General features: G+C 35.2%; 2 protein-coding genes and 2 non-coding genes across 7 annotated transcripts in view; 1 reads left to right on the top strand and 3 right to left on the bottom strand.

Annotated features, from left to right (window-relative positions):
* Positions 1–32,657, bottom strand: part of LOC138702880 (uncharacterized) — an 81,852-nt gene extending 49,195 nt beyond the window's left edge. Inside the window, exons 1-2 of one of the 2 annotated variants that reach the window (XM_069830253.1) lie at positions 32,525–32,657; positions 1–39 (exon numbers count right to left, since the gene is read on the bottom strand). The exon at positions 1–39 is cut by the window's left edge and continues 28 nt beyond it. The gene's annotated coding sequence lies outside the window, so the exon portion shown is untranslated. The remainder of the gene's footprint in view (positions 40–32,524) is intronic. The other variant, XM_069830254.1, reaches the window with a different exon arrangement.
* Positions 32,658–62,051: 29,394 nt separating this feature from the next.
* Positions 62,052–119,990, bottom strand: LOC138702881 (popeye domain-containing protein 3-like). Of its 3 annotated transcripts, none has more exons than XM_069830255.1 (11): positions 119,855–119,990; positions 111,172–111,378; positions 107,798–109,518; positions 104,360–104,438; positions 95,639–95,776; positions 93,836–94,017; positions 92,612–92,743; positions 91,749–91,856; positions 88,852–89,004; positions 83,019–83,166; positions 62,052–66,316 (listed from the first exon to the last, which is right to left on the bottom strand). In XM_069830255.1, exons 4-11 carry the CDS (start codon positions 104,433–104,435, stop codon positions 66,132–66,134), a joined length of 1,122 nt encoding a protein of 373 aa, XP_069686356.1. In that variant the 5' UTR covers positions 104,436–104,438; positions 107,798–109,518; positions 111,172–111,378; positions 119,855–119,990; the 3' UTR covers positions 62,052–66,131. The 3 variants fall into 3 exon arrangements, with proteins under 3 accessions (XP_069686356.1, XP_069686358.1, XP_069686357.1); XM_069830256.1 differs by lacking the exon at positions 62,052–66,316 and adding an exon at positions 71,504–73,684; XM_069830257.1 differs by lacking the exons at positions 104,360–104,438; positions 107,798–109,518; positions 111,172–111,378; positions 119,855–119,990 and adding an exon at positions 96,662–96,761.
* Positions 70,328–70,403, bottom strand: TRNAC-GCA (transfer RNA cysteine (anticodon GCA)). Its single transcript has one exon. It is a non-coding gene; the product is annotated as a tRNA-Cys (tRNA).
* Positions 70,658–70,733, top strand: TRNAC-GCA (transfer RNA cysteine (anticodon GCA)). The gene has a single exon. It is a non-coding gene; the product is annotated as a tRNA-Cys (tRNA).
* Positions 119,991–121,896: the final 1,906 nt, after the last annotated feature.

Consider the following 121,896-nt stretch of genomic DNA (forward strand, 5'->3'; position numbering starts at 1 on the left):
AGTTACAGCGTCTGGAAGCGCCAGAGAATCCAACATCTCCTGCAAGAAAGAGAACACCTGATACCACGGCAATATTTTTTAGGGAAGATCTTATAAAGTATATTGCTTGGCGTATTTCACTCCCTCTATTTCTTCTGAATTAAACTATTTCCCATACCTTGAACTGAAGTAAACTTAACCATGATGGAAAAAAAAAAGATTTAAACCATATCGGATGCGTTGAACATATTTAAAAAATTCACTTTTTTTACGTTTCTCAATTATTTTTTCCTGTTTTATGGTGAAGTTTACCCCACTTAAAAATACGTTTCCATATTCCACACTATAAGAAATGAAGCTGTGCTAGAAAAAGTGGGTGAAGAAAGAATAATGCTGAAATTAATCAGGGGACTATTCCTCAAAGGTATTGTTTTGTACATTACAAATTCCTGGTGAAAAAAGTAAAACACTGTTTCGCCTTTTTCTATTCCACGAATGAATTAAACTTCTTGTACATTATCAATGGAACGCTACAAGTGGCTCTTTATCTTGTATTTAATTTGTCGTATTAGGTTATGTTTGTCTCTTTAATCGTAATGTCGTATTTTAAGGTAGATTATACGGCAAAGATTCTTAATACTGTAATATTTCTATGAATTCGTAATCCCGCAATGTTATTTATTTTATTTTATTTCTTTGATAATGATAAATTACCGTACTTGTTTATTATTATCATGATGGTCTTGTGCGATCCCCACATAATGCTTCGCGATAGTTTTCATATTAGCCAACAGATGGCACTAATCTTTACCCACCAAACTTAATTGTTACGAAATTGCGAACACTGTAAAATTATTGAAATGGTGTCAAAGAAGAAGAAATTGCTTCTTTTGAGGGAAATAGAAAAATAAAAAAATATTTTAAACCATATAATTACCAAAATATATCTTAATATTACGAAATAAATATATTTAAATCCATTAGTACATGTCAGTTATGTATTAGTTTCCTTTCATTGGTAGAGAATACTTGACAATAAATTATTCACTAGTAAGTTACAAATACTAGTACTTTTATGGAACATATCCCAAGGTAATTTGTAAGTATGGAGTAGTAAAGTGTAACTATAGAAAAGTCTTTTGTGGAACAGAAACTATAGCAATTCACCTTTATTTCCGCTTGTATTTGTTCATTACAACGTTATTGTTGCTCCTTCTCCATTGTTGGTAAACAAAACTTCACGAAACTTTGTGAATCCATTGTTATAACATGTATGTGTAATTTAACTGCAAGCATTTTATCCTCTATTAGAAGATATGAGCAGTAAAGCGTTTCAAACTTTAAAATTGTAATATCTCAGAATAATAAAAATGTGACATTCATCATTATTCCCCTCATGTCATTTTAAAATGAAACTAAAGTTACAAATTCACGTGTAACTTTTCACATTTTTTACTCTTTGTATATATCAGTTTATTTTAATTAGAAAACAAGTAAAGCAGCTAACGTAGAAGTTGAATACAAAAATACTCATATTATGTATCAGTCACACTGTAAATCCTAGCTCGTGTATTCAGGAACGCCTACTGTGACTGCAACCTGCGCAGTGAAGGAGCAGGAGAAGTTGCCGCCCTACCAAGGCGATCTTCGCCAAACGACTAAACGGCGTAACATTTTACAATAAAACTAAAAGAAAAAAATTCACTTGCAACATTTCAGATTATTTTACACTCTGTACATATATCAGCCAGTTATTTTAATTAGAAAACAAGTGAAGTAACTAATGTAATGGCTAAGTAGATAAATACTCATATTATAGATCAGTCATGCTTTATTGTTTCTGGCTCGTGTATTGAGGAACGCCTAGTGTGTCTGTAACCTGCACAGTGGAGACGCAGGAGAAGTTGCCGTTCCAATAAGGCAACCTGCCTCCTGCGATGAATTGGCTCGCGGAAGATACTTTATTTTTGGGAAAGAATCTCAAGAACCAAAAGATTTTGAACCGAGTTCTATATCCACTGCATGTTGGGATCCTTACAGATTAGAAAATATTAAGACACTGGAAAAGATTAAAAAACGGGCTCTCAAGTGTTGTCGTAATAATTCACCATTAAAATGGGACACACTCACGGACAGGAGAACGCGAATTCGATTATGCGCAATGTTCAAAACATACAGAGGTGAGCCTGCCTGGAGAGAAATAAAAAATAGGTTGCAGCCGCCAAATTACTCTTCAAGAAACGACCACTCATATAAATTGAGGGAAAGAAGGCAGAGGACGGACACTGGAAAGTTTTCTTTTCTCAATCGTACTATAAGGGACTGGAATGCTTTACCTGCAGACTTACTAAAGGCTTTACCAACAACCAAAAATGTATTAAAAAATAGGCTTGAGGACTTTACTAATAGACTGTAGTATATTATACATGCTATTTAAAGTTGTAATTGATATTTGTTATTGAAGTGTTGTATCAGTGAAGAAGTGTGTTGTGTCAGTGAAGTGTGTTGTGTAAGTGAAGTGTGTTTGTGTCAGTGAAGTTTTATAGTTTATAGTGGCAGTGCAAAGTATTTGAACAGTGAAATGTTTTTGAAGTGTTAGTGAAATCAGAGTAGTATCAGTGAAATGTGTCGTAGTTCCAGTGCAGTGAGTGAGTTGATAGTGAAATGAGTGTAGTGCTGAAATGTACTTGTGCAGGTATGAATATATCATACTCGTGGGTTTTAGTTCGAACTTAGTGTTAAGATATAAATTAGATTTACTTTAAATGTTATTTTAAGTGATCGGGTTTCTTTTCATTTAGGATGCTCCTTGTTGTTATTATTGTTATTGTTGTTGTTATTATTATTACCATTATTATTATTATTATTATTATTATTATTATTAATCATTATTAGTATTATTAATTTATTTTTTATTGTGTTTATTTTTTAATTCTTTTATTGTTTATTATTAATTGTCATTATTGAGTGTAATTAGTTACCACTGCCACGGGTATATACCCATTTGCCGTGTGAATAAATATGTACATACATATGCGGACTGTACACCTTAATCAAGGTAACAGGGCTGATGAATCGGTACTAAATTAAACAAAGGTAGCACAATAAGCCTAAGGCTGCGGTGCGTCCGGAGTAATGACAGACTTAATTGTGGAAAAAAGGCAACCTGCACCAAGCAGCTAAGAATAAAATGATATAACACAGGTGTTCTTTAGTCGACTGTCCAAAGAAACAAAAGGCTCGCCCAAAAGTGGGTCGCGCCTTCAGAAAGTTCGGATAGCACCGGTTTAATGAGATCACGAGAAAAAAAAAACGCCAATTACTCTCTAAAAGTATCATGTTCAAAAACACTTTGTAATTGCGAAGGAAATCGGTGTGTACGAAAAAAAGACTTCACGTCATACAGTTTTCTTCACTTACTCCTCAATTATCTACCGTTATCTATACTAATAATAAATCTGTAACCGAAATTTTTCTGGTAATTTTCGATTTTCCAAAAATAATTGGTCCTAACATATATAATTAACCACCCTGAAACCGAAAATCGCTTTTTTGAAATTTTTGTTTGTATGTCTGTCTGTATGTTTGTTACCTTTTCACGCGATAATGGCTGAACCGATTTCGATGAAAATTGGAATATAAATTAAGTTTGTTGTAACTTAGATTATAGGCTATATGGCATTCAAAATACATTATTTAAAAGGGGGGTTATAAGGGGGCCTGAATTAAACAAATCGAAATATCTCGCTTATTATTGATTTTTGTGAAATATGTTACATAACAAAAGTTTCTTTAAAAATGATTTTTGATAAGTTTTATTCGCTGACAAATTTTGATAGGACTGATATTTAATGAGATAAATGAGTTTTAAAATTAAAATAACTGCCATCTACGGCGGTGTATTGAAATAAAAAACAAATGACTTCGTCTATAAGGGGCCTTGGACACAACAATCGAAAGCTATGAAATATAGCTTACAGACAATGTTTCTGTGTTTGTATGAAGTAATATCGGAACCTAAATTAACCGATTTGTATAATTAATTATTATTTCATCATTGGAAAGTGTAGCTTCTCTGGATGGACATAATGCTATAATGTTATTACAGTAACTTCTGAGTGAATTGAGGACAGGTAAGATTAAAATAGCTTGTTATGCACAGAAAACTTGATAGGTTATTCTATATATTCATTTCCTGTATTTCTTATAATAATGTTTATGAACATATTCATTTTTATCTCAGAGAATTAACGAACAACGATAATGTATTGATTTAGTATGCAGTAATAGTACGTTAGCTTAGCAATCCATTATTTTATAATTCAAATTTTAACTATGCTCAATTGAATCGTGTTAAAATACATAAAATACATATGCAATAAATGCAATGCAAAAAAATTGGGTAATGAGCCAAGCAGATTATGTTGCGCTGTTGTAAAAGTTGTTCCTCCTGAAATTCAAGAGCTCCCACAACAAATTAAAAACTTTCTAATTCGAGTACATCCGTTATCAACACACTTTTTCATAATATAATATAACATAAACGTAAAAATAATAAATCTGTAGCCAAATTTTTCTGTTAATTTTCGCTTTTCCAAAAATAATTGGTAGTAACAATTAAGAAACATGTTAAAGGACTTGTCATTGCACCAAATGAGTGGTCTCTGGATCAAATTGATCGCATTTTAATATTTTAAATACAATTTAAATTAAGTAATATATTAAACGATTTATGCTTCTATCACACACGAATGTTCCCTGGATCAAATGTCCTATTTTAATTATGTAATTACTTTATATTTATTTCTAACGGGTGCAGCGGAGCGCACGGGTACGGCTAGTCCATAATAACCTGGTAACGAACAGCGACTGCTTGCTAGAAAACAAGGCAAGCAAGGGAACATCGTGTTAATTGATACCCCAGACGCCGTAATGCTCATATATCCAAATTGTCCAACTTATATACGCAGCACTCGCAGGGCTGCTTGTCTCTCGTTGTAGAATGTCTTCCTCGTGCACTGGAAGCCGCTGGAATGCTTCCTTCCTCCCGTCTGCGTTAAATTGAATGAGTAGCGCTAACTAACACGCAGATTCCCTCCACAGTTTTTCTTCTCTTTTCCTCTTTGTTTTCTACACCTTTTATATGTTTCTTACTTTCTTACATGCACCAGCATGGCTCAGTCGGCTGAGGCTCTTGCCTGTCGATCCGGAGTTGCGTTCGTGCGTGGGTTCGATTCCTGCTTAGACTGATTACCTGGTTGAGTTTTTTGCGAGGTTTTACCCAACTGTAAGGCCAATATCAGGTAATATATGTCGAATCCTCGTCCTCATCTCGGCTAATACCATCTCGCTATCACAAATCCCACCCACGCTGAGTAACCGAGTAGTCGATACAGCGCCGTTAAATAATCAACTGAAAAAATACGTTCTTACTGATCACTCTTTACCTCTGTCTTCTTCTTCCCTTATTCTTACTTTCTCCACCGCCATCCCTCACTACCCACTGACAACTCCCTATTTTTACTTATTATATTTTCTACCCAATTTACTTTCCGATTATTCTCCGTTTTCTTTTATTTCGCTATTTATTCTGCATTCTATTCCTCCTCACTTCATCTTCTGTCACCTGTAGGCTAATTGTTTTAATTCGTTTCTCTTTTCTTCTCTCTTTACGTTCAGTCGCTATGTTCTTCCTTCTTTCGCTTTTATCTTTATTATTCGCCTCTTCTCCGCATCCTTCATTTTCCTTCACAATTTTCTCCTCCTCTTCTCCTTATTCTCAGTATTACATTTTCTCAGCCGCCTTCATCTCTTCTTTTCTAATCTTCTCTTCTCAAACTTCTTAATCTTGTTTGTCTCATCCTCTCATTTTTCTGTCTTCTTTACTTCTTCCCAATCTTCACTGTTTCTTCGCTTATTTTCAATTTTCTCTGTCTTCTTCTGTTATCAATCTTCTCTATCACCTTTACTCCTTCTGATTTTTCTCTGTTCTCATTCCTTCTTCTCAGTTTTCTCTGTTTCCTTCCCAATCTTTCTTTCTCCTTCTGTTATCAATCTTCTCTATCACCTTTACTCCTTCTGAATTTTCTCTGTCCTCTTTCCTTCTTCTCAGTTTTCTCTGTTTCCTTCTCAATCTTTCTTTCTCCTTCTGTTATCAATCTTCTCTATCACCTTTACTCCTTCTGATTTTTCTCTGTCCTCTTTCCTTCTTCTCAGTTTTCTCTGTTTCCTTCTCAATCTTTCTTTCTCCTTCTGTTATCAATCTTCTCTATCACCTTTACTCCTTCTGATTTTTCTCTGTCCTCTTTCCTTCTTCTCAGTTTTCTCTGTTTCCTTCTCAATCCTTCTTTCTCCTTCTGTTATCAATCTTCTCTATCACCTTTACTCCTTCTGATTTTTCTCTGTCCTCTTTCCTTCTTCTCAGTTTTCTCTGTTTCCTTCTCAATCTTTCTTTCTCCTTCTGTTATCAATCTTCTCTATCACCTTTACTCCTTCTAAATTTTCTCCGTTCTCTTTCCTTTTTCTCAGTTTTCTCTGCTCCCTTCTCAATCTTCCCTTCTCCCTCTGTTAGCAATCTCCTCTGCCTTCCTTACTTCCTTGGAACGACAATGTACCACACATAGGCTACTCCAAATTGAAAAGTAATCATCAAGGTGATTCGTCGTACATGACCTTAGACTAAAATGTAGGTGACATAATTAGATTAGCCATAAATGTTTTATTGAACTCACTATTTCATGATTATATATTATATTCCTTGATAAATTAGATAATAATTGTAAATGTTTTATCAATAAAGTGGCAACTGCCTCATAAAGGCCACTTTGACGTGTTACCCACAATTAATTAGTCACACTGTGAGCTAATTGGTTTGTCGTCAGTACGAAAACACTTCCTGCCCTTGGATTTTCCCTTGGGTGCAAAGATAAAATGTAGGGATGAGACTTAAAAGAAATGGGCTACGAGCCTACTCCCTTTCTTCTAAATTTTCTTACATATTTCTCTTAGTTTATTTTTTTCAAATTACCTAAGTCTAAATTCTCCATTGGAATCTGCCTTTCTTCGGGAATTTCCTTCGCGATGGATCCTGAAGTTTGTCGAGCAACCTTCTCTCCAGGCTTGTACGTTTGAACATAGTGGAATATTAAATGTTTTGTAAATTGCATAAAACGCTATCATACATTTTAGCGCCACATGATCTGCCATGCTCAACATAACAATAACAATTATTTAAATAATTGTCTCTCTTTCAATTAAAGTAAATCTTTACTTAGTGTTGGCTTTCAAGGAACCCGGAGGTTCATTCCCGCCCTCACATTAGCCCGCCATTGGTCCCCATTCTGAGCAAGATTAATTCAGTCCCTAGCATCATACCCCATTTCCCTCAAATCTATTTTATATTATCCTCCCATCTATTTCTCAGCCTCTCCAAAGGTCTTTCCCTTTCAGATCTCCTAACTAAGACTCTAAATATACGCATTTTTTTATTCACCCATAAGTGCTACATGCACTGCCCATCTAAAAATTTCTGGATTTAATGTTTCTAATTATGTTACGTGAAGAATACAATGCCTGCAGTTCTGCGTTGTGTAACTTTCCCCTTTCTTTTGTAATTCCATCCCTCTTAGCATCAAATATTTTTCCAAGCATCCTTAATCTCTGTTCCTCTCTCAAAGTTAGAGTCCAAGTTTCACAACCATACAGAACAACCGGTAATTTATATATTTTTATAAATTTTAACTTTCAGTAAATCTGTAACAGGGGAAATAAATAAACTGCAAGTTCAGAGGGTTAAAGAATTCATCAGTTGGGTACTTTGTTCTATTAGGCACACAGATGAATAATTAACATGGAGGCATGAGATAATTAGTCTTCCTCTCATTATAAATCAATCTGGCTAAACCCATATCTGATTGACAGTTGAAGTTCCTGCTATGTTCGATCTTACACATTTTCGTGTCTTACAGTTCCTCTCGAATGAACCTTCGGTACAGACCTATATATGTCAAAATCTATGAATACCGTGAAGAAGGAGTGAACAAAGTTTCATAGAACAAACTAACCCTTCATTCCCAATCCACTAGAAAAGGCAAGAAAGAGATGGGAAAGTTTGAAGTTGGCATAGTCCTATGGTCTGAAATTCCGAGTAAGAATAAGAAAAATTAATTTATTGGATCATAGATGTGAACTTCTTGTAGTACTGAAACGGGGTTCAAATGTCTGTATCTTGTTTTCAGGTCAGAATTGCGGTGACAACAGGCAAGACATAGAGCTGGCAAGTCTACAACGCGTTTCCATAGCAACGTGGTGGTTCCCTGATCTTTTGTTGCTTCTGATGTGTTTATTGGCTTCCTAAATCACGGGTTTATGACGTCGGTAGCACCCCGCATTCTCCGCGGTTGAGAATTTCAGCCAATCACGGGGCAAAGACGTGTCAGGTTGTAAAACTGTTGATCGATGTGGTCATAAAATTCGCATACGTACACCTGGAAGGGGCGCAGCCCACTCGTAACAATTGGGTCAATACTAAAAATTAACCCCTAATGTATTTCGATGGTGTGACGTAGGGCGAATACACAGGGATGGGCAAACTTGTAGTCTTGTAAATGTGTCAACTTGATTGAATAGTATATTCATTCATTCATTCATTCATTCATTCATTCATTGACTCATAGTGTTCTGCATAAGGGTAGGTATTTCACTGCAAACTCAACATTCTCAAGTCTTTCCTATTTTCTGCCTTCCTCTTTGCGTTCTCATATGATTATATATGTATATAATATTATATATATATATATATCTATAGACGACATTAAGATATGTGGATCATATGCGGAGACTAAGAGGAAGGCAGAAAATAGGAAAGAAAGGAGAATGCTTGGTTTGCAGTGAAAGACCTGCCCATGGGCAGAACACTTATGTATGAGTGTAGCCTATATAAGTATGTATGTACGTATTTATTTCTTTATTTAGTAGGTTATATTACGACGCTTTATCAACATCTTAGGTTATTTAGCGTCTGAATGAGATGAAGGTGATAATGCCGGTGAAATGAGTCCGGGGTCCAACACCGAAAGTTACCCAGCATTTGCTCGTATTGGGTTGAGGGAAAACCCTGGAAAAACCTCAACCAGGTAACCTGTCCCGACCGGGATTCGAACCCGGGGCACCTGGTTTTGCAGCCTGACGCGCTGACAGTTACTCCACAGGTGTGTACTGTATGTATGTATGTATGTATGTATGTATGTATGTATGTATGTATGTATGTAGGCCTATGTATGCACGTATGTATGTATGTATGTATGTATGTATTTATTCTGTAGTCATCACATAGAAACTTATGTATGGAGAAAAATTCGTTCCGGCACTGGGAATCGAACCCAGGACCCTCAGCTTGGCGCGCCGAGTGCTCTTACCACCTGAGCTATTCCGTGAACCGATCCACTGTCCTTGTTAACAGTTCTGTAGAACTGTGGTTGAAATTACTATAAAGTCATTAAAATTTGCGCTCCTGCATATATGACGTAAGTCTAAAATGCAGGCAGTAGGTCACTGACGATAGAAAGGAGGAGAGGAGGAGTGGATCGAGTCTCGGCATAGTTCAGATGATAAGAGCACTCAGCGCGCCAAGCTGAGGGTCCCGGGTTCGTTTCTCGGTGCCGGAACAAATTTTTCTCCATTCAAAAGTTGAAAGAAGAGACCTATCAACTCGTAAACATACAATCGAGACTAAACCTAACCATTTCCTCCCAATAAAATAAACGTCACCGAAATTCCATTTAATTAGTCAGTAAAAATATTAATCTACTACACTGTATCCTAAAAGTCATGGTGGGGTTTCAGAGGATTATGTTTTTTGAATGAATAGAGGTAGAAATGTAGTATTGGTGCCAAATGAAAATAGAAATCTCAAAGTATTTCGCCTGTAATTTTAGGCAATTAAGGAACTGGAATATGGTAATAATCGAATAAATGCAACAATCTTCATTGTTACAATTAATTATACAAGATGAGATGTCCAAAAAAAAAAGTGAAATGTGTTTTGTGGCTGGTAAATTTGAATCTGTGACTCGTGTACGACGTGAATTTCGTCGCGTATTTAACGAAGAGCCACCACACGAGAATAACATTCGTCGTTGGGATAGACAGTTAAAAGAGACTGGAATCCTATCCGAGAAAAAGCGTACTGGTAGACCATCCATAAATGATGAAACTGTAGAAGCCATCCGAAGAGAATTTGTTCAGAGTCCAAAGAAATCAGTTCGTAAACAATGTGCCCGGCAGTTAGGATTTCCGAAAAGGAGAGTTGATAGAACTTTAAAGAAACGTCTTCATCTGACTTCAATTGCTACATGCACTTCATCTTGATGGTTATCACAAAAAGTATGAGTTTGATCTCAGTGGCTCTTTGATAAATATGCGACGAAATTCACACACTACACGAGTCACAGATTCAAATTTTTCCAGCCACAAAACACATTTAATTTTTCTTTCGAAACCCATCTTGTATAATTAATTGTAATAATGAAAATCATTGAAATTGTTCCATTTTTGCCGTCTTTTATTTCCTTCAGTACCTCAAACTTACAGATGAAAGGCTTTGAGAGTTTTATTTTCGTCTGGCACCAATATTACATTTCTACCTCTATTCATTAAAAAAATATAATCTTCTGAAACCCAACCATGATTTTGGCACACACTGTACATGTGGATAAAAGTTTAAATTGGAACATCCAGGCTGCAGAAACCTGCAAGAAAGTATTCTCATCAATCCACTCGTTTTGATAACCTGAAAAATATTTTAGTGCAAACACTCGTGATCTCAAACTTCGATTACTGCCACATTCTGTTTACTGACCTAAGCGTTACTTTGATACAGAGAATGCAATGTGTAAGAAGATGACATTGTGCGTCCGTTTCGTTTGCAATATTCTCCGGGCTGATCATGCAATCCCATCCCTCGTAATGTTATCCTGGATCCTGAACCGGGTGTCCATACTCGGTGCGGGGAAACATGTGCGTCAAAAGAATATTCTGTGTCGTGTGTGAACTGTTTATTTTCATACAAGAAATTTAATGGAGATTTCAAATACGAATATATGTAAAATTTATTCTGTGGTTGTTAAAGTGATTAAAACATAATATGTATCTTTGTTTTAGCAATAAATTATTATTTTTATTTTTATTTTATTAATGTTTTTGTCATATTAATTTGCATGACATTGTTAGATTTATTTCTAATTAATTTGCTATGTAAATATTTCACAGTAAAGCAATAGTTACATATTTATAGAAACAATCGATACTTTTCAAACCCCAGTTTATTTATTAGCAAAGAAGAATTTGTAGCTCAAGAAATAGTTGCACAGATAAATACAGTAAATACCTTTTCATATACTGTAGTGTTCAGACATGCTCTGTATAAACATTACTATTTCTGCATCGTGTATTTCGGAACGCCTTCTTTAGCTGTAACCTGCGCAATGGTAAAGCAGGAGAAGTTGCCGCCATACCAAGGCGACTGCGCCGAGCAAGAAAAACGTGCATTTTACAACAAAACTAAAAGTTAAAAATTTACGTGTAATATTCCACACTTTTTTTACACCCTGTAGGCTATATATTAACCAGTTTATTAAAATTAAAAGACAAATAAATTAGCTGACATAATGGTTGAATAGATAAATACTCATATTAAAGATAATTTATGCTGTATTATTTCTGGCCCGTGTATTCCGGAACGCCTGGTGTGGCTGTAACCTGCACAGTGAAGAAGCAGGAGAAGTTGCCGCCCAACCAAGGGAATCTGCACCAAACAGCTATGACTAAAGAAATATGTTATTGTTTAGTTATCCGAACACAGATTTGAACCTTGTGACACCAATAAGACTCCACTCATGAGACAACTAAGGGGTAGGATAGCTAATTTTTTTCTTTCTCCATTGCATACATCGCTGACTAGTAACGTATTTCACTATAATCAGACTTCAGATGTATACAAACAATTGTTCTTCCTTTTTTTTTTTTAGTAGGTTATTTTACGACGCTTTGTCAACATCTAAGATTATTTAGCGTCTGAATGAGATGAAGGTGATAATGCCGGTGAAACGAGTCCGGGGTTCAGCACCGAAAGTTACCCAGCATTTGCTCATATTGGGTTGAGGGAAAACCCCAGAAAAAACCTCAACCAGGTAACTTGCCCCGACCGGGAATCGAACCCGGGCCACCTGATTTCGCCGCTAGAAGTGCTAACCGTTACTCCACAGGTGTGGACAAATTGTTCTTCCTCTGACGTATATCGTCAAGTGAGATGCAACAGATATACATATCAGCCAGGACCTCAATCAGAGGTATAATACAGATGTAGTTTGTAAATAATCTACAAAACTAATTCGTGTACCTCTATTTTAATGTAAAACATAAGACAGCTTTCAACGCCTGAAACGTATTGAAATTCAGAGCAGTGAAAGTGAAATTGTGATGGATAGGTGTGGTGCTTAAAGAGTTTTACCTGTGCACTATGCATGACGAGTGTTACGTGCAGAAAGGAACCATTCAAAATGGTGTCAGTGCCCTTGACTAACATGGTTTCTACATCTGATCGTTCATATAGATGCCCACGCATAAGACTGTGCACATACGGAAAAAGTTGTTTTGCGTCATGTTGTATGTCTATGTGTAACCATTCCATCTAATAGATTTGGTCGCATTTTGCTTATACTTCATGTCTATAACTACTCAGTTTACTACTGATATACAGTAAAATATTAATGGGTATTTTAATTCTAAAATTAGGACCACACAATGGCAATCCGTTTAAAATAAGATTAGGCCTAAGATATTAAGATTTATAACTTACAATAGCATGAGTGAACAATAATACAATAATACAGTGAACATGTACGTGTATTTTTTGTGAAAGTCTAGAAAGCGAATTTTCGGAGTTCCACAATATTCTCCTCTCTATGCTGGTATATTGATGAAGTGTAATAGACAAACAGCACGTGCCACAAACAGCGTTCAGTTGGAGGTACGTGAGTTAGCGGACCTGCGCCCACGTGACGCCTCCATCGAGTTCGTATCTCGACAAGGGCTCAATTTCCATATACTACAGCTGAGACAAGAATTATCGACCGAGCGTGACAATTCAGACCCATTCCGTTGCTCTGGCTGTCCTGTATTTCGCACCGATATACGAATATCATGCTCAGAAGAGGAAATCATTATATGTTGTCAGCCTTATTAAGGGGGAAAGTATACCTTCCGCTAGCTATAATATTACTGGTATTTAAGCATTTTTTCCTCAGAATCTATATGTCCCTTGGAAATAAAAATTGACAGGCTTAAGCGGAAAGGATGGTCAAATTTCTAATATAATCTTTCTTATTTGTTTAATAATTTCAATTTTTAAGTATGTCACTGCCAAATTAACAGTGACCCAAATTTAAAAAAAAATTTCGCATAGGTTTTTACTGAAATTGATATAACTCAGTTTTCAATATATTCACATAATTCTTTCACCGTTTTACTCACAAAAACTAATGCACAAATTGTTCAGACAGACATAATACTCGTATTTCACCTTGGTACAATAATACAAGCTTATGAATATGATTAATCATTATTTTTCGGTCAATGATATGCATAGTGCAGTTTATTTTCACATATACTTACTTACAGGCTTCTAAGGAACCCGAAGGTTCATTGCTGCCCTCACATAAGCCCGCCATTGGTCCCTATCCTGAGCAAGATTAATCCAGTCTCTATCGTCATATCCCACATCCCTCAGATCCATTTTAATATTATCTGCCCATCTACGTCTCGGCCTCCCCAAAGGTCCTTTTCTCTCTGGCCTCCCAACTAACACTCTATATGCATTTCTGGATTCGCCCATACGTGCTACATGCCCTGCCCATCTCAAACTTCTGGGTTTAATGTTCCTAATTATGTCAGGTGAAGAATACAATGCGTGCAATTCTGTGTTGTGTAACTTTCTCCATTCTTCTGTAACTTCATTCATCTTAGCCCCAAATATTTTCCTAAGCACCTTATTCTCAAACACCCTTAACCTATGCTCCTCTCATATATGTATATAAAATATCAAAATTATAATCTATACAAAAGTTTACTTATAGTCTGTTAAAGATGTGTTTAAAATTCCAAATTTTAAAAATGTAGTATGAAATAAATATTATTTTTATAAAATAAAATATACATTTCATAGTAAAAAAATTTGAGAATGTTGTTCAAATAGGAGAACTTTACATGGATTCGAAGTTTCATTAAAATATCGCAAGTAGTGTAGATAGTATATATTAAGGATGTAAATTTTTATTTGCAGAGATACTATAAATTCTGAGAGAAAAATGTTGAAATATAGTAAAATCATTCTAGGGAAAAGTGTACCTCCTCCATATGAGAATAACAGGAGAGGACTGAGGAGTAAGAAACGAAAATTCTTAGGGTTGTGGTAGACCCATTCTGTCCTATTGCACGATTGCCATTTTCAGACGAAAGGCCCAGTCTTTGTTGTCAGAGGACGAAATAGTAAGAGAGAATAATATCTGATATACGTTCCTTCTTTTTACGACTTTAGTAGACCCATTCTGCGTTAAATAATAAATGTTTTTATTTTGTAAAAGAGTTATTAAATTAATTCATTCATTCACAATTTTCTGCCTAAGGGCAGGTCTTTCACTGCAAACCCAGCATTCTCCAATATTTAGTATTTTCTCCCTTCCTTTTTGTTTCCGCATATGATCCATAAATTATGGTATAATATAACTTGATATATCAATTTATAACGTACTTTTAATGACGCGTACATCCATGTATTTGGTAATAATACTAAAACTGACATAAGAAAATCGCTGTTAACTTCATTTTATGTGCATTATTAATAATTACAACTGAATATATATAAGAGTCAGTCTTATTATGTGGCGTTAATATGTTAACTACGAGTAACTATATGTGGTTGCTAGGATACGAAATCGTGTTAATAGTAAAACAGACGTAAGGAAACCGTTGTCAATTTCGTTTATATTCAATACTAAGTTGCAGTTGATCCTTAGCTTTAATATGTTAACTGGATTTGGTGGCATGCATTGACATTGTATTGGAGTTCGTAGGCGAGAGGTTAAGTAATTAATGGAGGTCATGTTTCGCTCCCACGCATTTGCTCGTCTGCTCAGAGTCCTGTGTTCATAAATCATAAGTAAACAGTTACATAATCGCTCTCACTGTTACACAAGTAACTCAACGGATTCCGCTACTCTATGACGGCTCGTTAGTAAGTGATGTCCTAGAAGTGATGAAGAATATAATATTATGACAATTCCTTTCAGTCAAGACAGCATTTTACAAAGTTGTCAGGCTGGTTTCGAATTATTACTGTTACGATCGCTCAGTTCTTGATTCTAGTAGGCTGGGAGGTTTGTATTCAATTTATGAGGCGAGAACGACCTCTAAGATGCAATGAATTGTCTCCCATGCCAAGCTCGGTACTGATGGCCGCTGCCACATGCTTTCCACAAGCTCTGGCCCAGGGCAGCTAGCACAGTGCTTTGGCAGGCAGAGATGTAAGAACTTCAAGTCCAAGGAATGGCTCCATCTAAATCCGTACACATGAATCCCCTATTCTGCATGGATTTTTTAATATAGAATGAGAGAATCAAATATAAATGATACTCGGGAGGAAATTAAACACAGAATAAATATGGGAAATGTCTGTTATTATTCAGTTGAGAAGATTTTATCATCCAGCCTGCTGTCAAAAAATCTGAAATTTAGAATTTGTAAAACAGTTATATTACCGGTTGTTCTTTATGGTTGTGAAACTTGGACTCTCACTTTGAGAGAGGAACTTAGGTTAAGGGTGTTTGAGAATAAGGTGCTTAGGAAAATATTTGGGGCTAAGAGGGATGAAGTTACAGAAGAATGGAGAAAGTTACACAACACAGAACTGCACGCCTTATATTCTTCACCTGACATAATTAGGAACATTAAATCCAGACGTTTGAGATGGGCAGGGCATGTAGCACGTATGGGCGAATCCAGAAATGCATATAGAGTGTTAGTTGGGAGGCCGGAGTGAAAAAGACCTTTAAGGAGGCCGAGACGTAGATGAGAAGATAATATTAAAATGGACTTGAGGGAGATGTGATATGATGATAGAGAATGGATTAATCTTGCTCAGGATAAGGACCAATGGCGGGCTTATGTGAGGGCGGAAATGAACCTCCGGGTTCCTTAAAAGCCAGTAAGTAAGTAAGAATGTGAGAATCTGTTCTCATGTAGGGTTGTAGCAAATCGTATACAGTGGTTAGTATGCAAACAGTATTCCTTTATAAAAAAGGACAATATAAAACGACATTACGAGCTGAAACATCAAGCAGATTAGGAAGGATTTGATGAGGAAGAACGAGTTGTTCTAGTAAAATTCCTAAAAGTAGATAAATGTGATGTAAGTAGTCCACTCACGCTATGAGATATTACAATTATTTGTTTAAAAAATTAAATGCTATTTACCGTAATTGCACAATTTTAAAGCTCATGGAATTTACTGATAGTAGGCCTATTTACTGTTGTACAGACCTAAGAGGAAACTAAAATTCTTTTTCGTACAATCTTAGTTAATATGTAAAATGTGTACCAGTAATAAAGGTAAAATTAATTCGGAAAACGTATTATTTGACTTTATTGTGTTAAATATTGAATTACCTTGTTACATGTTTCAGCCTGCTATTGGCCATCCTCATAACTGGTTGTTGTTGGTCTTGGCGCCTTTGTTTGTATGTCCTGTGGGGGTGTGTTTGTGTAGTGTAATGTGGAGTCAAAGAGTGTGTGTGTGTTCTGAAATTGAGTTGTGTGTTGAGAATTTCATTTGAATGTGTTTTTGTGTGTCTGTATGTTTCGTATTGTTCTAGTGTGTTAAGTTTCTGGCATTTTGGTTGGATGTGTAGAATTTCCATGTCTGTGTTGATGTCTCTGTAGGTGTGGTTAGCATTTGTGATGTGTTATGAATATGTGGAAGAGTTTTGTAATTTTGTTATGGCTGTGATGTGTTCTTTGTAACGTGTTTGAAATGATCTGCCTGTCTGTCCTATGTAGAAGTTTTTGCAGGTGTTGCATTTGAGTTTGTATACGCCTGTGTGGTTGTATTTGTTTGTTTGTGTGTTGATGTTTTTGTAGAGTGTTATTTGTTTTGTATGCGATGTTGTAATTTAATTTCTTGAATGAGGTTGCAATCTTGTGTGTGTTTTTGTTTTCGTATGTTAGTGTAATTTATTTTTTGTGTTCTTGTGTTTGTGTTGTATTCTTATGTTTTTTCCAAATGAAATTCTCAACATACAACTCAATTTCAGAACACACACACTCTTTGACTCCACATTACACTACACAAACACACTCTCACAGCACACACAAACAAAAGGGGCCAAGACCAGCAACAACCAGTGCAACATGTTAACAAGGTAACACAACATTTAACACAAGAAAGTCAAATAATGCATTTTTCGAAGTGATATAGTGTTAAAAGTAGTGTAATCAAGATGTATGTAGGGTAAGGTGGTACATTATGGATATAGGTACAATACGGATCACGCTAAGATTAGCGTAATTTTCTACAAGACTATTGTTGGTAGAACTGTTTTGAACAGTGCGTCAAGAAGGAGGATCCTTGTTGTGTTTATCGTGAGAGTTTCAGTACAGCTGTGCCTTTCGTTGAAGCTCTACAATTTATTTTGCATAGCAAGGTAAATACTTGCATATGGAAGATATTTAATTTATAAAACTGCCCAGTATTTAAGTTCCTGGTGTAGCTTCAAACATAGCAGAATCATTTTCCTTTTTATGCAGTCTTATATTGCCTTGAAATAGACGATTGTAGGTGCAAGTGCTGTCACCTATTGTTGCATTGTAACAATGAATGATCCTCATTCATTTAACATTACTAAAGTACAATATGGATCAGTAGTCTAGGTACAATATGGATCAGTAGTCTAGGTACAATATGGATATAGTCTAGTAGTACAAATGGGATCGGGAGAAGTTAGGCGATTATTTTTTGTTGTAATTATTTTGATATATAGTCCTACGCGTATATTATATATATTACAATTTTTTTTTCGTTTTGTTGTTGATTTTAATACTTTTTTCTTACATGTTCATGGGTAGATGTCAAGGGTAAAAACAGAACCTAAATGCAGACGAAAGTGGAAGCCATCGGTGATGAACACTGCAATTAAGAGCGTCAAGGAAGGGTATTTGTTTATCCGTGAGGCTTTCGAGTTACTTTTACTGCACTCCATAGAAAACTGAAGCTTGAAGAACGGAGACCTACTGGATGAAAGTTTCGTGTAGGAGACGCAATAGTCTTGGTTTAACACCTCTTCAGGTGAGGCAAGCCGCATTTAACTTTGCAGAGGGAAGTCAGGTGAAACACCCAAGGAATACGGAGAACAGAGTTGCAGGGATTGATTGGTTTCTCGCATTTCTAACGAGGCATTCAAATTCGAGTGTAAGGGAACGCGAATGTCTGTCACGTGCCAGAGCTCAAGGATTAAATACGCAATCAGTTGCGCATTTTTTCGGCAACTTGAAAGAAGTTACGGACCAATTTGAATTGTGTGACAAGCCTTATAATGTGTCCTTTATGGATGAGTGTGGTTTTCCACTTAATAACAGGCCTTCTAAGATAGAATATCAACAGGGGAAATGAAAAGTTGTTGCTATTACCAACGCAGAAAGAGAGGAAAATGTAACCATCGTTGCATGTTGTAACACATCCGGTGGATTCATCCCTCCAATGGTCATTTTTCAAAGAGTTAGGAAACACCCAGAATTTCAGGACAGCTTGCCTCCAGGCTCGATAGTGGTAATGAGCGAGTCAGGGTACATAAATGAAAATCTCTTCTTGGCATGGTTGAATCACTTCATTACATACAAAACCCCAGGCAGAGTCTTGATAGTTCTGGACAATCATTCAAGTCATGTGAGTTTGCAAGCCTTGGAATATTTTCAGATGAATGAGATGACTTTTTAGGGTTATCACCACATAACACTTATGTCTTACAACCCTTAGACAGAACATTGTTTAAGTCACTGAAGACCAAATACCATAAGAACGCAATTGAATGGATTCATCCAATGAAAATCTGTCGAAGAAAAGATTCTGTCCCATATTCAACAAGGCTTGGAACAGCACGGATTCCGTAGGTGCAACTGTTTTCAATGTACTGGGATATTCCCATTCAACGATGACATTTTTCCGGAGGAAAAATTTGAACGTGCAGTCACGTCTATATATAATCAAATAATGGTGCCGAAAATAATGCTGGTCATGCAACCGCTAGCACTAGTAGGCCCCAAACCTCTGGAGAGCTCTCAAGCAGACACACAAATGCGACCAAGCCTATAGTTTCAGAAACTGGATCACCCACCAAAACTAGCGGCAACTTCTCAAGTGACAACTCCTCAAGTCATAAAAGTTGTTTTTCGTCACCAGAGGATACCATAAAAAATTTGTTGTCTTCTCCACCTAGAAAGGAGTAGTGCCGAAAACGGAAACTGCAGACCTCTATCCACCTTCCTTCCCCACAAAACATTGACATCACTCGTATTAAGATATGTGGCAATGAAACCACAAATAAAACCAAAACCCAAGGCGAGAAGCGCAAGAGTGCTAAAAGGAAGTGTGTTGGTTTCATCAAGGAATCACCAAAAAGAAAAGTTGTATGTGGATTCTATTTTCTGAATTATTATAGTCCGGAATCCATAAGGAAAGGGGACTGGATTTGTTGTCAAAGGTGCCAAATGTGGTATCATGATATCTGTGTAGGTAGAAAAAGTAAAAAACATTTTATTTGTGGCAAATGCCAGTGACTCTATATGTACTATGTAGGGATCCGAATTGTACCTATTGAGGTACATTATGGATCATTTTTTGTTAAATGTAATTTATTTTTCAGTGCTTAACTTAAGTGAAGTAATTTTGTTTAAACACTTACATCATATCAGAAAATGTCCAAAGAACATATAAACATAAAATCATAATCCACAAACAAGCATGATGTTTGTGGCAATAAAATCTGTCTTTAGTGATCCATAATGTACCACCTTACCCTATGTAAAATTAATGACCGGAACCTTCATTTCGATGACCCAAAGAAATATAAGATCGATTGATTATTAAATTGATAAATGAAAATGTCAAAAAATGATGACTTACGCCTTAAAAAAAAAATCCAATTCACTTACTTACTTCTGGCTTTTAGAGAACTCGGCAGTTCATTGTCGCCCTCACATAAGCCCGCCATCCGTCCCTATCCTCAGCAGGATTAATCCAGTCCCTACCATCATATCCTACCTTCCTCAAATCCAGTTTAATATTATCCTCCCATCTACGTCTCGGCCAGCCACCGGCGTGGCTCAGTCGGTTAAGGCGCTTGCCTGCCGGTCTGAAGTTACGCTCGGGCGCTGTTCGATCCCCGCTTGGGCTGATTACCTGGTTGGTTTTTTTCAGAGGTTTTCCGCAACCGTAAGGTGAATGTCAGGTAATCTATGGCGAATCCTCGGCCTCATCTCGCCAAATACCATCTCGCTATCACCAATCTCATCGACGCTAAATAATCTCGTAGTTGATACAGCGTCGTTAAATAACCAACTAAAAAAACGTCTCGGCCTCCTAGCAGTTGATATAGCGTCGTTAAATAACCAAGTAAAAATCTATGTCTTGTGATAGGATGAAAATGGAGCAATGATGGAACGACATCTAAAGGACAAAGCGAAGTGAGCACGCCTCGCTCTTCAGCGGCGCTAATGGCGTTAACGCTGTGAAGGCCGCGAGCGGAAATGACGAGGTCGGTTTCCGGTCCGCGTAACAGAATTTCCCTCAGCCACTCTGAAGCAATTAGTGCTGTCGCTCCGCACAAAGCGCCGAGCATGCGCCGTCTGCCTAACCGCCTCATTCAATTTTCTGGCCGGCTAATGGACGTATTTGATGCTTTGAGGGAGGTGAAAACGTCATGTCACTTGGAAACCGTTTCCTGCCTTAGGGCTCTGCCCTTCGATTTCAACCCTTTACACAATTATGAAGGGAGACAAACACTGGAACTGGAAGCAGACAGGATGCAGATATGAAACAAGGGCGACGTGTTGATCGTTGTAAAGATTCCAGCAGATACAAAATTAAATACGTACAGAACGTTCAATCCAAAAGAGCATCCTACACAGAAATCTGCAGCGTGTGTTGGAAATTACGTCCCTTCGTTTCAATGCAGTTGTCCGCAATAATTGATTATTGTTCGGTTGTTAATAATGCCGTATACATATGATGTAGGAATATACCGGGTGTGTACATAGTTACGCCCGGTTTCTACTGACGCAACCTTTACCCGTGTACAAGTATTTTATTATTATTATTATTATTATTATTATTGTTATTATTACTATTATTATTATTAATATTAATATTATTGGTATTATTTTGTGAAGCTTTTCTTAAGAGAGAGTACAAATTAATGAGTCATGGTTATGGTTCGTTTTAGGGCACTTCCAAGAACGCTTCGACACCTTGGTAGGGCCGTTGGAATGGAGCCTGTGCTGCTAGGTCACCTTAGCGGTATGAACTTAAGACGAGGAGGGAGCAGGGGGGCCCCCATTGGGTGAGTGGGTGAGGGGTCACATGCGGCCGATGGGCTGGTACACCTCATCCTCATTAATCCCATAAATTCGGGGTGCACAATAGGCCTCAGTATGGCCGACGTGCAAAGGGCCGTCCCTAACTCGCCCCTAGCTTCCATTACCTAACCTAACCTAATTAAGAACATTAAATACAGACATTTGAGATGGGCAGTGCGTGTAGCAAGTATGGGCGAATCCAGAAATGCATATAGAGTGTTAGTTGGGAGACCAGAGGAAAAAAGACCATTGGGGAGGCCGAGATGTAGAGTGGAGGATAATATTAAAATTGATTTGAATCTTCGGGTTCTCTGAAAGCCATTTTAAGTAACTGTTTTTCCTTTGTATGATAATCAGGCAACGTGTGGTATTGTCAACTTACGAGACATATATACAGAAGAGTATGATTGTCTAGAATATTCTTTTTTGCATGAGCAGTAGATACGTATAAATCTGTACAAAGCATAAAATGAGCATTATAACTAATTAACACTGTCGACATTGTAAAGCTTTAATTAAGTACCCTACGGACGTACCAACCACCTGTCAAATGCTTCCTGCCTCTGACAGCAGGCAATACAATGTCAACAACACTCGTGCCGGGTTGGAATCTCGACCGTGTCCTGTTCTGTGCCTCCTCCCGGGATACAAATTGCAATTCTCTGAGAAGACCGGCTGCAGCATCACGTTAGAAATCCATGTGGCCATGAAATCAATATGTGTTGCCATGACAACGCTTTTGGGGATTACAGATACGTTGGCCCCCCTGCTCAGAGATGGAACAAGAGACGAACGAAGCGCGAGGGAGTCGACATTGTTGTTTGCGGCTGTTCCACGAACTGTTTGTGTGCTGCGATTTGTGATCGGATTTCTGTTGGCTCACCAAGCGTCCGCAATTCCGACCCTATTGAAAGGGGTAAGGGAACACGACGCACTCTGCGGGACCTTTTCAATCTTCTCCACAAGTTTCCACAAATTCACAGTAATAGCTTTAAGTGCACAGTATGGGTTAAACGTAAGCCTGCCCATGAAAATACAGGACACTTTTGCTATCGACGTTTTGATAAGGAAATTGAAGTTAGAAGTTACTGAAAAATGTATTAAGTAATTCTAAAACAAGGAAATTAACAAAAGAAATAACACTATAGCCTTTAAACAATGTTTATTCATGTCAATTTATTTACGTCATTTGATAGTACTTTGCACTTAATTTTTTTGTCTAACAGTGGCTTACTTTTCATACATAGTTCATACATGTTTTCTGATTTCAAAATCAAAGATTTGCAAACATTAAATACGGATAAAAAGCCAATACTAATTCGATGGTGTTTGGTTAAAAAGAGATAAGACCTAAAAATTCTTCAGTGTTACTATGATGTAAAGAAAGTTTAAAAAATGGCATACAAAGATTTTTGCTTGTTGAAGAACAAAATGGCAGACATATTCAACATTTAAAAGAGTTCAAAGGGAATTTCGACATGAGTATGGTGTGCGTAATGTACCTAAATAATGTTGTGGTATCGAACATTTGTAGAAACAGGTTCTGTGTTAAAAACATGCAGAAAGTCACAGGCGAAACCCAGTACGAGAAGCAGCTATCTCTTGCCTTGGTCCCCAAACTCCCCAGATCTAACCCTTTCTGACTTCTTCGTGTAGGGTTTTAGTTAAAGACATTGTCTATTCACAGAAACCAAGGAGCATTGATGATCTGAGAGTAAAAATCACTCAAGCTTTTCAACAAATCACCCCTCTTATGTTACAACGGACATGAACTGAATTGCATCACCGTTATGAGTTGTGCAGGATGCGCAATGGGGGTCATATTGAGCTCTGAGGAATCGCCCATCTTTCAATGTTGTATGCACGAAGTTTCAACAAATAAAGTTCAGTAGTAAATGTTTTACGGTGTTTTTATTTTATCCATACTCAAACAGATCACCCTGTATAATTTAGACTTTGTTATAGCAGTATTTTGTATCGTTAACTTTCATCCGAGGCCGAATTATCAAAATCAGTGACCGTCCTCTGGTCGTGAGCAGATTTACGTCATTGCTCCATTGCTCCATTACTCTCTTATCTTTTGTCACAGATCCCTCAGACGTTCATAATTTATAAGTTCATTAAATTAAGAACAGTCGCAAGGGCAAACAAACACTTTGTATTTTGCATGTCGTCATACAAGAAGCGGTGGCCCTTCAGGATCTCTTAATTTAAGTTGCTCGGCGCGGCGCGGCGCCGAGTGTACGTGGCTGATAAGCAGCGGAGGAAGACGAGATCCACGCGAGCAGATAACGGAAAGTGATGCACCAGGCCGCTATGAATAGAAGTGCGATTCGATATGATTTTAACGGCTCGTTAAGGACTTGAGTGCAGCAAGGGATTAACTTCATGGCGGAGTGGAAGAGTGATATACAGCAGTGTCTGAGTGCATGTGTGAGTGCGTGCGTGCGTGCGTGCGTCGAGTACCGTAATGAAAATCTTTACAGAGAAGCCAGAGATCAAGAGAACAAAATGTGACCTGGAAAATAAGTAAGCTATGAATAACAGAGTTAAGATTTGGGTAGAGGTTTGATATTTTGAAATACGCAATGACATTTAAGGAGACATAGGCTATATGATTTATAAAACTTCTACAATTTTCATCCAAAATTAGTGAAATTTAAACTACATAAACAGGCCTACAATACCATCATCTCCCATTGAAGCTAAGATTTTTTAAATTATCTATATATTTAATTTGAACTGTAGCGGAAAATCTTATGAAAACTATACATCCTGTGAGCTGTGATGTCTCAATCGGAAGCTAATAATATTAATATTGCGGGAAAATCTAAATGGTTTGTAGCGAAGTTCATAAAAAGCTTTAAATTAAAAAAATATATACGACCGTCGCAGTAAAGCAATACCGTAGAGCATCTTGCAGTTCGCTTCGTAGTGTTATGCAGAGGGCCGTGGTTCACGTAATGTACTTTATCTCCATTTGAGTTATTATTACAGCTTTCTGAGGTTTTTTTTGAAGGTCATGAATGGTGTCAGTAATGTGGGGCTTTGTGTATAGGAAAGGCTACGTTTCAAATAATGAAATTTCAAACAGCGTGTTTTCTTAAAACGTTCACAAATGTAGTTATCGAAGCCTTCTGTACATGCGACATGTTGACGTCACAATATCATGCTTTTCGAGACCTCGATACCGTAATAATGGTTTGTTCATCTTTCAACTGTCACCTATTTTATTCGTACTTCAATATAGTACCAGCGAATAGGGATTATAAAGAATGGATATTGAGCGAATTTTCCTGTGTTTTGTTTCTCTGTGCGCCAGCGTTTAGTTCCACTTTCAAGCGCTAGAGGTTAATGTAATCGAGCATACGCTAAGATAATAATTGAGTATAGAGTTGAGACAAAGGATCCAAACATCGCCTACCTTATTGCATAATCCAGTAACGCTTTGCTTCAAATAAATTCAAGTTAACAGCTTTTCCTTATTTCTCAGTGACAAACTAGTTGTAATAATAATTTTTTATATTTCAGATATAATAAATTATATTATAAAATAATATAATACATTATAAAATTATGTATCAAATTCGTTTAATATTTGTATACAATATAATATAATATAATATAATATAATATAATATAATATAATATAATATAATATAATATAATATAATATAATATAATATAGGTATATGGTTTTACTTCTCATAAGAGTTTTGTTTTTCCATTTTCACTGCTATCAAATCATTACATATTTTAATTGTTGTTGGGGTCAACGTCTCAACTCTCATTATAAAGGAACTCTAGAGTCTAGATATTACAGTTAATGACGGATTTATTATTTTATGGATCCAATTTATTTTATTTGAGTACATAATGTACCTAGATGTATTAATTATGTGTTATATTTCCTCTGTGTCGACTGCTAGCTAGTGTGATGTCAGCGCCAACTCTAGAGAAAAAGCAGAATCTCACGCTCTAACTAGCTTGAAGGTCATTGAAATCAGTCCGGCTACATCAAAGGTACCGACGCGAAGTGTACATTCTTTATAATCCCTATTCGGTGATAGTATGTATGTTTTTTATCTGGTGTTACTAAAAAATTAATAATGTTGTTACGTTGTGAATTTAGTTCTTCTTCATTAGTTCATTAATATGAGTGTAGCTGGTCGACCAAGAAAATGTGATAGAACGTTTAGAAATGTAACTGCATTAAGAACTCATAAACGACTATGTAGAAAATGATATTTGTAACATCGTTTCAAGAAGTGAAATTATGCATGAAGACAATATTACATATTACGATGTAAAAATTAAAAAAAATATGTGCGTCCATCGCAGCAAAAACGTATACCGTAGGACATCTTGCAGTTCATTTCACAGTGCTGTGCAGAGGGCCGTGGTTCAAGTAATGTGCTTCATCTTCATTTGAGTTATTAATACAGCTGTGTTAGGTTTTTTTAATGTCATGAATAGTATCAGTAATGTGGGACTTTGTGTATAGGAATTTTATTGTGGTTTTCAATCTCTATCAAGCAGCAATTACTGCTACAAGCCACTAGTATTTTTTATATTGACATCACTATTGGGCTCCTTGCATCAAAGTTTTCAAACTTTTTAGTTCATATTTGCTCAAAAGCTTGTAAATAGACATAGGAATGAAACTCAATTAGATTTTTGAGCTCACACAGTTTGATCAAAGACCTTATACAAGGTCTTTGGATTTGATATGCGCTGATAGAAATAAAGTTACATAAATTTGAACATCTGACTTTCTATTAATTGTTCAATTTAATTCATGTAGGCCTAATATAAATGTTATAGGTTACAATTAGGTTAGGTTACTTGTGGGAACGGGAAATACAGATGGTAGGGTAGCTATGTGTTCAAGAAATCGCTAGTCGACCAATGTCTCCTATGCCTTATTTCGAGCGTTACTCCGTGCTATAGGAAAGCATTTTCCACAACTCGACGAACGCATTCCATATTTCTCGCTGTAATATTTTTGTATACAACGTTCTTGCAGGCAGGTAGTCAATTAACGAAGGCTATGGCGAAAAAAATGAAGGTAGAAACAATTTGTCCATGATTTTTTTTTTAATTTAATTTGCGATTCAGCTTTGGCCGATTCTCCAACACGTTTCCTGTGTGACGCAGTTTATATAAAAAATAGAAATTGTAATCTTACAACTTGAACGTGTTTTTCGAAGAGAATCTGGAGACGAGGATAACCAGGAACCAACTCCTCTACGCAAAGCAATAAGTGAATGGGTAAGTCATTTTCGAGAAAACGAATCAGTTCAAAACAAAACTCATCCTCAAACTTCAACGTTACAGCTTTTGGAAAGAAGTTTAAAAGAATTTTGCATTGGCAGTAATGTGATTTTAATCGATTATTATAGGGAACTTCGGCCTTATGAATGTAGCTACATGTCTATGAAATTGATGCAAAATATTTCTTAGTAACAAGAAGTAAACATTGCTTATCCTATATTTTGTCACGCCATGTATATAATTTTTGGCTTATTTTTATTATTTTTATTTTAGATCATAAGTGAATTTTTATTTTGCATTATTGGTTGATTTTTTGGATCTTTAAAGTTTTATTAAAATGTGAATAGAATTTTTCAGTTGTGTTTCTACGATTTCATATCAGCAATGGTTTATGAGTTGATCCATGCAAGATTGGAACAAATTGGTCTGGTCACGGATGTAAAGAAATCGGGAAGATCTCTCGCCGGAAAAAAATATATGTCAGAATGGTTGAAGTTCTGTACGAAATACCGAGTTTAGACATGGCATCATTTTTATTCACAAAGAGAAATTGACATCGTACAAACGGGGTTCAACTGACATTTCACTCACAAAACTTCTCTCGATCAAACAGACTTGTTATCGTGAAACTTAATACCATACATTAAAGCATCCCGCTATTTTTTTTATAAAGAGACAATATATAGATTTTCAATATTACACGAGCACTAACATGACAGCAGATGCTAGCAATTTTATTTATACTGTTCTTGACGTGTGATCTGTTCTTGGTCTCTTACTATTTTCTATTTCTGTTAATGATTTAGAACACTACATTAACTTTGATTGCTTAGTAATGTATGCTGATGATGTTTCCTTGGCTATCTCAGGCAAGTCAAAGTTATATATATATATATATATATATCATGGAAGCTTTTAAAAATTGGTATGACGCTAACAGGCTCATAATGAATGTTGACAACACAGATTATTTTTTCATAAAACTTTCTTATAATTCCCAGCTAACCTACACGTAAGTTCTTGGGCATAATTCTCGATGATAATCACTGTTGGAATTCTCATCTTGACTATGTCTCTAGCAAACTAAACAAAATTTGTTATGCTATAAAATGTTTAAAGCAAACTCTTGATCGAACAAATTTGTTAAATATATATTTTGCATATGCTCAGTCCGTCTAATTCTATAATATAATACTCTGGGGCAATGCAAGCAGTATTCAGGGTGTTTTTATCATTCAGAAACGTAATTTATGAATTATTTTTAATTTAAAACCAAGGGAATCTTTAAGAGACATTTTTAGACATTTTTAAATTTTAACGATTACTTCTTTATTTATTTATAAATCAGCTCTGTTTTACTTTTATAAAAAAATAACGAAATGTTTAAATTAAATAGATATGTTCATACGTATTTCTTTTTTTGCTGTTATTTATACTCGCAACAGCTCTAGTCATATCACGAGTTAATCTTTTGGGTGAAACCCGAAGGCCTGTGTACTATTGTTGGGATTGGTTCTATTGTTGTGAACTAGATGGCGTCTGTAGATATATTACTGACTTCTTATGAATATGATTTCGGTGATGAATGAGGCCGGTGATATTCAGGGATGTTGCGGCCCGAATTTCCTGGCATTTGCCTTACGGTTGCGGAAAAACCCTGAAAAACCTCAACCAGGAAATTCAACCCGAACGGAAATCGAACCCGGATCCTCTGCGTAAGAGACCAGCATGCTGACCTCTACACCACAGAAATGGTCGTTCAAACGTATTATATAAGGAAAAGGAATCAAATATTTATTGAAAACTACAGGACATCTTATTATTCAAAGTCTCCCGTTTTTTTTGTCAGTTACATTGTAAATAAATTACCGCCTGACGTAATGAAAATTTGTAATATGACGAAGTTTAAGATGATGTTAAAGGACTAGGCCTATTTGTTTTTACAATATTTTTATTCACTTCAAGAATTTTATTGATTGACGTGTTCATCTATACATTGTATGGAAACTGACAATAAATGATATGATACCGTAGCTCTTTGAATATGCTTACACAAAAAAATTCAAGAGTACATTCTTGTAAGTAAAAGGAGTGTTATCCAAGTTTATTTAAAATTAAGTCAGCTTAAGTTACACATTTGTTTAGTCACTTTAATCTGCTGCCCAAGCAGAGAAAAACAAGATCTTATCCCCAACAGAAGTGAAAAGTGATAGGGGTTTCGTTGAATTTCCATAACTGCGTGAAACGTATACGCTGTTCGTGATTGCTATTGTAAGCATGGTTGGGATTGTAAAGATATTCATTTGAAATTTAAGTTTGATATGTATTGTTTATAATTTATGTCTTCATATTCTCCGCATTTAAATTTAACAAGGCGGAGCCGTCTCGTTAACTACTTCATAATCGCTTCCTCCTTCCATGAGGCCTAGTCTCCAGACAACAATGCAATTGATAGTCGAAACGATTAACTCATCAATATGACGCCAGTGAGTTGTTTGGAATTGTAATGAATAATATGTCATTACAGGGAATTAAATTCATTTGTAAATTAATAACACAGTGAAATACTTTATAATTAGACTATGCTAAATTAACCATTTCTGTATTTATATTCTCCGAATTTATTAATTAGCCCATTTGCGCACGAATAATAATAATAATAATAATAATAATAATAATAATAATAATAATAATAATAATAATAATAACAAAAGTCATTATATCACATTTATTTCCTTCCTCTGTGTTTTATTACGGCTGGCTGGATTCGAAACTACTTTTTTTTTAATATTTCACAATTTCCGTCATCCAAGGCCTACTGTAACTAGTGACGTTATCGTATTAACAGAAAGTGTGACCAGATTTATCGAGTGTCAAATACTTAAGTGGTTCACGTTAAAATATTTCTGTCGACATACGTCTTACACTCTTTCACTTATGTCTTGATTACACCATCATTTCGTTTTATTGTTTTCATACAGAGACCTATTACTTTTTTTAAATAAAATTAGTGTATTTCTTCTCCTTCTTCTTCTTCTTCTTCTACTTCATCTATCCCTTGTGCCTTGCAGCGTCGGGTAAATTAATGTTTTTAATCTATTTAATTCCCGATTAATTGGCTCGTAGACATTGAGTATTATCAATGCCTGCCCAATAGTTTAGTAGAAATTACTGTATACAGACAAACTAGTACTAAAATTGTTACATTTTAAGAAGGCTATATAATTCTGAGATAAATTGACTCGCAGATACTGAATATCAACAAAATCCGTCTAAAAGTTTAGGACAAATCGCTATAGGCTATATTGATGTTATGTCAAAAACATTATTTTGATATCAGTCATCCTGGAAATATTTGTCCCATGAAAATTTATAAATTGATTTTGTACAATAATTTATTCTCTCTTAGTATTTATATAACGAAAGCTACAGTATTATTATTATTATTATTATTATTATTATTATTATTATTTAGTCCCACGTCATAGTGGAATGATCTAAGGCGTCATACCACAGTCTAGTATATACAGTCACGAAGTTCGAGTTTATGAGGGTATTAGGAACAATAGACTGTGCAGGTACTATTTCGCATTGTCTGTAATGAGGCGATAGCAGAGATCCTAGTGGTTAGCAGTTATCTATGGATGCATATTTACTACGTATTGAGCTTCGTGACTGTATACACTAGACTGTGGTCATACCATGGATAGCATTACGGAATAGGGATTGGTTCGAGTTCACGTGGGGGGAAGAAATTTTCTCATAAAATTTCGGCCGGTGTATGGGACCGATGCCCATTCAGCATCGTGATGAATCTGGGGAGCTACAGTGAGTAGCAAAATGTAGTTTCGTAAACAGCTATAATGGCTGGAGCAGTCATAGAGATGATCACACGTTACTCGCGTAAAGGTTGGAAGATTGTTCACCTCTGCTGAGGCACGTGGACGTGAGGTCAGTAACCTACTGGTGGGTATTGACCCTTCATAGGTTGTCGTGCCATGGATATTATTATTATTATTATTATTATTATTATTATTATTATCGTTCATATGAATAATTAGAATAACCTGCATTTAGAAAGCTTAAATCCTTTTACTAGGCCTATATTCATGCAGAAGATGCCAGTAAATAATGCATGATCAAAACAATCTACACACTGGAAATTGACAATTAATAATTATTGTGGATCACAGTATTACGTTAAACATAAAATATATATTAGGTTTCGAATTCGGCATTATAAATTCATATGTAAGGAAATATGAAAAACCTATCCACTACTTTAACGAATCACTTTTCAAAACCGTGGCTATTTTTTGCTGTGTACAAATTTATAAATTGATAGCTAGATTTGAGGACACCAAATATTAAAGGCAAATGAACTGTCACATACAATACAACAGTTAAAAAAATCAAACTTGTAGCGATCATTATTTTCAGAAGTAATTCTATCTCATAAAGTCACAGGTTTGTTTACATGTAGATTATACAAATGGCCGCCACTTTCTCGAAATATTATCATAATCATTACCATTATCTTCTTTTTCTTTAACATCACGTGTTGGACTTGGAAACGTGTCACATGGCCAGAATATTAAAGAAGGATTCTTTTCCATTCATACAAGTATGCTATGTTCTGTTTATGAATCCTATTGCAATCCTGTGCGCTTACAGAACTTGCAAAAGACGCATTTATGAGATTTTAAAGGAATAACTACTCAAAAACTGAGAACATGTCTATGACTATTGAATTATGAAATAGACAAAGAAAACAGGAAATCTGTACCGGTATTTTTTCTATTTATTTCCACGAGACATACATTTCTCTTTTCTTAGCTTCAGTAATAATATTGTCTAGTCTCTATTAACGAGGTAATGTTTTAGTATTCATGTTCCATTGTAATTGTTATAATCGGTAAATTTAATATTAATAATTGTAGCCTAGTTATAATCCCCAGGTAAAGGGAAGAGAAGGCATGATGATCTTATCTCAATTAGATTAAATAAATAAGTAGTAAATAAATACTAAATATACACTTCCATTATTACTGTTATTATTATTATTATTATTATTATTATTATTACTATTATTATTATCATCATCGTCATCATCATCATCATTTACTTTCAAGTTCCTAACACTTCGTCCTTATTGCTGTCATATAACCAGCATGGCATAGACAATAGGGCAGGCACAACACAAGGGACACACATTCGGGCCCTGTGACAGGGAGACAAATTTCCACCTCAATTTCGGGAATCGAACCCATGACTGAAGGTTTTGTAGCTTGAGAAAGGCAATCGGCTGCACCACGGCTGAAGACAGAAAACATTAAGGCGAATATATTAACACCTCAGAGACTCAAAAATGAAAAATCAGTCCGAATTTCACTTTTCAAACAATAGCTACAGTATCACACAATCTAAAGCAGAGAGGCGACAACTTTCGCTGCTGCTCGGAATGTTAAATCGGCCTCGACCCACGGGCTCGCTCTCACACCACAGACGCTGTCAATGTTGACCTACATCACACAGGGGCATCATCCCACCGGAGGAGAGGATGCAGCACGAGATGTGCCGGCACTCTACTTACCAGGCGTTATTAAGTCATCTTGTCCTCAGCCACACAAAGGACCACATCTCGGCGCGGTTAGTACACGGATCGAGTCCCGGTTACGGCCATTTCGCTGGGGCTACGCAAAATGAAAGGACCGCGCGCCGCGTCGGGTCGTCCGCTGATGAGGACTGGCGCACCCCGCCCAGCCATTCAGCCTCCAGGATCGATAGCAGCGCCAAGCCTCCGCCACGCCATCTTGTGGCGCACATGTAATGAGATTCACTCCACGCTGAATGAGTCGCACTGTCGTGGGAGCGGGGTAACGGTTGAATGAGGGTCACACTGTTGTGAGAGCGGAGCAGTGGTTGAATGACATTCACACTATTGTGGGAACGGAGCAGTGGTTGAATGACGGTCACACTATTGTGAGAACGGAGCAGTGGTTGAATGAGGGTCACACTATTGTGAGAACGGAGCAGTGGTTGAATGACGGTCACACTATTGTGAGAACGGAGCAGTGGTTGAATGACATTCACACTATTGTGAGAACGGAGCAGTGGTTGAATGACATTCACACTATTGTGAGAACGGAGCAGTGGTTGAATGACGGTCACACTATTGTGAGAACGGAGCAGTGGTTGAATGACATTCACACTATTGTGAGACCGGAGCAGTGGTTGAATGACATTCACACTATTGTGAGAACGGAGCAGTGGTTGAATGACATTCACACTGTTGTGAGAACGGAGCAGTGGTTGAATGACATTCACACTATTGTGAGAACGGAACAATGATTTAATAATATTCACATTATTGTGAGAACGGAGCAGCGGTTGAATGACATGCACACTCGTCAGAACGGAGAGCATGGTTGAATGAGTGTCACACCATAAAGAGAACGGAGCAAAGATTGAATGATTCATGCAAAAGCATGAATGAAACTCAACTTATCGGCTTAAAAACAAATATAAAAGGATTTGCATGCTTGAAAACATATTTATTCCACTGAACATAATTGTTGTGATACTAGCTATCACATGTTTGTTAAATTAAAGACTATTATTTATCTAAGCCCAGAACCATACTAATGTGTCACTACGCCGAGGTGAACAGAAAAGATCATGTGAGGGGCTCATTTTCAAAACGTCTCTTGTCCACCAATTAACGAAAATGAGCTTCCTGTGTCCATGCGTTCTTAAAATATAACTTTACACACAACTGTCATGATTTTCCTTCACAACGCCCTCTAAACCACTAAAATCTTGCGTTAAAAGTGACTATTAGAATCAAACTGACTCTTGTCCACCGCAAAATTGCGACAGTTAGTTCCAGCTTTGAAATCAAAGATTCTCATGCTTCCATTTAATTCTAAGTGCACCCAACCTCTTTGGTTTCATGATGTATTTCGCCTAGCTGCTAAGAAATTTTAGACCTAAAAACTTTTTTCGTGTTTACCACAAAGTTATGGGAATGGACAAGGGGCGTTTTGAAAATAAGCTGCACAAGTATAGGTAAATTAGGTTTATTTTAATTTAACATAATGGTTAATTACACTGTATTGATTTGAATTGACATAATATGTGTTAAAACGTTAGTATAATGAAATATTTACGGGACTATATTTTATAGCGCATAATAATGACTTTGGCTTTCAACCAATCGCAGATCAGTCAGCGACATCATACTTTTTGGTCTTGTACGGCTCTTGACTTGGATAGACAATAATAAAAATATAATAAGTTTTGTATTACAATAAGTTTATTTTATGTAGCTCTTTAGGGTCTTATAAAATTTCATAGCAAGGGCTACCGTACTGACTTAGAAAATCTGTAATTAAAAAGAAGCTGAAAATGCAATATTCTGACAATGCATGTTTATTATTATAAAATTTCATAGCAAGTACTACCGTACTAATTTAGAAAATCTATAATTAAAAAAAAAACGGAAATGAAATATTCTGACAATCCATGCGTATTATTATTTACTCAGTAGGTATCTATTTTTCGATTACACTCACTTCAACAAATACAAGCCTAATAATAATAATAATAATAATAATAATAATAATAATAATAATAATAACAAGAGTCCACCGCTGTGAAGTAATGGTTGGCATTCCTGACCGTGAAACAAGATGCCCGGGTCAAATCCTGGTTGAGACAGTTACCTGGTTAAAGTTTTTCCGGGATTTTCCCTCGATATATTAAGAGAAAATGCTGGATAATTTTCGGCGCTAGACCATGGATTCGTTTTGCTGACATTATCACTATCTCATTCAGACGCTAGCAGTAGATATAGCGTCGTAAAATAATCAATTAAAAATAACTAATAATAACAGTAAAACAAAGAAAACAGATTACAAGGGTTCCGTAGCTGTACTATAAATTGAAAGGGGTTTCGCGATGAAAAAACTTTGAGAATGACTGTTCTACAACGATCCATTTCCACGGCATTTGTTCTACTTTTTTCCTTAATGTTCACATCTCCTATTCACATCTTGATATGATTTAGTTACACTTTTGTAACACATTTCTTTGTTTATTTTCTTATGTTCTGATCCCAAAGTATTCAGTTTAGATTTCTAATTGCGATTTTTGTTAAAATAATTCTGTTCTGATTACTTACGTAGAATTTTTCGATATATTAATCTATGTTCTAGGAGACTATTATTTCCATTCTTTCATTCATTTATATATGTACATAATATGATGCCTAAAATTTCAAACCTCCTACTTTGTCAAACAGTATTCAACATACTGGAATACGTAAGCGTTAGAATGACGTCACAGTTCTGTTTCCAGGGTAACCGATCTGACAAACAAATGGACAGTATTGTAACGAAACCGTGGTAACAGAAGCATATTATCATCTGGCGTAAATTCAGCAAACCAATTGAGAGAAATGGAGGGCAGACGTGGAAGTGAAGAGGATACCAGGGACAGAAGTGCCGAGAGGAATTCAAGAACTGGGCAGTATGGGGACAACATAAACCCATTCTTCAACTTCTTGAGCTGTTTGAGGGGGGAGATGAGGGGTTACACCGCCAAGCAGGTGGCCGTGGAGGGTGGCAAGCGTTGGCGTAAGATGCAGTGTGAGGAGAAGAGGGTGTATATCGAGGCGGCGCGCCGAGCTCAGCTCAAGGACACCAAGTAGCCAACCTCTACCACAATATTGAAACTGTTTCGTTTTCTATCCTGAAATTCTATGTAATAGCAAGCACATTTAAAAGAGTAATTATATGAGGTGTTTCTATAATCATGTTGGGAAAAAGAATGTGTGAAGTTCAAGAAATATAAGATTGGTTCTTCGAAATTATTTAATGTGAAATAAATTTAATTTTGTCCAACAAATGTAATGCTTATTTATTTCTAAGTTAATGAAATTTTCTCTTTAAAATGATACTTTGATGGTTATGCCCTCCCTCGATGAATAGTCCCTGAGGTATAATCTAAACTGCCACTTTATCACACTGATGTTTCGGGTTCTAGTCCCGGTTAGCCTGGGATTTCTCATTGGAAAGTCATTAGACCTATAACTAGGGTCACCTCAAGAGGACGAGGTTTATAGCTTTAACAACAGTCCCTGCGTGATCTGAACCATCTGCCTGTTACTCAGGGGGTGCTAGTTTCAGTCCTGATTAGGCCCGTGATTTCTCAACAAATAGTCCACAGTGGCGCTATATTATTTTTTTTATTTATAAAGACAGAGTTAAGGCTATAGAGCCTCCTACTACATTTCACTAAGTCACAAACATATAATGTAAAATATTTAAGCAGTGAAAATTAAACGAAAATTGAAAAGAACAAATATACTAACGTATCACTAAATAATAACAAACTGAGGTAATACAAATTGAAAATAATACTGTATTACGAGAAAGTAAAATACAGTTCTATGCAGTTAACAGCAATACAACATAATTAACTCAATTAGTATACATAGCTAACAGAGAAAATATAAGAAAAATACAAAAATTGAAACTAATAAAATAATAAAAAAGAAAATATGAATAAAAATTACAGTAGAAAAGGATACGATGATAAAATATATTAATGTGGCCACCAAGGGAGTGCAGTATGGTGAAAATAATTGTACAATTTGTTGCACAGATGAGGGAATATCATTGGAAGGAATCCAAATTGAAAAAGTGCAGTTTTAATTTATTTCTAAAACTTTATAACGCCCTACAGTCTCTGCCATGCTATGGTAGAGAGTTTCAGAGATGGGCTGTTGAAACTGTGTAAGTTGAAGAGTAGATGGATGTTCTGTGCTTAGGAATGGAGGGTGTAATATGGTGAAGTGAAATAGTATCTATAGCTTGATATGAGAACATATTTTGAAGTGTAGAAGTTAAATAGCTAGGGTTAGAGTTCTGGAAGAATATTGAACAGTAAGGTAAGAAAATGAATGGTTCTCGTTCTTTAGGACGAACCCAGGAGAGCATATAAAGTGAAGGTAAGCTACGGTCAGATCTACGGACGTTGCAACTAAATTGAACACATGCATTATGAACACGCTGTATTCTCGCTTAAGGTACGTAAGTGAAGAGAGGATCACAGTAATCAAAATGAGGCATCAAGAGCGACAGTACTAGATTTTTCTTAAGTGCCAGCGGAAGGAAATTTCGAATTGAGTGTATGAATTTTCATAAATACTATTTTGCATATTATATATGTGTTTTCCAAATTAAGATTCCCATTATTGTGAGGACGGAGCAATGGTTGAATAACATTCACACTATTACGAGAGCTGAGCAATGGTTAAATGATATTCACTCTATGATGAGAACGAAGCAATAGTTGAATGACATTCACACTATTACGAGAACGGAGCAATGGATAAATGACATTAACTCTATGACGAGAACGGAGCAATAGTTGAATGACATTCACACTATTATAAGAACGGAGCAATGGATAAATGACATTCATTCTATGACGAGAACGGAGCAATAGTTGAATGACATTCACACTATTATAAGAACGGAGCAATGGATAAATGACATTCACTCTATGATGAGAACTGCTATATTTGACGCAATTCATGGGATCCTCAAATATTTCTTACAAAATTTAGATTTTATTCTTTCTATATTTACTTCTGATAAGTAATTTCTACATATCTCAACATTATATAATATCTTTTCTTTAATCATCGCTCTGTAAATATCATTTAATCTTCTGCTATCTATGTTGGGCCATTTATTTAAACATTTGTCTATTGCTGTTAGTGCTACGTTTCCTTTATTTACGATATTTTCATTTTAACAAGTTTATATATAAATGCACGTTTAACATGAGTTTAATATAGTAATTTATTTTTTTTCTTTAGAATTCTGAACATGTTTTATATTAGGTGATTGTCACGATGACCATGACTAGACCAAGATAACCATGTAATTCCGAATCCCGCTGTAGTCTACGGTAAGCGATGGAGTGACGTAACAGATGTTTCCGGGGAATACGACCTGACAAACAAATGCAGAATATTGTAACAAAACCATGGTAACAGAAGAAACATATTATCTGGCGTAAATTGAGCAAAATCAATTGAGAGAAATGGAGGGCAGACGTGAAAGTGAAGAGGATACCAGGGACAGAAGTGCCGAGAGGAATTCAAGAACTGGGCAGTATGGGCAGAACAAAAACCCATTCTTCAACTTCTTGAGCTGTTTGAGGGGGGAGATGAGGGGTTACACCGCCAAGCAGGTGGCCGTGGAGGGTGGCAAGCGTTGGCGTAAGATGCAGTGTGAGGAGAAGAGGGTGTACATCGAGGCGGCTCGCCGAGCTCAGCTCAAGGACACCAAGTAGCCAACCTCTACCACAATATTGAAACTGTTTCGTTTTCTATCCTGAAATCCTATGTAACTGCAAGCATATTTAAAAGAGTAATTATATGAGATGTCTATAATCATGTTGAACAAAGAGTATTTGAACTTCAAGGAAACTCGACTTCAAAAGATATGTACTATATGTAAAATTCATTCTTCGAAATTATTTAATGTTGAATAAATTTTATCATCATTGATATTGAATAAATATTATCATTACTATTAGTGTTACGTTTCCTCTATTTACGATATTTTCATTTGAATAAGTTTATATAGATATAAATGCATGTTTAACATGAGTTTAATATAGTAATTTATTTATGACTAGGCTTTGGACAATGAAGAACAAAACTTGGAAACTAGTCAGCTAAGGTAAATCCTAAATATTAACACAAAAAGAATTTGGAAATTTAATCAGTGATTTATTTACATTTGAAACTTCATAGCCTCCCACACCACACAAGGGACTGATGACTGATTTGCTTTGCGTTATTTGAATACATAATGAAAGTGAGAGGTGGAATCAAATACCTTACTATAATAACACCGGACAGCTAGCAGTTCTGAGCGCGAACGACGTTGGTGCTGCTACCTAGGCGGCCGGTGTGGCGATACTCGCGAAACAAGCTGTAATCAACTGCAATGTATATTATTGCTGGGCTAGTGCAGCTGCAGTGAACATTGCAGTGTTTTTGTCTCCCTAGATGGTGAGGTGCCAAAATACCGTTATGTGTGCATGACAGACAAGGGGGAACCAAATTAAGCACTCACTGTGTACTGAATAAATACATCACCTCCTCTTTTCAGTTTGTACCATTTTGGATTGCTGTTCGTAACCATTTCTCATACATTCATAAGTCACACAAATAAATCATCAATATTTGGTAGATTACAATTCCTAAGAAAAGACCAAAAGGTATTACTTACTTACTGATAAAATCAGAGAGGCCTCTGATTTTATCAGTAAGTAAGTAAGATTTTGTGCGAGATCGTGCGTATTTGCTTGTTTTCCGCACAGAACCAATGCGCGGTAAGTGTGAAATACCACATTCAGTATTCCCAACGTAACACACATAACAATTTCCCTCTTCTTACCGCTTAAGCGCCACATTCATTTTACTGCTTTAGGCTTTTAACATATTATTTTTAGAGACGTTTAACATAGTAATAATTATAAATTGGAAACTTACCACTGCAATTTCACCTAAATTGCTATGTTAATTATTGTTTTTAAATATTTGCAAAAATTAAGTAAAGTATACTACTCCACGAAATTTATTGCATTCCTGATACAAGTAACATTAAGGAAGCCGTGAAAAAATCAACAAGATTCCAGATGCCGATGTTATTACTGCAATATGTTATATAAATAATATTGTTAAAATATTAAAATGAAAAATAAATCATTACATAACCTTACCGTTTGTTTTAAGCTCGCATTTATAGACTGGGGGAAAAAAAAGACAGACGTATATCACGGCCTGCTGGAGTATAGTAAACACAGAAAACATTTTATAGCAACAATGTTGAAGAAAGATATTTTGCAAATCAAGATTTGAGGTATAACTCCCTGTAAACTCCCGGGTTCGATACCCGGCTCCGGAACGATTTTTCCCTCGAAATTACTCAAAGATATTTTGGTTTTCCGAAGTTGCCGTCATTAAACAGAAACCAAGATGGAGATTTCATTGCAACTAATTAGAAATTCGTCTTTCAGGTATGTAATAAACGATCTTCGCACAAAATAATGTACGATACACGAGCTGTATGTTTGTTTTCATGTTCTCGGAAATTAAAAAAGCTCAACTACGTTTCGCTTTTTCATGAAAACGTCAACATACCGCTCTTGTAACGTATATTACTATTGTAGTCTCTTGATCACCTCAGCAAGATCTCTTAGTGCAAAAAAGTGATTCTACCCTCTATATTTCAGGGTAGTCCACGAAACATGCAGCAGCTATACCAAGTAGCTGCGTCTTTTGTTCAAAGCATGACAAACCTTACATTTTCTTAACTTTCACCTACAATCCGCAATGACCTGAAATAGCTACTGCATTACTCCCACATGAAAAACTCGCTGATCGTCCTGACATTGTTACTTGCGTTTTCTCTTTGAAACTCAAGAACTGAAGACGGATAGATGCAAGGAAAAGTATTTGGCATAAAAAACATTCAGAAAGACTATGTTTCACTATTATGGAAGTAAATAACTTTCAAAATGTCTGGTATTCTTTATCTATATTAATAATAAATCTGTAACCGAAATTTTTCTGGTAATTTTCGATTTTCCAAAAATAATTCGTATCAACATGTATAATTAATCATCCTGAAACCAAAAATAGATTTTTTTTGAAAATTTTATTTGTATATCTGTCTGTCTATCTGTCTAGATGTTTGTTACCTTTTCACGCGATAATGGCTGAACCGATTTATATGAAATTTGGAATATAAATTAAGTTCGTTGTAACTTAGATTATAGGCTATATTGCATTCAAAATACTTTATTTAAAAGAGGGGTTATAAGGAGGCCTTAATTAAGTAAATCTAAATATCTCGCTTATTATTGATTTTTATGAAAAATATTACATAACAAAAGTTTCTTAAAAAACGATTTCCGATAAGTTTTATTCTATGCAAAATTTGATAGGACTAATATTACTGTGATGTACCGAAGTACATATTATTTCCGTGCACGAATTATGCATTACCATATGGTGAGATATGTTTTAAAATAACAATGCTTTTTATATCACGGCCAGGTCAGATTAAAATAGGAGTAATAAAGATAAAACAAATGACTCTTCGTTTATTTGTGGCGGCCTTGGAGTCCTTGGACAACAATCGAATTAATATACGGATGATATGATGTTTGGGCTTTCCGATATGTGTTTATAATATATTAAATACTAGCCGTATCCGCGCGCCTTTTCTGCACTTGTTATAAATAAATATTATTGACTTAAATCTGTTATATTTCCGAATACAGCTTTGTTATTGTTAGTTAATAATTAATTTATTATGAATTATAAATCGTTTGCTCCTGAATTACTTTCAAAGTTGTATTTAGAACTGTGAATGTAACTGTTATTACCATGAAATAGGTTCTGGAGTTGTTCGATTAATTCTACTTTTAAGCTTGGTATTATGTTAGATCTAACAGCGTCTGAATAGGATATATTTGTAAGAACTGAAGGTTGTTTACTCTCAGCTGGAAGAAGGTTTTGTCACCAAACGATATCATTTGAAGTAAGATGTTGTACTGCCCTGTATTAATTAAAACGTGTGTTGATAACGGATGTACTATTATAAGTACCTACCTAAGTTTTTAATTGGTTGTGAGGGCTCTTGAATCTCAAAAAGAAAAAACTTTTCCTGCAGCGCAACGTATTCAAGACCAATTTACAAACATCTTAAACGAATTATTCTTGCAACGAAAAGGGATGCTCCCTAGTCCAAATAGTCGTATTTCAATTATGTAATTACTTCATAGTTTCATCTGCTATTGTATGATGTTATGACTGAAATACCTACGTTGTTAATAGTTTTTATTGTAACATTCGGCTTTAACTGACCGAGTAAAGAGGGGTGGAGTTTGGGGTTTGAGATGGCCTACAAACCACATGTCATGCTAAAGATGTCGGTTTCTTAGTTATTACTCAATATGGAGTATTGAGCACTAGTAACTGAAAATTCCATAATTCGTGCACATAATGTATAAGCATACATTTTTAACCTCTAAGAAAAAACATGCAAATGCATGAACTTCCGAGCCCTATTTATAAGATATAAATTCATAATTCTGCATTGCTTTTATTTTGTTTTGTAGATGTATTATGTAAATAATAGTCCTACATACGAAATGTCTTTCTGAAATCTATGAATAGCGGATGTACTGTGATCTAATACTATCATTTTTCTCCAATGTTTCTACAAAAACATATGACGTCAATAAAAGTGATATGATGGTAGGGACTGAATTAATCTTGCTCAGGGTAGGGACCGATGGCGGGCTTATGTGAGGACGGCAATGAACCTCCGGGACCTTTAAAAGTCATTTGTAAGTAAGTACATATGATATGCAGAAACATAGCATCGATATAATTATTACGAGTTGCGTGTATCTTTCTACACGGCTATACTTAGTCCTGGGGCTAGTACGAAGGCAGTGATCATATGAACCAATCAGAGAGGACGTTGTCAGCTAGAGGCATGAAAAACAAACGCGTTGCTGTGTGTTTACAGAGCTCTGGTTCGTGACGGCAGCGGAAGCAGGAACTGAGGAGCTACAGTAGGTGCTGGGGAATGGAAAGCAGTGGAATAACATTGTCGGAGGAAACAAAATTACATTAGGGTCACGATCACACGGCCTTCGATTATCCGTTTCAGCCTTTTGTTATGTATTTTTTGTGATTACATTTGCTACGCTTTGAGAAGGGAAACCGACAACCGTGCGTAATTTGACGACGGAAATAAACCTCAAATGACAGCCTGAAATGTACTAGTACATTATTGTAGCATATTTAATGTGACTTCGGTAGGCCTATAACGTTTTTGTCTTAATGGAAAACATATCAGGAATACCGAATAACACGAATGTTGTCTTTATAAATTTACATTTTTTCAATATTTAAAATCCCTTTCCTACATCAGTAAACAGTGAAAATATTATAACTTCCGATAAAGGAATATTTATGTTGAGATATCACTTACAGTAAAGCAGCCGTGGCGAAAATGTGATCGTGCGCCGAGCCACTGTGTAACCTGCAACGTGCATAGCACCTATGGAGGGAGGCGGACACCCGAAGGGGAAGTGAAGCAACTGTCTGACTTATTAACGGATTTTCATTTTCCTTACGTCAAGCACTTAAATATAATTTTATAGAGTATACGGTTACAAACTAATGTTTAGTACGTGTAACGAAGAAAGAAATGAACAAGAAAACATAGAACACATTATCACAATCTAAAGTTAACTGTCTTCAGAATGTCTCTGCGACAGAATTTCAAACCCAGGAATTACATCACTTACTGCCAGTCGTAGTTGATCATGAAGGTATTTGTCTGTCAGTCGCGATCTAAATTTGGTTTTACTATTTTCATTGTTGAAAATAATTTTTCACAAACGTAAGTTGTAGCAAACATGTCTTTAACAGAGCAAACAAAAGAACGAAACTTCGAATATTTATTTTTTGGCAAAGATTTGAAAAGTTCAACATTTGTCAAGTCCTTACATCTAGCTTTCATTGTAACATTACATTGTAAATCTGTGAGTTTAAATTGAAGACCTAACCGCATTATTCGTACATCTGCTGAAAAAGGATCGAAATAATAATAATAATAATAATAATAATAATAATAATAATAATAATAATAACACTTAACCTTTTAATGTTTCATGAGTAACATGTAGTATAATGCCGTTTTATGTTATACAACTGTTTTCCTCGTAATACTTGTGAACAAATCATACATTTAATATTCTCACCAAAAAAAATGCATCCTCCCATCCTACTTGAAATTTTCGTTTTTGTAGAGGTACATGGTTTCGAGAGAGACATTGCGACGATACGCCACTCGCAGGTCAGAGACAAATACAAATGGAACGGAGTTTGACTCCAGTGAGCGAGAGGGTGGGGGTTGGGGGAGCAAGAGACATGCACAGCTATCATCACGAGCCACAATGTGCTCGTGAGTTACATTTTCGCCACGGCTGCAGTAAAGCACTGCATCAATACCTCTCTTTCTCCATAAGATTGAACATAACAAAAAACGTACGAAAATTGATTTAAGCGGTAATCGTAAACGTAGGAAAGAACTGTAAAAAGGGAAGAAAGAAAATAATATAGACAAAAGGGATCTGGAACCCGGGACCTCAACATAAACAGTTAAACGATTAACCCGTGAGCTTGTGGAGCTTTTTAGCAAATGTATCTCCATCATAGCTCATAACATAAAACAATTAATGGTTTGTTTTGATTTTTAATCAAATAGCTATGAATATTTACTTTGATTAAAATATAGACTATTTTATCACCTACTAACCTACTATTTGTTTTGTAATGAGGTCACTTATTAATGCTCGTGATAATATCTATGCTGAAAAAAGCTACATTATTCATGTTAACTGTTGTAGTGACCAGTGACGTTAAATAATGAATAAATTTAGACGTGGAAAGTTGATACGAGGTTTGACCCATATCAATCATTCAAAACTGCTAGATGTTTAACATAATAATTATGTCGTGTACGCACCTGGTCACGTAACGATCCATTCCCAAGTTTCTGAAGCTCCTGTGTACGTACATTCATTAGACGAGAAGAAGTTCAAAAAATACATAGTAAATCACACCATAAACCACATATGCAAATACACACGCCACAACACAAAATCAAGAAGACGTCATCACTGATTAAAAGTACAGAAAACGTTGCGGTGTTATTACACTCCATAATTACAGTTTATACTTTTTTTTTTCTAATTTCGGCAACGCAGCCCGAGGCTTATTGTACCTAGACCAACAGCTGTATTGAACACATGCACACACTGCAGGGTTCCCCCGTTTACTGGGTCAGGGTACCCGGCGGCCACTGCGAGACACCACACACACTGGGACAATGGACAGACAACCAGTCCGAATTAAAATCCCCATGACTTCACAACCGGTAATCGAACCCGGACCAGCAAGCTACTTCAAGCCCAAGGAGGCGGACATATTTCTTCTTAGTCTCCATTTCCTCTTTACTTGTATCAATTTTTCTTATTATATTGTTTTTAATCTCTTCACGTTAAAGGAAGAACATATTTTAATGACAAGGAAAATCGTTTGGAATGGGACAGTTGTGAGGTTTACTATATTCGTTCGTGTTACTGCAGACAAGAAACAAACGAAAACAAAACAGAGCTACGGCATTGCCTGCGATGTAATGTTATTATAACAGCGTAGGGAACGGTTATAAAAAAGAACCTTATGTCATTTAAACAAAAGGCAGCACAGAAGTACGATGCCGTGTTTGTCGGTTTTAAAGGAGATTTCCACGATTATTACAACCGCTCTCTGTTCAAAATCAACAAATCCCTTTCAAAACAACTGTCAGATATCTTGGTCTAGTACTGGACAGTCGCTTGACATACAGACAACATACTGTATACAGTTAGTACGAGACAGAGCTCTGCAAAGATTCTGAGCACTATATCCAATACTTAAAAGCTTAATTCCCCTCAAAACCAAACTATTGCTGTACACATCACTTATACGATCATACATGTCCTACGCTCAAACCCATCCCCGCCACATCAAGAAACTCGATGCCATCCAAAGAGCTGTGTGCAGAACCATCACAGGAGCTGATTTTTACATTACTAATGCACAATTGTACAGTGACCTGGAAATCATTTTATTCAGTGACTACGTGCAGCACTTACCCTAATCCACTTATTAAACCATAATTATACATAGCATTCAGTGAACAATCAAGTAATGTTAACTTTTCTGCAAAAATCATTGACTCTGAAAGTTTACCTACATATAAAGCTTACCAGTCTCCGTTTCTGATGGAGAAGATGGTCACACTTCATTTACGTACTCATGTCATAAGCAATATTCTTGTTAAGGCAAGGGTCCATGTGACCTGGAACTTGTAATGACATGTGCCTTTATTGACACCACCAAATAAATAAATAAATAAATAAATAAATAAATAAATAAATAAATAAATAAATAAATAAATAAATAAATAAATAAATAAATAAATAAATAAATAAATAAATAAATAAATAAATAAATAAATAAATAAATAAATAAATAAATAAATAAATAAATAAATAAATAAATAAATAAATAAATAAATAAATAAATAAATAAATAAATAAATAAATAAATAAATAAATAAATAAATAAATAAATAAATAAATAAATAAATAAATAAATAAATAAATAAATAAATAAATAAATAAATAAATAAATAAATAAATAAATAAATAAATAAATAAATAAATAAATAAATAAATAAATAAATAAATAAATAAATAAATAAATAAATAAATAAATAAATAAATAAATAAATAAATAAATAAATAAATAAATAAATAAATAAATAAATAAATAAATAAATAAATAAATAAATAAATAAATAAATAAATAAATAAATAAATAAATAAATAAATAAATAAATAAATAAATAAATAAATAAATAAATAAATAAATAAATAAATAAATAAATAAATAAATAAATAAATAAATAAATAAATAAATAAATAAATAAATAAATAAATAAATAAATAAATAAATAAATAAATAAATAAATAAATAAAAAATAAATAAATACATAAATAAATAGATAAATAAATAAATAAATAAATAAATAAATTAATTAATGAATGAATGAATAAATAAATAAATAAATAAATAAAAGTCGGTTTTAGAGCACGTTTCATGATTCATTTGAGACACATACAGTATGTCTACTATTAGGAACAGCACATTAAAATAAGGGAGTGACGTGAAAATGAATAATAATAATAATAATAATAATAATAATAATAATAAATGTATATTAAACTAATTGTAAAAGATCCTTTGTTTATCTGTAAGGTAATTATGCAAAGGCCCGCGTCGTGGCGTCCTTCCTAGAACTCGCGTTACGGAATGCGCGCTGGTTTTAAGTCATCATGGGGGAAGAAATTTTCTTATGAAATTTCGGCCAGTGTATAGGGTCGGTGATGCATTTGGGGAGCTACGAAATCCGGTTGCGTAAGTCAGCTATAATGGCTGGGAGGATTATCGTGTTAACCACACGATACCTCCGTTCTGGATGGATGATCGTCCACCCCTGCTTCGGCATGTGGACGTGAGACCACCACGCGACTGGTCTGTCTTGACCCTTCAAAGGCTGTAGCGTCACGGATTATTATTAATTATGCAAAGGAGATCTAACAAATTGAAAGCTAATCAGGGCAAACGCCTTCGAAGCTGAAAATCTGAGTTTAGCCTACTAGTCTTTCTGGTCCAGGGATAATAATGTATTATATTACTCGGATTACATTGCATAGCTATCTTTATTGATCTTCACTTGTTTCACATCTCCTTTGGTTCGACTCGGCTCCGCCACTGGTGCTAGAAGAGATCGCTTGCCTGTATTCTAGAGTTTAGCGCTATGAACTTCACTGATAGGCTATAGGAACATTTAAAAACTAATTACAGAGTGTGATCCCAAAACCCATTAAGTCCATTTTTATGAAAGGGCTGAACTAGATTTTCATCCACTGAGCGAGTATTCAATAACATAGACTTTTAGACAAAGGTTTGGCATTGTTTTGGTAGAAAACGAGCTCAAGAGTTAATGAGAGAGGTCTCAAACAAAATCCTCTATATGATAGGATGTCGAGGGTATCATGCCAGAAGGGCGTATTTTCAACATCAGTATCCGTTATGGTGTGTCTTCACAATCCTGTACATAGGTCACAAAATGACTCACTATTTACATTTTCCTGCAATTTCCTTACTATTCCGAAGGTATATTAAACTACTAATAATAATCCGTGGCGCTACAGCCCGTGAAGGGCCTAGACCGACCAGCCGGCTGCTGGCCTCACGCCCACATGCCGAAGCAGAGGTGGACGATCATCCAACCAGAATGGAGGTATCGTGTGGTTAGCACGATAATCCCCCCAGCCGTTATAGCTAGTATTCGCAACCGGATTTCGCTACCTATCGTAGCTCCCCAAGTGCATCACGATGTTCGGTGGGCACCAGTCCCATACACTGGCCGAAATTTCATGAGAAAATTTCTTCCCCCATGAGGACTCGAACCAGAGCGCATTCCATAACGCGAGTCCGAGGCAGGATGCCTTAGACCGCGACGCCACGGCGCGGGACATTAAACTACTATTTCCCTAATGTATATCTTTCACTCTTTGGTTACTCGCTATTTATGCATTAACATTAATAATCGCCCTTTCTAAATTCCATCTATAATGTTGTCTAACTCTTTCAATCCTTCTTCAAATACTAATACAATCTTACATTTTTCATCGCAATGTTTTCTTCATAACCATCATTTTTTTCTCTGATATATATGTTTTATTTCTTTAAATTGTAAAATTTCACTAATTACTTCTCACTGTTTATTTCTAGTTCCACTTTATCATTCTATCTTTGTTTACTATTATACTTATCACTATTCATTACTTACTACTTGCATTTTAGTTTCCCTATCCCAATTAATACTACACGTCACACTCTTCACTGTATCCCACTTTATCTATCAAAATAGTTGCCCTAATACCATCCTTCATTATGTAATATTTATTTCATAAATTCCTCTATAGATATAAATAATAATAATGGCCAAATGTACTGAGTGAGTTTAGAGATCACATTCTTAAATTATAATATGTTTAAAATAAAGAATAAAATTAAGTGTTAAAACTCAGTTATAATTTACGTATATATGTGTTTACAATGAACAAATATGTTCTACATCTCTGTTTAATATTGAATAAGTAACACAAATTATAATTTTGATAATCACTTTAAAAAATTGAGTGTTAAAACGAGATAAGTTCAAATTTGAGATTGCCATTAATTTTGAAATAATTCACTTCCTGCAGCAGGGGTACTTCTTGCGCTTCTCGGAGTACTTCTTGCCCTTCTTGCGGTACTTCTTTTGAGCTCGGCAGGCGGCATCGATATATTGCTGCTTTTGTTCACAGCTCATGGCTCTCCATCGCTTTGAGCCCTCCTTCACGAGCTGCACTGGGTTCGAGATTTTCAGCTCCTTTTTGAGATCCGACAAGAAGTTGAAGAAAGGGTTTATATTCTGCCCGTATTTCCCAGTAGACCCACGCCTCCTGCACCTTCTCGAGCGACTACGCGAGCGTGATCTAGATCTTTCTCCGCTTCTGGAACACTTCTGAGCGCACTTCCCACGTGAGGAATTGCTGGAACTTGAACGTGATTTTTTTTTGGAACATTTCTGAGCGCACTTCCCATGTGAGGAATTGCTCGAACTTGAACGTGACTTTCTTCCGCAACGTTTATGTCGGCGACGTCCGCTGCGACTTGAGGAACAGCACGATCTTTCATAATCTCTGTCTGGGTCCGTACTGCAACCGGGCCTTGGACTCCAGCTTCCAACAGATCTGCTTCTGGTTGACCGGTTCCTCACTGGGGAGACGTCTGTCTTCGTGGAACTTCCACTATCATTCTGAATTGATTCCTCTGACCCAGAATCACTTTCCGATGCGTGATCCATTATAAAAATTCGGAGCAAATTTTAGTGGCTACAATTTCGTTTCTTTGCCAAAAAGAATGTTATGTTGTTATGGTTTCATTAAGAATTATTGACGTCAGAAGCTTTGTTGCAAATTATTATTCGACAAACAATGAAAGTGCCTGGGCAATGCCAGTCTATTCATACAATATATAAATCTCACCGGCCTCATCCATCACCAAAATCATATTCATAACAAATCAGTAATACATCTATAGACGCCATCTAGATCACAACAATACAACCAGTCTTAACAATAGTACACAGGCTTCGGATTTCACCCAAAGTATTAACTCGCGATATGACCTGAGATGTTAAATCGAGTATAAATAACAGCAAGAAAATTCATGTCTTTAATAATCAGATGAAAGATTTTACAAAAATTTTAACAAAGCTTTTATTTATAACAATGTGCCATGTTAATATAGGGGAAATAATAGATTAAGAGGTTACTAGTAATACATTCTTGTAACGTGAACGAATAAATTAAACGTCAGTCTAGGAAATCATAAGGAAAATTGTAGACTATGCGGAACAAGAAATGTATTTATTTATTTACTTATTTATTTATTTATTTGTTTGTTTATTTATTTATTTACTTACTTACTACTTACTTACTTACTTACTTTCTTATTTATTTATTTCTTTATTTATTTACTTAGTTACTTACTACTTACGTACTTACTTTCTTATTTATTTATTTATTTACTTATTTACTTATTTACTACTTACTTACTTACTTTCTTATTTATTTATTTATTTACTTATTTATTTATTTATTTATTTATCTATTTATTTTGCTAATAATTTTAACATAAAATATAATACTGTATAATCAGAAAAACTTTAGCTCGCCCCTGAAAGAGTAGGACTCGTACTCAGGGGCGTATTCCTGAATTAAAATAATTGATTATTGAATTGATTATATACATAGATCCTCAATTAGCTATAATTGTCTAACTATAATTGAATCTTCCGAAATTGATTATTTAGGGGCCATAATATATAAACGTCTGAAATGGGACAAACATATAAATATCATTTAATATAAAGTTTAACTACAAATTTTAAAATATATATTATGCAACATTCCACCTGTATGTCCGGCATTCCCCTTCGTTCGCTATTGGAGCAAAGAGTCTTTTTTGAAACTATAAATTCTCATTCTTAGCATTCAGCGTTGGCCTATATATATATACAAGCAACGTCACTAACGATATTATTATTATTCGAAATCCTGTTGTTCGGTAAGCAGCGTCAATGCAGCCCTAGTGAAAGTATAAATTATATAATAATAATCCGTGGCGCTACAGCCCGTGAAGGGCCTAGACCGACCAGCCGGCTGCTGGCCTCACGCCCACATGCCGAAGCATCGAACCAGAATGGAGGTATCGTGTGGTTAGCACGATGATCCCCCCAGCCGTTATAGCTGGTATTTGCAACCGAATTTCGCTACCTATCGTAGCTCCCCAAGTGCATCACGATGATGGGTAGGCACCGGTCCCATACACTGGCCGAAATTTCATGAGGAAATTTCTTCCCTCATGAGGAATCGAACCAGCGCGTATTCCGTAACGCGAGTCCTAGGCGGGATGCCTTAGACCGCGACGCCACGGCGCGGGACCTAGTGAAAGTATGCAGATACGAAAACTAGGCTTAACAAGGGGAAAATAAAGATTTATTAGCCTTTGCGGGTTATAGTTTGCTGTGACTATATGAGGGACTCGCTATGATAGTGTGTAACATCTATACATGAATTATTGTAAAAAAAGACAATTTGTTGTAAGATTTAAGTGCGTTTAACGTACGGAATGAAACAAGTTATAGATAACATAAATCCTCGAATAATATTGTATTGAAACAGAATGCAATATTACAAGGATAAGTAAAGAACTGGTTTTGATCCGCAGACAGTATTAACTGATATACTGTGCACATGAGAATATCCCTTAAATATTGTTATTGTTATTTATCCATCTGTATATAAGTAATGTCAAACTTGTAGTACCTTTTTATAGTTACTCATGTATTGTACACGCGTCTGTCAAGGCGCAACTGAATAACATTTTTTTTTTCAAATGTATTTCAACCCCCAATCATAATTACAATAAGTAAACTCTTTAAAGCAGGTTATATACAAAATGAAGCGGAAGTAAAGTCTTAATTACAGGTAGTTATTATACAATTTTGCATTTTTGCTTTCTTTTCCACATAAAAATAGTTTTATATGAAAGATTTCATAACGTTTTGGAAAAACCATTAACTGTATGTATGTATGTATGTATGTATGTATGTATGTATGTATGTATGTATGTATGTATGTATGTATGTATGTATGTATGTATGTATGTATGTATGTATGTAAGTTATGTATGTATGTATGTATGTATGAATGTATGTATGTATGTATGCATGCATGTATGTATGTTCCGATCTACCACGACAGAACACGCCTTGGTACGGAATTCTTCCGATCTATCGGAACAATATTCTGTGCAAGATTAATCCAGCCTTTACCTTGATACCCCATCTCCCTCATATCCATTCTAATATTATCTTCCCATCTACGTCTCGGCCTCCTAAAAGATCTTTTTCCCTCCGGCCTCCCAACTAACACTCTATAAGCATTTCTGGATTCTCCCATACGTGCTACATGCTCAGGCCATCTCAAATGTCTGGATTTAATGTTCCTAATTATGTCAGGTGAAGAATACCTAATCAAGACATTCATCACTAATCAAGACATTCATCATTTTAATACAAGACATAAATCAGATCTTCATCTACCCTCTGTTAGTCTAAGCTGTTTTAAAAAAGGAGTTCGCTATTCATGTATAACAGTCTTCAATGCACTGCCTAATAATCTTAAAGATTTGAAGAACAACGAGAAAAGGTTCAGAAAAGAATTAACCAAATTTCTACATACTCATACCTTCTACACAATTGATGAATTGTTTATGCTTGTGAATTGAATTATTCTACTTAAATGACATGTACAATTTTATATAGCTCAACTAAAATATGTTTTTATATTGACTTAATCTGTTTACTATGTATTGTATTTTTTGTTTAGCATAACTGATGAATTGTATGTACTGTATACGTCAACTGATGAATTGTTTAAGCTTATAAATTGAATTAATCTACTTCATATGAATTGTATAGCTTAACGAAAATAAGTTTGTAAATTGAACTAATTTGATTGTATATGTTTGTATAGTTTGGCTGATGAATTGTATATGTTCTTAAAATGATTACTAGTCTGTGTAGCTCTACTGATGAATTGTATATAGACCTACTGTAAATTGAATGGTAATATGTATAGCTCAACTGATGAATTGTTTATGATTATAAATTGAATTAATCTACTTGATATTAATTGCACAAATTTGTATAGCTTAATGAAAGTATGCTACTTTGTATTGTATATATTTGTATAGTTTTGGCCGATGAATTGTATATGCTTTAAATTGAATAGTAATCTATATAGCTCTACTGATAAATTGTTTGTGTTTGTAATTTGAAGTAGTTTGCATGATATGTATTATCAATTTCTGTATATCACAACTGGTTGAATTGTTTATACCTTAAATTTAATTAAATTGTTTTGTATTATAATATAGCTCAACTTATGAATGATCGTTTGCGTTTGTAAATTTAATAATCTGATTGGCTATGTATTGTATACTTTTAGTAGAGCCATCGATGTAGCTCAGTCGGCAGACTCGCTGGGCTGCTGTTCCGGAGCTGCGTTCGGGCTTGGGTTGGATCCCCCTTTGGACTTTGGTTTCTTCCGAGGTTTTCCACAGCCGTGGGACTGAAGCCGGATGGTCTATGGCGAGTCCTTGGCATCAACACCTTTGATTGATTACCTCCTTTGATTTGATTACCTGGTTGGGTTTTTCCGAGGTTTCCCCCACCGAAAAGGCAAATGCCGGGTAATATTTTGGCGAATCCTCGGACCTCATTTCATCTCACTACATCTCGCCAAAAAAAAAAAAAAAAAAAAAAAAAAAAAAAAAAAAAAAAAAAAAAAAAAAAAAAAAAAAATTGTACAACATTGTAAAAATTTTAGAAAATTACTAAATTGTAAAACTATAAAACTTTGTAAAAATTGTAATTGTAATATTGTAAAATGTTGACATGTTCCACATCTTAAAGCTTCATTGCTCATGTAAGATCTATGGAATAAAATAAATGAATGAAATGAATGAATGAATGAATACAATGCGTGCAGTTCTGTGTTGTGTAACTTTCTCCATTCTCCTGTAACTTCATCCCACTTAGCCCCAAAATAATAATAATAATAATAATAATAATAATAATAACAACAACATACGCCATCTCCCTAACAGATAAATTAATCAGTTATTTCGAAAAGGTAACATGTACATTTCTGCGCAAACTACTTCAAAAACATTTATTACATTAATAAAACTAAAAGTCCTTCCCTTATTCAATTCTACAAATGAAAAATGTGACTTTTTGTGACTTGTTGGTAATAATATGTTATATGAAAGAGTAGGCCTAAGGAGCACTCTGGTTGACAAAAGTAACAAGAGCGAAAATGTCAATGTTAGACTACGTTTTCGAAATAACCATGTATTCGAGGAGTTATTAACTAAGCAAACGATTGTGAACAGCTCATAATACATATTGTAGTCACTAACGGACACTAGGTCTCAATGGAAGCGAATTATATTTATAAGTATATTTCTGGGAATTGAATCCGGTCCTTTCGAGACACTGCATTATTTTATTCCTTCTCCTTCCCACAAGGATTGTATTAATAGATTGCCACATCATGGTAATTGTGGTGAGATATGGTGACGCAACTCTGGATAACAAGACTCTGGAGACTGAGTCTAAGTGTCGCCTTTCCTCCTCTTTGAAGTAGGAAAAGACTTATAAAGAGAGGATATGGGGATATCAAGTTTCTTAGCCGTATTAAAAAGATACAGCGAAATAAATTATACTCCTCTTCGGGGTGGTAATAAGAGAGCTTGGTAGCCCCTGCAGAGAATTAAAAATATTACTTAATACGCTAATTAAATATTATTTCTATGAAATAACATTCAGTACATGTAAAATATAACAATCACTAAAAAAATGTCGTATACTTTTGTTTACTGCTATACTAAGGCAGCTGGAGCTAGGAACTAACATCTTCATCTTCTTGCGTCCCCACATCGCACCGTGAAAGCATACCAACTCTGTCTTCTAACATATTGTAAGGTCTTCACCAGTATATGAAAGTTAAGAATTTATTTGTAAGTTTAAAATGAAAAATAAGGCTCTTTTTTTTGCCTTTTTGCGCAAGGAAAGTACATTTTCTTTGGTCCAGGGAAACTAATCGCCTTTATTTGCTTGTAAAACACATTACTCATTTCGACTTAATATTCTGCAAAAGCATTTGTTAAGCTAGCTAAAATTCTTGGTCCAGGGATAATATATTACTTGGATTACATTGTATAGTTATCTTTATTGATCTTCACTTGTTTCACCTCTCCTTTGGTTCGACTCGGCTCCGTCACTGGTGCTAGAAGTGTTCGCTTGCCTGTATTCTAGAGTTTAGCGCTATGAACTTCACTAGGATAGGAACATTTAAAATCTAATTGAAAAGTGTGATTCAAAATCCGTTAAGTCCATTTTTATAAAACGACTTGACTAGTTTTTTTATCCACCGAGCGAGTTTTCAAGTGGCATGCACAAAAACACAGACTTTTAGATAAGGATTTCTGTTGTTTTAGAAGAAAACAAGCTTAAGGTACAATGATAGAGGTCTATAGGCCTATGATGTGATATCGAGCGCATCATGCCAGAAGGACGTATTGTCAACGACATCAGTATCCGTTATGCTGTGTCTTCACATTCCTGTACATAACTCACAAAATGATTCACTATTTACATTTATTGTTATTCCGAATGTATTATAAACTACTATTTCCCTAATGTATATCTTTCACTCTTTGGTTACTCGCTATTTATGCATTAACATTAATATTCGCCCTTTCTAAATGTCATCTATAAAGTTGTCTACCACTTTCATTTCTTCTTCAATTACTAATTGAATCTTACATTTTCCATCGCAATGTTCTCTTCATAACCATCCTTTCTTCCTCTGATATCAATAATGTATTAATTTAAATTATAAAATTTCACTAATTACTTCTCACTGTTTATTTCCAGTTCCACTTCTTCATTCTATCTTTGTTTACGATTATACTTATCACTATTCATTACTTACTACTTGAATTTTAGTTTCCCTATCCCAATTAATACTACACGTCACACTTTTCGCTGTATCCCACTTTATCTACCAAAATAGTTGCCCTAATACCATCCTTCATTACGTAATATTTATTTTATAAGATCATCTATAGATATAAATAATAATAATGGCCAAATGTACTGAGTGAGTTTTGGGATCACAGTCTTAAATTATAATATGTTTAAAATAAAGAATAAAATTAAGTGTTAAAACTCAGTTATAATTTACGTATGTATGTGTTTACAATGTACAAATATGGTCTAAATCTCTGTTCAATATTGAATAAGTAACACAAATTATAATTTTGATAATCACTTAAAAAAATTGAGTGTTAATACGAGATAAGTTCAAATTTGAGTTTGCCATTAATTTTGAAATAATTCACTTCCTGCAGCAGGGGTACTTCTTGCGCTTCTCGGAGTACTTCTTGCCCTTCTTGCGGTACTTCTTTTGAGCTCGGCAGGCGGCATCGATATATTGCTGCTTTTGTTCACAGCTCATGGCTCTCCATCGCTTTGAGCCCTCCTTCACGAGCTGCACTGGGTTCGAGATTTTCAGCTCCTTTTTGAGATCCGACAAGAAGTTGAAGAAAGGGTTTATATTCTGCCCGTATTTCCCAGTAGACCCACGCCTCCTGCACCTTCTCGAGCGACTACGCGAGCGTGATCTAGATCTTTCTCCGCTTCTGGAACACTTCTGAGCGCACTTCCCACGTGAGGAATTGCTGGAACTTGAACGTGATTTGTTTTTGGAACATTTCTGAGCGCACTTCCCATGTGAGGAATTGCTCGAACTTGAACGTGACTTTCTTCCGCAACGTTTATGTCGGCGACGTCCGCTGCGACTTGAGGAACAGCACGATCTTTCATAATCTCTGTCTGGGTCCGTACTGCAACCGGGCCTCGGACTCCAGCTTCCAACAGATCTGCTTCTGGTTGACCGGTTCCTCACTGGGGAGACGTCTGTCTTCGTGGAACTTCCACTATCATTCTGAATTGATTCCTCTGACCCAGAATCACTTTCCGGTGCGTGATCCATTATAAAAATTCGGAGCAAATTTTAGTGGCTACCATTTCGTTTCTTTGCCAAAAAGAATGTTATGTTGTTATGGTTTCATTAAGAATTATTGACGTCAGAAGCTTTGTTGCAAATTATTATTCGACAAACAATGAAAGTGCTTAGGGAATGCCAGTCTTTTCATACAATATATAATTCTCAACGGCCTCATCCATCACCAAAATCATATTCATAACAAATCAGTAATACATCTACAGACGCCATCTAGATCACAACAATACAACCAGTCTTAACAATAGTACACAGGCTTCGGATTTCACCCAAAGTATTAACTCGCGATATGACCTGAGATGTTAAATCGAGTATAAATAACAGCAAGAAAATTCATATCTTTAATAATCAGATGAAAGGTTTTACAAAAATTTTAACAAAGCTTTTATTTATAACACTGTGACACGTCAATATAGAGGAATTCCTAGACCAAGAGCTTACTAGTAGTAGATTCTTGTAACAGTGAACGAATAAATTAAACGTCAGTCTGGGAAATCACAAGGAAAACTGTAGACTGTGCGGAACAAGAAATGGATTATATACCTAGATTCTCAATTAGCTGTAATTGTCTAATTATAATTGAATCTTCCGAAATTGAATATTTAGTGACCGTAAATAATAAACATCTGAAATTGGACAAACATACAAATATCGTTTAATTTTAGTTTTGTCCTTTAAGTGCGCAGAAATTTGATCTGAACAAGTATAACTCTTCGCTCTGTAAAGATATTTTGCAATAAATGTATGTATGTATGTATGTATGTATGTATGTATGTATGTATGTATGTATGTATGTATGTATGTATGTATGTATGTATGTATGTATGTATGTATGTATGTATGTATGTATGCCTATGTATGTATGTATGTATGTATGTAGGGCCTATGTATGTATGTGTGTATGTATGTATGTAGGGCCTATGTATGTATGTATGTAGGCTATGTATGTATGTATGTACGTACGTATGTATGTATTGAATTATGGTTTATTTAACGGCGCTCGCAACTTCAAAGGTTATATCAGCGTCGCCGGAGTGCCGGAATTTTGTCCCGAAGGAGTTCTTTTACATGCCACTAAATCTAGTGACATGATTCTGTCGCATTTAAGCACACTTAAATGCCGGGGTCGAACCCGCAACCTCGGGCACAGAAGACCAGCGCTATACCAACTGCACCACTCAGGACGACTGTATGTACATACATACATATATTATAAAATTCCTGTATACAGAATGAACCGTAAGTAATGTCATTGATTTCGAAGGTTATTCTTTGAGATATTTCAAACAAAAAGTTTAATAGAATTTTGCTCGTTTTTGCTTCCTTTTCGAGAAAATAATTGTTTTATGTGAAATATTTCATAACACGTTTTGGGAAAACCATCGATTTAATTCCAAATATTCTCAGTCAATTTATGACAGCGGTGCATTATGATAATAAGTGACTGAAAAAATTGCTTACACAATTACTTTGGTTGAATTTTTATAAATATTGAGGAAGAGCGTTTTCTTCTTTTTTATGTTCACGTCAAACAGTATTATGCACATGATATTTTCTGAATTTTATGGCAGTCTGATGTAAAAGTGATTTCAAATATAATAAAATTGATTCTGATAAATTAAATTCTTCCCGTTGTTAATGATTTTAGTATTTTAATTTGCCTCCCTCAGTAGTCACATAAACAATTTTTATTCTCTCCTGAAAAATTACATCAGTGGACTCTAGTATGGTTTGGAACGGACCTCTTTGATAGCCTATTCGAAATTTAGTCCTATTGATAATAAATTCAGTACGCAGAAAGGTAAGATTCTTCACAAAACATACAGGGATAGGATGGTAGAGCTTCTCTGGCTTCCAAAGAGAATGATTGGAAAGAAGAACCATCGATTGACATTGAATTATATTTATTTTAACTGTTTTATACAGATATACTTTATATTTGAAAAAAAAAATACATACATTGAAACATCAAGTAAAGTGCAGTTTTTTTTAATTACATTTTATTTTCTTCGACAGAGTCTTCAGCATTTTCAAGGAGTGTCCGGTAAGAAAGACATTGTTGTGCTTCTCAAACTTTATATGTATTTCTGTACGAATACCTTGACATTTTTACAGGAAATATCCTTGAATATAAACAAATATAATATATTTCAAAATATTGCACTTTTAATAAATTATATATTATTAAATAAAATATGCAGGAAGAAATATTCATCAAAACAGTAATAATATGTCCTTATAAACTAAAAGGTAAGCTACATAATTGGCACATATTTTGTCATTACATAGAAATTACACACAAGTTAAAATAGACACTACATTATAGATAATTTTTATTTCCAATATCACTAAGTTTGAAATACAGAAGTTTTCCGTGCACTTTAGCGCATATCCCTGGGATCTACAACGCATCAAGCCTTCGTACAATTTGCTGCACCTTGCTGAAACGGACAACTGAGACTTCAAAAACTTTGTCTACTAACAGGCAAAGAAATTTAAATAATACAAACAACATACATTTCAAAGTTTTCCGAGCACATAGCCTATGCCTCTTCTTGCTTGATTTGCATAACAACTTAAGTTAAGTAAATTTTCAAATTAATTTATATCAATCTCTTCAGACCTTAAATGCGAGAGAGTTTTAGATTGAAGGTGTAATTCTCCACACGATTATCAGTCCACTGCGAAATTTCCACTACAAAAATGTCCATTATCATTAATGTCCAGTATCAAAAGTATCTCCGTTATCAAATGTCCAGCATAAAATATGCTTACAGTCATTAAATGTCTATTATATTTAATGTCCAGTCATTAAAAGATCATTATAAAGATGTCCGGAGTTAGTACTGTACATGTATGGTATTATGAATGTCCAGAAGAATACAGTGCGTTCGCCTACGAGTGAGGCCAGGAAAGCGGCATGTACTGATACGCCGCTTTGTGCGCGCAGTTGTTGAGACACGCTCGACAATCAAGGACATCAAGGTCGACAAGTTATCAGTTGTGAGCCAGATGTTGCAGTATTTAACACGTACAGTGCAGTTTCTTAACACAGTTGCTTAAATATTCAGCGTTGTGTAAAATTTGTTAACAATGCAAAACGCAAAATTCACGCTTGAACAGGATGTATGATGCATATGTGAAAACAGAGTCATGTAGAGAGGTGCGTAGGCAATTTGAAGTGGAATATCCGGGTGCTCCAATTCAGGGTAGAGAAACTATTAGACGTCTTGTTAACAAATTAAGGACAACAGGGTCGATAAATGCTACAATTCCTAAGCGAAAACAAAGAGTATTGACGGGAGAAAAAATTTATGAAATCAGTGCATCATTTACACGCTATCCTAATAAATCTCTAAGACGTGTTTCACAGGAAGTTAGTGTTTCAAAAACATCAGTCTTTACTGCTGCAAAACTTTTAAAATTAAAACTCTACAGAGTATAGTATAGAAAGCGGAAGCTTACGGATAGACATTCCCGCAAGCGACACCGCAGGCAGGCCGCTTTCCTGGCCCCACCCTTAGGCGAACGCTCTGTATTTATCAAATGTAAATTAATATTTTGAAGAATGAAATGTTAGCTAAATTTACACTATTCTGTAACTAATTTTATTTTCTAATTTTCTTCTCCACTGAGGTCAAAATGCAGTTTCATATGACACGAAAGTGCCCGCAAATATTGTTTTACATTATTCTTGTCCTTATATGGACTGTGTCGATATACACTCCCTTCAATTCTCCGTTGATTTATAGTATGATATATTTCTTGTTTAGGGAGTGTTTTGCGTTTGATGTGACCATAGCGAATTTGGACCATGGCATTCTCTGTCTTATTCTATTCCTCTATTGCGTTTTATATAAATCTCCAAATACTGACATGATATCCATCCAGCAACCATTTTCTCAAATTTAGAGTGGAGATCTTCCACTACATTATTAGTTCTATGGCCACCTTGCAACGTTATTTAATAGGAATTGCACATAGGAGGTGGGAATCTTGGTGGTGTTGCTCTCCGAAAAGATATGGAATAATCTCTTGTCCATTTTTAAGTCCAAAGCTGAAGAACCTCTGCAGTTGAAACTGTCGTTCAAATGAAATAGTAATACTAGGTACTTCAATAAGATCTACAGTATAACTGTGAATTATCTATATAGGGTGTAAATGATATAGCTAAGCAGTCAAAGCCATACAGTTGATGTAGACAATCCACTGAACAGAAATTAATTGTATAATAATGTGACATTTTTTATTTGTAGTAATCTAGCTTGAAAAGAAATAATTTTGATGTAGAACTACTTCTTTCCCCTCAACAGGATGGGAGGTAGTTTGGAAATTGACTGTCACATAAAAATACAACCCCCTCCTCCTTGTTTTCCTTATGTTCCCCTTCTTCTCCTTGTCTTTTCCTTCCATTACCATTGTTTATTTTTTATGGGGTTATTTTACGACGCTGTCTCAACATTTAGGTTATTTAGCGTCTGAATGAAATGAAGGTGATAATGCTGGTGAAATGAGTCCGGGGTCCAGCACCGAAAGTTACCCAGCATTTGATCACATTGGGTTGAGGGAAAACCCCGGAAAAAACCTCAACCAAGTAACTTGGCCCGACCGGGATTCGAACCCGGGCCACCTGGTTTTGCGGCCAGACGCGCTGACCGTTACTCCACAGGTGTGGACCCATTACCTTTGTTGCCTTTGTATTCTACTTGTGTTCCTTGTCTTCCCCTTGTTCTCCTTGTTTCCCTTTGTTCTCTTTTTGTGTATCTTGTTCTCCTTATCATCCCCTTTTTCTCATATATTCTCTCTATTCTCCTTGCGTTCCACTTATTCTTCTTATCTCCTCTTTGTTCTCCTTCTGAAGCCCTTGTCCTCACTAGATTCCCCTTGTTTTCCTGCTTTGTTCTTCTTATGTTTTCCTTGTTATTCTTGCATTACCCTAGTTCTCCTTACATTCCCTTTGTCCTTCTCGTATTCCCCTTGTTCTCCTTGTGTCACCTTATTCTCATTGTCTACATTTTGTTCTTGCATTACCCTTGTTCTCCTGGTTTTCCTCTTATCCTCCTTGTGTTACCCTTTTTATCTTTGTATCCTCTTGTCCTCCTTGCATTCCCCTTGTTATTCTATATTCCCCTTGTTCTCCTTGTGTCACTTTATTCTCATTGTCTACATCTTGTTCTTCTTGCATTACTCTTGTTCTTCTAGTATTCCTTTTGTTCTCCTTCCTTTCTCCTTGTTCTCTCGTGTTCCCCTTGTTCTCCTTGTGTCACCTTATTATCATTGTCTACATATTGTTCTTCTTGCATTATCCTTGTTCTTCTATTATTCCTCTTGTTCTCTTTGTATTCTCCTTGTTCTCTCGTATTCCCCTTGTTCTCCTTGTGTCACCTTATTCTCATTGTCTACATCTTGTTCTTCTTGCATTACCCTTGTTCTCCAGGTATTCCTCTTATCCTCCTTATGATCCCCTTGTTCTCATTGTCTCTCTCTTATACTTCTGTTGTTCTCGTTGTATTTCCTATTCTCTTTTTATTCCCCTTATTCTCCTCGTTTTCTCCTTCCCCTTGTGATCCGTATGTTCTCCTTGCCTTCGCTTTGTTGTCATTATATTCCCCTTTTTCTTGCATTCCCCTAGTTCTCCTTGTCTTCTCTGTGTTCTCATTGCGTTCCCCTTGTTCTCCTTGTCTTCCCTGTATTTTGCTTGACTTCCTCTTTTTTTCATTGTATTAGTTAATTTCTTTATTTTTAACTTCTTTCGTTCATTCATGCTTCTTCTAGTCTTTCTTTCATTCATTTACTCATCCTGTGTTTCTTTCTTGAATTAATTAATTCATGCATGCATTCATTATTACTCATTATTTATCTTTATGGTTTTAATTTTTAGTACTTAAAGGGGCCATCACTGGTCCTTGCTTTTTAATATCTCGCAGTCTTCATTCTTTCCCGGTAGCTATCACGTAATGAATTGTCGACATCAACAAATATTTGTGGCCAACTTGGAATTTTAGTAAGCATTAGGGCCTTCGAAGTTAATATCTCCGGCATAATTATACTGTTTGAAATGCATTTTCTCGTTGGTGTTTGCCTTGAAACTATTCTTTCTTATCTCTATTTATTTGATTCTTTTTTATTTTTATCTACTCAGATGCATATCCTTTCCAGGGCAGTCAGCTCTGATTATCAAATATAGCCAATGGCTTCTCTCCTTCCATTAGCCCCTCCCCCTTCTCACCATTGTGTTGGACGTCCAGCCCTGAGGAATGACTTTTGGTAACGGAGCCCACAGATTGGTTCACACTCCTCTCTGTTTTCCTTGATAATGGAGTGGATGTGAAGTTTAAAAAAGTTCTATGTCTCTACAAATAAGACACGGTGGAAGTACCATAATATTTGAAACTACATTGATCATCGCGGAAGTCTCAAATCATATTTAACGAAATCGATGCCCGATCGGTGCCTTCTGTCCTTCTTACAAACATGCCATTTTGTTACATTAAAATAAAATCACGAGACAGACGCATTTTTAAAACTTCATTGTTCATTGGACTGTGTCGTGTCACTTGCGTAAGTTTGGTAGGTTATTTCGTTTACAGCCTTTAGAGTGCAATATTAGTCAACAATCTCTTTCTGCATTTTTAATAGACAGCCTTACTTTTAACAAATTATACGCTCTGTTATTGAATACTATGTATAAAATTCATTCAATAGTTTCATAATCATTCTGTATACAGAGTGTTACTGAACAACATAAAAATATTTTCACTGAGTATAGAGACGTCCTGGACAAGCAACTTGAGATACGCAACCCATGGTCTGTGGTTTCAAATTTCCATGTTATGACGTAAACTTTCCAAAGTGTTTATACGCCACTGATTTCTACCACTTGAAATAATACGCAACGCAGATAAGATTCTCGTAATCTATCAGAGATTCCTGGCATGTCACGAATAAATTCACATCCTATGATTATGGTAGATATCTCGTAACACTAGGGACAAAAAGGAAGAGCAACAATATTGTTAACAAAATGAGTTTCGATTACAAGAAAAATACAGTGGCGTGCGATCATGTGATTAGTCTACAGATTTTGCAGATTATGATAACACTAAAATTATGAAGCCGCCGTTGATTAATTGCTGTGGAGTCTTCGGAATTAAGAAAATACCATTGGTTATATAATCGTCTTCTTAGGGGACACTCCCGCCCTCTTTGTAATATAACTAAAAGAAGTTATTTACGATTTTTGTAACGTATTTACATAAATTAACAAAAGTAAATCTAAATACTGTAACCAAGCATTGCATCAAATACAAACGCTTTACACTCCTTATAACTAAAGTTATACAGGGTGAACCATAAGTGATGTCATTAATTTCAGGGGGATGTTTTTTTTTTAGATATTTTACGCAAAAAAGTTTAATACAATTTTGCTCGTTTTTGCATCTTTTTCGAGATAAAAATTATTTTGTGTGACACATTTTAAAGTATGTTTTGGAAAATCCATTGATTTAATTCTCAATATGCTCAGTCAATTTAAGAGAGCAGTATATTCCTAATAAATTATTGAAAGAATTTTAGTTTTGTCCTTTAATTGTGCAGAAATTTTATCTGAACAAATGTGACATTTTTAAGTTCCTTTTCAGAACGAAAAGTTACATTTGTTCAGGTCAAATTTCTGCACATTTAAAGGACAAAACTAAAATTCATTCAATCATTTATTATCATAATACACTGCTCTGTTAAATTGACTGTATATATATTTGGAATTAAATCAACGGCTTTCCCAAAACACGCTATGAAATATTTCATATAAAACCATTTTAATGTCGAAAAGGAAGCAAAAACAAAGAAAATTTTATTACATCTTTTTGTTTGAAATATCTCAAAGAATAATCCTCTGAAATTAATGACATTACTTACAGTTCACGCTGCATATTAGTATGTTTCATTTCCAATAACCAAATAATTGGTTTAGATTTACTTGTGTTATTTTATATACGTACGTTAAGAAATACAGCTCGACCAAGTCAAGTCTGCGAGTGGGGATAACAGGATGGAATGTAGAGGAATGTAGAGGCAAAACACAGTTGCCACATAAGTCACTTGACGCTCAGATTTCAACGCGTGCACATCGTTTAAAATACACTACGGAGCGCACGCATTTGTTGTCCTTGTCTTCAGATAAAGGCAACAGTTACGCTGTCTCCCAGCCTCCCCTTGCCAATCAGAACGCCAAACCTCACTGTCAAGCAGAATTAGAAGTACAGTCCATTTCAAAGCGTCTTAAATTGTTACCGCTCTATGAACTGAAGCGCAGTAGGAAAACTTTGCTGTCATATGAGACTGTACTGGTCTCCTCTCGTTACGGCCTCCTTTCACTACAGAACTGCCTCCAAGTTCCCCTCTCGGCTCGCAGACTTAACTTGGTCGAGCTGTACTTAGCGCATTTTCGTTATAGGTGAGGAGATGTCCGCTAAGACGCCTATAGCTATTCTCAATGGTATTTTCTTAAGTTTCAACGCTCTATACATAGCAATCCGGTTTCTCTCTATCTCTAAGAAGGTGCGAAGCCATTCTAATATAAATTGTAACCCTATTTGGCTTTACTATTGATTTTTCATTACAAAATTTAGTTTCGTGCTTGTAGGTATTACTACACGCATTTTACGTCGGAGACCGTGGGTTTCTTATAAGTTCTCAAGTTGCTTATCTAGGACTTCTCTATCCGTTGCGCGACGGTCAATGAAGGGCCAAGTCTTCCACATACATGAGCAGAGGTAAACAATCATCCAGTCAGTACAGAGGTATCGTGTGGTTAACACGATGATCCTCCCAGCCGTTGTAGCTTGTTTTCATAATCGAATTTCGCTACCTATCGTATTCGTGGCTCCCCAAATTCATCACGTTGCTGGGTGGACACCAGTTCCATACACAGACCGAAATTTCACAAGAAAATTTCTTCCTCGACGAAGATTCGAATCAGCGCGCATACCGTAACGCGTGTCCTAGGCCTTAGACCACTCTATACTCCGCGAAAATATTTCGGTGTTGTACATTAACGCTGTATGCTTACTGACGGGTTAATAAACGACATAAGACAATTTTTTTTGTTATCAGACATTATGCAAACGTACTCAAGTGATGACCTCGGACATTATTACAGTCCCACAATAATTCATCCCTACTGACACTTTGCGTGTTGGCAGCTAGTTGTCCACGACCTCGCAGCTGTGGTACTTGGAGCTCGTCTCCAGCCAGCTCTCCACGCCGTTGTTGGACGCCAGGTCGTCGTTGGAAGGCAGTTCTGTGAGTGGCTCCATCTCCAGCAGGCGGCCGTTTGGCAGGGCCAGGCCGTTCTCCTTGGGGCACAGACGCTCTCTACTGCTGAACACTGCCAACAAGACACGCCACGCTACGGAACTGTTCTGATCTATCAGAGCAGGATATACCATGATGCAGAACTATTTCGATCTATCAGAACAAGACACGCGATGGTATGAAACTGTTCCGATCTACCAGCACAAATCATGTCATGGTATGGAAATGTTCCGATATATCAAAACAAGATATAGGCTTCCTTGATACAGAACTGTTGCGATCTATCAGAACAAGATATACCATGATATAGAACTGTTCCGATCTATCAGAACAAGATATACCATGATACAGAACTGTTCTGATCTATCAGAACAAGATATACCATGACACAACTGTTCCGATCTATCAGAACAAGATATACCATGATACAGAGTTGTTGCGATCTATCGGAACAAGATATACCATGATACAGAGTTGTTGCGATCTATCAGAACAAGATATACCATGATTCAGAACTGTTCCCATCTATCAGAACAAGATATACCATGACACAGAACAGTTCCGATCTATCAGATCAAGATATACCATGATATAGAACTGTTCCGATCTATCAGAGCAAGATATGCCATGATACAGAACTGTTACAATCTATCAGAACAAGATATACCATGATACAGAACTGTTCCGATCTATCGGAACAAGATATACCATGATACAGAACTGTTCCGATCTATCAGAACAAGATATACCATGATGCAGAACTGTTCCGATCTATCAGAACAAGATATGTTATGATATAGAACAGTTCCGATCTACCAGCATAGAACACGCTAAGGTACGGAAATGTTTCGACCCATCAGAACAAGATATACCATGATACAGAACTGTTCCGATCTATCAGAACAAGACACGCGATGGTATGGAACTGTTCCGATCTACCAGCACAAATCATGTCACGGTATGGAAATGTTCCGATCTACCAAAACAAGATATACCATGATACAGAACTGTTGCGATCTATCAGAACAAGATATACCATGATACAGAACTGTTCCGATCTATCAGAACAAGATATACCATGATACAGAACTGTTCCGATCTATCAGAACAAGACACGCAATGGTATGGAAATGTTCCAATCTACCGAAACAAAATATACCATGATACAGAACTATTGCGATCTATCAGAACAAGATATACCATGATACAGAACTGTTTCGATCTACCAGCACAGAACACGCCATGGTAGGAAAATGTTCCGATCCATCAGAACAAGATATACCATGGTATAGAACAGTTCCGATCTATCAGAACAAGATATACCATGATATAGAACAGTTCCGATCTATCAGAACAAGATATACCATGATATAGAACAGTTCCGATCTATGTGGCAATGTTGTACGCTGCCTTGCTCTCTCTCTATCTGTCTCTCTCCACGCAAACGCTAGCAGACGACCGCCTTCCGATTTGCCATCGACTCTAGCTAAACATTTTTTGCATAGAAGAGAGAATATAAAGCAGAGGTGCAGGCCTACAAGAAGAAGGTAAAGAAGTAGAGAAGAAAGAAGAGCGTCAAGAAAGAAGTGAATGTATATGGAAGAAGTAAGTCAGAAATATATCTATATTACATTATCTTATTATTATTATTATTATTATTATTATTATTATTATTATTATTATTATTATTATTATTATTATTACTGGGCTACTTGTTTTCGTTGTTGGATTACAGTTTGCTTTTCTTGCAGTCGGAAATTCGAGGACTTAATGTTGGAAGGAGAAAGGGATTTTGGATGAATTCTTGTTATAGAACTGATGCAATGTCTTCTTTCTTGCAGACTTCAGTGATAACAAGAAGTTAACTTCTTGCTGAGCGATTATATTTCCACTCAAATTATTTTAGCTTTAAAGAATGGTTGTATAATTTTATTTTAAATTTGAGGACAATTTGAAATCGCAGAAAATCTGTTAAGTATAAGGTATAGCCTATGTATGAATGACAACAGATTTTAATACACAAAGGAATGGTGTTTAAAGACGCTATACTTGCTTTTCAACTTTTTAATTTCAGTTGCTTAGGCAACGTTTGCTTCTAAATGTAATAAATCAAATAATATATTGAATCTGGTTTTGTATAGGTACTCGGTGTTTCTAGAAAACGTATTCCTTGACTAGCTAATGGTTTTAATTATGGAGACGCAAATTGGTTTCATTCAGATGTGTGAAAGTTATGAAGGTAAATAGTTGGACAACAAAACGGCCGTCATGTTTGAAATTTCGCATTTATAAGTTTTTGTATAAATACAACTCTTTCTGTTTCGAGCGAGGTGGTGTTACTGTATGTAGGCATTTATTATTTTTAATAGAAAGTGAGCGATTTCAAAAGTGATGTAATTAATAATGTTTATAACTTCAATGTTCAGTTAAGAATAATCAAATTTTAAGTGCGATTCTTCTGTATTTACATTCAAGGCCTGAGAATTATTAACAGTTATTGATATCCGAAACAAATAATCTCAAACAATCACCTTTCTTACTGCTATATGTTATTTAACACTGAAATTTAAAACGGCAATAGATGGCAGAAAAATTTTTCCTAGAGCTCTCCATCAGCGACGGTATTTTTACGTACTATATACAGGGTGGTCCAGAAGAAATAGTAAATATTTTAGGAGGTGGAAGTATGGACTATTCCGTGTAAAAAGTGTATATAAACATGTGTCCAATTTTCAATAGGCATGAAAACGCAGCTGCTTCAATATTAAGGACAACAAGCTCCACATGAAAAGTAAAATGACTTAATGATTACATGTATAGCTTATTTAATGGTATAAATGCATTTCAATTGTTCAATGCGTTTTTCTGCCTTGTTAACAATAAGTTTTCTCTTCTGAGGTCGTTTCGTCGTTGTTTTATGAGGCCAACACTATTTATAATGTAAGGCAACACTATTTATAATGTAAGCGACCATTTCGTGCCGTCTATTTACTTTGTTCTTGTACACTTTATCTTTAATTTTATTCACTCCCACGGAAAAAAAAATCGACAGGAGTAAGGTCTGGAGATCTTGGTGGCCAATACACGTGACCGCTTCGGGGAATGTGAGATTTAGATGATGTGTCACCTCACGGCTAAAATGTACAAGGACTCTGTCATTATGGTTGAAATTCCACTTTCTTGTTGCCAGAGGAACTAAAAACAACTGTTTCTCTACACCCATTAAGAACAGTGTTGTGTTCAGACAATCGCAGAAAAGCGACATGTTTATTCCTTTGTATGTAGTCATTTGTCGTTTCTTTATAATATTTTGTAAGATTTCTTACGCATAATACTCAAACAGCTGTATCTCGACAACTGTTGTAAATTAGACATATGTACATATGGACTTTTTTTAATTCAGAAAAGTCCATACTACTATCCCTAAAATATTTAGTATTCTTTCTGGATCACCCTGTATATAAGGCATGGTACTTACAAATCTACATCCCTCTCGAAGGTAGCCTTACTAGGAGGTGCATTGCTCATTAAATTCCACCGCCATCAGACGGGTTTGAAAGCACCGACGATGATTTAGTTTTTGTCATCAAGGATCGCATGCTGAGACTAAGAGGTAGGCGAAAAATAAGAAAGATTGGAGAATGCGAGTTTGCAGTGAAAGACTTGCCCTTGAGCAGAACACAATTAATTAATGAATTAATAAATAACAATATTAAAAGTAGTCTTCCTTTGAAGAACAAATATAGAAACTCAATTATAAGGTATGATTCTCTTGAATAGCCGGAATTCGCTACAGTCATCAGACTTCGAATTATTCATATTAGAAATATTACTGTAGTTCGATAATTTCGTATGTCTTCAGATTTTGTTCAATTTATTTTGAAATAATATGATCAGTTTTGTTTATGATACTCAGGAGTTACAGTGCAGAAAAATACTCGTACATATGTACTGTTCTGAAACATTGTAAGCGCTATACATCAAATATTCATATGTATGAGGTCTCGCCCATCTCATTGAATATTACACGACTAATATGAATTAGTCTATTGTATTATTACTAATTAAATATGAGAAAAATTCGTACCGGCACCGGGAATCGAACCCAGGACCTCTCAGCTCTGCGCGCTGAGCGCTCTTACCAACTGAGCCATGCCGGGACACGATCCACGGCGCCGGTCGAACCCCTCTCGCAATGTTATTTTACGGCCTTACTGCCTGCACTTGCGACGATACACGTCATATATGCAGGAGCGCATATATTTAAATGACTTTGTGGCCATATTCAACATCAGTTTCATGACAACTGCTAACGGTTTAATACATCAAATATTCAAATGTATGAGGTCTCGCCCACCTCATTGAATATTACACGACTAATATGAATTAGTCTATTGTATTATTACAATCGTGTCCCGGCATGGCTCAGTTGGTAAGAGCGCTCAGCGCGCAGAGCTGAGAGGTCCTGGGTTCGATTCCCGGTGCCGGTACGAATTTTTCTCGTATTTAATTAGTAATAATTGTAAGCGCTAAAGAAGTGACCAAGTGCTGGAAATGGACACATAGAATAATAGATAAATCCTTAAAATTTCGGAAATTAACCTGTTGGTGCAGATCTGGACTGTCTGTTGGATAATAAAAATTGGAGACGTGCAATATTTAGGGTAATGATAAATTTAATCATCTATTATATTTATTTCACTTGTACATAAAATTCTTATATTATTAAAAGTATGAAAAATGTTGCACACTGAGCTATAAACATACAAATCTAGACTTAAGAGCACACTGTAATACTGAACACTGGAAGCATTAGAATCTTACTCCCTCTTCCATCTTGTACAAACATTCATTTCTATTGATATCGCCCCTTATAACAAATTGTATACAGTCCACACGCTGCTACTCTTCTCCTTTCTCCATTGTTACACAGACTATGAATCCGTTACTATCCATGGACATATTCCACCCTAACTCTCTACAGACGCTGCTACAATTAATAATTATTTCTTCTTTCCCTAATATTAGACGGACTTCTACGTTAATTCGTTGCTATGGATAATATCTTCCCACCTAGCGAACTAATTTCAGTTCAAACGCTCTTACAGCTAGTAATACATCTATCACCTTTGTCAGACGGATATGTAGGCCTATGCTAATCCATTACTATGGGCATCTTCCTTCCTAACGAACTGTCTGCAGTTCAAACTCCTTGTATTCCTATTGTTAAATGAACTTGTTTAAGAATCCGTTGCTACTCGATTATACGACCGTCTACAGGTGAATTCTTGTTACAAATTATTACAATTGGTTAAAGAAATTAAGACAGACTTGCATGAGAACTCTTCGTTCCTAACAAGTGACTGTCTATATTTCAACCACTCATATCTGTTTCAATTTGACTTCACTTGTATACGAACCCTTTGCTATGTAAATCTTCCCTGTTGAGTAACTAACTGCATTACAATGATGGAAACCCTTAAGAAATGTTAAAGCTAAAATGTTGATATGTAGGAATAGTTTTTAATTATATTAAAGCCTGTATGGTGAATATCTTTCATAAAACTATTTATACAGAGCGTGTCTTTCAACTGAATGCAGTCTAAAAATGACGCTGTAAGCAGTTCTTTGATATGTGACTGAGTAAGAACTTGCATTAATCATTTTATAGTTCCATGTAACGACACTTTCTTCTATAGAGTTTATCCATAGAGTTGTAAGATTGCATTGAGATTTGATGAGCTAAGAGATATTCAGGGATGTCATAGCCAAACCTTCAAACATGCATAATAGAAAGCCAGATAGTATGCAATTCAATGGCCCACCCTAAAAACGTGAGCATATCTTTTTAAATTTAGTTTATGTGAGGCAATATTAAATCTGTATATGATGTAAAACTACAAGGGCTGCTAGCAGGGATGGACTGTGGATGTTCTGCGGAGCGATTAACTACTAAAATCCCCTGCAGTTTGCGCCAACACCTGGCCCCTTAGATATAGCACAAAGAAATTAGAATAGGATGTCAGTCTACCATGCTACAGATCGCAGTTCAGTTAAAGCAAATTAAAAGTTTATGGTGAACAATGGCAGTGATGGAGGTCACAACATACTTGATAGTGGGCGGCTCATTATAAAAATAAGTTTGGGTACATTTTGAATACATTTTCAATATAAATCGTTCACTGATCTTATCTGTTTTCCGTAAAATGTTCAATAAAATTCTTGTAATTATTTTACAATATCGTAGAAACTTCAAATGACAAATCTGTGTTTCCATAGCAACTGAAAACAAATCACAAATTATAGAGAGAATATTAACAGGAGAATATTTACTGTTTGCAAATATTAAAATCCGATTTCAATAATGAGCCTATTACTAAAAAAAATATTGGGAACTACATTATGCTTCCGCTAGTCGTATTACTTCTCCAGTAGACAATCATAGAGTTTCGTGCCCGCTACTTTTGTTTACCTTCACTTTTTTAGTAAGAGCGACAGAAGAAAATAACATTATCTGCTCATAACTTAATACTATCAAGGAGGCTAGGATATCACTGGTCGATAGAAACGTATCTCTGCTTATACAAAAATAAAATGCAAAATAATAACCCAAAGGTGTATTCATTTAATAAGAGGATTCTGTGAATCACCTGCCACTTTTTCATGTTGTGGTCGTATTTGTTAAAATTTTATATGACGTTGCATATTTCTAGACAATTTTAGGTGGTAGAAATCCTGTTCCTATAGTCCCGACGCTGTTATTTCCGGCATGATTCCGCCTCTTTGCTTACGTCTTAGAAAGTGAAGGCTCTATAAAGTCTAGGTAGGTAGTACCGTTCGCCATTTTTGTTCTTACGTTACCGAGCTACCATATGAGGAATCTATTTGCCACACCGTTAAATATTATCATGTCGTAGCTCCTATGATAATAAATCAAACGGAATGTAATTCAGCAAATAATTGAGCGGCAAATAACGTCTTCGTGTGCTTTCTGCGAACGCCAACGAAAGAGCTAAAATGGCGGGCGATTATGTTAAGTATTTATCGAGCCTTAAGAAATGAATCAGCGAATCACAAGACGCACACGTTTAAATGTAGCCGACCTGCAACGCGATTGGCTGCCGGAAATTAGAGCGACGGGACTTTAGTTGTGAACATGTTTAATTTCTTGATTGTAGGCTTGCTCACTTGCCACTCAAACGGCAACATTCTGACCGTCCATCTCATAAAGCAGCGCTGTACCTGTAGGGAATAGAAGACGTTGGACGCTACTAAGAAATTGTCTTAATAAGAATGTTTAGCACAAAAATTCTGTGGCATTAGTGTAAAACTTATCTACGTGGACAGATTTTAAAGAATTTTCGAACTTAATAGTTCGGACTTTTTCTTAATCATTTTGCTGTTGTATCGTCTGCCTTAACTGCTACCTCCCCGTTTGAACCTGTAACAAAGTACAGTGACTTTAGAAGACGGGAAATAACCTATATTTATAAACTACAAGGTAGCAGTATGCATAAGGGATATACAGAATGCACCGTGGGTAATGTCATTAATTTCAAAGAATTGTTCTTAAAGATATTTCAAACAAAACGGTTTAATACAATTTTGTTTGTTTTTGCTTCCTTTTAGAGATAAAAATTTCTTTATGTGAAATATTACATAGCGTGTCTCAGAAAACCAATTGATTGAATTCTTAATATGCTCAGTCAATTTAAGAGAGCAGTGTATTATGATAATAAAAGATTGAAAGAAATTTGGTTATGTTTTCTAAATGTGCAAAAACTTGATCCGAAGAAATGTAACTTTTCGTTCTGCAAAGGAATTTTACAATGTAACATTGCCGATCGGGAATAGCGCTCGGGTGCGAGTTCGATTCCCGCTTGGACTGGTTATCTGGTTGGATTTTTTTCCGAGCTTTTTCCCAATAATAAGACAAATGTGAAGTAATCTATGGCGAATCCTCGGCCTCACCTCGCCAAATACCATCTTGCTATCACCAATCCCATTGACGCTAAATGACCTAGTAGTTGATACAGCATCATTAAATAACCAACTAAAGAAATAGTGATAAAACTGCAATTTGCGCCTACGCTATTAATGGACTTCCATAACAGTACTTTTCTATGAACAGCTTCCTTAATAACAAACAACAATTTATACTAACAAATCAAAAAATGCTATTATGATAAAACTCCAACTTGCTGCTACACTGTTAATAGACTGTCATAACAGTACGTTTCTATAGGCTTTATGTGTCTACAGCTTCCCTAACAACGGACAACAATTAATACTAGCGAATCAATAGGTCTTATCATGACGAAACTACAACGCGCCTACATTATTAATCAACTTCCTTAAAGCCACACACGCAAAGATTTAACTGGAGGTAACTTAAATCCACAGGCAAGTCTCCTCGTGTATGGGCGAAACGTATTAAAAGTTTTGACTTTGAGATAAGTCTCCAGACTTCTACAACTGCTTGAAATTGTTTGATTGTAGCGCTCTTCAAATTAAGCGGCAGAAAAAGTAAATATAGAAACAAACGATGCTGCGAGCATGTGGTCGAGTTTTCATTGTTAAGTTCTGCAGTTCTCTGTAGCGAAATGGCGGCAAGCTATAAGCACAGTCTAGTATATACAGTCACGAAGCTCAATACGTAGTAAATATGCATCCCTAGATAGTTGCTAACCACTAGGATAGCTACTATCGCCTCATTACAGACAATGCGAAATAGTACCTGCACAGTCTATTGTTCCTAGCACCCTCACAACTCAAGCTTCGTGACTGTATATACTAGACTGTGCTATAAGAGTTGAGATTCGAGCAACTATTCTCAAGATTTTTTTTTAAAGAAATGTATAAATATTTTTCATCTCTATGGAAAATCAAATAAGTTATAATAACACTTATAAAGCGAAACTATAGACATATCTACTATTCAAAAATAACGCTAAGGAATCGTGGACCATTGAGGAATAGTATTTCTCGAGTGATCGCACTTCTCCTTGGGAAATCATTGACTTCACCGACCTCTTACGTTTTCTTGGTGAACTATAAGTTCAGGAGGTAAGTCTGAGCATGTACGGGCAATCATCCAATTTAGCCATACTTCCCGAAAGTAAATTTGTACAGACTTACCTTCAGGTAAGTCTTTGTGTGTATGGGACCTCAAGAATACGCTTCTGTCTATATCTTCACTAGCAACGGACAATTATTACTAACAATTTCATTGGACCTGTAATGATAAAGCTACAACTTTCGGCTACACTATTAGTGGACTTTTATAACAGTACCGTATGTTTCTATGCACAGCAGATTCTACAATAATGAAACTATATCTTATGCCAACGCTGTTAATTAATTTCAATACAGTACACTTAATATGAACACTTTCATTAATATCGAAAATTAATTAGTGCTAAAAATTAAGTAGTTTTATGAGAAAATAGAATGATTATCTACATTTTTAATGGACTTACATCACAGTATGTAAATTAGATCTTTAAGGGTGACAAAATTCCTTAGGACAGCATCTTCAGAAGGGAAGATTCGTGTTGTAGAGGAGTAGATTTTGACCACGTGAATGAAACCAGTCCTCAATATGAGAGCATCAGTCAAAATTACCAACTATTCCAAACTCGGGTTTTTCTACCTCGCAGACAGATGTCTCTAGTAGTCTCAGATAACAGTCGATACAAGAAGAAGAAGATATGAAAATCGGTACTGAAGTACTATTCGTTAAACTTGCGTGTCAGAATGAATCTGGGTTACACTGTTTGTTATCTGGGGCTGAAGAGTTCAGGATTAACCCAGCACGCATCTAGCTGTGTTCGAGTGTGATAAATGTAGTTGTTCATTACAGATATTCAGGAGGGGAGTGACAGGATATGGACTGTTAGTTGTGTGGTGAGTGTGTTTTAGTATGAGTCTTTATTGTGTTTATTTACACTACATCACAAGCAGCTGGTTACATGACAGTAGGAGTTTATTTGTTATTGTTATTAAAGTTAGGACAATTAGCTAAACTTGTTAACAACACATGAAAACAAAGAGACAACTCGTTCAGACATGGAGGAATACATATAAAATGTGACTTGAACTAAGAGAAGAAAAATTCATTTTCTTCTGTTAACTCGAGTCTCTTATGGAAAGAAGGTGACAGAGGAAAGCAAAGTAAGCGAATATGGAGGGGAAAGTGAAAGGAAGAGTTGAAAGTAGAGACAAAGGAAAAATAAATAGAAATGAAACATGAAAAAAGTATGTGTAACGGAAAGCGTTAAATAAAGAACGCATGAGAAAGAAGAAATTAAAAAAATATATATTAAACTGATATATAGAGTGAAGAAAGAAACGGAACAAACAAAATTATGTGTAAAAAAGAAAAAAGAAACACACGATAAAACAATTAAAATAGGAATATGAATATAAAACAAAGAATGACACGAAAACGTTAATACAAGACGAAGGAAGTGGATATAGATAGAAACGAAGAGAGGAGAAACAAATGAAAGTAAAATATAAACAAGAGAGAGAAGAAAGAAAGAAGAGAAAATTGAATGAAGATGATTAAAGAAGTTGAAAATATGAATGTGAAAAATTATATAAACAAATGAAGAAGACATAAACAATCAAGAAATTAACTAAATAAATGAAGAACACATAAAGCAATAAAGAAATTAAATAAACAAGTGAATAAGATACAAAACAATAAAGAAATTAAATATACAAGTGAATAAGGTACAAAGCAATCAAGAAATTACATAAAAAAGACAAGACAAAGAACAATCAATACATTAAATAAAAATGAAGAACACAAAGCAACCAAGAAATTAAATAAACAAGTGAAGAATGCAAAGCAATAAAGAAATTAAATAAACAAGTGAATAAGATACAAAGCAATAAAGAAATTAAATAAACAAGTGAATAAGATACAAAACAATAAAGAAATTAAATATACAAGTGAATAAGGTACAAAGCAGTCAAGAAATTACATAAAAAAGACAAGACAAAGAACAATCAATACATTAAATAAAAATGAAGAACACAAAGCAACCAAGAAATTAAATAAACAAGTGAAGAATGCAAAGCAATAAAGAAATTAAATAAACAAGTGAATAAGATACAAAGCAATAAAGAAATTAAATAAACAAGTGAATAAGGTACAAAGCAATAAAGCAATTAAATAAACAAGTGAATAAGATACAAAGCAATCAAGAAATTAAATCAGCAGATAAATAAAACAAAAAACATTTATGAAATTAAATAAAAAATGTACAAGACAAAAAACAATCAATAAATTTTAAAAAAATTAAGAACACAAAGCAATAAAGAATTAAATAAACAAACGAAGAATACATAAAATAATCAAGGAATGAAATAAACTAATGATGAGGACATAAACGATCAAGGACTTAAATTATTCTCTTCTCGTACGTTACATGTTAAAGGCTTTCTTTGGCGATGTTTCCCATAGAAAACCTTAATTTGCGACACACCAATTTCCACTTATCTGATTCTATTTTTGTACGGGACAGGTAAAATCGAACACTTACTCATTGCGAGGTAATGATGCGAGTTGGGACTACATTTTAAATACCGGTATTGAATTGTTCACTAATCTGATCTGTTTTCGGTAAAGTGTTCAATATATTTTGGCTATTAAAATTCGTGTAATAAATTTCACAATGCAAACAAATAAAAAACTATAGACGCAATGTTAACCGGAGGGCATTCACCGTTTGAAAATGTTAAAATCCTATTTCCATCATGGATCATACAGCATTCAATTATTAAAAGAAAAATATTATGGGAACTACATTATGTTTCCGCTAGTTGTATTACTTCTCTGGTTTACCTTCACTTTTAGTAAAAGCGGCAGGAAAATGGAGAAAATTTATGAAGAATGGAAAGGAAATCTGAAGAAACTAATGACAGGAAAATATAACGAAATAAGTAAATAAAAAATTTAGTAATACACGAATCAAAGAAACGAAGAAAGGGGGAAGGGAAGAAAGAAAGAAAAATTAGCTGGAACTCTATACTTGTTGGAAGAACGAAACTGTCCATTTGTGTTTGATGCGCTGTGGACGGCAGGACGCATGCGGGGCTGGGCACTCAACAAACATGCACACTCCAGGAGTCGAAGCGAAGCACCACAAACCACGCAGAGACACAACTTCATGTGAAACACACGTACACAGGGGAAGTGATGGGATGGAATTCCTAATTAATTCCTACTATACTGTAGAGTCAATGGAGTGGAATGACGATAAAACAATCAGCTAGATAAATAAGGTAATACTTGTCGTCAATCATAAAATTAAATTAAGAATAGAATAATAATAATAATAATAATAATAATAATAATCATCATCATCATCATCATCATCATTATTGTGACTGTCATCACCTCCTCATACTCATCCTCTTTCACGTTAGCCCTGCCAAGACTCTGGAATTCGCTACCTGCTAGCATCAGGGACTGTCGAAATAAAATTGAATTCAAACGCAAATTTACTAGGCACTTGGTCAGTAATTGATTTCTTGTAAATAGTTTCCTTAATCTATCACAAAATATTTCAATATCCAGTAATTTCTTCACTATACAATTTTGTTATTCTGGGTTTAATTTGTAATTCAGTAAATATAAAATATTCTTTGTTTTTCTATGATAAATTATCTAGCTTTAATTAGTCAGGTAATCTTTACATACTTTGATTTTTATTGTAATTGTAATTGTAAATTTAATACTAATTGTAATTTTATTCTTCATATTATAGTTGGAATCTCCTGGTAGAGGGTCAGAGAAGGCCTGACGGCCTTATCTCTACCAGGTTAAATAAATAAATACTAATACTAAATACTATATAGTGCGCACATTTTATCTTTTCCCGCTCGCGGATGTAGAGCGGACGCGGCAGTGCACAGAGCAGCTGAACACACAGGTGTTGGACGCTTCACGTGCCGCCTGTTTTGTGACAGGCTCTGCCGGGGATCGAAGGCCTATCACATCAGCAAGGCTCTACCAATTGATAGCGCTATATCTCATAACTATCTATTAATCTAATAGTGCTACAGCTCTGATTTGAACCTGGGCCTTCTGCAGTTTTTACCATCATTCGTTTATACAGGGTGTCAAAAAAGTTCGTTTACAACGTTTCAGGGATGATAAAGGAGGTAAAAACAAACATTTTTTTGTGTGACAAAAACCTCTGAGATTTGTCACTTCGGTGCTACGAGTTAATAAGTGGTGTAAAGAGATTATATTCACACTCTGTTACCTGAACGCAGTGATGTGAAAAAAAATGTTGTTCATAAATGTAGTTCATACTGTCTTCAGTTTAACAACTGATTTCTATGCACTGCTAACTCTCTGATAGACTACGCTAAAAATGTCAGGAGTTTATCGAATATAATCGCTGCAGCTTCAACAATGCGAACAATCAGTTTTTCTGCCGCACGGGGTACCGTAAACCAGACATTTCACATCCCACATGCAAAGAAGTCCATAGAGGTTAGGTCCGATCATCGAGATGGCCGTGACACTGCTAACAGCATGCGAACTTAGTTTTCTTAACAATCCATTCATTGCGCTTGTAACATGATTCTCCTTACAACGTGTTGCAGGCAAACAGAACTGACTGGCAAGTGATCTGATGGAATCCAAGCGACATAGGCCTACCGTTTTAGGACATCCACTGAAAAATAGTATATCTGCCAGATTTTTGCCACATAAAAACGTGTTTGTTTTTACCTCATCTGTGATGTTGTAAACGAACTTTTTTGACACCCTGTATTTTGCGTTGCCACCTCCCAATTTCGGCAATGAAGCAAGCTGACATCTTCCTTCAGTCTATCTTTCCATTTCTTTCTTGGTCCTCCATCTCTTAGGGTTTCGAAGAAATTTGCTTTGAGGACTTTCTTTGGTATTCAGTCAAAAGAAGTCGTACATGTTCAGCCCATTAGAGTCTTTCAAGTCTTATATAAGTGAGAATATCAGAAGCTTTACACAGTTCATAAATTCATTATTATACCTTATCCTCCGTTGTTCGTTGATAGTCCTATGTATTAGCACGAATATTTTACTGAGTATTTTCCTTTCACTTCCATTAATGAGATATGAAATTTCAAATTCATTTGACGTCTGATACTAAGTCATGTAAAGATATGGGTAAAAGAAAGCAAACGATGTCAATGGTAGAGAATGAAGTACTTAAGAGAAAAATAAATACAGAAATTGAAAGACCCAAAATGTATCTATGTCAGAAACAACATTTTGGAAATTGTGCGGTACTGTTAACTTGAAGTTATGTCGTGATTTGTGGTGAAAGTCTTAATTTTAATAGAAACTTAAGAAATATTTTTAGCACTGGTTTCTGGTGACAGAGGAATATTGTACCCAACACCTGCAGTAAGAAGGAATGTTTAAATAATTAATCAATTGCATTTTGTGGGTAGACTCGCTGGATTCTGCATATTTCGTTCAGTTCATAATAAAACATCCACAACTTACTGTTCTTGCATCACGAGTTATTACGCTACTGAAATATGACACATAGGCCTATCCTACTATTCCTTGAAATGCTGACTACAGAAGATTCTCATAGTTTTTAACAGCGTAGCGTCTCTGTGGCGCCACCCTTCCTGCGAAAATAATTTCATTTGTTTTGTTTCACTTGTCCGAGATTTTCAGTATATCACTTTTTACAAATGTCGCACATTGACGCCTGAATAGATAATCTACTATATTCAACATGCAGTATTAAAGCGTACTCAAACGCGCTCCTAACTACATTGCTGAATATAACGGACACCCCTGTTACTCCCTATGTCAGATATACAGTAATTCACATGTTTGAGAGGAACGTCGAGTCCACTCCCATTATAGACGAAGTGTCATTTAAAACGTCTATGATTTCTTTGAAAGCAGCGGTTTATGTGTCAACTCGACGGATAAGAACGGAATGTCAACTATTCTAAGTGTGTATTTGTTTACTAGACGGATTATAGTCTCTGTATATTTTGTTTATAAGAAGAGTTGAGGCATGCATTTGGAATCTATGATATTTTACTACGTTCATTTGTTGGTATCAAAAATCATGGCCTGCCTTATTACTATCTATCAGCTGAATAATCCAAGATCCAATGTTGCCTACGCGCACTAATTAAGTAGGCCATGACTTCTGGTCTAACAAAAGAGCATCCATACTAATATAGTATACACAGCGGTTTAATTCTTATTATAAATAAAACATACAGGCATTCTATAACGGATATGAATGGAGCGCCAATTCTAAAGTTTCTTTAACAGTGAATCAATTCTATGAATATGAATGAAGTGTCAATTGTAATATTTATGATTTCTTTGCTGGATATGAGTCAACGCTAAGTCAATTTTAATGCATATTATTTCTGTGAAAGCGTCTGTGTATGGCTCATCCGAAGGTTATGACTGGAGTGTCAAGTTAAAGTTTATGACTAAGGTACTCCATGTGTGAACTCCATGAGCCGCCACTGTTTAACAAATTCCACTTTCCTACACGTAACAGTTTCGAAGTAATATTCAATAAAGGCAATCTATTGGCACTGAAAGTTGTCTTGTGCCATTTTACTATATTCTTTTAAATTTATATTTGGTTATAAAGTAGGTCTCTATTATTGCACAAGAGTTCAAGACTGAACACTAAATAATTTTACTATTTTTTGACACATTATGTCACTCTATGCCACAGTTCCGCACTTCAACATTTTCCTTAGAATACTCAGCGAAGAAAATATAGCCCTAGAGATAATCACAATTATCGAGTCTCATTCGTCTATTTCTAACTAAATTAGAGTAGTCTATAAGAATATTTAAAGTCATAGCAGTGACATTTACGGACTGTTCTTTTCTTTAGGCTGAATAATAGTTTATATTGTGATATTTTAAATAAAATATAAAACAGCGTCATGTACTGAATAACACTACTAGTTTAACCGCCACATAACTTTAACGTCAGCCATTTTAAAGACACAAGCACAAAGAAGATGACGGCTGGATAACCATATTTAAATGTTGTAAAATATTGCGCCAATGTATTGTTTCGACAGTAATCCAAAGAACACGTAACCATTATTATTATTATTATTATTATTATTATTATTATTATTATTATTATTATTATTATTATTATTATTAGTATTATTATTATTATGACGTAATATTTTATGTTTTATGTAAGAATAAAATTGACTGAAAAATTCTTAAAGTATGTAGGAACGAAAACTTGGCAGAGTCGTACTGAATTCCGTCATTCTTAGATTTAACAGCAATTTAACCGTAATGATAAGATGGCGAGACGCTTTTCATGCAAATGGCAACTTTCTGACCTATTCTAAGCTATTTTCTTCGCAAGTTCAGCTCAGCCAGATACTGAAGGGTTCGATATAACATATTTGTTGTATATAAAAAAGACTGTAATCTTCTAACACATTATTATTACTACGCTATTACTGTAATCTCATCTAAGTGATTCTGCATTTTCAGGACTCATTAAATTTACAATTACTATATGTTATCTGAAGAATCAGTGAATTTCAGAAAACTTTCTGAAAATTTACTCTTCTAGAGTCAAATACTAATGGAATACATCGGTTTCTATTTCAGACTATAATACGTAAATGCAATTGACTTCAGCTATGACGAAGACAAAGTCGACATAGGAACTGGAAGGTTCAGCATTCCTTCTTATTGTAGGTGTTGAGGATTGTGGTGGGGGGTGTAATTAGAAGCGTACCCGAGTCCGGGGACATGGGGCAGGCCCCCGAGATCACGGTGTTCTGGCGCAGACTCCTGGGAGGACTCTTGTACTCTCCTGCTGACGTCAGAGACGAAGTGATGCTGGGCAGCCTAATATCCAGGTGTGAACCCTTATCAGTCACGATCTGCAACAAGAGACATTACAGTGAAACCTTTGTGCTGTATTTCCATATTATACTCCATAGATTGTTTATTAAATTTTATTTGTATAATATATTCAATTTCGGTTATAATAATAATAATAATAATAATAATAATAATAATAATAATGATGATGATGATGATGATGATGATGATGATTTATTTAACATGGCAGACATCACAATCTGCATAGTAAATTATCTTTATTGAGTTCTAAGACGCCATCCGGTTCGCATAGTCTCGTCCATTATGACATTGAACAATAAAGAAAATTAGACCAGTGATGATCGGGCTTGCTATTTCGGGGTTGTGTTAGTACATGGGTTCGATTTCCGCTTGGGCTGATTACCTGGTTTTTCGAGGTTTTCCCGAACACTAAGGTGAATGTCAGGTAATCAGTAGCGAATCCTCGGCCTCCATCTCGCCAAACACCATCTCGTTACCACCAATTTCATCGACGCATTGACGCCAAATAACCTAGTATTTGATACAGCGTTGTTAAATAACCAACTGAAAAAGTTAAAAGAAATTATTGAAACCTCTTACTTAGAACGTGATTTTATTTTAAAATTCTAAGCACATAATTCAGAAAGTAAATAAACATAAAACTACAAAGAAAGGTCAAGCGATAAAGGAAAAAATAAACGGAAGGAAAATAGAAGGATAAAGAGAGGAATTAGGTAGAAATAAAGATCAAAGAATCGCGGACTGTAAAGAAGAAATAATGGAGAAAAATAACGGAAGGAAGAATGAAAAAAGAACGGCTGAAACAAAAGAAAGAAGTGAAAAGAACAAAAGAGCGGAGATGAATAGCTGGGAGGCCTTGGTCTCTGCGAGATGCTATCTCGTCGTTAACACGGTATTACCTGCATGCGGCCCCGCCCCCCTAATGCCCCACTTTGTCACATGCAAGCGCACGATCGTTCAAGCCGCGGCACGATTACCTGTCCGACTGATAGGCACTCAGACGCTGCTGCATTCTGTTTGCTGCACTTACGTTCAGCTGTTCAGAGGCCCACAACTTTGTGCGTTATTGTATTCAGATGTTATAAAGCCATTACTTGGGTTTTTATTCATTTATAAGTACAGGGTGTTTAATCAAAGCTGTTGGCATATCTTCTTCGAATTAAATTAAATTAAAACAAATGCCTGCATGATGATGATACAGATGATAGAGAACTACAAAATCTTATTTTTGAGCTATATTGCTAAATACTACAGTGCCTGTGTACATATTCAGTACACACTAAAATAAAAATATGAATTTTTGTTAGCTATGATCTATAACCTCAAAATGATACATAACATTTTTTTGTGCCTACGAACTGTGATAAAATGATATTTTAGGTAATGCTGGTAAATAAAAAATAACATTACACTTTTTTTTCATTGTGAAAAATATTTTTATAAGTACTTCAACTGTACAGTTTATAAAAGAACATTAATGTCTACACCTGGTTGGGCATGGATGTTATTTGGATTTTAAAAATTCGCAAAGAAAAATGTAAACGATTCTACATATAATATTAATTTCCCCGAAACATGGGCGTCTACTGGCGTCATATTGAGAAAATTATTTTTATTTTTATTTTATGCAATAACTAAAATTAAAAAGTAACATAGGTTGCGTGAAACGTTTGTGCTGATTGTTATTGTGTGCATGGTTCGGATTGTAAGAATATTTGAAATTTGAAATAAAATGTTGATATTTCTTTTCATATCTGTCTTACTGCACGCATTTAAATTTAACAAGGCGGAGCCTTCTCGTTAATTAGGCCTACTTCATAATCGCTTCCTCCTTCCATGAGGCCTAGACTCGAGACAACAATAATATAATAATTGATAGTAGAAACGATTCACACATCAATATGACGCCAGTGAGTTGTTTGAAATTGTAATGAATAATAATTATGTCATAATAGAAAATTGGAGTAATTTGGAAATGAATAACACAGTTAAGTACTTAGAATATGAGACTGTTATATTTAATTAACTATATTTCTGTCTTCATACTCCTCGCAATTAAATTTAAGATGGCGCCTTCTCGTTAACTACTTCATAATCGCTTCCTCATTCCATGAGGCCTAGTCTGCAGACAACAATGCAATTGATAATCGAAACGATTCACACATCAATATGACGCCAATGAGTTGTTTGAATTTGTAATGAATAATAAGCTATTACAGAAAATTGGATTAATTTGGACATTAATACCACGGTTAAGTAACTTAGAATTAGATTGTGTTAAAATAACTATTTCTGTTCTGGGTCCAACCTTAACAAAAGCCAAGGAAGGAAAACTCCAATTTCAAAGAGTAATGTGCCAAACTAGAATATCGCTTTCGCTGGAAGTTCTCGTTGTGCAACATCAGAGGTGAGTTTAAATCACAACAGGACGATAATGATGATGATGATGATGATGATGATGATGATGATGTTTTTGTTGTTGTTTAATCAACTGGCCGAAGACATGTCAGACCCTCATAAGTGATATCAAGAAGACAGCACTTATGAGGCAACTAGACCAGTAGGTAGTGGGGTAGGGTGGCCAGTTCCTTTCCCCCTCCATTGCATACATCGCCGACTAGCTACATATTACACTAGTCAGACTTCAGATTCATACAAACAATTGTTCTTTCTCTGACACATATCGTCAAGTGAGATGTACTGCTTGATAATAATAGATGTACTGTAGATATCAGCCAGAACCGGAACAACTGGATAATACGCACGGCAGACCAATATCGATAGTCGACTCTACTCGCTGGCCACTAGTCACCGGGCCGTACCGAGCCGTATCAAACAAAATATAATCGAAATGGTGGTAGTCAAATTCGCGACTATATTCTTAAATAATTCACTCCATTAGTCAAGTTCAAGGTTTTATGTAGTACAACGGCGGTTTTTTGAATGCATTAAAAGAAAATGAAGATGTAATAAGATAATAAACTAGGTTATCACAAGGAAATTAACAGGAAAAAAGGTGTGTTTCACGGAATACAATTAAAATGACGGAAAGTAAATTTCCGGTTAATGTTCGCCAAAGCGTAAAGTACGTAATTATGACGGCGTTGCTGTTTTATTTCTGGCCTATAGAAAAATACCCAGCCTTTTACGAAAAAAAATTTAAGGACCATGAAATTATTCACCGCTTTCATTATAGGCCTATTATTTTTTAACAATATTACGAATCAAAATCTGTCATATTATATAATTTTAACTACTACATGGACGAATCAAATCAAGCTAATCTAACCAAAGCTAACCTAACCTAACCAAAGCTAACCTAACCTAACCAAAGCTAACCTAACCTAACCTAACCTAACCAAAGCTAAGCTAACCTAACCAAAACTAATCTAACCTAACCAAAGCTAATCTAACCTAACCTAAGCTAACCTAACCTAAGCTAAGCTAATCTAAGCTAACCTAACATAACATAATCTTCGTAAATGCAAGGCCTGTAACCGGAGCAAGAAGGGATCTCAATCATTTAATCTGCAAGTACACACAAAAATAAATTCAAGTAAGGATCACGCTCCCACTGCATGAGAGGTCCGCGCATGCGCTACAGCAAAACTGTTTCTGTCCCGAGCCTCTCATCTAAGGCACTCGTCATAATTTACTCGCAATATTTACGCAAATACACATTGTCGCTAACAGTGGTGCTATCTCTCAATAATGTTCAGAACGAAGGAGGTAGACAGAGAGAGAAAAAATTTCTCCCGCCAACTACGCCACACACCAACGTCATGTTCTTATGTTGGTGACATTGTGTATTTACTTAAATTTGGTGGTAAACGTAACGGCACGGTTCAAAGTGACCGTGCTAATTCTCCAGTATAGCGTTATAATAATAATAATAATAATAATAATAATAATAATAATAATAATAATAATAATAATAATAATAATAATAATAATAATAATAAATAGAGATCTACTACCGGCACGGAAATATATATTAGCCAAACGAAATAGTATAAACGTAGTTCTCCCCCCCACCCCCACACACACACATTTCACTTACAGTATGCTCTTGTACACGCTGCGATTAGAAGCCGGATCGCTGGAGTGAGTATGGTACAATGTAATTGTCTCATAGTGTAAAATATATCATATAACTTTCTCTTTCGCAAATAATTGTCTTTATTGAAATAGGCCACGGTATGTTGTTTATTGCGAAATTTGAACTGAATGGAATTTTCCGGAGGTGGGCACTATGACCCAGCACTGTGACCTTTCAAGATCTATTGCGCTGTCCACACCTGTGGAGTAACGGTCAGCGCGTCTGGCCGCAAAACCAGGTGGCCCGGGTTCGAATCCCAGTCGGGGCAAGTTACCTGGTTGAGGTTTTTTCCGGGGTTTTCCCTCAACCCAATACGAGCAAATGCTGGGTAACTTTCGGTGCTGGACCCCGGACTCATTTCACTGGCATTATCACCTTCATTTCATTCAGACGCTAAATAACCTAGATGTTGATACAGCGTCGTAAAATAACCCAATAAAATAAAAATAAATCTATTGCGCTAACCCTCAAGCTAGGCGCATTCTCAAATCAACACCGGCTGATTACACTAAAGTTCGCTGCGTACTCAGGTTCCTAGCAGACAATCCCCCCTCGTCCCTAGGCGCCAGCTATGCTATGGAATGAAGATGCCTAATATGGGGACACAGGAAAAATCTCAACTGCTAACCTGTCCGCCACAAGTGTCACTATGGATTTTTCAATTAAAAATCTCAAGCCTGACCGGGGAATGGAATCCGGACCACCTGCGTAACAAGCTGAAGTGACCACTGACGCACCGCAGGAGTTGTTTCTTGTGAACAAAACGAAGTTGTATTTCCTGTACAAAGTTGGTCTTATTATTTATATTATTATTTATTTATATTACTATTATGACAAGTGTTGTATTGCATGTTTCCACGTATTCACATTTTTTATGTTCTAGTGATATTTAACTTATTTTATATTTTTGTTTTCGTATTTTCCGATAATGGTATATCTCTAATGTGATAAGCTGTGCTATGTATAATAATAATTTTCCTTACTGTGTGTACTTAAAAATATTGTATTCATTGTATGCTTTGTACTGCACTATTTTATTACTACTATTAGTATTATTATTACTATTATTATTATTGTTATTATTATTATTATTATTATTATTACTATTCTTATTTTTTATCATTATTATTATTATTATTATTATTATTATTACCAATAATTGTCTTATTTTTTATACTTTGTATGTCTAATTTATTTTGACCTGCTGTTCACATTTTATTATGCTTTTTTGTTTCTTTCTGTATGTTATATATTATGTCTGATTTCTTCTTACTTGTTGTTTACATTTTATTATTATTATCTTATTCAGTTTTGTGTGTAAAATTGTAGTGTACTTTGTAAATTTGTAGTGTTTTTGTAACGCAGTTTTTACTCCTGGTTGAATGTTAGAGAAGGCCATATGGCCTTAACTCTGCCAGGTTAAATAAATAATAATAATAATAATTATTATTATTATTATTATTATTATTATCATTATTATTATTATTATTATTATTATTATTATTATTATTATTATTATTATTATTTTGTGCGTGAAAAGTTGCTACGAACCTACCTACAAAATTTGTCGTATCTCAGATCACAATAATCTATCGGTCCTCACCTTCTTGTTCATGGCATACAGCTTGGTGGTGATGTCCCGGGCGATGAGTGTGGTGAGCACGGTGGCCAGGTACGTCTCCTTCACGAACAAGTACTCCAGTGACGAGCGCTGCCAGTACAGGTAGCGGCACGCCGTGGCAGCGATGATGGACACCTGGCCATGCAACACAAGAATGACAGGTGCTCGAACAGACATCAGGACTTCAGACAGTGTTCGCGTGCTAAGCGTAACAAATCGCCACTCTTTAACTATATCTGCAGTGAATCGTTAGTGTTTTGTTATTTATCGTGGTTGTAGTCGTTCTGTACATGGCGTTTCAGACTAATATTCCTAATTTTCAGATGTGTTAGACGACACGCAATTAAATATTTTTTTTTGTAACAAAGTAATGTCCGGAAATGCTTACGCAATATCCGATAAACTCAACAATATGAACGAGTTAGTTCCTATACACAAGGGGAGTCCACATATACAGGGCTTTCATTTCAAAACTTCCCAGTCAAAATAACTAATTATTTAAATTGAATTAAATTTAAACAAAAAACACATCAATTTATATACTGAGGGAGAAGTCTGAAACCAGACCCTGCAGAAACTCCGGAATCTCTAAGTCAGAATTAATACAATACTGTAAGCACAAAACAATACATTGGTCACACGTCTGTATCAGAAGAGGCTTCCTTTGAACCGTATTCATTGCCAAGACGTTTACTTCCAATGTTTGGCTCGACCTATTCATTGAGTAATTATTTACTATATGAACAGTATCAAAGCGTGTCGCGTCACAACGTAACAGATTTTCACTGGGTTGGTTCTTTGAAACTAAGCTCATGATATCGACGGCATCATGCCAGAAGGCCGTCTCAACAAAACTGCAAGCTTATATTAGAGCCATTTAAATATAGAATAATTTTTCATATCCTTGTCTACATACAAGGCACTGTCTTTGATTCTTCCTCATGCCCATTATAATTCTCAAACGCTTGTTTTCAAAATATAAATAGGTTTCAATAAAATATTTTAACAACGCTGCATTTGTTATACGCCCTTCTGATATAATGCCCTCGATAGAGTCTTCAACCGGACAACAACAAACTGTCAAAGAAAAAGATGTGTTATAAATTAATTATAATTTATTTATTTATTATGTATTTATTTATTGTTTATGTTTATTTTTATGTATATGTATTTATTTATGTGTATATTTATTTATTTGCTATTTATGTCTATTTATTTATTATTTACTTATGTTTTATTTATTTATTTGCTATTTATGTCCATGTATTTATTATTTATTTATGTTTTTATTTATTTATATGCTATTTATGTCTCTATTTGTTATTTATTCATATTTTTATTTATTTACTATTTATGTGTATATTTATTTATTTATTTATTTATTTATTATTTATTTACGTTTTTATTTATTTACTATTTATGTGTATATTTATTTATTATTTATTTATGTTTTTATTTATTTATATGCTATTTATGTGTCTACTTATTTGTTATTTATTTATATTTTTATTTATTTACTATTTATGTGTATATTTATTTATTATTTATTTATCCTTTTATTTATTTATTAACTATGTATATGTATATTTATTTATTATTTATTTATGTTATTTATTTATTTACTATTTATGTGTCTATTTATTTATTATATATTTATATGTACAGTATATGTATTTATTATTCATTTATGTGTATATTTATTAATTAATGTACTACACCCCAACTCTGGCTACTAGCAACAGGTATATATAATGAACACCATCAAAATACCCCTCATTTCTCATGAAAATCAAAAACTGAATAGGCTACAGTGGACTATAGTAGGCTTGTCAGCAAACAGCTAGATACATTAAGAAGATTTATTTATTTATTTATTTATTTATTTATTTATTAATCTATTTATATATATTGATTGGTTGACTTATTTGTTTATTTATTGTTTATTTAAATACTTATGTACTTATTTATCTAGTTATGTACGTATTTATTTATATATTTGCTTATTTATTTATGTAAACTTTTTATTTGTTTATTTTCTGTTTGTGTATTTATGTATGCATTTATTTATTTACAAATTCACAGGAAATCTTCCTTCTTTACTTTTAACAACCCAAAACTGTATTATATTTTGTATGGGATAAAAAGTTTGCAATACTATAGTAATTTTGCTAATATTGGCTAGATAATAATTGTTCGTGATATCAATTACGTTACTTGATCCAAATAAAATGACATATAATATCAATATAGTCCAGGTCCGCCACTTCAGAGTGAGTCCTTGTTTACTCCCGTTGTAATGATCCGTGTGGGGGTAGGTAGAATCTGTATAAACGTGCCGTCTGGTTGTGAGGTCGTCGTCCCTGTGCATGTCTCTGAGCTCTGAGGAAGCGTATAGCTTCAATTGATGTGTAGCAGCCAACATAAGCTAATGACAGGAAGTCAGCAAGACATCTATCCTTTTCAATTCCTAAATATAAACTAATCATCATACACGCAATTTAATAACACAAACACTTATGGTGCTATTCATAGACATTTCGCAGCACGCGCTACGAGCGTACTAAGCTAGCCCCGGCTATCCACTGGTTACTAGTACAGAATTCAAATCAAATCCTATCGCTAACACTGGTTTATGAATACGAAAAACGCTGATCATCCACCGGAAGCCCGCGCTAAAAATGTCTATGAATACGGCCCTTCAACTTTAAGCACTCGAACACTGCTCGAAATCTCGGAGTCAAATTTAAGTGGTCAGACTTTGTGAACACTCTACAACAAACCACTTTAGCAACTCCGAATCTCATTTCCGTAGAAAAAAAAATATTGTTTCTGTCAATGAGTTCTCTAAGTTTGGGTCAAACCTTCTCGAACATTCTTACCTTGAACTTATCGTCAGTGGTTGCTCGGCTGGACTCGAACTCAGGAGAGTCCAGAAACTCGCAGGGCATTATGGGATGAAGAAACTGATGGTCGGACATCACGTTTACCTAAAAATAAATAATAAATTTACTTTATTTTTATATAAATCTGTTGTCATAAATAATACTTATTTTTTTCACTATGAGAACTATAACTGAACACTGAAACGCAAGTATGAGAAATCCTCGTTCTTACATCATTCGTAAATATATGACGAAACGACTTATGTAAATTAAAGTTTTAAGCTAAACCAAGCTAACGAAATGTAACATAACCTATAAAAAATTAGTAGCCTATTTTAATATAAAGTCAGTCCCATTAAGGGCCAAATCGGCCCACAGGGAAGATAATCGGCATAAGTGACAGTAGGGTTGTCAGCGCTACATGCCACCAAAGAAACGTCCCTGGTACTCATTTACGTACATAAATCTTTGGACCATACTGCGGCTGGAAGGATTAGATCAATGGAGAAAATCCATGACACCATCGGGAATCGAACCCGCAACCTTCTAGCTTTACATCGTTATGGCTTAAACTCGACGCTACAGCGCGCCCTAAATTATAATAATAATAATAATAATAATAATAATAATAATAATAATAATAATAATAATAGTAGTAATTAAGTAACGTTGAATGTTGTCAGCCTTGTTCAATTCTGTAATAACTGATTTAGGGCGTTCTGACCATTGTTGTGGAAGCTTAAAAGCTCTATCCTCTTCTCGTTACAAGTCAAACACAAACTTTCGGTGATAAAACCCCTTTCTACTAGGCGGAAAGCCGCCAGTCCACTGATTGCACAGTGATACGGAACATTCTTTACCTTCCCCGATAGCAGCAGGCCTAGACGGTCGGTTCGCGTCAGGTTCTGCATGGCGTAGGCTTCTCCTGCGTGAAGGGACATGATCTGGGCGAAGTCAGAGCTCACCATTTTCTTGAACTGAAGGCGCGACACCTGCACAGGACGTTACAAGCATGAAGTAAACAGCTACTACCCCTCACTAGAAAATGCAGGTCTGGAAGTTGGAGGAAGTTAAGGGTAGAAAGTGTCAGTCTTGTGGATGGGGATCCTGGAAACGTTAATTTTGTTCATCACTCAGAGATCTGTAGTTGTCGAAAACTTCAGTTCAACAAGCAACTTTTCGTTATTGTACAGTTAGCAGTATCATAGATATGAGGAATGCTTCCACTGTAGTGGCATAATCAAATTTTTAATCATAACAGCGCCGTACAGTGGGTCAGAACGCGAATCTTTCTGGACAAAATTAATAACTTCTCTCTCATCTAACAGAATTTTATGAACATTTGCACAGAAGTTACAGGTAGCATCTATTGTTTGTGTACAAACTCTGATTACGTTTCTATGCTATCTGCAACGTCTATACAAAGTTCTATAAAAATCTGTTACATAGGATAGAAGTTATTAATAATTTTGTTTACCCGCATCCCTATAAGGAGGTAATTCCTCTTGTAGGTAAAAACGCAATCAGAGCACACAAACATATACTTATTACTTATGTAGGGCCTACAAAGTTCCATAAAAATCTTTTAGGAGAGAAGATATTAATTTATCTAAATGTACCACATATAAAAGGTAATTCTTCTCATGCAAAGGTAATTAGAGTTCGTACACAAAAAACATATGTTACCTGCAACATCTGTAAAAAGTTTCATAAAAATCCGTTAGGAAAGAAGAAAAGTTGTTAATTTTGTTGAGCTAGATTTGCATTCTGACCCACTGTGGCCGTCCTGAAAGAGATGCTATGGCACTTACCTGAGCTGAGAGATATAAAAATTGTATAAACACGAATCCAAGACCTCATTCTACGTATACTATACGAACTTCGACTAGGGAGCTAAAACTGCAAGTTAGAACTTAGAAGTTGAATTTATACAGCTTGATGCCCTCTATCACGTGTTGTTATTCTGTGATAGCATTTTAAAGACACCCTGTATAATCTTTAATTTGAATGTAAATACTTCTTGGAGTTTCATGTAATAATTTTTTCGTTTAGTTAGGTTATAAACAAAAGGGTTAGAATCTGACCTTGAAGGGGTGGAAGAGTGTCTGGTAGGCCTCTTCGAGTTCAGGGTCGAACTTGACGGGTCTGCGCTGGTAGATGATGTAGACGAGCTGTCCCATGTTGAGAAGCATAAAGCTGAAGTTCCAGGAGAAGATATCAGGCGCGCAGATCACATTCCAGGCCCAGAAGGAAAATAGCATGAAGCCTGCACAATACAGGGTGTAATGATAAAGAGCCTACACTAAGCTATGTAGAGAGGACAATAATATTAGGAAGCCTACACACAGGACGATACTGCGTGTAATAATAGGAAGCCCACACGCCAGATATACAGGACGTAATAATAAGGATAGATCTGAATCATACAGTATGTAACAATAAGAAGCCCAGTGGCGATTCCTCCATGAAGGAAATGAGGATGATCCTACAGTTTAATTTCGTGCCTCTGAGAAGAGAAAACATTTTAATTACAGATTTTGATTTTCAATGCGTCCCGACGTATTAATTTCCTTTGAGCTTCCACTTTTTGTCGTGAGTTGTCGCCACTGCACAGCTCAGATATAATTTGCGAGGAACCATCCAAATATCTTACAAGCAAACGGTATTTCTAGCAGTGAAGTTAGTGAACAGGGAAGAGTGCGGAGGGTGGGGTACGGCTTGAGTTTAACCGTGTTTGAGGATGTGACCGCGTATCCTAATACTACGACCCTTCTTTCTGGGTGGTAGAAACCCTGTCAGCGACTACAATAAGAATTTTCAGGTACCCTTATAGCCTCCTTAATTGCAGTTCATTGGTCATTTTAAAAGAATAGAATAAACAAAATGATAAATAATTTAAAGTGATATAATATAAAAAAACAACATGAATAAAAAATAAAATTACATAAAAATAAATAAAATAAACTATAACAAATACAAGAATTAACAGGACTTTCAGATGACAGGACAGCTGAAAGAATATCTTAAGTTGTATTTGATCATTTAGAAGAATTTAACTGTAGCAAGAAATTAATTGCCCAAACGTATGACGGAGCATCGGTAAATATCGAGCAGTACATTGGCTTAGGAGCCATCTTCGCAAATATAAAGGGGAGGAGAATCGAACTTCACTGCTAATTAATTGCCAGTTCCAGAATGGTGAGTCAAAGACTAACGACATAGGTCTACTTGTATTTATTTTGCATGCTCTATTATTATTATTATTATTATTATTACTATTATTATTATTATTATTATTATTATTATTATTATTATTATTATTAGTTTCTGTCTTGGTCATCAGTCGTCAATCTCATATTCTACATACAAAAAATATCACGAGTCGCCACTGAAGAAGCCTATATACAGGATAATGCAATGTGTAATAGCACGAAGTGTGTTAAAAATATACTTGATGTAGCAGTACGAAATGTACACAGAGAAAGAAACAGGGTGTAGCAATACAAATCAATTACACAGAAATAGTTTAGCATACATACAGATGAGGAGGCGAGACCTGGATGCGAACTGTAAAAGAAAGGAAAGAATGATCTATCAGAAAGAGAGTTTGTTTCATGATGGTTAATATTATACGAATCTACCGACACGGAAGTTCATCTCAGACTAAAACTTATCTTCCCCCTCCATACCCATCGGTGATATAGCTGCGATACATGATAAGGTCATAGGACAGGTCTTGTCTCCTCTCCTGTACACTTATAAAATTATTAAAATAGAAGGCTCCATTCGTGACGCTTTGTATGTTACTCTGTACACGTTTCGTATTGAAACAAACTATATGTATAGGCATATTGAGCTTACGTGCTCCCTAAGCTTAGGCTACTTACCGAAGATAAGCGCCGAGTGCATAAATAGGACCCCATAAATACTGCTGGGAGCGGCATACGATATGACAAAGCAGGCGTTGGCCAGCTGGAAAAGGACATGCTGGGGGTCGTTCCATATGGCGCACCATGGCAACGCCTCTGAAATAGGAGGAAAGGATGCAATCAGTGCTTTGCAGACCAACACTACACAGGAACATTGAGGGCGTGTTGTCGGCACGGCGCAGGGCTACCGCTGAAAGAACACATGACAAATAGTCAGTCTCGTTGACGGAAGATGTCCATATAGGAATTGAGCCATGGACCACTTGGATGGGAAGCTCGCACGTTATACACAGAGACAAGGCAGCGAACTAAAAATTATCTAATTATTATATTAACTTACTTTAAATTAATGATAATTTTATTATAATATTACATTATCTACCAAAAAGTAATTGGGCACTGTTTTTGCCCCTTAGGAACCTCGTGGTACCACCTCTTGTTGCTATAATAGTAGCCACCCTGTCAGGCATGCTCTCCACTAGTTTGTGTAGGATATCCACTGGAACGCGTCACCATTCCTCTTGCAACATGGCACTCAGTTGGACAATGGAAGTTGGCCGCATCTCCCAAGACCTCAATCGCCGGTCCAATTCTCCCCAAAAGTGCTCAATGGGATTGAGATCAGGACTCTGTGCAGGCCAGTCCAACCGGTGAACATTATTGTCTGCATACCACTGCATAGTAGCCGCCGAAACATGGGGCCATCTTCCATTGTCCAACTGAGTGCCATGTTGCAAGAGGAATGGCGACGCATTCCAGTGGATATCCTACACAAACTAGTGGAGAGCATGCCTGGCAGGGTGGCTGCTATTATAGCAACAAGAGGTGGTACCACGAGGTTCTAAAGGGACAAAAACAGTGCCCAATTACTTTCTGGTAGATAGTGTATAATACTCTATTATAATATTGATATAATGATGGTTGATATTTTTAACCGGTTATTAGAACAAAATATTTCCATATTTATGCTACTAAAATCACCTGAAAAAGAAACGTCAAAATATAACAAGTAAAATCATTAACATTGCTCTCTATTCTTCTAAGAATTTTACAACGACGATGATGTCTCGTGGACAGGAAGTAGACATTGACTGAAGCTGGAGGGTTTATTGTGTCGTCATGGCAACTTGGCGACAGGCCGCGGGCAGCGCTCCAAATGGGGGGCAGAGGAACTGGCACGCGCCATTTCGTCATAAGAAGCGTCGTGACAAATGACTGCATTGTGCTCTTCGACAGCAGTCATTTGTTTTGGCGCGAGAGAGTAAGTAATTGGCTCAAAAACTTCGTGGCCAGGCGACAGACTCAAATTTTCGTTTTTTACTATTTCAGATTCCTGTTTTTCTGGACAGTTTCAACCCTGGGACTGTACAGAACTCGGAGTACGGTATAGCTCATATCCCATTCCTCAGCGGTTGTTGTCCATCCAGATCGGTGCCAAATCCATTGTTTACAAACACAAGGCACTGCTTGACGTAGCAGCTGGGTATGCCAGCGGACATATTAACTTACACTGCAGATAAATTATGTACATATGTACCAGGAAATGAAAAACTGCGTATATACATACACACACTTAAAAGCCTTTTTAAAATCTAGGTTTCCATATTCGTTTATTATCATATTGCTATTATTATGTGCATCTTGATTACACACTTTTAACCAGTGATGTGCGCATGCGCGTAAAGTTCAATAGTCTAATTCTACACGTAAACAACACAAACACAATGTAGGCTATGTAATCTGCAGACAAATGTAATATCTTCTTTTTAGGTTCGTGAAATTGAGTTTGCGCAATTCAAGTAAAAAATGATCAACACATGAAAAGGCTTACTGCAAATGGTTTAAGAATGTAAAACCAGCTGTCAAAACCTTAATATTTTACGGTGAGTTTCTTGATAATGTAGGCCTACATGCTGTCATCTTTTCTAAGCAAATTTTGTACACTAATTACTATTTCTCAGAAACTAGACATTGCAGATGCAGCACAATAGTTTTTTTTTTCTTCAAAAATTTGCTCCCAGTTTTTTAACTAATCTTCAATTTGTGAATGATATTTCTACATACAAAAAAAAAAAAACTAAACATTTGCATTAACTAGGGAAAGTGAACACGTGTTCGTTTGTCAGCTTCTGTCAAACTATTTAGAATCCATCGAGCACACAAATTTCTTACAACAAGATTATGGAGGATCTTTCGTATTGCACGCATAACTAACCTCAAAGATACCCGAATTTCAGTATAGGTGATTCGATTATCTGATTTAATTATTTGACGCACAGCGTTGATATTTCTCCCACTGATCATGTAGCAGATCGACCCTAGCGAAAATCATCGCTAATGTAAGTATGTCCACGTTTGAATTCTGAAAACCAGTCATGCACAATCCTTGCTGATAGTAATTCATTTACAAAAACATTTTGAAGTCGTTGGTTGCATTTTTCGGCGTAAATGACGATTTATAATCATAAAAAGTAATAGCCCGAAAGACTTGTCGACTTAAATTCATTAATTCGATACACTATTAACTTCAAAAATATCCAGCAGCTAAACTAGAATGAATGAATGGATGAATGAATGAATGAATGAATGAATGAATGGATGGATGAATGAATGAATGAATGAATGAATGAGTGAATGAATTAATATTTTTGCACTGCCGTGTTTTCTGTAGTATTTATGGCTATTATTGTTACCGTAAACTGGGGTTACTTTGAACACAGAGGAATTGACCATTTTTTCAGAAAATCATATTTAGGTTTCTACATGCTGCATTTGTTATAGATGGAGGTAAATTATCATAAAATCATTCTCATACCAAATTTACCTCCATCTATAACAAGTTCAGCATGTAGAAACCTAAATATGATTTTCTGAAAAAATGGTCGAAGTTTCCTTTGTGTTCAAAGTAACCTCAGTTTACGGTTGGTCTTGAAAATCAGATTTCCTACACAGAAACATGTTGCTAGGGAAACCATGTTTCATAATATAAAACTATACTGAAATAGACCCATTACAGTGCACTTATTGTGACTTAGTTACCATTATATTGCAGTTTTGCGAAGGTTTTGGAATAATATTGCTCTAAACTTTCAATGCAAAATATATTGTATTTGCAATTTTATAATGCAAAAAATGTTATGCAATACACGTTTGTGAAGTGCATTACAAAATCTCGTAAATTGAAAAACGAACTTTTCAAACTTTTCCTCGAGTTTGTAAAAAGCACTTCCCAATCGTAATATACTATTAGCCTATATTTGGTAAACTTTAGTTGTCTTGGAAACTGTATCACATTTATTACCGAACAAAAGACAATCTGGTTTAGTACTATAGATTTCAGTTTGCAGAAACCTTCAGTGTGACCCCGTATTAAGTTATTGGGTTATTGATTATTGATTGAATAATTAGTAACTCAGTGATTTAGTTAATAAACCATTAGTGATTAGGTCAGTGAGTCAGTCCGTCGATCGCAAAGTCCAAAGTGATTCATGTACTACGTAGATGTGGTTTTAGCCCGCAGTTCCTCTTCCTAATGCTTATGGTGGGCGACTTTTATTTTCGATCGAATGTGCATGGATAACAAGTAACGGCCTTAATGGCCTCTTGGCATTAACCGGGCAGACTTGGCAGGTCACCGCAGAGACACAAACCGACTGGAAAAACTGATACAACAGCAGCATATGCGACATAATTGCGGCGTGGGAGATAACGTGATTCATACACATACGTACATACATATTATGCACATACTGGTTGGTACATTGGTACATTAATAAACAACGAAATATATAATTGTATTGCATATATACCGGAGTTTTTAAAAAATAACGCGTAATTTAAATTAAAACTGAATGAGGAAATTTTGTAAAAATGCTCAGACAAGTTAAAAATTGCATTTGGAATGGAATATTTCTAATTTTCTGCTAAGAACATCTTGTTTTATGTTCATTTTATTAATAAAACTGCTTTCATGACAAAGGGACTAACAAAATAGCATTAATAATAATAATAATAATAATAATAATAATAATAATAATAATAATAATATATTATCAAACTATACATTTTACCACAGTAATAAAAATACCAAAATAACGTGCTTCTGCAAAAGCAAATCAAGTATTGTATAATAATACAAGTTTACCTCAGTCACAAAGCAAATGCCTGATTGGAAATTTACATACCATGATTCATCACCGCCTCAGTCACCAGTATCATAAACATTAGGTCTAATCAAAATCCATACTCAGTTACATGAACGCAAGCCATCTACATAATAGAAACAGGAACTCAACAATAGTAAAAACGGCCTACTGGTATATCCACAGATCCTAACATGCGATGTGACCACAGATGTTAAAGCGAGTATAAATAAACTTAACAAAGAAAAATTATAATAATAATACAAAAATTTCTCTTCCATATTATATTAAAACTTATAGCATGTCATTTAAAAATGTTCTTTTTGTATGTTAATTATTTCTTTGGTTCAAATTATCTTATATAACACTAAATTGCAATTTAATTCTTTGACTCTAGAATTGCAAGTAAATACAGTATATAGTAGAGGAGGCAAGACTTGTCCCGTGACTTTAACATGTGCTATGATTAGGTATATCACCAATAGATATGGAGGGGGAAGATAGATTTTAATCTGAGATGAACTTCCGTGTCGGTAGTTTCTTGTAATATTAACCGTTATGAAACAAACTCTCTGATAGCACATTATTTGCTCTCTCGCACAGCTCACATACCAAGTTTCGCCTCTTCATCTATACCTACATTCTGCTGTTATTATTATTATTATTATTATTATTATTATTCTTATTAATATTACTATTAGTATTATTATTGTTGTTATTATAATTCCATTTTTTCTGTATTGCTGTTATTTATATTTGCTATGTATTTTTATGTTGGTTGAATAGAAGAGAAGGACTTATAGCCTTAAACGTGCCAGTGAAAATAAATAAAATAAATGAATAAATAATTTAAATTGTAGGAAAGGTCATGAGAGTATCAGTCTTTATATATAGTAATCTCAGACCTCAAGTGGCATTTATTAGGACTATTTCGCGAATAAAATAAAAATGTAAATAATATATGTCTAAAATTCGCTCATAAAATGTTAATAATATTGTATATTTATGAATACTTAATCTATTCAGACATTGTGAAGTCGAAATAGATGAATAACGATTGTTGCAATAAAAAAATTGAATGTTATTCAGTAATGCAAACTGAGAAAAGCGAAATACAGGTTTAAAAATGTTAATTACATGTACTGCGCTTTTCTCTTGTTATTATAACAGAAATACGTTTTCATTATCTGTGAAATCATAATTTAATTTAAACATTTTATAATATAATTACAAATAACCTGATTAATACATTAATTAAATGAACAATTGTTAATGAAGGAGTGTAATTTTCTTTAGATACAATGGACATGGAATTAGAAGATGAAGATGTAGATGTGGAAGCAGGATTTTTGCACTTTATTTAGTACAATGGATTGATGCTCATTGATTTACGTGGAATCAGTTGGCGACACTGACTAAACAAAAGAATGACCATGCGATAAATTGATAGTGATAAATCGAGCTGCAGAAATTATCGCGATGTATGACTGTGATTGGTTGGAATTCAAAATTTCATTACAATTCATTGGCCGAAAATAGAATGACGTCATATAAACGAAATAGTCATTATAATGCATTGTGAATAGTCTGCGAGGTCTAGTTTTGATTCATGAATAGAACTTCAACTGCAGCACAAACAAGATGAAAGTGTTCCCCGATAGTACCCGTGACACGCCTCAGACATGACGTCACGTCAATATAATATACGAGTATGAATAACTAACCTCATCTCTGTACGCACTGGGCCAGAGTACGGTACCTAAAAGTGGTAAAATGGTGGAAAAGTCCAAAACTGAAATCCTTAGTGCGTGTTTTGATAAGTAATAACCGTGGTCCTTGTGAATCAAATAATTACGGGTAGTCATCATGTTGTAATAGCGAACGCTTTGAAAAACGAGAGTCAATTAGCAGGCAGCGACGCGCACGCAAACCGCAGCTGAACGACCGTGAAGAGCGACGACATGCAGGCCAGCGACGACCAGAGCTGCGTGTAAGACTGTACGCCGGTGGGCGTGATGATGTCTGACATAACGCTTGCGAGATTGAGCTAAGTGGGAAAATATTGTCATTAAAATCTACAGGGTTAGTCAGAAATGTCTTCGAAGTTTTTGAACATCATTTTTGTACTTATTATTGAACCTATCTTAATGCAGTAAGTTCCAGCAGAAACAACATCTGTGGAAATATGGCTTCTATATCATATTCGATGTTTGCCCAGACGTCACACTACAGACATCAATATGGTACTCAAGTTCGTAACATTCCGCCTTCGATGGTATTGACAGCCTTGGTGATGGGCATCCTCAGATCGTGCAAGTCAAAAGGGAAAGGTGGTACAAAGACAGGCGTGAGACAACTGCCTGACAGACTGGAAACACGTGCTCTCACCCCAAATTCCCTTCAAAGGACGTACAATCACGTACCTTTTAATTTCTCCTTTTAATTAATTAATTAATTAATTAATTCATCCATTCATTCATTCACTCATTCAGTTATTCATTCACTTATGCATTCATTCATTCTTTCATTCACAAATTCATCCATTCACTCAGTAATTGAATACCTCCATGGAAAAAGATTGGATGTACAATGTTGCCCAAGTGTTACATCCAACCTTATTTCACAGAGGTATTGAATTAATTAATTAATTAATTAATTCACTCATTCATTTTATCATTAATTATTACAGGTACATGTATTTATATTGTATACCTCTTCACGATGACGATAAAAAAATTCGTTAACTCACTCATTCAATCATTGATTAATTAGTTAATTCATTCATTAATGCATTCATACAACCATAATTAATATACTGATTCATTCATTCATTCACTTATTCAGTCATTAATTATTCATTCATTCAATCATTAATTCATGCACTCACTCATGCGTTAATTAAATAATTTACTCATAATTTCATTAATAAATTTACTCATTTATTTCACTATTAATTAATTAATTCATTCATTCATTAATTCATTCATTCATTCAATTGCTACTTATTAGTTCATTCACGTATTTATCCAATCATTACTTATTAGATCAGTCACTTATTTATCCAATAATTCATTCATTCATTCACTACTTAGTAATTCATTCATTTGTTCATTCAATCACTACTCATTACTTCAATCACTTATTTATCCATAATTAATTCATTCATTCATTCAATCATTACTTAATACTTCATTCACTCTTTCATCCAATCGTTATTTATTAATTCATTCACTTATAATTATATCAAATCATTACTTATTAATTCATTGACTCATTCATCCAATCATTACTTATTAATTCATTGACTCATTCATCCAATCATTACTTGCTAATTCACTGACTCATTCATCCAATCATTACTAATAAATTCATTGACTCATTTATCTTATCATTACTTATTAATTCATTAACTTATTTATCTAAACATTAATTGATTAACCAATTCATTCAATAATTAATTATAATTCATTTGCTCACCCATCCAATTATTACTTATTAACTCAGTCATTTACTTATCTAATCATTAATTAATTCATTCATTCATTAAATCATTACTTATTAATTAATTCATTAATATACCCAATTACTCAATAAATAATTCAGTCATTATTTTTTAATTCATTCAATCATTCATCCAATCATTACTTCTTAATTTATTCACTCATTAATTCAATCATTAATTATTAATTCATTAGCACATTTATTCCATCATTATTTATTTATTAATTCATTAATACATCCAATTACTCAATAAATAATTCAATAATTAATTTTTCATTCATTCAGTTATTCATCTAATCATTACTTCTTAATTTATAGGGCCTACACTTATTCATTCAATCATTAATTATTAATTCATTCGCTCATTTATTCCATCATTATTTATTAATTATTTCATTAATACACCCAATTACTCAATAAATAATTCAATCATTGCTTTTTAATTCATTAAGTCATTCATCTAATCATTACTTCTTAATTCATACACTTATTCATCCAATAATTACTTATTAAATCATTCGCTCATTTATTCAATCATTATTTACTAATTCGTTCATTCAATCATTAATTAACTCATTCTCCCAGTTATTCGTTAATTAATGAACTCATTTCATCATTAACTAATTCGTTAATTAATTAATTCACTCATTTCTTTAATAATTAACTATTAATTTAATCAGAAATTAATTGATTCACTAATTAATTAACTAATTCGCCAATTCATTCATGTCTTCATTACATCATTATTTAATTAATTCACTCATTCATTGAATAGTTCATTAATAAATATCACAACAGGATTCTCCGTTCTTCAACTAGTCTTCTTCCAGCAGGTTTACCAAGCCATATTCTGTCCTATTGTCGGACATACTCAGTAGGTTATGTGGTCCTGTATTTTACAATAAGGGTTTATTCTTGGCGGATGTCTCTATTTTTCTTTAGTGGCCACTTAGATGCCTTTAATTGAAAGGCGGCCCTGCTCCCCTAAAAGCGGTAGATATTGTCAACCTCGTGAAGTAAGCACGCATGTACTCACCGGGGTGCTCCTGGTGCTCCTCCACCCTCCAAGTGTGGTTCAGTTCCGGGTTGGGGGGCATCCCCTCGGTCGTCATCGCCTGTAACAGTCACACATCGGTTCCGTAATGTTTGTTCCTTTCTCTCACCGAATAGGCCGGCACTGCATTTAATAACATAGCATACGATACGCTGAAATACTTAGGCCGCATTGTCATATGTCCAGAGATCGCTTGAAAAAGTCACAAGGGATTCCTGTAATTGCATAAAACATTCATATTCTCTGTTGGCTGTTATTGTGGTATTTAGATTTTTAAGGAATAAAATTGGTTCTTATTTATACTCGTAAGAATCATGAGAGTGAAACAAATTTAATACAATATATTTTCCTTTATTTCTTTATTCAATGTATACCACATAAGTATTACAGTACAATGGACTTACTGTGATCATACTATTATATTATATCATATTATATTATATTATATTATATTATATTATATTATATTATATTACATATACTTAACATATGCCTTAAGTCCAATGGCTACACTACCTATGAAGAAGTCCACGGAATAGCGGATACCGGAAGTCTTCGGCGTATTGATATTATAACATTTAAACCTGGAGAGACAAAAGGATATATTCTGGATCCGACCATCAGATTCGAGACACATCAGAATCAACCCGAGGAGGTTAATCTAGAGAAAAGGGCAATTTATGAACCAACTATCCTTTATTACAAAACATCATATAAACTCAGGGATACAGAAGTCATCGGATTAATGGTGGGCGCTAGATGGACCATAACAAAACAATTCGTCTCATTCTGTCATAAATTTGGAGTCCCAACAACAACAAATTAAGGAAATTTCTATTATAGCTTTGAAGAGTTCTCTGCAGATTTTACGGCGACATATGTATTTCAATTCAAATTACAGTTGAATTTTCTCATTTTATTTTTTATCTGTTTTTTTATTTTACTGCAAATTTTAATTATTGTAAAACATTATTTACTGTAAATTTCAGTTTATTGTATACAAACTTCTTGCAAGACATTTTTAATGTCATCTTAAATGTTACTGTTTAACATTCTTTGTTTTTCGCAACCTCACCAAGTTGAGGAAGATTAAAAATTAATTAATTAAATTATAGTTATATACAATAAAAGTAATTTGATACAGTTGTATGAACACTTTTTAACGATTGAATAAAATTAATAAATTTATTCAATCATTAAAAAGTGTTCATACAACTGTATCAAATTACTTTTATTGCATATAACTATTCTACTCATGAACACTGTTGCATCTGACCTAACTTATATAATTAAATTAAATTAAATTATATTATATTATATTATATTATATTATATTATATTATATTATATTATATCATATTATATTATATTATATTACATTACATTATATTATATTATATTATATTATATTATATTATATTATATTATATTATATTATATTATATTATATTATATTATATTATATTACGCAACATTATAATATTATTTTGACGCCACTGGACGGACAGAAACGTGCACCTGTCGTACGCACTGAAATTCAAAAACGTTTTTCGACCGTTGCAAACGTGCAGTTCGTCTCAGTCTGCCATGAGCTACTGAAGGGATTACTTATTCATGCATAATATAGTGCAAGCTGTTCTGTATTTTCTTATTGTCTGAATAAACTGTAGAATTACTCATTCGTCGTAGCGTAGTGAAAACTATTGTGTTTCTTCTACTTGTTTCAGAACACTGAAGGAATTATTCATTCGTGGCTAAGGTAGTGGAAGCTATTCTAGTTTTTATAATTGTTGGTAACGGTACAGTATATTGTAGCGAGTTTTCGTAATATTAAGTTATGCAAAATGTGGAAGAAAATAGCCAACAATAATTTCGAATATTTTGCAAGAAGGGATTAGTCGAGTATTTCGGAATAATCTTCGGAGATGAAAAACGGGTAATATGGTAACCTGGTAAACACTTTTATCAACTTGCAGGTGGATTGGATGTTGGAGGGCCGAAGAAAAGATGGATACAACGATAGTTTCGGAAAGGAATAATGCCCTATCCTTGAATTGAAGGGATAAAAGATTTTATGTAAAATCCATTTCGATTAAATCACCATTTTGTCCTCTTAACATAAAACGTATTTATTATAAATGGTTACATCTATCTCTCGTACACCATTTCAAGATATTATTATTATTATTATTATTATTATTATTATTATTATTATTATTATTATTATTTATTCTGTGATAATGGTTAGACACAGTTATTCAAAACTACCAACAATTACTAGTTAATATTCTTATCCTACTATTCTAATATGGCAGATAAATGCAATGGATTTAAGCTCCATATAATACTCTCTATTTTTTAGTTCATAAGAAGTAATGTTCAGATACGGAAATAAAATTAGGATCTTCATTATTGTTTAAGTTTCACTTTCAACACATTGCACATGTGCAGTAAACAAGAGCTCCTGTATATATGTTTCTTGTGGACAGTCGTGCGAAATTGTTGCCTACATACAGGTGGACCCCCATCAAGACTCGCTTCAAATTTTAATTTCGTATCTATACACAGATAGGCAAATGGTGATAACCATTTTTTTGTTATGAGGGATGATGAAAATGTGTACATCATTCAAAATTTCGAAATGTTATCCTATTCAACATCAAAATGTTTTCCTTTCATACTTCGTACGATTAATATATTAAAAAGAATAGGTCTACATCTCTCAAAATTCTCATTGCTGTCACATTTATATTATTGAAGATGTTCATTTCCGAATATATTTAAAATTCATTACAAGTATTAAAAAGATATAACATGACATATATTGTTAACTTGCGACTGATAATCTAAAAAATATAAAAATTCCCGTTAATTGCTTAATTCACTTCATCATTGACTTATTACAGACTTTTTTATTTGAAATGATGCACAACAATTATGCATTATATGTTTTAATTTTACATATTTTTTGAATATGCAAACAATTTATCGCCTATCTATAATGTCTTTTGTTTACACGTTTTTTTTTTGTTTTCCTTTGTAAACAAAAGAACCATATTTTATATAATACTTTTTTCAGTTCATAAGAATGATGAATAATTCTTAATTGTAACTTCTATTAACAGTAGCTTCTTTTTACTAGAATAAAATAAAAATATAGGGAAATATCTACTTATTACTTTTAACAGGAAGAAACTTTAAAACTCATTGTAATATTTTCTCACACAAACTATAAAGAACTGAATAATCATTACTGGATTTCTTGTTAAATAATTTCGACAGGCCAAAGTCCCGATACATTTGAAGATGAATTTCAAAGTGCCGCCAAAAACAGACTGACAACCACTACGTCACACTTTATTTCCAGTAACCCTACAACTACACTGAGCTGTCGAGGTTGTAAGTCGCCAAAATACGTACCTGAATGTCTTCTGAGGGTCCCAAGTTCCGAAAATAAACCGACAATCAGTCCGTGTGCGGAGTAGAATACAAACACATCGCCATGTTGTTCATGGCGGCATGTAAATACGTCAATACGGTCCAGGCACGGACACAAACAGTTCTGCAGTTCGCTGAAAGATGGCAGAGTTGTCAACCAATGCCACCTAGTAGTATGAAATGGAATTTAGTGGTTCTTTGAAAATATTTTAAAACATATTCATAAAAGTTTCAAACGATTGGAGGGAGACGTGGAACAAGAGCTGCTCTTTTTTTTTAAGTTGGTTCCTTATCAATAATCAACTACTAGGTCGCTTATCATTGATAGTATTGGCGATAGAGAGATGATATTTAGGAGACCGAGAATTCGTCATGGGATTATCTGATATTCGCCTTATTGTTAGAAAGACCTGAGAAAATTCCCAACCAGGTAGTCAGCCCCAGCGGGAATCGAATTCATTCCCGAGCGCATTTCCTGACCAGCATGCATCAGTGTTGCCACTGGCCGAAAATAAAATGTACCAGATTTTTTTCTATAATGTACCAAAATTGTACCAGCCCAATTTTCTCCGTGAAGACACCTGTACAAATTACAAATACAGAAAAAAGAGCATGAACACATTTACATAGAAGGCAACGAAAATAAGGAATACATGTATCTGCAAACATATTTTATTGTAACAAACAAAATCACAAACATAAAAAAAAAATTCACAAACTTTATTTTAGTCTTTTAACATTGATGAAAACTATTGCTGAACAATACACAGTTGGAATAGATTGGTAATCATACAAACGTTGCCAAAGTTTGTCGTCACCACTCGCTGAAATGGCTAACGTGTAAGCAGTGCATCGTAATATACCCCATCGTGCAGCAGAAAGTGGAAGAAATCATACCCGCCAGCAGTCATGGATGCACAACAGTGCAGTTTCTTATCCGCGGGTAAGAGACGCCAGCCCGAGAGTGCACTGTGCTGATGACCGCTCTTCTATAGGTTTATTTGTACGGATGTAAATAAAGTTTTTGTTCTTGTGAGTTTGCATAATAATCACTCAATCATGGATGGTACCGTGCTCAGAAAATCAGAATTGGAAGAAATGCAATTGGATGAACGAAAAGTCGTAGATTTAGAAACTGAAGAAAAGCAAGATATTGAAGAGGCATGTAAAAATTCGGCTGGGCGCCAATGATTCCTGAAAAACCTAGAATATAGCTACATACTAATTATTTAAGAAAATGGCTTAACTTAATAAATTATTGAAGTAGTTGTTTTTAAAAACACAAGTTCAATGATATAAGTGAATAAATTTTCCGATTCGGTGAAGAGACAGTGTGACACATGTGCATATTTATGGTCACACTTCAGATTTTGTGAATATAAATAATTATACTTGAATAGCTCGTGTTTCTTTTGTTTGTACAGCAACCAGGCTACGTTAAATGATTCTCTTTCGACTAGACGTCTTGACGTTTTCCATCAAGTCTTGTGAGAAGTGGACCATAGAAATTATGTGGATGGGATCTTTTGACAGTTCTGATACTTCTTTAAACATAACAATTTATTATAAATAAATAAACTAAAATTAACAAATCAGTGAAAGTCGTGGCTGTGTTCCTTCTGAACGTCGCTTGGCTGTACAACGTAGTAGCCCCAGGGAGCGTAGTGACCATGTTCAGACTCCACAGTGGGCCCCCGGAACACCTGCAAGTACAGAGATATTCAAAGTGTAGATTAATAATTAACTTAACAGCGATTTCCCTATGTTAATTGTAGTAGTATCACGATTTCGTATCTTAGCAACCATATAGGCCTATATTATAACATATTATTGTATTAACGCCACATAACAAGACTGACTCTAAGGTTAAACTGTAATTAATAATGTACATAAAATGAACTTAACAGCGATTTCCTTATGTCAGTTTTAGTATTACCACGATATCGTATCCTAGCAACCACATATAGTTAACATAGACTGTATTAACGTCACATAACAAGACTGACTCTAAGGTTCAATTGTAATTAATAATGTATGCCAAATAAAATGAACTTAACAGCGATTTCCTTATGTCAGTTTTAGTATTACCACGATTTCGTATCCTAGCAACCACATATAGTTAACAGACTGTATTAACGTCACATAACAAGACTGACTCTAAGGTTCAATAATTGTAATTAATAATCCAGGCTAAATAACATGAACTTAACAGCGATTTCCTTATGTCAGTTTTAGTATTACCACGATTTCGTATCCTAGCAACCACATATAGTTAACAGACTGTATTAACGTCACATTACAAGACTGACTCTAAGGTTCAATAATTGTAATTAATAATCCAGGCTAAATAAAATGAACTTAACAGCGATTTCCTTATGTCAGTTTTAGTATTACCACGATATCGTATCCTAGCAACCACATATAGTTAACATAGACTGTATTAACGTCACATAACAAGACTGACTCTAAGGTTCAATAATTGTAATTAATAATGTAGGCCAAATAAAATGAACTTAACAGCGATTTCCATATGTCAGTTTTAGTATTACCACGATATCGTATCCTAGCAACCACATATAGTTAACATAGACTGTATTAACGTCACATAACAAGACTGACTCTAAGGTTCAATAATTGTAATTAATAATGTAGGCCAAATAAAATGAACTTAACAGCGATTTCCTTATGTCAGTTTTAGTATTACCACGATTTCGTATCCTAGCAACTACATATAGTTAACATAGACTGTATTAACGTCACATAACAAGACTAACTCTAATGACCCATTCAAAATGAAAATTAAACAAGACGTAATCTTTAACTCTAGAAACTAAATATTACCGTAAAATTAAAAAGTCATACCAACATTCACGATGGGAACATAAACAAAACCGCAAAGATACTTTGTAACCATGGAAACATAACAGCGACGTCATTTCTTCATATTGTGTTGTAAACTTCATCGCTATACGATTGTGCATTGTTTCCAAATCACGTAAGGATAAACATGGAAGTTTGGAATTTGCAAACTGTCATGTTTTAACGTCTAACGGTAATGTTAACGTCAGTGTTTATGTGAATCATTGTGAATGATCCCATTTGGTAGCCTGACCGCAAACTTCTGTGTTTATGTTACGTTTATGTTTAATTTTCATTGTGAATGAACCTTTAGTATGAACTCCTGGTTGCCAAGGCAACGATAATGTAACTGTAAGGTTGATTTTAATTAATAACGCATATAAAATGAACTTAACAGCGATTTCCTTATGTCAGTTTTATATTATCAGGATTTCGTGTAGTCGCGCTCTGTTTGCACATGCGATCCTCCTGTAATGTGTGGCGTTCATAAATCTCACCTGGATCTTCACCCTGCCTGCTGCCTTTCCTCCCCCGCCGCCCCCGTAATAGCTGCCGGGCACGGCGTACACTTTTCCAGCAGGTTCCCCGTAGCTGGTTCCCGGCGGTGTCACATAATTCACAGGGGGGTGTGCCTCGTGACTGATGACAGGGATTTCCCCATACTGCGCCATCGCGGGGAACACCGCGGCCAGGAATAGCGTTGCCTGCAACATGAAGAGATCTGAGTTCGTGTCCCGGGAGAGATTAAGGATGTGCGCTCTGGTCCGTTAGTGTGTTAACTTACGACGTTCATAAATCCAATGCATATTTAAACCATTCTAGTGACGTAATGGTTTCCGTGCTCGGCACTGGGTCAGGAGCTCATGAGTTCAAGCCTGGCTGATAAGGAATGATATTTTAAGATTTGATAAAAATGTTAACATGGTTCCATTAAGATGGGAAATGTGTGTTGTAAACATTGAAAAACCAATATCAGTTATTATTAAGGTATAATTAATCGAGAAAGTCCTGTAACAAACGTATTGTGTCTAGTACTCGACATTGGGCATCGCTCAACCGACTTTTAAAATAATCTGCAAAATATTTTTACATATATTTATTTTGACACACTTTAACATGGTCATATCGCGTGTGTATGATCTTTGGCTATGTCAGCAGGCCATTTACTTAGCTTTAGTTTATGCATAGTTGAAGACATTCTTAATTACACAGTTAAAACTTCTACGTGGTTGTATAAAACCAAATATTATAATATATTATTATGATGTACCGAAGTACATATGATATTTCCATGCAGAAATTCTGCGTCGTCATATGATGAAGGATGGGTGGAGCGGAGAAAAGTTCTCTCCGGCACCGGAATTTCAACCCGGGTCTTCAGCTCTACGTGCTGATGCTCTATCCACTAAGCCACACCGGATTCCCATTCCGATGCCGGATTGAATTCTCACAGTTTAAGTTCCACCTCTTAGGTACTATCATATATGTAGGCTACTTCGGTACATCATAATAATATATGATATGCGAAAATAATCACTTAGTGATTTAAGACGGCGCTTATTCCGTCGGATCCCGGCCACTTAGTCACTCATAATGAGTGCACCTCTGCACATATGTGGGCATTGTGCCACTGCCATACATCTATGACGCAGTGCATGAGAGTTGGCCACTAGAGGGAACCCAAGAGGTGGAACTTAAACTGAGAGGATTCGATCCGAGAACGGGATGGGAATCCGGTGAGGCTTAGTGGATAGAGCGTCAGCACGCAGAACTGAAAACTCGGGTTTAAATCTCGGTGCCGGAGAGAATTTTCTCTGTTCCACTCATCTTTCATCATGTGGTGACGCAGAAATTCTGCACGGAAATATCATATGTACTTCGTACATCATAATAATACTAGGATCGCTACTATCGCCTCATCACAGACAATGCGAAATAGTACCTGCACAGTCTATTGTTCCTAGTACTCTCATCAACTCATGCTTCGTGACTGTAAAGTATATACTAGACTATGGTTTTATGTTATGAAGAATGGTTTCCCTAGCAACAGGATTCTGTGTGGGAATTCTAACTTTCAAGGCCTAACAACAAAAGCTGTAAAATATAGCAAAAAACACAATCGTGCAAAAATGAATATTGAAATAAGATTTTGGAGTTGAGCATTCAGGTAAAAGGATATAGAAATTCAAATGAAAATGATGTGTTCCTAGGAATATGCACTTGAGGGGCTACTCACAGTAATCGTATGTGTAAAAGTACCCTCTGTTCTTATTACTTTTCAACGTAGTTAAGTACGTACGCAGTGCAGGATTAATTGATGGTTGTAACTTGAAGGGTTAAGGTAGCCCTACGAGACATTTCCTGAGGGCGTGGTATGCTGAAGGAAGTTCTGAAGCTGTTATTTCGCGTGATAAGCTGCTCGTCTATCAGGCTATCAACATCTCGCACAGCCAGATAACGAATGAACACAAATAGCAGCCCACGTTCTTACACGGCATTAATCACCGTCTGCTCGGATATGCATATTTTTAGCACCCCTGATTACGAACTTGCTTGCTTGAGTATGTGACAATTATGAATCGTTATGTTCCGTATTCGTGATTCAGGCAGGAGTACCGAGATTCGATTCCCGTAATATCTTACGAAGTGCACGAGCAAACCTAAGTTTAAACATTCTTTGGATGAACGCCAAAATTGCCCTCGGAAGAGAAGATATTTCCATAGGTAATATCACAAGAGCTCTCATCTTAGTCAAAGAAATGAGAACATGCGTGATAGTTTAATATGACTATTTCGGGAATAATAATAATAATAATAATAATAATAATAAATTAATAAAAAGAAAATAACATAGTTTTATTACTATTAAAATAAGATATGCCTATATCTTAAGTTACCGGCATGGCCTTGGCCTCCTGCAATTCGAAATTCATGGATAAACATTTGACAAAATCTGTAGAAATCATTCATGAAACAGGAAAATTAAACAAATGTTTGAGGTTATAACATTTTATTTTGAACTAGGCACTTTCATTTAGTGAATAATCGACATTATGAGAATTCTTGGGATATTTGAATAAGACTGTTTCGAGAATATATTAATAAAAACATATAACATATAAAAATATTATATTATAAATTAAGATATTTAATACATTTTGCTAGCACGGTCATCACTCAATACTCGTATCACGCCCCGCTGTATTTTAAAGGAAACAATGAAAATACTAAATGTAACATTTGAACGTCAGGTGCGGCAAAATATTAAACAAGGCTACCAAAGAATTGCAATCCTGTCGAAGCAATTTTGTCACACCTGATGTTCAATTGTTAAATATTTTCAATTGTTACCTTAACAATACAGTGGGCCGTGACATTGCGTTATGGCTGTGTTAGCAAATGTACTATTTAAAAAAGTATCTTAATTTACAATACAATCTGTTTGTGTATGTTATAAGTTATTTATTAATATATTCGTGAAATAGTCTTATACAAATAACACAAGAGTTCTCATCTTGTCGATAATTCACTAAATGAAAGTATCTAGTTCAAAATATAAGATATAATATTATATAACCTCACATATTTGTTTAATTTTGCTGTTTCACTAATCATAATTTCTACAACTCTTGTTAAATGTTTACCCATGAATTTCATATTGCAAGAGACCAAGACCATGCCGGCCAATGAAATACATTGTTATCAACTTAAATATCTTATTTAATAGTAATAGTTATGTGGGTCCCTAATTATGTTATTTTCTTCCTTTTATTATTTATTTATTATTATTCATGAAACATACTTTATATATATATATATATATATATATATATATATATATATATATATATATATATATATATATAAAGTGAAAATTAAAATTAAGGTGACATTCAACATTTAATTTTTTAAGGTGACATGTATTTATCTAGGCTGACGAGTTTACTTCCTAGGTTTGAATTGTAAATTATTTAAAACTAGCGTGTAAGAGGGCCTTAGACTAGAAATGTTTAGTTTAAATGTAGTTCTGTTTATAAGTATGCATAAGGATGTAATTATTTGACTTATTTGAACTGTTGTATCAGTGAAGCGAGGTGAGTCAGTGAAGTTATGGTTTTACAGTGCAGTGAACAGTTCCGATCAGTGATAATTTATAGCGTCAATGAAATGTGTTCTATAGTGTCAGTGAAATGTGTTACAGAGTGTCAGTGAAATGTGTGCTAAAGTGTCAGTGAAATGCGTCATAGTGCCACTACAGGGAATGAGATAAGAGTAAAGTGAAAGACTATTGAAACTTATGTAGGACCTATAGATAATTATGTAGGTTGTATTGTAAAATTAGGTATTTTATTTTATGTTTTATTATTATTTTGTTAAATTGTATTGTGTGTAAAATTGTATATGTGTTGTAAAATTGTATTGTGTATTGTAAATTTTATTGTGTATTGGTTATAATTTTATTGTGTATTGTTAATATTGTATATACCACTGCCACCGGGTGCTTGCCCACTTGCAGTGTAAATAAATACATACATACATACTTATTGCAAATATCATGCAAATTATCTCTTTGAATAATTCACTCACGCTATTATCGACAAGACGAGAAGTGTTATGATATTACCTATTCGATATAATCTCGAAATGATTTTTGCATCATTATGATATTGTTTTCTCTAGCAATAAAATAAAATACAGAAACGTGATTAATACCTTCTAAACAAAAATAACATTTCGTATTACTTCTCTTTCCAGGGAACAGATGCATTATAGGGGCCACCCGTCACACATTATACGCAAAAAAAAAAAAAAGTCAGCGGAAGTAATGGTTCGATTAGCGTTTTTAGCATTCGATATTCGATAAGATTTAAATGCTTCCAAATTAAAACATTAAATAAAAAAATTTAAACAGTTTTACTGATGTGATTTTAGTCACATTGTGTTATATTTTTGGTTCAGGGAAAAAATATTTTACTATTACTGCCATTATTTCCATTTTGAAGTAGGCTACAAGTCAACAATATAAAACTGACTGTTAATTTAGAAGTTTGCAACATATTTTATGTCGATTATAACAACAATACATCTCGATAGTAACATTCATACCAATCAACCAATAAGGAGATTGGCCCCCTATAATGCATCTGTGCCGCTCCTTGTTCGTAATTACTGCGCCTGAGAAATTTCTGCCTGCATTTTGCGCATTCCTCAGAATTAGCTAAGTGAACGAGACGGACATGCCCAATAATTTTGTGCTGTGTAGTCTCTCCCACTTCACCAGAAGAAAGTTGCACTCGTTGTGCTTTTGTCACGCCGTCCGTTTCGTCATGCAGTTCTGCCTCCACCATTATCAGGCGGGATCGTACGTTTAAAATTCAGCGAAAGGGAACGCAAAGTCTTTCCCTTTTCAATTCATCACCAATTAAACTTACAAGAAACGAATGGCAAGCGCAAACACAATTATGCAATACAGTCCGTATCAAATTGTAAGCCTTAAATAGTGCATTCCAAAGCATGTATTTTGCATCTATTGATTTTTTAGTTGGTTACTTAACGAAGCTGTATCATCTACTAGGTTATTTAGCGTCGATGGGAGTCGTGATATGAGATGGTATTTGGCGAGATGAGACCGAGGATTCGCCATAGATTACCTGAAATTCGCCTTACGGTTGGGGAAAAACTCGGAAAAAACCGAACAGGTAATCGAACCCACGTCTGAGCGCAACTCCCGATCGGCAAGCAAACGCTTCAGCCAACTGATGGCTGCAACTATTGATACTCAGCTATTTAGATATAGGTATTGGGTGGAAGTGATGCAACTGGGCATATTGAAGGAAACATTAGAACATATTAAAATAAATAAGAAATCTTATAATGAGTTTTGTAACTAAGTGCATGTTTAGTTAGAAAATTAAGCTGAAATTTCGCGTAGTTTGGCAACAGTGCATCGCAAACTCACATAGAAACACACACGCACTCGGTCTGAATAGCAGCATTCCGTCCCCTAGTCACTGCAGTAGGGTTGTCAGTCTTCCTAATGACAGAATATAACGATACGTGTTAATATTTACATTTAATTTGCAAGAAAGCCGTCCATTTAATTTGAAAACTGCAAAGGGATAAATAATTTCTTATCAGTTTCTCTAATGACAACAGTAAAAATCAGAATCTTATCGGTAGTACTTACAGAGTAAAACAGTGTTAACATTTACGAGAGAATTATTTCTTTTCTAAGAAAACTATTCATTTGTGACTAATATGGTTTAGAATTTTTTGTTGTACTCTATCCAAGGAATAAACTGTTAAAATCTGCACACTTCCACTCTGTATATTTTTTGTTTGTAAATTGGCATCATATTCCTTCACTGCATACGTATACTGCAAGTGGTAAGCGTCAAAGGCTGTCTGCCCGAGTCGTAGTTTAGAATCTCTTCTTTCTTTTTATCATAATCATCATCATCATTATCATCATCATCATCAGCAGCAGCAATAGCAGCATCGCAAATTGCCCGGCATATTACAATAGTTCAAGAAATTAAACTGCTACCTGTTACCAAGGAAACAAATGAAGTTGATTTGTTTTCGTTGTATGTCACAAAACACTTTCTATCAGATCTGTTAATAAATTCCCACTCATTGGAAACGCTATGGTTTAAAAATGTTGAATTAGCAGATATGCATATGGCATATGGAGCAGCTTACGGCAATGCTAATGACACACAGAGAATTTATGTGGAGCAATATCCTCAGCGAAATATTCCCTGTCATAAAATATTTTCAATGCTAGATCAATATCTTGGAAAAAAGACTAGTCTTTTAATTGAATTAAATTTTTAAGGGAGGCACTGCGACATTTCAAGATATATTTTACTAACCCTCAAAATAGGCGCATTCCCAATCCCACACCAGCTGACTACACTAAAGTTCGCTGCGTGCCCAGGTTTAGAGCAGGTAACCCCCTCGACCCTAGGCCAGCCACCTCCGTGCATCGCCAGCCGGCGTTCGGGGATTGCTATGGAATGATGACGGAATGGAGAAATGTTGAAGGAATGCTGTAGATGCCTAATATGGGGAACAGGAGAACCGCGAGAAAAACACCAACAGCGACCTTGTCCACCACAAGTTTCACTATGGATATTTCAATGAAAAATCTGATACCTGACAGCGATACGAACCCGAACCGCCTGGGTGACAGGCTGAAGACCTGACCACTGTGTCACCGCAGAGGAATAGTGGTCAGATACTTTTCCTTGAAATTCTCATTTCTTTCATATCGTTATATCTCGATACGGAAGTATTTATGTACATTACTTTATTAAAATATGTTTCATTACATGTCCTCTGTAATATCTGAAAAGTAGGAATAGTTATTATGAAACACCCTGTATGTATTTTTGTCCCAGAGTTAGAACAAACACTGCTATTTTTTTAACTTTTAACTTAACGGTTGCCGCAATATGAACGGTTTACTAAATATCGATTTCAAATGACAATCACACCAAAATGGAAGGGATTGGAAGTTTCTCCTCGTCTCTATCTGACCTTATCTGATCTGCTAGAAGAATTTTCTTCGGACAATACACGGTACTCCGTAGAGAAAAAATTTTTGTCACACCAGCAACTCAGAATAATTACTGTCATGCCTTCGTAAAGGCAGTGAATTTATAATCCTATTCGGGTCTATAATTTCCTTTTAAAAGTTCCTAAACCTGAACTTTTGCAGATCTTTCTCCGGGCAATTTACCCCTTCTTAAAATAAAATAAAAACTTATATTTTGCAGTACAAAAACCAGTGGAATATAAATAGGAAGTGTTAAAGCAAGTATGTACAACTTTTCGAACAAATTATATAGAGTGAACCGTAAGTACTGTCATTAATTTCAGGTTATTCTTTGAGATATTTCAAACAAAAAACTTTGATACAATTTTGCTGGTTTTTGCTTCCTTTCGAGATAAAAATTGTTTTATATGAAACATTTAATAGCATGTTTTGGGCAATTCCCAATATGCTCAGTCAATTTAAGAGAGCAGTGTATTATGATAATAAATTATTGAAAGAATTTTAGTTTTTTCCTTTAATAATCCTAACAAATGTAACATTTTAACGAAACGTCACATTCTTTCGGATCAACTTTGTGCACATTTAAAGGAGAAAACTAAAATTCTTTCAAGCTTTTATTATCGTAATACACTGTACTCTTAAATTGGCTGAGCATTATGGGAATTAAATCAATGGCTTGCCCAAAACACGCTATGAAATGTTTATTTATTTATTTTTATTTTATTGTTAGTAAGTTTTAAATGAATACAAGTTAATACAATGAAAGATAAACTAGCCCACTCCTGAATGAGTAAGACTCGTGCTCAGGAGGGGATTCCAATACGGACAAAAATAAAATTAAAATTGAGAGTGAATACAGATTGAATAGTGTTTAATATGTTTAAAACCAAACTATAAATCCAATACAATTTTTTTTATTACTTTGGAGAGGATTCGTGGTTAAAAAATACTAGAATAAAATTTGTTTAATAATCTGGGACCTTGACTCATGCTATGATAAAAAGCTGCATTGGTTTTACATTTTGGTTTAGACAAACGCAGAGAATTCGTATTTTTAGCTCTATATTTATGTATATACCTTTCGAAGTTATTCAGATTTTTGTGAAAATATTTTAATAGTTTCACATAAAATAATTTTTATCTCGGAAAGTAAGCAAACACCAGAAAAATTGTATTAAACCTTTTGTTTCAAATATCTCAAAGAATAACCCCCTGAAATTAATGACATTACTTACGGTTTACTCAGCATATTGTGATACATCAAAAGAAAGTCCCTGGTGTTAAGAAAACACGTGTTCTCACTACAGCTCAAAAGTTATAATAGGAAAACTACAATGCTGCGGTAGATGCTAAGTATGCGACTACCCGAACGATACTGTATGTAGCGATTTTCCCGGGTTAAACTGCCATCACACAGTAACCATATAGGGAAGAACCTACAGTTTAATATAAGAAGTTGTACTCAAAATTCTCTCAAGAATATAACTCCTAAGTGCGGCTATAATTTTTATGGATCACTCTGTACATTGCTGCCATTGGCACTTCCTCCCTGTGTCGGACAACGAAGTCGATCTCCCAGCTCGTGTTCTGCACTCACAGCCTCACCACTGTTCACTCACCACGTTCGCGCTCACCACTGCACCAGGCATGCTGCAGAGTCGACACGAGGTCTGACCGGTGTCTGCATTTATAAGTTTCGCTTGTCCCACATTTTCTGGTTTACGAATTGGACCGTCGTGGGGTGCTCAGTCATCCTGCGCCTCTGGCACTCACAACCTACTTCGCGTACCACAGTGAAATCGCTGCAGATTAAGTCAACACTGTCGTGAAGTTTCTCCTCCCACCCACACAACATATCCACTATGTTCTGCTTCTGTCTTCCTTTCCATTTCTTTTACTATTTCCTTTCTTTCATACATTCATTCCTTCAAAGTGTTCTGGCCAAGGACAGGTCTTTCACTGCATAACTAGCATTCTCCAATCTTTCCTATTTTCTGCTCTCCTCTTAGTCTCTTCATATCATCCATTTATCTTAATGTCGTCTATCATCTGATATCTTCTGCCCCGAACTCCTCTCCCGTTCACCATTCCTTCCAGTGTATCTTTCAGTAGGCAGTTTCTCAGTCAGTGACCCAACCAATTCCTTTTCCTCTTCCCGATCAGTTTCAGCATCATTCTTTCTTCACTCACTCTTTCTAGCACAGCTTCATTTTCTATTCTGTCTGTCCATTTCACACGCTATATATATTTTTTTCCATATCCACATTTCAAACACTTCTAGTCTCTTCTCTTCACTTCGTCGTAATGTCAATGTCTCTTAGCCATAAAGTGCCACACTTCACACAAAGCACTTCACTAGTCTCTTCCTTTGTTCTTTTTCCCAAAGTCCGCAGAAGATGCTTTTTTTCTATTAAAAGCTTCCTTGGCCATTGCTATCCTCCTTTTGACTTCCTGGCAGCAGCTCTTGTTACTGCCTATAGTACACCCCAAGTATTTGAAACTTGCTCTATTGCCTCATTTAGAATTCGCAAATTTACTTTCTTTACTTTTCTTCCTATGACCATGGTCTAATGTATTCTATTACCCCAAAGGCAGGTCTTTCACTGCATACCCAGCATTCTCTAGCCTTTCCTATTTTCTGCTTTCCTCTTAGTCTCCGCATATAATCCATGTATCTTGATGTCGTCTATTATCTGATATCTTCTTCTGCACCGAACTCCTCTCCCGTTTACCATTCCTTCCAGTGTATCTTTCAGTAGACAGTTTCTCAGCCAGTGACCCAACCAATTCCTTTTCCTCTTCCCGATCAGTTTCAGCATCATTCTTTCTTCACTCACTCTTTCTAGCAAAGCTTCATTTTCTATTCTGTCTGTCCATTTTACACGCTATAGGCCTATATATTTTTTCCATATCCACATTTCAAACGCTTCTAATCGCTTCTCTTCACTTCATCGTAATGTCAATGTCTCTTAGCCATAAAATGCCACACTCCACACAAAGCACTTCACTAGTCTCTTCCTTTGTTCTTTTTCCAGAGGTCCGCAAAAGATGCTTCTTTTTCTATTAAAAGCTTCCTTGGCCATTGTTATTCTCCTTTTGACTTCCTGACAGCAGCTCATATTACTGCTTATAGTACACCCCAAGTATATGAAACTTGCTCTATTGCCTCATTTAGATTTCGCAAGTTTACTTTCTTTACTTTTCTTCCTATGACCATGGTCTAATGTATTCTATTACCCTAAGGGCAGGTCTTTTACTGCAAACCCAGCATTATCATATCTTTCCTATTTTCCACCTTCCTTTTAGTCTCCGCATATAATCCATATCTTGTTCATGTCGTCTGTTATTTGATACCTTCTTCTGCCCCGAAATCTTCTCCCGTTCACCATTCCTATCAGAGCATCCTTCAGTAAGCAGTTTCTTCAACGGTATTACAATTTTTTGTTGTACTCTATCCAAGGAAATATATATTACTTTCACTCTTTAAATGTGGCGACTGTTCAAGTTAAACAGGTTGCCAGCGTGGCATTCGAGAGTCCGACGCTGACAGGAGGATCATCATGTTTCAGCATCTGAAAAAGCCAGGTCCCATTTCGCGGACGAGAAGCCTGATAAGCCCAGAGTCCCAAGTCCTTCAGGAAACCCATATCGCTCCTAAGGT

Source organism: Periplaneta americana, chromosome 7, assembly GCF_040183065.1.
Source record: "Periplaneta americana isolate PAMFEO1 chromosome 7, P.americana_PAMFEO1_priV1, whole genome shotgun sequence".
Classification (NCBI taxonomy): domain Eukaryota; kingdom Metazoa; phylum Arthropoda; class Insecta; order Blattodea; family Blattidae; genus Periplaneta; species Periplaneta americana.

Coding starts and splice junctions, on each gene's coding strand:
- LOC138702881 (XM_069830255.1), bottom strand. CDS start 104,435: ATGACGACCGAGGGGATGCCCCCCAACCCGGAACTGAACCACACTTGG. Junction 91,857..92,611: donor GCCTGCTGCTATCGGGGAAG/GTAAAGAATGTT, acceptor ATTTATTTTTAG/GTAAACGTGATGTCCGACCA. Junction 89,005..91,748: donor CCACTGACGATAAGTTCAAG/GTAAGAATGTTC, acceptor TTGCATGGCCAG/GTGTCCATCATCGCTGCCAC.